Here is a 144,179-nt window from a genome sequence, read left to right as displayed (position 1 = left end):
AACTTAGAAGGTGGGCAGAGGAGCCCCATCTAGGGACCTAGACCTCTATTTGCTGGTGCTGGGTAAGTGTATAACGGGGCTATGGTGTGTATGGTGTGAATATCACAAAAACAGAAACTGCCCTGTGCTGTTGTTGAGGAAAGGAACAAGCGCGGAAGCATTCCAAAAGCATTTGCTGGTGCTACTTAGAGCAGCAGAAAGCCGACAGGAAGTAGCTTGTCCCAGGTTTCTTTCCCCAGCCTATCGCTTTCCCTCTATTGCCCTCTATGGGTGGAGCTTAACAAGGGACAGCCAGCAAAGTCTGTGGTTTGCAGACTCTCAGCTCCAGTGTTACAAAGCTAAGTGTGGAAGGGTGGATTTAGAGCCAGGAGACAATATCCTGCAAACCAGCAGTGCTGTGGTGATGACAAAAAAATTGAAACTCAGACCTCGGTGCTCAGCAAGGCAGCCATTGCTCGTACCATTCCAGCTGAAGTGCTGAGTTGGTCTCTCGGGAGGAGGAAGGTACAGCACAGTTGAAGGTGGAATCCTATTTTAAAAATAGGGAAAGCCAGGTGCTAGTGGCTCATGCCTGTAACCTAGCCACTCAGGAGGCTGAGATCTGAGGATCATGGTTTGAAGCCAGCCCTGGCAGGAAAATCTGTGAGACTCATCTCCAATAAACTACTCAGAAAAGGCCAGAAGTGGTGCTGTGGCTCAAGTGGTAGAGCACTAGCCTTGAGCAAAAGAAACTTAGGGATAAGTACTCAGGCCCTGAGTTCAAGCCCCAGGACTGGTGCTCACACAGGAAATAGTGAATAAATAAAGTAGGGAGTGAAGGCTTATTGAACTCCAGGATCACAGCCTTCTCCCAAGTGACTGCCACTGAAAGCTACATACCCACTCTACAGACCATTTTCCAGAAAGCTGCTTCTCTAAGAACCTGACAGTCCAAGACAGATCTGAATATTCTGATATTAGTATTTACAGTCCAACTCCATTGCAGTGATATATATCATCAATAGCCTCCACCAAGTTCTCTTCCAGTCCCTTTTTATATTATAATCTTAAATGTGAGCAGATAGTCTAGGATACCTCAAGAAATCCTCTAAAGTGCAAGACAAGAGGCCAGGACATCAAGCATAAATGGATGTGACAGAAACATAGACTATGCTGAAAAATATCTTCAACATTTAATATTTTCTGAGAAATAAAAGAAGATATTCCAACCAAATGAAAAGAAACAGGTAGCAAGCAGGAAAAGGCTCTTAGAAATAAAAACTAAGGCAGGCGCCGGTGGCTCCTGCCTGTAATCCTAGCTACTCTGGAGGCTGAGATCTGAGGATCACAGTTCAAAGCCAGCCCGGGCAGGAAAGGCCGTGAGACTCTTATCTCCAATAAACTACTAGAAAACTGGAAGTGGCGCTGTGGCTCAAGTGGTAGAGCGCTTGCCTTGAGCTGAAGAGCTGAGGGACAGCGCCCAAGCCCAGAGTTCAAGCCCCACGAAGGAGCCCTCCCCCCACCCCCCCAAAAAAGAAATAAAACTAAGATAACAAAAAGGAAAAGGTCAATGGGAATAGAAGAACTGATAGTTCAGGAAATCTCCCAAAATATGGAGTTAAAAAAAGATAGAACCAGGCACTGGTGGCTCACACCTGTAACCAGAGCTTCTCAGGAGGCTGAGATCTGAGGATAGTGGTTCAAAGCCAGCCTGAGCAGGAAAGTCTGTGAGACTCCAGTTAACCACCAGAAAAGCCAGAAATGGCTCTGTTCCTCAGAGTGGTAGAGTGCCAGCCTTGAATAAAAAGAGCTCAGGGACAGTGCCCAGGCCTGTAGTTCAAGCCACATGACAGACAAAGAGCAACTTAAAAGTGGTAATGGGAGGGAGGTAATGAGAGAGAAAGAGGGAACAGATGATACTAAGCAAAAGGAAAGAAAATGTACATATCACCCAATTTGTTTTTTTTTTTTTTTTGGGGGGGGGTCTGGTCATGGAGTCTGAACTCTGGGCCTGGGCGCTGTCCCTCAGCTCTTTAGCTGAAGGCTAGCACTTTACCACTTGAGCCACGGCGCCACTTCCGGCTTTTTTTCCTGCTTATGTGGTGCTGAGGAATCGAACCCAGGGCCTCATGCATGCAAGGCAAGTGTTCTACCACTGAGCCACCTTCCCAGCCCAATTTGTAAAAAACATAGTTTTATTGTTAAAGGTCATAGAGTCCATAAGCAATGTAGATGAAGATAATGATGACTATCATTGTGAAGATAAAAAGGTACTTGTGACTTTAGTAAATAAATATAAAAATGAATCCCACACAGTTATGATTTATATATTAAAGAAAAAGAAATGGAAAACAGGAGATAAAAATCATTGAGTGAACCGAAAGGTTCAATAAACAGATCAATATTATTAGCTCCAGAACGAGAACTCATTGAAAATGGCACGGCTGAAATTATCAAAGAAAAGACTCAAGAAAATTCCTCAGGTTTACCTATTGAAATGATTCAGTGACTATCCCACACAAAGGCTGAGAGGAAAAAAAGAAAGCTATACCAAAGAAAAATACTAGATTCTAGACTGCAGCTGGAGGAGTGGCTCAAGTGATAGAACACTTGTCTAACAAGCTTGAAGAGATAAGTTCAAGCCCCAGTACCACCAAAAAAATATTCTAGAACATAGGGAATAAAGAAAAGATCCCATGAGTTGTAGGAAGGAAAATTAAAGGGCTAGAGATATGCCTCCTACCTAACAAGTATGAGGCTCTGAATGCCAACTCCAGTTCCTCTTTCCCACCAAAAAATCAATAAGATAAAATGAACCTTATCATTTAGGATTTGACAGGTAGCAGTGGCTTCCACCTGTAATCCTAGCTACTTGAAATGCTATCATTGGGCAGCAAAAGGTCATGAGACCCCTTGTCAACTGATAGCTGGGCATGATGGTACATACCTGTTCAATCTCAGGTAGGACAAGAAACCTGCAATAGGTAGATCACAGTCCAGGCAAGTGTTCAGGAAGGAGTGAGACCTTATTTCAAAAATAGCCAGCACAGGGGGCTGGGAAGGTGGCTCAGTGGTAGAGCGCTTGCCTTGCATGCATGAGGCCCTGGGTTCGATTCCTCAGCACCACATAAGCAAAAAGAAAAAAGCCAGAAGTGGCGCTGTGGCTCAAGTGGAAGAGCGCTAGCCTTGAGCTGAAGAGCTGAGGGACAGTGCCCAGGCCCAGAGTTTAGGCCACACAACCAGACCCCCCCCCCCCAAAAAAAAATAGCCAGCACAAGAGGGCAAATTGGAAAGCGGTGCTGAGCTGAGGGCTGCTCCATGTGTTGGGCTTCATGTGAGTGTGCTTTGGTTCTGAGTGAAGGTCTATCCTAGCCCAGTGGTGACACCCACTTGTTGTTTTGTCCATTTTTCTACTTTTCCTGAGTTGTAGTTTTGATGTTTCTTGATTGGCACTGGGCTTTGCTTGCGTTTCCCTGGCGTGCACTCTCAAGTTGGATTTCCAGGTTGAAGCTTTGTATTTCTGACTGAGCAGAGCTCTGGTATCTCCTTGTCTCTACTCTACCATATTGGATCCACCTCCAAGTTTGTTTTTTTGTTTTTAAGAAAAATCTTTTTTTTTTTTTTGTGAAACTTCCTTCATGACCAGTATTTTATAAATTTTCTGCCAGGTGATACAATTTTAAAGAAATACTATTCAATTTTAAACACACTATATTTTTATGGGAAAAATCTGTAATACTGACTACCTAAAATTCAATACATTGAAATAAAATAACATTTCTTAACATTAAAAAAAAAAGTAGCCAAGCTGGGTGTGCTTGGCTTGCGCCTGTAATCCTAGTTACTCAAGAGGCTGAGATCTGAGGATCACAGTTCGAAGCCAGCCTAGACAGGAAAGTCCATGAGACTCTTATGTCCAATTAACCACCAGGAAACCAGAAGTGGCACTGTGGCTCAATGTGGTAGAGCTCTAGCCAGCCTTGAGCAAAAAGAGCTCAGTGACAGTGCCCAGGCCCTGAGTTCAAGCCCAACGACTGACAGAAAAAAAAATTAGCCAGCACAAAACAGGTCCATGGATGTGGCTCAGGAATTGATCACCTGCATAAGAAATGCAAGGTTTTGAATTTAAACCACAGTACTGCCAAGAAGGAGAAGGAGAAGAAGGAGAAGGAGAAAAAATGGGCTGGGCCAATCTTGGCAACCTTTGTTGGAGACCTCATCTTACACTCTAAGTATTCTGAGAATGATTGTGTGCAGTTCTAATAACTAGCTATCCTTTATTAAGCATCAACAATTTTACATCTGTCATCTCATTTAATTTTATAAACTATCCCCATTTTACAGATGTGGAAAGTAGAGCTTTAGGAGGTATGTGACTTGGAAGCTAGTAAGACTTAAAAACAACGTGCCAGCTCAGGCAGAAAAGTATGAGAGACTCTTATCTCCAATTAACTACCCCCAAACCAGAAGTGGAGCGGTGGCTCAAAGTGGTAGAGCACTAGCCTTGAGCATAAAACCTCAGGGCAACACCCAAGCCCTGAATTCGAGCCCCATGAACACCACCACCAACAATCCCCAACCCAAATATATTTAACATATATGTGGTGCTTACCATGTATAAGAGTCCATGCTGTAACAGATCTTGTTGGTGACTTAACTGACAATCACCTCATCCCTTACCTGCTAACAAAGCCCTAACTTTGTTTGAGATCCATACTTGAAGAAAATGGACCTCATTTTCAGCAAGACAGTCCATGCCAATCAGGGGGTTTTAATTCCCCTTTTGACAGTGATTTACAACAGGATGGTCAAATATATGGCAAGTGAAATCTGAGAGGAATTTCCTGGAAAAGTATTCTTACTCTCAACAACAAACAAATGGCAGACATCCAAGGCTTATCCCTGTAATCCTAGCTACTCTGGAGGCTGAGATCTGAGGATTGTGGACCAAAGCCAGCCTAAGCAGGAAAGTTTACAAGACTCTTATCTCCAATTAAGCACTCCAAAACTGGAAGTGGGGTTGGACTTGAGTGGTAGAGCACCAAGCATGAGTGTAAGGCCCTGAGTTCAAGCCTCAGTACTGACATGCACACATACAAAAAGAAAAGAAGTTCCTTGTCTTCTGTGTATAATAGTGACTGGGGGATGCCTAGATCTATTGTGACCATGAGTCGGAATGGTATAGGAGAGCCTACAAGCTGAAGTTGGCAAAGCATAAAGACGGAAAGAAGCTAGGTTCATGATGAACTAACAAATCCTGAAATTTCCCCACTTTGGGATTTCTTATGTGAAATAACACATTTTTCCTTGTTTTAGAAAAATAGCCATATAGCATCCCATATTGAATGGGCCTGGACTTCTCACAAGTAACACTTAGAACTTAGAAGACATGGAGTGATGCCCTCAAAATGCCAAGTACAATGACTTCTAACCTCAATTTCTATTGGTTGTTTTGTAAAACAACCAATTAGGGCTGAAGGTGTGGCTTAAGTGGTAAAGTGCTGACTAGCAAGCTTACATCCTGAGTTCAAACCCTAGTATTGATAACACACACACACACACACACACACACACACACACACACACACACGCACATACAAATTAATGAGGCTACATGAAAACATTTTCAGATATGTAAAGTCTCTCAAAAATTTATTTCTCTATGGCTCAAATGATAGAGTGTCACAGCCTTGAGCAGAAAAAGCCAAAGCAGGCAGGCAGGCAAGCAGGGAGGGTGGGAGGGGAAGGAAGGAAGGAAGGAAGGAAGGAAGGAAGGAAGGAACGAACGAAGGAAGGAAGGAAGGAAGGAAGGAAGGAAGGAAGGAAGGATAAAGGATAGAGAATTAGATGGTAATAAAATGTTTATGGTGATTTAACTATAAATACACAGGAAACTACATATGAAAAAACCAACAACTAATAATTCTAGGACAAGAAAAAGTTGAGACAATTTGTGAAGGGGACCTGTATAAGCTTCGCATGAATCACATTATATAATTATAATCATGTAAAGGTTGCATTGGTTTCAAAGTTGGAATTTACAATTAGAAGCCAGCTAAATTAGAGGCTTAGAGACTGGAAATGTAAGCAAGGAGGGGTGAATTGGTACAAAAGCAGAAATTTTCATTTTTTTCACATTGAGACATCAATAGCTAATGCCTAGCCTGCATAAGGTGAGATTTCCACTCTAAGCATGTTAGTGATAATGAAGGAAAATCAAAGAAATCAGTTAGGAGAGAAGCAAATGGTGGTCTTGAGGCATAGAGAACAAATTGATGGGTAGAGCCAGCTACTGGTGGCTCACGCCTGTAATCCTAGCTACTCAGGAGGCTGAGATGTGAGAATTGCAGTTCAAAGCCAGCCCAGGCAGAAAAGTCCGTGTGAGACTCTTGTCTCCAAGTAACCACTCAAAAACGAATTGGTCTGTGGCTCAAAGCAAAAGAGCTCCCAGACAGTGTCCAGACCCTAAGTTCAAGCTCCACAATCGACAAAAGAAAAAAAAAAATGAGACAAGCAGAGAGTTTTTGCTTTGTTTTTTGTTTTTATTTATCTATCTATTTATTTATTTTTCATTCTTAGCCTTGTAAAACTGTTGTAATGTATACAAATTTCAATAACTTTGGTTTTTTAAAAGCAAATTTAAAACACAAGAAAGCATGTGGTTGGGAATGTAGTTTAGTGGTGGAGTACTTGCCAAGCATGCATGAAGCTCTGGGTTTGATTCCTCAGTTCCACATAAACAGAAAAGCTGGAAGTGGCGCTGTGGCTCAAGTGGTAGAGTTCTAGCCTTGAACACAGAGGGGCTCAGGGACAGATCCCAGTCCCTGAGTTCAAGCCCCAGGACCAGCAATTATTAACTCCAAGAAAAATAAAAGTTATTCAAGAAATGAAGAGTGCCAAGTGTGCTCAGCTATGAATAATGGTTACCTGATGTGCTAGACATGTTCTCTCTTCATCTTCCAGATCTATTTACCCTTCCTCACTTGCTCTGTGCTCAAGATGCCAATCTCAATGGACTCTATCCACAGACTGTCCTGCCTCATGGCTCTCAGGTGTATGTGTCCCTGAGGGGGTTCAGCATGAGATCAGAGGGAGGGAGGGAGGAGGAGAAGCTGGGAGTGCGTCATACCTGGCTTTGTTCTCTAATCCAAGGGCCTTAACTGACTGTTCCAGCTGCTGTCTGTACAGCAATCTGTCTCAGGTTCTCTGGGTTCTAACATTGGCAATGGAGTCCTCAGTTTTACCAACAACATCTCCAGTGGCTTCCTTAGTCCTTCCCCCACTTTAGAAATAGTCCTTTGTTGAATTCTTCTCCAATTACCCAATTTGAGTGTGCCATCTGTTTCATGCTGACTGAGATATCCATCATCATATAAATCTTAGCCCAAAACTTACAATATATTAGCAGGTGAGGAAGGGAAGGAAATGGATGTATAATTGAAGGTGCATAGAACCAAGCCAAATCCCCAATGTCCATAAGAAGTAAACTGACTGTAACTAAAAACAAAAAAAAAAAAAAAAAAAAAAAAAAAAAGAAGGAAGGAAAGAAAGAAAGTGAAGAAAGGAGAGAAGGAAGTAAAAAGAGAGAAAGTGAAGAAAGGAGGGTAGGAAGGAAGGAAGGAAGAAGAAAGGAAAGAAAGAAAGGAAAGGGAAAGAGAAAAGAAAGAAAGAGGAAAGAAAGAAAGAAAGAAAGAAAGAAAGAAAGAAAGAAAGAAAGAAAGAAAGAAAGAAAGAGAGAGAGAGAGAAGAAAGGAGGAAGGAAGGATTTACAGATTTACTTCTGGGAAGTAAATCCAGAAGAAATGGCAAAAAAAAAAAGAATTGAGAAATAAGGATCTTTCTTATCTATCATTTGAATATCTGAAGACTAGTTCTAAAAGTGGTTCTTCAGCTTTGATTCAAGATTTGTTAATGAGATTTGAGATCAATTTAGTAGGCACTGATCAATTCTATTATAGTCAGAGCAGAGTAAAACTGAAAAACAGGTTTCACAAATAGTAAAACTAAATATGATTTTGTTTAGCTTTGATTCAGATGTGTGTGTGTGTGTGTGTGTGTGTGTGTGTGTGTGTGTGTGTGTGAGAGAGAGAGAGAGAGAGAGATCTAAACTATATTCTTATTGTAGACTATCCTCAAAAGAGTGCAATCAGTATTCTAAAAGACAGAATGGTGGCTGAAAAATGAAGACAGGGTAGACAAGTAAATATCCTCACTAAATGAGGTTAAAGGGTTGCACTGTTCTCTAAGGATGCAGTTAAATTCCAAATGACTGACGGGAGTAATAATTCTGTGCACTGATGGGAGGCCCTGCCGGGTTAACGGTTCTACATGCAGCTCTTATTATAGTCACCCTGTGCATTATAATGTTCCTGCCTCACAGGCTAATAATGAACGAAATCCAGAGCCTCACTGCTGGAATGATGTATGGCTTTATCACGGAAGCCACCACCTACAAAGAAATATAATTGTCCAGGGTAGAGCTAAAGGGACACTGCAATATAGGTTAGGAAATAAGAATAGAAATTACATTTCACATAGTAGGAAATAAGACCAAAATATAGGCCTATTTGCAATTAACTGTTACTTAAAACTATCAGCCAGGTGATTCAGGACTTAAGCTAATAAGATTCCCAGAATCTAAAAACCAAAACTATCTCATAGAATAAACATCAGTTTTTTTTTTAACCAGAGAAAAGGAAAATGAAACCTAGACTAAAGAAATTAATGAAAGCTTGATGCCAGTAACCAGCACCTGTAATCCTAGCTACTCTGGAGGCTGAGATCTGAGGATTGTGATTCGAAGCCATCCCAGGCAGAAAAGTCTGTGAGACTCTTATCTCCAATTAGCCACCACAAAAAGGAGAGCAAATCTGTGGATCGAAGTGGTGGAGCACTAGCCTTAAGTGAAAAAACTCAGGGAGAGTGCCTAGGCCCTGAGTTCAAGTCCCATGATCCACAAAAGTGAAAGAAAGAAAGAAAGAAAGAAAGAAAGAAAGAAAGAAAGAAAGAAAGAAAGAAAGAAAGAAAGAAAGAAAGAAAGAAAGAAAGAAGGAAAGAAGGAAGGAAGGAAGGAAGGAAGGAAGGGAGAGAGAGAGAGAAAGAAAGAGGGGGGAGGAAGGGAGGGAGGGGGGAGGGATGAAGGAGAGAGAGGGGGGGAAGAAGCTGGGTGTCAGTGGCTCACGCCTGTAATCCTAGCTACTCAGGAGGCTGAGATGTAAGTATGATGGTGATGGTTCAAAGCCTGGGGCAGGAAAGTCTATGAGACACTTATCTCCAATAAACCATCAGAAAACTGGAAGTGGTGCTGTGGCTCAAGTGGTAGAGTGCTAGCCTTGAGCTGAAGAGTTCAGGGATGGTGCCCAGGCCCAGAGTTCAAGCCCTGCAACTAACAAAAAAGAAAGAAAGAAAGAAAGAAAGAAAGAAAGAAAGAAAGAAAGAAAGAAAGAAAGAAAGAAAGAAAGAAAGAAAGAAAGAAAGAAAGAAAGAAAGAAAGAAAGAAAGAAAGAAAGAGAGAAAGAGAGAGAGAGAGAGAGAAAGAGAGAAAGAGAGAGAGAGGAAGGAAGGAAGGAAGGAAGGAGGGAAGGAAGGAAGGAAGGAAGGGAGGGAGGGAAAGAGAGAAAGAAAGAAAGAAAAAAGATAGGAAGGAAGGAAGGAAAAAAGAAAGAAACAAAGAAAGAAACAAGGAAACAAAGGGAAATGGTGTACTTTGTGAGATTAGGAAAGAAATGAAGTGAGATTAAATGTTCACAGTGCCTCATTTATTACACATCGTTGGAACTCTGCATAATTGTGGAATCCAAGCTATAGTTTTATATAACTTGCATGATTATATGAATATAGACATTAAGAGGAAAATGAGGAATCAGGCTATAACTTCTGACCAACTTGTGTAAATAATACGTGGCACCAAAAGAACAATAATTCTGACACACTAGAGCATTCATTCATTTTCCTTTCAAGTTCTAAAAGCAAATAACAAGTGCAAAGTTTTTGATCATGAGGATAAACACTGATACATGTTTTCTGTGCATTTTTTTTTGCCTATCCTGGGTTTTGAACTCAGGGCCTAGGTGTTGTCCCTGAGCTTCTTTTGCTTAAAGCTACTGCTCTACCACTTCCAGCTTTTTCTGAGTAGTTTATTGGAGATGAGTCGCATGGACTTTCCTGCCCAGGCTGGCTTCAGACCATGATCCTCAGATCTCGGCCTCTTGAATAGTTAGGATTACAGGAGTGAGCCACCAGCATCCAGCTGCATTTTTTTTTTTTTACTGTAACAACTAGTTGTGAGTGGATCATCTGTAAAATATTAGCATTAGCTAGGGTAATTTGGGCTCACATCTGTAATCCTAGCTATTCTGAAGACTGAGATCTGGGATCATGGTTCACAGCCCTCCTGGGCAGACAAATCCAAGACATTCTTGTCTCTAATTAACTAGCAAGATGCTAGAACTGGTGGTGTGGCTCAAGTGGTAGAGCACCAACTTTGAACAAACAAGCTAAAAGCCTTTGCCCAGGCCCTGAGGTCAAGCCCCAGTACTGGCACCAAAAAACCAAAAACAAATGTTAGTCTTTATGCACCAACTTTTTTTGTTTTTGTTTTTGTTTTTTTATTTGTAAAAGAAAAAGTTTTATTACAGGTCATAGAGTTCATAGGCAATGTAGATTAAGATAATGATGACTATCATTGTGAAGATTAAAAGGTATTTGTGACTTAAAAAATAAATATATATATAAAATAAAGCTTTATTTACTTTGTTATTTATTTTATGCCAGTTCTAGGGCTTGAACTCAGGGCCCACACGCTGTCCTTGAGCTTTTTTTGCTCAAGGCTGTATGCACCAACTTTTAAACACAGTGGTCTGTTCAGGTCTATGGATGGGGGATAGTGTAAAGTAGAGAGGGAATCTGAAGGGGCATCCCTGGACCCTCATCTCAGGAAAACATCACCAGTCCACCTGAGATGCAGGAACAACAGGAAGCTTCATGTCCTCCATCCATCTTCAGAGTGTGATAGTGAATGGAAGGGCTGGCATTCTTCTATGGCCCTCAGTCTTATTAGGCACCCAGGAAACAACAGGAGCACTATATCAGATGGCATCTAGGAAAAAAGCTAAGTTGTATGGACTGAAAAATAAGTTTAGCCGGGGTCAGTGGCTCACACCTATAATCCTAGCTACTCAGGAGGCTGAGACCTGAGGATCACAGTTTGAAGCCAGCCCAGGCAGGAAATTCTGTGAGACTTTTATCTCCAATTAACTATATAAAAAAAGCTGTGGCCGGGCGCTGGTGGCTCTCGCCTGTAATCCTAGCTACTCAGGAGGCTGAGATCTGAGGATGGTGGTTCAAAGCCAGCCTGGGCAGGAAAGTCCGTGAAACTCTTATCTCCAATAAACCACCAGAAAGCCAGAAGTGGCACTGTAGTTCAAGTGGTTAGAGCACTAGCTTGGAGCTGAAGAGCTGAGGGACAGCATTCAGGCCCAGAGTACAAGCCCCACGACAGACCAAAAAAAAAAAAAAAAGCTGTGGGTAGATTGCAGGCAAGAATGCATTGTGTATACTACAGAATGGAGAAAAATAGGGGAAAGGATGGGTGGAAGGGTGGGTGAAGATGTTGAAGGATGACACAGATCAAGGCGCATTGTATACATAAACTGCTTTGTTAAATAGCACAAAACAATCAATACAGATGGACCTAGAACAAATCATGTTAAGTGAGGTAACCCAAGCTCAGCGAGATAAATGGCACATGTTTTCTGTCATATGCAGAAGCTAGATCTAAAATACACCAGGACATAATAAATTATACTACCATCTAGGCATTCACACACAAAGGAGGATACTCTTAGGGGAGGAACACAAAGGTGCAATGTCTATGTGCCTCTAATCATATAAAATAAGAGTCATCAGCCAGGCTCCCGTGCTTCTTGCCTATAATCCTAGCTACTCGGAAGGCTGAGATCTGAGTACCATGGTTTGAAGCTAGCCCAGGCAGAAATGTCCAATAAACTACTCAGAAAAGGCTGGGAGAGGCGCTGGAACTCAAGTGGTAGAGCACTAGCCTTGAACACAAAGAGGCTCAGGGATAGCACCCAGGCCCTGAGTTCAAACCCCACAACCAACAAAAAATCAAAATAAAAAGTATACTTATTGAATGAATTCCAGGAAATGGAAACAAGAAAAAATTCAATATAGACTCTCAAAATTAAGAAAAATAAGGTGGATTGGGAGGGGTGGGTAAGAATGTTGAAAGGGACAGGATGAGACATTGTAACAATGAGATGTACAAGACACTATGTTGAAAAGGAACCTTACAACTTGGTGGGGGAGGGAGGAGTTGTGGAGGTGGGAGGGAAGGGATGGTAGGAGAAAAACAAAGGAGGCAACAATGCTCGATAGGAAATGTACTCATTACCTTACTCATGTAACTGTAACTCCGCTGTACAGTATTTTTACAATAAAAGCATATAAAAAAAGAATGTTGAAAGGGGCAACATTGATCAAGAGGCATTGTATTCATAAACTGCTTTGTTGAATGTCAATTCTTTTGTATAACTAGTTAGAAATAATAAAAATACATATTTTGCAAAGCCAGAAGCTGGGGGCTAGTGGTTCCTGCCTGTAATCCTAGCTATTCAGGAGGCTGAGAGGTGAGGATCATGGTTCAAAGTCAACTGGGGCAGGAAAATCCAGGAGTCTCTTATCTCCAATTAATTACTGTGGCTCCCGTGGGAGAGTGTTAGCCTTGAACAAAAGGAACTTAGGGACAGTGCCCAGCCCCAGAATTCAAGGACCAGGACAGGCTCAAAAAAAAAAAAAAAGCCAAAAGTGAAGCTATGGCTCATTGGGACAGAGTCCAAGCCCTGAGTTCAAGCCCTCTGGTTGTTTGGTCTACCATATTTATTTGGTAGTTTCTTTTTTTACACTGCTTTCTGCTGACTCAGCTCTGATGACAACAAAGTAACATCAAGGGCTTCTGTCAAGGTGCTACATTTGAATGTTGCTTTGTGGGATTTAAATGATCTGACCTGGCTCACATTCTTTAGCTGTTTTGCCTCAGTTTTCACATGTAAAACTGGGGGCAAATAATGATGTTTTCCTCATAGAGTTATTATGATAATACTGGTATATAGTAAAGCACTTACTATGTTAGCTTTTCATCGCTATAACAGACTATCTGAGGCAATCTACTTATGAAGAAAAAAAAGGTTTATCTAGTTTAGCATTTTGGAACTTTGAGGATAGGGTGCTGCCGTTAGCTCAGCTCTGACCCTTTCAGCTCTACCAAATCATGGCAGATGATATTGGCAAGAACTCATGTGGGAGCAGGTGATTACATTGCCAGAGAGACAGGCTAAAGCCAAGCTTGGGTTTTTATAAGAAATTCTCATGAAAGAACTAGCCAGAATAGCACAGGAAATACCTTAGCTGAGTATCAGTGGCTCATACCTGTAATCCTAGCTACTCAGAAGTTTGGGATCTGACGAATATAGTTTGAAGCAAACCTGGGCAAAAAAACGTCTGTGCGACTATTATCTCCAATTAAGCAGCAAAAAGTCAGAAGTGAGGTGTGGCTCAAACAGTAGAATGCTAGCCCTGAGCAAAAAAGCTCAGGGACAGTGCCCAGGCCCTGAGTTCAAGCCCCAGGACTGGCACGCACACACACACACACACACACACACACACACACACACACACACACACACACACACACACACACACACACTATCCTATTCCCTTTAGAGGGCAGTATTCCTCCACCTTGACTTGGAGCTTCCCACTACTCCCCATCTCTTGACAGCTCCCAGCTTCCTTCCACATTGCCAGGCTAGGGACTAAGTTCCCCACCCCAACCTTTGAGCAGAACAAAATCATCCAAAACATAGTAGCACAGAATAAATGTTAGCCCTTGTTTTTCTTTTCATAATCATTGTTATTAGTTAATCCTTTTTATGCAAATATGTTATAGGAGAATCAAACCCTACTCCAAGGATGGTTCATATTTACATATGAAATGAGTTTATTCACAAAAGCAGAAATCTAAATGTGAAAGTTTGTTGAATTGAGTGGAAGGAAAATAATAGCTCTGAGTTATAGTATCAAGTAAATGGAGCGACATTGTTGTCGTTTGTATGTCAAAACAATGATTCAAATCCTAAGGCAATAATTATTCTTCATGTAAAAAGGCTTTTCCAGATCTTAAGATGTAGAGTTTGTCTCTTGGATTTAAAAATAACTTCTTGGGTCTGGGAAGGTGGCTCAGGTGTAGAGTGCTTGCCTTGCATGCATGAGGCCCTGGGTTCCATTCCTCAGCACCACAGATTCAGAAAAAGCCAGAAGTGGCGCTGTGGCTCAAGTGGTAGAGTGCTCGCCTTGAACTGAAGAGCTGAGGGACAGTGCCCAGGCCCAGAGTTCAGGCCCCACGACCAAAAACAAACAAACAAACAAATAAACTTCTTCCCTAATATTTTTAAACATATGCATTTGCATTCAGGACAGCACGGGGCAGCTTTATTAGTGGCGCTTATCAGGTCAGTAGTAAGACTTCTGGAGAATAAGGCTGCACCTTCTCAGGTAGAATCCAGGAGTAGATGCATTCACCCTGTTTCTGCTTATATATTCTCAAGAGAATGTATTTGTTTAATAGAGCTCATACTATGGCTGGCAATTGCTATCAATGAACCAGGCTTTCTTGTACAAAATAAAAGTTAACAAAACTTTATTGTCATTGTGAGTCACAAAAAGCCCTTTTAGCTGGGAAGGTGGCTCAGTGGTAGAGCGCTTGCCTTGCATGCTCGAGGCCCTGGGTTCGATTCCTCAGCACCACATAAGCAAAAAGAAAAAAGCCGGAAGTGGCGCTGTGGCTCAAGTGGTAGAGCGCTAGCCTTGAGCTGAAGAGCTGAGGGACAGCGCCCAGGCCCAGAGTTCAGGCCCCATGACCGGAAAAAAAAATTAATGAAAATAAAAAACAAAAAGCCCTTTTAAGCAAATGAATGACTCCAGAGGAAAATAAGGAATGTCAGTCATTGCAGATGCAATCTTCCTGACTCTCCCTCCTTCATAGCTGATATTATAGAGATATTGGCTACCGTACAAGGTCCCCTTAGCCACCATTCTTCCTTGTTATTAGAGGGCTTTTCCCCCACTCTGCCTATGCTTATTTTTTAAACTATCTCCCTCACTGGAGTTTGAAGCACTCTATCATTTGAGCCACACTTCCAGTCTTTTTGATTTCTGTGTTTTTCAGATAGGGTCTTACATTTTTGCCTGGTCTGGCTTTGGATATTGATCCTCCTATCTATGTCTTCCATATAGCTGGGATTATAGGTGGCCACTACCAATAACAGCCCTGTTGAAATATTCTTTCTTTTTTTTTTTTTTTTTTTTGTAGGTCACGGGGCTTGAACTCAGGGCCTAGGTGCTGTCCGTACGCTTCTTGCTTAAGGCTACCACTCTGTACTTTGAGCCACAGCTCCATTTCTGATTTTTAGATGGTTACTTGGAGATAAAAGTCTCATGGACTGGGCTGGGAAGGTGGCTCAGTGGTAGAGTGCTTGCCTTGCATGCCTGAGACCCTGGGTTCGATTCCTCAGCACCACATAAGCAAAATGAAAAAAGCTGGAAGTGGCGCTGTGGCTCAAGTGGTAGAGCGCTAGCCTTGAGCTGAAGAGCTGAGGGACAGCGCCCAGGCTCAGAGTGCAGGCCCCACAACCGGACCCAAAAAAAAAAAAAAAAAAAAAGTCTCATGGACTTTCTTGCCCTGGTTACCCTTGAACTGCGATCCTCAGATCTCAGCTTCTTAAGTAGATAGGATTACAGGTGTGAGCCAGCAGCACCCAGCCATTCTTTCTTGTTATTCAAGGACTTTTCTTTCTCTGTCTATACCTTCCATGTTACAGCGTCTCTCACTTCTTGCTCTATACCTATGCTCTTCTAGAGTCTCATCTTACTGTTTTATTCAATGCTCAGCTTTCTTGCTAGTATCCAAATCCAGTTCAGGCCATGCTCTGCGTCTTGGATTCCTCCTTCCAACTGCTTGCCCAAGAGCACTCCTGCAGACCCCATAGCTCCTCTGATTCACTCTGCCCTCCGGTCCCTCTTCCCTGGTAAGGTAGCTCCCCTCTGCTTCATTCCACTGCCAGAAACTACCCATTCCTCATCTTAAGCCAGAACCCTGGGACACAAAGCTGTTTCATGGCCTGCATCCACCTAATGTCACCCAAATATTAGGCCCCATTCCTCCCCCACTAGCATGGTGAAATGGGTGGGGCCTGTGTTCAAGTCAGGCCTCACAAACCTTCTCTCACTGTGGAGAAACTTTTTTTCCCCATGATATCTCCAGGAGAAAAATAAGGAAGTAGCAGAGACTGAGTGAGCCTCCCCATTTCTCCCACTACCCTGTGTGCTTGCATGAGCCCTCTGCTGCAGCCCCAAGTGTATAATTGCCTGTGGAGGGACAATGAGGGACCCACAGTGCAGTGGTTACAGGAAAAACTGTGAACAGGGTTTCTCTTGTTTCACTTGGCCAGAAATAAAACCTCTGAAGCCATCAAAAACAAAATAAAAACCAGGCGCCAGTGACTCACACCTGTAATCCTAGCTACTCAGAAGGCTGAGTCCTGAGGATAGTGGTTCAAAGCCAACCTGCACAGGAAAGTCCATGAGCCTCTTCAATAAACCACCAGAAAACCGGAAGTGGCACTGTGGCTCAAGGGGGTAGAGCACTCGCCTTGAGCTGAAGAGCTCAGGGACAGTGCCCAGGCTCAGAGTTCAACCCCATAACCAACAACAACAAAAAAAGCACAAACAACAACAATGAAAGCTTTCCCAGCCAGGTGCTGGTGGCTCATCCTGTAATCCTAGTTACTCAGGAGGCTGAGATGGGGGGATCACAGTTTAAAGCCAGCTCAGGCAGGAAAGTCCATGAGCCTCTTATCTTCAATGACCCACCAGAGAACCGGAAGTGGAGCTGTGGCTCAAAGTGGTAGAATGCTAGCCCTGAGCAACAAGAGCTCAGGTACATTGCCCAGGCCCTGAGTTCAAGTCCCATGCCCAACAACAACAAAAAGCTTTCCCAGAGCAGGGGGTTAGTAGCACTACAAGTAGTAACATAGGGGAGGGAGTCTACACAGAATCCTTCCAAAAATTAAATAAATAAATAAAGGTCTCGCTGGGCACTGGTGGCATGTGCCCATAATCCAACTACTCAGGAGGCTGATATTTGAAGACTGGGGTTCAAAGCCATCCCAGGAAGGAAGATTTGTCTGTGAGACTCTTTATCTCCAATTAAATACCCCAAACTGGAAGGATGCTATGGCTCAAAGTGGTAGAGTGCTGGCTTTGAGCAAAAGAGCTCAAGGACAACTCCCAGGCCCTGAGTTCAAGTCCCATAACTCACTAAAAAAATAGAGATGTTAGCCCAATGAGCTCCCTTCCCACAGCTTAGCGTGCTCCCTTCCTAGGAAACACTAGACCCATTTATTTAGTAAAGGCAGTAAACAATCAGCCTCCAACTCCCTTTACCTTGGGATGGCACTCCTTTGGGGCAGCTACCACCATATAAGGCCCTTAGAGTGGCGTTCAAGTCTAGGCAGCTGCAGGGCCCCTTATCTACTACTTGGGGCAGTAGCCATAAATCCTAGTCTGCCATGATGAAGCCCCTGGTCCACACATCCACACTGGGGTCTCCGCCTCCTAGCCCCTTCCAACCCCTCCTAGCCTCAGTAGGTTATATAGGTCACCTCAGACAATGGCCAGCACTTCTTCTCACTCCGCTGTCTTTTTTTTGGGGGGGGGGGGCGGGGGTCTGGTTGTGGGGCCTGAACTCTGGGCCTGGGGGCTGTCTCTCAGCTCTTCAGCTCAAGGCTAGCGCTCTACCATTTGAGCCACAGCGCCACTTCCAGTTTTTGGGTGGTTTAGTGGAGATAAGAGTCTCACAGATTTTCCTGCCCAGGCTGGCTTTGAACTGGGATCCTCAGATCTCAGCCTCCTGAGTAGCTAGGATTACAGGCGTGAGCCACCAGTGCCTGGCCTCACTCCTTTCTTGTGAAAAGAGGTCTTGCCAGTCCCTTTACCAGCAATAAACCTTTTCTTTGTTCTTTGTACCTGGATGTCTACGTGGTTTTCTGGAAAACTCTAATATACTCTAACAGATGTCCTTTCTGGGTTTGTTTGGTTCTCTTCAGGATAGGAAAGAGCAGACAGAATTTGATAGAAAAGGAGAAGCGTTCAAATCCTAGTAAAATAGAGATGAGGAGAGGGGAGGGAAGGAAAAGGGAGAGAAAAGAAGAGAGGGGAAGAGGAGGGGAGAGGAGAGAAAAGAGAAGAAGAGAAGAGAGGAAAGAAGAAAGAAAAGGAAGAGAAGAGAAGAGAAGAAAACATTTTTTAAAATCGGGTACAAGGTAATTCTCATGTAGCCTGGCCTGGAATGATATTGGGAAGCACTGTCCCCAGGATAAGTTCTAACCCTTAGGGCAGTGTTCAAAGTTATGTCTGCCCCTGCTACTACTTTGGCCTCCTTTCCTGTTCTTTTCTCCTGAAGACATTTAGCCCCAGAAGAACCTAGATTGTCTTTTCATCCCTCACTCTGTCCAGCTCCCGTCATCTCACTGAATTTCCTTCATGTTTATCCAGCGATTTCCTCCATTTTAGCTCAGTATTGGGCTAGCTACCATTCCTTATGCCCATACCTTATACCTACTCCTATCTGGAGTTCAAGATCTATTATTATTATTATTATTATTATTATTATTATTATTTTGCTGCTCCTGGGGCATGAACTCAGGGCCAGCTTCTTTGTGCTCAAGGCTCTACCACTTGAGCTACAGCATCATTTCCAGCTTTTTCTGAGTAGTTTATTGGAGGTAAGAGTCTCGACTTTCCTGCCCAGATTGGCTTTGAACCGTGATCCTCAGATCTCAGCCTCCTGAGTAGCTTGGATTATAGGCATGAGCCACTGGCATGGGGCTCAAGATCAATTATAGATTAGAGAGGTGAATTGTAATGGAGGGGGGGGTAATAGGAAAGAAAGGAGAGATGGAAGAACATCTAATAAACATATTTAGGTCCTCATGCTGGTGGCTCATGCTTGTAATCCTCATTACTCATGAGGCAGAGATCTGAGGATCACAGTTTAAAGCCAACTCAGACAGGAAAGCCCATGAGACTCTTATCTCCAATTAACCTGCACAAATGCTGGAAGTGGAGCTATGGCTCAAGTGGTAGAGTGCTAGCCTTGAGTGAAAAAAGTTGAGTAACAGAGCCTAGGCCCTGAGTTCAAGTCCCAGGAGTGGCATAAAACAAACAAAAACAAACAAAACATATTTAGGGAATGTATGACAGTTTGTATCCTAACAACTCCACAGGACAGATGGCTGTTTTGATGTCAGATGGGAAAATGCCAACAGGAATAGAAAGGAGAGCCCAAGTTGGCGACCTGGTTTCAATGCTGACTAGGCAGATCGATGACTGTGTCTGTTCCCTAGGCTCTAAGAATATTAGCAGCTATGCTACCTTTCTCACAGGAATTATGACCCAAATAAGGAACTGAAGTTCAGCCCATTCACTGTTCACTACCAAATGTAGAAAGGGAGTTTGGAGGAAATCACCCCAAGGGTATCCAATATTGTCCCTTGGCTCATTAGATTTCTAGGTTTTTTTGGGTGTGGTGGTGGTGGTGGTGGTGGTGGTGGTGGTGGTGGTGGTGTGTGTGTGTGTGTGTGTGTGTGTGTGTGTGTGTGTGTGTGTGTGTGTGTGTGTGTGTGTGTGTGTGTGTGTGTGTGCATGCACGCGCACATACACCAGACCTGGGCCTAGCTATAGTCCCTGAAGCTTTTGTGCTCAGGGATCAGGGATAGTGCTCTACTGCTTGAGCCACAGCTCTACTTCCAGCTTTTTGGGTGTTTAATTAGAGATTAGAGTCTCACAGACTTTCCTGCCTGGGCTGGCTTTGAACCGTGATCCTCAGATCTCAGCCTCCTGAGTAGCTAGGATTACAGGCATGAGCCACCAGTTCACATCTCTAGTTCCTTTTGAGGAGCTATCCACGCTGAGTAGACATAGGGGAATCCAGCAAAGTGTCCTGGTCCAGCTGGTATCTCCCTTGCCTGATTTTCAGGTGTAGATGGGGCCCATCTGCCAAAGTGTCCATTGCCATGCAGAACCTGGGTTTCCTGTATTTTGGCCCTCTCTTTCCTTTCAAAGTCTTCACTTAATTCATGGAATGGATGATAAATGCTGCCTCTTCTACAGCAGGGTGGACATGAGAGCAAGCCTAAATAATGCTGACCACAAGCCGGTGTCTGATTCACATGTGACCTACTCAATCAGAATCTTCAGGAAAAGGACCAGGGGATTTTAGTTTTCAAAAGCTCCAGATGATCCTAAATTTCAACCATTCAGGAAGAAACAATCACAACCTTTTAAGGGTGGATGTTACTAATTCAGACCTAAAATGCCCCAACCAACCAATCCAGCTGGTTATCATGGGGCTGACCTCCATCCTTGTGACTGACTTGATGGCTTACTTTGGATAGTTTTCTAACCTCCTTCTTCAGTATCCATGTCAGGAAGTGAATCTAAGAGATGCGGGTGGCTCCTGCCTGTCATCCTAAGCAACTCAGGAGGCTGAGATCTGAGGATCACAGTTTGAAACCAGCCCAGGCAAGAAAATTTGTGAGATTCTTATCTCCACTAATACTATTTAAAAAACCCAAACAACCCAGAAGTGGAGTTGGGGCTCAAGTGGTAGAGCACTAGCCTTGAGCAAAAGCAGCTCAGGGACAGCACCCAGGCCCTGAGTTTAAGCCCTAGGACCAGCACCCCCCAAAAAAGTCATCTGATCCTTAGTTTTGGTCCTTCTATTTAAGGCTTATAAACCCAGGACTTGATTAACTAGGAGAAACTCAGCTTCCTCACAAAGTGTGATTTGTACTATTGTTCCAGCTGTATCTGTACTTACATTGGCAGTTCTCAGCTGAATTCTCAGGACTACTCAGGATGATGGATGACAGTTCCTGAAAGCAGTTAGAGACAAGATCATTTAATTCATCTCATACATAGTAAAATACTCCATAAGAGCAGACATTTTAGATTGTCTCAATTCTTGCAAATTCATGAGTTCCCCAAGAATAAAGACAATTGTTTGTTGACCTTCTATTTCTAGGCTTATCCAGACCTTGACACAAACATTTAATAAATGTCTACTCATAAATGAGCATTTCAGTCCTGTATGCCAATTCAGTGTGCCTTTCATAACGCACCAACATAATCACATGCTTTGTGAGTTTTGTTTTCTCTCTTTGGCTTTAATGTAGCTGCAAACAATGCATTCACCATGTAATCAGTTAGAGAAAGTGACATTTGGGAAAACTCTTTAGCTCCCCACTTTAATCCTACCTGCTGAGATTACCAATATTAAGTTTGGTTTATTCTTTTCCTTTTTCTTTTTCTTTTTTGTCGGTTGTAGAGCCTGAACTCTGGGCCAGGGTGCTGTCCCTCAGCTCTTCAGCTCAAGGCTAGCACTCTACCACTTGAGCCACAACACCACTTCTGGCTTTTTTTTTTGCTTATGTGGTGCTGAGGAATTGAACCCAGGGCCTCATGCATGCAAGGCAAGCGCTCTACCACTGAGCCATCTTTCCAATCTCAGGTTTATTGTTTTTCCATATCATTCTTTAGGTTTATACAAGAACACACAAAAGTACATACATACATACATACATACATACATACATACATACATACATATGTCAGGGTCCTTTTGAGAAACAGAACCAATAGGAGATGTGTGTGGAGAGACAGAGTCAGAGAAACTGATGTGTTTCATTTTTTAGTAGACTTTATTTTCAGCACAGTTTGAGGTTCTCAGCAATACTGAGCAGAAGATAGAGACAATTATGAATAAAGATAGTATAAACACCCATATGTAGATTTTGTACAAACATAACTTTTCAACTTCTTCGAACACCAAAGTATATGATTGTTGGATTTTTTTTTCTGGTCGTGGGGCTTGAACTCTGGCCCTGGGTGCTGTCCCTGAGCTCTTCAGCTCAAGGCAAGCACTCTACCACTTAAGCTACAGCACCACGTCCAGTTTTCTGGTGTTTAATTGGGGATAAGAGTCTCATGGGGGGCTGGGAAGGTGGCTCAGTGGTAGAGTGCTTGCCTTGCATGCATGAGGCCCTGTGTTCGATTCCTCAGAACCACATAAGCAAAAAGAAAAAAGCCAGAAGTGGCGCTGTGGCTCAAGTGGTAGAGCGCTAGCCTCGAGCTGAAGAGCTGAGGGACAGTGCCCAGGCCCAGAGTTCAGGCCCCACGACCGGACCCCCCCCCCAAAAAAAAAAAGAGTCTCATGGATGTTCCCGCCTGGACTGGCTTTGAACCGTGATCCTCAGAACTCAGCCTCCTGAGTAGCTAGGATTAAGGGTGTGAGCCAACGGTGCCCAGCTATGATTGTTGGATTTTAAGTAAGAGTGGTTGCTATTGTTGTTGTTGTCGTTGTTGTCGTGGTGTGTGTGTGTGTGTGTGTGTGTGTGTGTGTGTGTGTGTGTGTGTGTGTGTGTGTGTGTGTGTGTGCTAGTCCTGGAGCTTGAACTCAGAAGCTGGGTGCTGTTTTTTATTTTGTGCTCAAGGCTAGCACTCTACCACTTGTGCCATAGCTCCACTTCTGGCTTTTTGGGTGCTTAATTGGAGATGAAAGTCTCACAGACTGGACTTTCTTGCTTGGGTTTGCTTTGAATCACAGTCCTTAGATCTCAGCCTCCTGAGTAGCTAAGATTACAGGAATATACCACCAGCACAGGACATTGCTACAGTTTTGAGTCAAAATTCCACAAGACAGGCCAGGCAAAGTAGAAACTCAGCCAGGGTGTTTATGTTGTAAGTTTTGGGTTGAACTAGCAAAAGTGCCATTGTTGGTTAAAACAAAAAATTTGAATATTAGCAACCTAGTATTGTGGTTATTAATATTATGGATATTAATCCTTCATCTGCCACTAGTTACAACTATTTTCTTACAGTTGCTGAGGGTTTTTTTTGACATTTTATGGTATGTTCTGCCACTAAAAAACTTTAATTTCCTTTAATTTCAAATCAATTTTGTTTCTTTATGCCTTTTGAGTTTCTTGTGTTACTTAAGAGGACCTCTCTACCTAAAAATAATGTAAATATTCACTCCCATTTACTTCTGGATTCTGCTCTAGTTTTGTATCATTAATCCATCTGTAATTAATGAAATAGGAGCCAATTTTTTTATTTTCCATGTGCTAGGCCATTAGTATAACAGCATTTATTAAACAAGCCACAAGTGAATTAAACTGCCACCTTTATTTTACACTGTATTAGGTTCCAATACAATCTCTTTCTTTCTATTTGATTCTGCTCTTCTGTGTATGTGCCAATGTCCTACCCTTTTGATTTGACTAGCTTTGTCATGAATTTTAATGTCCATTAGAGCCAGACATTTGCGAGCCATTACTGGTTTTGTTTTTCAAGGCTTTACTGGCAGTTATCACAATTGTTGTGCTAGTGTTCTTCACACAGATCTGCAGAGATTTCCTCAGTTAATAGTTAAATCCTTTACATGTCTTAATATTTTCCTTACCTCTTGAAGCCATTTGAGTTCAAGTTTCACCCAACTCTTTTTTTAAATTTTATTTTATTTTTTAATTTAATTTAATTTTATTTGTGAACATACTGTACAGAGGAGTTACAATTACATGGGCAGGATAATGCGTACATTTCTTACCAAGCATTGCAGCCTCCTCCTTTGGTTTACCCTTCACATCCCTTCCCAGCCTCCCCCCTCCCCCCCAATCCCAATCCTTCTCCTTCCCCCCGCCTTACCCGCCCCCCCACCGACGTTGTAAAGCTCGTTTTGGACATGACAACTTGTACTTCTCATTGTTGCAACAGGTCCACCTGTATCCTTAAACAACTGGTTTTTCCCCATCTCCTCCACAAGTTATACTGACATCAAATATAGTGAAAGCAGGGGTTATACTGTGGGGGAGGGACATACAAAGCAACAAAGAGATAATCTTATAAATGCGTTAGAAACACATGCATGAAAGAAAAAAAACATTAAAATACACATCTAAGGGTTCATTTTCCTGACATCACATTATCTGACCTTTTCCGCTTGACTCATACATATACTAGATATTGCAAATAAGGGAAACCATGGGACCTATGTTTCTTTGGGCCTGGCTTACTTCACTTAATATAATTTTTTCCAAGTTTTTCCATTTCCTAACAAGTGGGGCATCACCCAACTCTTATTGAGAGCCTTTTATTTATGTTTACCTTGGGAGGACAGTAGCCTAGAGATTCAGCAAGTAGCTGGTGAGAGAGAAACAGAGAGAGACAGAGAGACAGAGACAGAGAGAGATAGAGAGAGACAGAGAGAGACAGACAGATTCTCCAGAAGCATAAGCATAAGTTGTTCCAAGTTGTATGTTGTCCATCCCAGGTAGGTGACATGCTACTGGAAGGTAGAAGAGCAGCAGAAACAAACGGCTTAATTTCAGTTTGGGTTACGAATGGTCTTGTTCTTAACAAATATTTAAATGACCCTGAAGTTTAAGAACGATTCCTCTGCTTACTAATCCAAAACATTGCTCATTAAATTAAAACATAAGGGAGTAGTTGGGCCTGTAATCCTAGCTACTCAGGAGGCTGAGATCTGAGGTTCTAGTTCGAAGTCCCTGAAACTCTTATCTCCAATTAACCAATAAAACCAAAAGTGGAGCTGTGCACTGTTCACAATAGCCAAGATTTGGAAACAACCCAGATGCCCCACTACTGATGAGTGGATCCAAATATTGTGGTACCTATATACAATGGAATATGATGCAGCCATTAGAAAGGACAAAATAATGGCATTTGCAGGGAAATGGATGGAACTAGAGCAGATTATTTTGAGTGAAGTAAGCCAAGAACAAAGAGACAAACGGCACATAGTCTCCCTGATATGTGGATGTTAAAGCCAAAATACAAGAAAGATATGGCAAACAGGACTCAAGAAACAAAGGACAGCCACCCATTTTGTCATATCATTGTTAAATGACTCCATGTTCTGAACCATATATATGGTAGAGGGAAGCCAGGAGGAGGAACAGAATAAGTGGGAACAGCCCACACTAAGCAAAATGAAAGAAATGTAAACATCACCTGATGTGGAAAAAAATAACTTGTAATGTCAAAGCTCATAGAATTCACAAACTGTATAGACCATGATAATGACAATTAGTGTTTGTGACTCTAAGTATCACTATTCCATAATACTGTGAAATATGTGAAATTTATGCAATCACCCAATCTCAATTAAAGAAAAAAAAGTGAGAGAAGGTTAAGAAGAGATGGATGAAAAAAAAGGTGGAGCTGTGGCTCAAAGTGGTAGGGCACTAACCTTGAGCAAAAACTCAGGGATAGCACCTAGGCCCTGAATTCAAACTCCATGACTGACAAATTATATATATATATATATATATATATATATATATATATATATATATATATATATATATATATATATATATATATATATATATATATATATATATATGAGTTCCAACACAGCCAGAAAAATCTCCCAGCCAGAAGAATCAGCCAGGGACATGTCAAAATAATGTCATTCCATATCCCAGAGCAGGATGCTAAGTTATTATGGGTCTAAATTGCAACATACCATAGCAGTAACTGTTTTCCACACACTCTTAACATGTATTTTGTCCCACTCCACTGAAAGGAGGGCTACTTCAAGCAGGATCTAGAATTCCATAGCAATGACTCTGCTGTATCTCTCATTGGGTTTGGAGATGTGTCTATAATTTGAACTGGGCGTCCGTTATCCATACTATTTAAGTAGCCCCAATGCTTGCTTGCTTGCTTGCTTATTTATTTATTCATTTATTTGGTCCTGGAGCTTGAACTCTGGGCCTGGGTGCTGTCCCTGCTCTTCAGCTCAAGGCGAGCACTCTACCACTTGAGCCACAGCACTGCTTCTGGTTTTGTTTTTCTGGTGGATAATTGGAGATAAGAGTCACATGGACCGCTGGGGCTGGGAAGGTGGCTCAGTGGTAGAGCGCTTGCCTTGCATGCATGAGGCCCTGGGTTTGATTCCTCAGCACCACATAAGCAAAAAGAAAAAAGCCGGAAGTGGCACTGTGGCTCAAGTGGTAGAGCGCTAGCCTTGAGCTGAAGAGCTGAGGGACAGCGCCCAGGCCCAGAGTTCAGGCCCCACAACCAGACCCCCCCCCCAAAAAAAAGAGTCACATGGACTTTCCTGCCCGGGCTGGCTTTGAACCGTGATCCCCAGATCTCAGCCTCCTGAGTAGCTAGGATTACAGGTGTGAGCCACCAACGCTCAGCTTTACAATGCTTTTTTATAAGTGTTGTAAAAAAATTTTAAGTCAGACATGAACTTGATTTTTTAAAAAAGCCTCAGTGCATTTGGGTGCTAAGTGGCTCACACCTGTAATTCTAGCCACATAGGAGACAGATGTAATGATTGTGGTTCAAAGCCAACCCAGGCAAGAAAGTCCAAGGACTTTTATCTCCAATAGCCACCCAATAGCAAGAAATACAGCTGTGGCTCAAATGGTAGAGTATTAGCTTTGATGATTAAAGCTCAGGAACAGTGCCCAAGCCATGAATTCAAGCCCAGACACTGGCACAAAGAAAGGTTCAGTAATAATGGATTTTTAAAAAGGCTGGGAATTTGGCTTCGTGGTAGAGTGTTTGTCTAGCATGCACGATGCCCTGGGTTGGATTCCTCAGGACCACATACACACACAAAAAAAGCCAGAAGTAGCACTGTGGCTAAAGTAGAGGAATGCTAGCTTTGAGCAAAAGAAGCTCAGGGACAGTGCCCAGGCCCTGAGTTCAAGCCCCAGGACTGGAAAAAAAATGGAGAAAAAGAAAATCTTGTCAGGTGCCAATGGCTCGTTCCTATAATGCTAGCTACTCAGGAGGTTGAGATCCAAGGATCCTATATTGAAGCCAGCTTGGGCAGAAAAGTCCATGGGATACTTACATCCAATAAATTACCAAAAAAGCCAGAAGTTGAACTGTGGCTCAAGAGAGAGTGTTAGCCTTGAGCTAAAAAAAAATACACTGAAGGCCAGTACCAGAGCCCTGAGTTCCAGTCCCAGGATCTGCACAAAAAAGGGAAGTCTCTTAACTACCCCAACTCCTCCCATTTCCTTTTTCATTTCCCTTGGGTCTTACATAGAGAAAATTCCAGTAAAGCAATTACAAAAATCCAATGTGCTTAAATATTTCTGATTATAAATCGTCATCCTAGTTTATTGAATTGCAGGTTGGTTAAACTTGTTTGTGAAGGGGACACAATGTACTGCAAAAGACTGCAGATGGGAGGCTAGGGAGAAGAAGGATCTGAGCTGGGGAGGGGGTAGAAGGAACACAAACAAGGACCCCAAGTAGGCTCACAGTCTAGGTGAAGTCTTCCAGAGCTGAGGAAGTGTTTTCTTTTCTTTTCTTTTTTAAATGTATTTTTCTTTTATTTACGTAGCTGTATAAGGGAGGTACCATTCAACAGAGCACTTTATGAAGACTGTGCCTCTTGATCAGTGTCACCCCTTTCAACATTCTCGCCCACCCCTCCCACCTCACCCCTTCCCTCACTTTTCTTAATTTTTAGGTTATGTATTGAATGTTTTGTGCCATTTAACAAAGCAATGTATGTGTACAGTGCAACTTGATCTGTGTCGGGGAAGTGTTTTCTGACTTCCCGCAGCCATGGGGACTATGAAGAACCAGCTGAGGATTAGCAGGAAGTCTGATCGTATGGGTTAGTCATCACAGGGGTGTCTAGTGGCCCACTTCTAGAAGCAGTTAGCTGCATGGAGCGTAGCAGGGGAAAAGAAATAAGGCTGGTTCAAGGCATGGCAGAGTAGGCCAGACACTAGTGGCTCATGCCTATAATCCTAGCTACGCAGGAGGCTGAGAGTTGAGGATTGTGGTTTGAAGCCAGTCCAGACAGGAAAATCTGTCAAGCTCTAATCTCCAATAAACTACTACAAAAGAATCAGAAGTGGAGCTGTGGTTCAAGTGGTAGAGCACTAGCTTTGAGCAAAAAAAAAAAAAAAAAAAAGCTCAGGGATAGCATCTAGGATCTGAGTTCAAGCTGTAGGACTAGCTCTCCCCCCCCCCCCAAACAAACAAACAGCATGGCAGGGTGCAGAAAAAGCCTGGAGTCTAGAGTAGACATTCATTCTTGGACAGCTCTGCCTTTTGGGGATTGAGGAGAGAGGAAATGCAAGAGCCCAAACCCTAGGCAAAAGGTAGACAGGTAGGCTGCCCATTTCCTATTAGAAATACTCAGGAAGGAGGCCATGTCAATGCTTCCTTGTTTGTCTCTTCCTTTAGGAGCGCCACCAGCAACAACCCTAGGCAAGGACCACAGCAGAAAAGTTCTAAACTCAGCTGGTGTGCCCCATGGCATCCCTTTGTCCCTCCAAATCCACTTGGCCCTTCTCCACCTACTGTGTTTCTAGAGACAGGTATCAATGGAGCCCATCAAAGAACTCCTGTATCTTCTGCCTTCCAGTTGGCTTTGGTCACTTATAGGAGATGGGAGGCAGTGAGGAGAGAGGTCAGGGTATTTATTTTCTCCAAATCCTATCCTGAGGGCTGGCTGGCTATATCCTTAGACCAAAAGCCACAGCTCTAGCCAAGAGGCCCTCTTCACAGATTTCTCACTCTCTCAAGTTTCTAGTAATTGCTTCCTCCTTTTGGTCCTTCTGGCTTGTGGTTTCCCTATACCCTGATATGCCTTTGTAAATAGTCTCTTTATTAAGCTTTCCTCAATTTACTCAATCTGAAAAGACCATCTGTTTCCTGCCAGAACCTGGCATGATACAGATGGCATGTCTGTCAGGACCTATTAATGGAGCGTCCAAATACCCCTTTTTGTTCTAGGCAGAGGTGAGCAGCCTGCAGATAGCTGGAAGTTATTATACATGTGTGCAGTGAAGCTGGGAACGTGCTTGGGGTGGAGACTGTGGCTAATTGGCTTTGCCTGATTGATGGCAGGGCTGATTTTAAGCAGGAGACCTTCAAGAACAGGTTTCTTCTTCAATTCAGGAACACTCGTTTGCCTTACAGGGGAGAAGGATCTCAGAGATATCCTGGAGAGGTTGCAATGTGAATGATTTTCTGCTAAGATCAACCCAAAAGCTGGAAGCTGAGAGGAAGAGTTGGAAGAGTTGAGTATTTGGAACAGTGCTGAAAGAAGAATACAGATCTAAAAGAAAGAAAGGATCAAAGACTCCAGGGCCTTTCCCTATATCCCACAGCTTTGCTTAAGGCTGCAGTTCTGAGCCAGGAGGAGGTGCTAAGCTAACTAAAGAGAAACGGAAGAAAAGCAAGAGCCCCCACTACTGTGTCCATATGTCACCAGGTAGTAGCTGAAGGCCAATTACCCACAACTTTGGCATTCTAGAAATATGATAAGCCAGATGCTGGTGGCTCACACCTATAATCCTAGCTACTAAGGAGAATAAGATCTGAGGATGAAGACTCAAAGCCAGCCCAGAAAGACAAATCTTGAAACTCTTATCTCCAGTAAACAAAAGGAAAAAAAAACAAACCAGAACTGGAAGTGTGGCTCAAATGGTGGAGCACCAGCCACAAGAACAAAAATCAAGAGAGAGCACAAGGCTCAGAGTTTGAGCCCAATACCAGCACACACACACACACATACACACACACACACACACACACACACACACACACACACACAAAGAAAAAAATAATAATAGTTAGAAAATTAGGTAAATATTGCCTTTATAAATATATAATCTTTTACTATATTTTGAAAGCAAAAATTGCAGCCATACCCAACAATTTAGAAGTTGACAAGACTGGGGCTGGGAAGATGGCTCAGTGGTAGAGCGCTTGCCTTGCATGCCTGAGGCCCTGTGTTTGATTCCTCAGCACCACATAAGCAAAAAGAAAAAAGCCGGAGTGGTGCTGTGGCTCAAGTTGTAGAGCGCTAGCCTTGAGCTGAAGAGCTGAGGGACAGCGCCCAGGCCCAGAGGTCAGGCCCCACGTCCAGACCCCCCCCCCAAAAAAAAGAAGTTGACAAGACTGGAAGGCATGGAAATGTTGTGATGTTGGAGAGCAATTTTTTTCATGAAATTTTTAATAGTACAGAATTAATCCAATTCTAAGTAAAAATGGAAGGGAAGACATAACACAAGTATTTAAGGAAATTAGTTAACATAATTTCTTTTCTTTTCTTTTCTTTTCTTTTTTGTCGGTCATGGGGCTTGAACTCAGGGCTTGGGTGGTGTGCCTGAGCTATTTTGCTCAAGGCTAGCACTTTGAGCCATAGCTCTACTTCTGGTTTTGGAACAGCAATACTCAGATCTCAGCTTCCTAAGTAACTAAGATTGCAGGCCTGGGCAACTGGCATCCAGCTTAATATAGTTTCTTATCTGCATCCTTTCTTTTCTATCTATAAGGGACTACATGGTCTCTTTCATTGCAGTCTATTCTAGATTTTGCAAAATATGATTCTGAACTGTTAAAATGAGTTCCACAAATGTGGATACAGAGGGGAGAGACAGAGGCAGAGACACACAGAGATTCTTTTTTGTGTGTGTGCCAGTTCTGGTGCTTGAACTGAGCATCTGGATGCTGTCCATGACCTTTGTTGCTCAAGGCTACTGCGCTACCAATTGAGCCACAGCTCCATTTCCAGCATAATTGGAGTTAAGAACACAGACTTTTCTATCCAGGCTGGCTTTGAACTGTGATCCTTAAATTTCAGCCTCCTGAGTAGCTAGGATTACAGGCATGAGCCTCTGGTGCCCAGCTTACACAGAGTTTATTATTTATTTATTTATTTTTTTATACCTCTCATTTTTGGGGGGGGAGGGGGCCTGAACTCAAAGCCTTTTAGTGCATTCGTCATTACAGCACTCAGCATCTTAGAAACATAAGGAAACTGAAAACTATCTTTTTTTTTTTTGGTCCAGTTGTGGGGCCTGAACTCTGGGCCTGGGCGCTGTCCCTCAGCTCTTCAGCTCAAGGCTAGTGCTCTACCACTTGATCCACAGCGCCACTCCCGGCTTTTTCTGTGTATGTAGTGCCAAGGAATTGAACCCAGGGCCTCATGCATGCCAGGCAAGCACTCTACCACTGAGCCACCTTCTCAGCCCACACAGAGGTTTTTTTTTTAAATTATTATTTCAGCATTTTCATAAAAATCAAAGAATAGGAAAAATATAAGAAGCATTGGTTTTGTGCTCTGAAGGATGGGGGAGTGAATTTTGCTTTCTAATCCTTTCCCCTGAGTCATTTGACAATCTTCTCCTTGATTCTACATAATGTTGGTAGGCAGGTCAATCATAATGCCCTGTTCTCTCCCTAATCATCAATGGTCGTCACAAAATCAAAATAGAAACAATCAGCTCCTTCTCTAAAATTGGCACATGGATGATGATAGTCCCTTTCCTCTGTGACTGCTAAAATTTTCTGCTTATTACATGGGTGACCTTAGAAAAACTATTAACTTCTTTGAACTTCAATTTTCATCTTAAAGGAGAACAATTCCTTCTATTCCATAGAGATTTGTAAAGATTAAGTAATATAATACATAAGATAGGGTGTTACGAAGCCTATATTATATTGTAATAATGTTATTAATAAATACAGTATTATTAAATATCCTTGTTTCTTTGTTTGTTTGTTTGTTTGTTGTTGCCAGTCCTGGGGCTTGAATTCAGGGCCTGGGCACTGTCCCTAAGCTTCTTTGGCTCAAGGCTAGCACTCTACTACTTGAGCTACAGCACCACTTCCGGCCTTTTCTGTTTATGTGGTACTAAGGAATTGAACCCAGGGCTTCATGCACACTAGGCAAGCACCCTACCACTAAGCCACATTCCCATCCCCTCCTTGTTTGTTTGTTTTGTTGTTGTTGTTGTTTGCTTGCTTGCTTGTTTTTTAAGTAAGGGTTTTGATATGTATAGCCCAGGCTAGCCTTGAACTTGAGATTCTTTTGCCTCCACCTCCTGAGTGCTGAGATTATAGTCCTGTACTGCCATGCCCAACTATTTATGTTTTTTTAAAAGATCCATTATTTAACGTAAAATACAGGTAACATTAAACTATATGGTCAGAAACTGAAAAATTAGGATAGTAGTGACTTTGCAGTTGGCACTAAGGATCAGAGGGGGTATGAAGAGGCTGCTTAGGGGTGTTGGTTATATGCCATTTCTTGATCTGAGTTCTGATTACCTGGGTGTACTTTTAATGAAGATTCATTGTTCTTTTTTCTTTTTCTTTCTTTGTTTTTTTTTTTTTTTTTTTTTTGGTCAGTCCTGTGGCTTAAACTCAGGGCCTGGGCACTGTCGCTAAGCTTTTTTGTTCAAGGCTAGAGTTCTACCACTTTGAGCCTTGAGCCATAATGCCACATCTGGTTTTCTGGTGGTGAATCTGAGATAAAACTCTCATGGATTTTTCTGCCCGGGCTGGCTTCTGTGGTTCTCACATCTCAGCCTCCTAAGGTGTGAGCCACCCATGCTGGGCCTTTCTAGACAAAGAACCAGGAAAAAAACAGCATAGAAGAGAGAAAAAAGCCTTCCATTATTTTTCTTCTTTCTCGTTCATTGGTGCAACTGGGATTTGAATAGAGAAAACAGTAACTGCTCTACCGCAACTAAACACCAAAACAAAAACTGCATCTCTAATCCCACTCATGCCAGCAAAGACCTAGTGGGGAGCCTAGAATTATTCCCTTGTGAGGCTCTAATGAGATGCCCAACCCACCTACTGGGATAGCATCAGAGAAAGCCAAGTGTGGAGCTTACATGTTCATCCCTGCTGGGTGGTAATGAGGAAACCACATAGGGAAATGTACTTCCACCCTGCATCCTTCCTGCTTGGGTGATCTTAGACTGTAGACTGAAGAAATTTATCACTGCTCAGTGACATTAAGGCTACTGTCTTCCTGGGGTATCAGTGGAGATCTACTAGGGAACCTGAACTCTCCACACAGCAGTAATAAAAGTTCTTCTGTCAACAGAGATTGGGTGAACTTCTACCCTGACCTTGGCAGGAGTGAGGGAACACCCTCCCCTCATCGCCTGGTAGAGCAGTTTCAAAAAAAAAAAAAAAAGCTATAGTAAAATACAGAGCCCTAACACAATACTCAGTGTCAGACCATTCATTCTATCAGGAATTAGAAAGGTCTTAAACAGAATGTAAAAAAGCAATCAATAGTGCTAACAATGTGAAAAAAAAAAAACAAAGAAAAAGCAAATGAAAAAGAGAAAGTAAAAGGAAAGAGAAATTCAACCATCCTGGAAAGCAGTATGGAGGTTCCTCAGAAGACTAAACATAGAGCTTCTTTATCACCCAGAAATTCCACTCCTGGGCATTTATCCAATGGACCACACACGAGGCCACACTAAAGCTACCAACACAACCATGTTCATTGTAGCATTGTTTACCATAGCCAAGATATGAAATTAACCCAGATGCCCCACAGTGAAGGAATGGATCAAGAAAATGTGGTGCATATACACAATGGAACTCAACGCTGCCATCAGAAAGAATGACATTGCCCCATTCGGAAAGAAATGAAAAGACTTGGAAAAATTATATTAAGCAAAGTAAGCCAGACCCAGAGAAACATAGGTTGCATGGCTTCCCTCATTTGTAGTAAATAGAATGTGCCTATAAATCTACAAGTAAACAGAATTGAATGGTAAAGGACAAAAATTATACTTGGACATGATAAATTAAACAGGACTCTAAACATTCACACAAAATGAGACCAAAGGAGGATAGTCTTAGGAGAGGAACACAAAGGCTCATTAGCCATGTGCACATCATCATATAAAATGATGTTGATTTCTGGGTGTTACTGGTTTATGCCTATAATCCTAACCACTTAGGAGGGTGAGATCTGAGGATCATGGTTCTAAGCCAGCCCAGGCATGAAAGTCCTTGAAACTCTTATTTCCAATAAACTAATTAGAAAAAGCCAGAGTGGCACTGTGGCTCAAGTGATAGAATGCTAGTCTTGAGCACAAAAAGAGGCTCAGGGACAACTCCCAAGCCCAGAGTTCAAGACCCAGGACTAGCAAAAAAGGAAAAAAAAGATGTGGATTGAAATGAACTCTAAGAAAGGGAAACAAGAGGGTTTCTTATTTTACTGTTTTGCTGTTGCTTTGTTTTTCCCCTTTTGTCGCTGTTTTTGATTTCTGTACTTTTTGTCTTGTATTTAAGTTTATCTATATTGGAGAGAGTAAGGAGGAGAAACGCCTTGTTGAAAGTGAACTGTACAACTTGTGGGGAAGGGGATTAGGAGGGAAAAAACCTGGGAGAAAACTAGGGAAGAGGTGACACTGCTCAAAAAGAAATCTACTCACTGCCTGACTTGTGTAACTGTAACCCTCTGTACATCACCTTCACAATGAAAAAGAAAACAATATGGCAGTTTCTCAAAAAAGTTTAAAATAGAATTGCTACCCCCCTAAAAATCAACCAACCAACCAACCAACCTCAGCAATTCTACTTCTGGGTATATGAATATAGGCTTAAAATAATTGAAAGTAAGGTCTTAAAGAGACGTGTACACCCATGTTCACAGCCACACTTGTTAGTGTGGCTAACAAGTTGCTAACATGTAGAAGCAACTTGTGTCCATCAACAAATAGATCAGCAAAATATGCTGTATACATAAAGAAATATTATTCAACTTCAAAATGAAGGAAATTCTGCCATATATTATGACATAGATTAGTCTTGAGGCTATTATGTTAAGTGAACTCACTTAGTTACAAAAAGACCCACAAATACTATCTGGGTACTGGAGGCTCACTCCTGTAATTCTAGCACCTAAGGAGGCTGAGATGTGAAGATCACAGTTCAAAGCCAGCCTAGCTGAAAGTCCAAGAGACTCTTCAATGAACTACCAAAAAGAGTCAAAAGTGGAAGTGTGGCTTAAGTGGTACATTGCTAACCTTGAACCAAATAAAGCTCAGGGACAGTGCCCAGGCCCTTAGTTCAAGACCCAGGACCAGCATACACATTCACATATACATACACAAAAGACAAATACTGTATGTTTCTATTCGTGTGAGGGACTTAGAGTGGTCAAATTCAGAGATAGTGAGTGATTGAGAAAGGCTGGGGAGAAGGAACTGGAATATTATGTTTAAAGGGTACACAGCTTCAATTTTACAAAATGAAAAGTTTTGATATAGAAGGTATTAGTCATTGTACAACATTATGAATATGCAGTGTCACTGAATTGTACCCCCCAAAATGACTAGATACATTTTATGAGTAGTTAAGCACAATCAAATGGAAGAAATACGTATAGGAGTTGCATGCTGAAAAGCACAAAAATATTGTTGAGCAATATAAAATATTTAAACATCTGGAGAAACCTGCTGTGCTTGTGCATTGGAAAATTCAACATAGTAGACTTGTCAAGACAAAAATGCTGTGGACCTCAACTTTTTCAGGGTCCATATCTTGCTTGAGATTCTGTATTGAAATCTTGCAAGATGTAACCATGAGGGAAAAGATACATGGGAAACGTTCTATACTTTTTTCTTACAACTGTATGTGAATCTAGACTTTTTTCAAAGTAAAATGTTGGATTTAAAAAGAGATGATGTAGTCAGGAGCTGGAGGCTCATACCTGTAATACTAGCTACTCAGGAGGATGAGATCTGAGGATCATGGTTCAAAGCCAGCCTGGACAGAAAAGCCTGTGATACTCTTAGCTCCAATTAACTACCATAAAAAGCTGGAAGTGAAGCTGTGGTTCAAGTGGTACAACACTATCCTTGAGCAAGAAAGCTCAGAGATAATGCCCAGGCCCTGAGTTCAAGCCCCAGGACTGGCACACACAAAAAAGAGGTGAAGTAGAAGGTCTCTCAGAGAAGAAAGAATTACAACTCACAGTGGGATTTCAGACGTGGCATTAAGTAAGTAGAAGAAGGAGCTATTTGTACTCTCTGTCACCTTCCATAAGTCAGTCCTGGCACCAATACAGGGAGATGCTGATGCTGACACATGGTTGATGTAGAAAAGATTCTTCCCCTATTACCCTCTGCAAAATTTGCAGTCATCAGTAAAGCCAAGACGGGAGTTCATCCAGGCATAAAGGACTCTAAAATCTTATTTAATGGCCTGCTTGTGTGTTTGTATAATGAAACTACAGTGATTTACATCTACAAAGGTTAACACCGTTTTAATCTGTACTGAAGAGGAATGTGCAGCTGCAAATATCTGAGGTCTATCTAGGTAAAATTTTGAAATATCTTAATTTTCTTAGTGAGAAAATAGCCCCAGTCTCAGATGTGGTTTCAGGATAATAGTCTTTTGATGACTCATAAAATACCTCTTTGGTGGAAAAATATCTCTAGCATTACAAAGAGAGTTGCAAAAAGTAAAAAAAAAAAGCAAGTTTTGTCTAGTCAAAAGGTTTTTTTTATCTGGACATGCTGTTATATAATTTTTGTTGTGGGCAGGTTAGTGAAAAAGTGGGGGTTAGTGGGGTGGGAAAAATGACAAATTCTCTTAAAGACTCTATTGAAAATCAATATCTCTAAAATACCTAAATCTTTCTCTCTCTCCCTCTCTCTCTCTCTCTGTGCTATTGCTGGTGATGGAAACCCTATGTAACTCTCTCTTACTGTCTCTCTTTCTGTCTCTTTGTCTTTCTGTCTCTGTCTCTCTTTGTCATTGCTAGGGATGGAACCCAGTACCTTCTTCATGCTAGGCAAACACTACTCTCCCAGCCCAAAATGTCCAAAGGAGATACACTTTAAGACATAACACTGTAGGTGTGGGGTTGAAGAATTACAATAGGCCCACTTCAAGATTCACAAGCAGACTGGAGGAAGAAGAGGCCAGAAGGCAACTTGTATGGTTCATGGTAATGAGTTAATGTTTTGGTCCATGCTGCCTGGTGTGAAGGTTCTGGATCTTATTCCAGAAGGGCTGAGCAGATCTTCATGGATTAGTTGAGGCAGGGACAACTTGTTGTCTGGGATTGACAGCGGAAAGCCAGCTAGTAAAATGATTTGGTCTTTGCAAGAGTGTGGAGACCTAGCCAGCAATCAGGAAACTAAGGCATGTTCAAGACAAACACCAAACATGGACAGTGGAGGGCCATCAAGAGCCCTGAACTAGTAGCCACAGGCAGGTCAGCAGGAGCTGGATTCCTTGTTAAAGAGCTCAGCTAGCCAGTGATAGGCAAAATTCTAAGAAGACAGCTCCACCCTTGGCCCCAACTTCTTCCCCCTAGTGGACACACTCTGAATTGCCCCATTCCTTTCATGTGGGCAGGATCTGTGAATATGATGGGATGGTCATTCCATCCATTAAGCCTATGTCACATAAGACTCTGTTATGTTGCCGACTGGAGAGGTTCTGCTGAATGACAGATGTGGCTGCCATGTGATGAGGGAGCCATGTGGTTAGGGCCTACAGGCAGCCTCAGATAATGAGAGTGATTTCCCATGAACAGCCAGCAAAAACACCCAAACAACCCTCCCCGCTTCAAAATAGAGATCTCAGTTCTACAACTTAAAGGAGATTGATTCTACCAGCAACTCCAAGGCCCCTGAATGTCAGAAGAGAACACAACCTAGGATGTTCATTGGCTTGAGCCACAGCGCCACTACTGGCGTTTTCTGTTTATGTGGTAGTAAGGAGTTAAACCCAGGGCTTCATGCATGCGAGGCAAGCACTCCACCACTAAGCCACATTCCCAGCCCATGGAAAGATCTTTAACAAAATTCAAAAAAAAATTCAGGGCGCCTGTAGTTCAAGCCTTTAATCGTAGCTGCTCAGGAGACTGAGACCTGAGGATCACGGTTTGAAGCTAGTCCAGGCAAGGATGTTCATGAGACTTTTATCTCTCCAACTAATCACAGAAAAAGCTGGAAGTGGTGCTGAGACTGAAGTGATAGAGTGCTAGCCTTGAGCAAAAAGAGCTCAGGGATAGCACCCAGGCACAGAGTTTAAGCCCCAGGACGGGCACAAAAAACTGAAAATTCATTTGGTAGTACTAAGGTGTGAACCCAGGGCCACACACTTGTTAGGCAAATGTTCTACTACTTGAGCCATGCTTCCAGCTCACCAGTAAACTTTTAAGGGAAAAAGCCCAGAAAAGAGCATTTCTTCTGTTAAAAGGAGGATAATGAGAGTGTATACTCCTATTTGTTCATACCTGCATTAAAAAAAAATCTGAAAAGGGCTGGGAATATTGCTCAGTGGTAGAGCGCTTGCCTAGCATGCATGAAGCCCTGGGTTTGATTCCTCACCACCACATAAACAGAAAAAGCTGAAAGTGGCGCTGTGGCTCAAAGTGGTAAAGTGTTATCCTTGAGCAAAACAAGTTCAAGGACAGTATCCAGGCCCTGAGTTCAAGCTCTATGACTGACCAAAAAAATTCTGAAAGTTACAGTTTTTTGTCTTTTTGAGAAAGATAGAGATAGTGGTAAGTAGAGTCCTTAGAGAGAGAATTTTCACTATTTTGCTATATGTCTGGTTAGACTTTATATTTCTGAAGCCTGGTGAACTATCAGTTGTGTAAAATGTCCAATATATATATGTATGCATGCATGCATGTATGTATGTATGTATGTATGTATGTATGTATGTATGTGTGTGTGTGTGTATGTATGTGTGTATGTATGTATGTATTTGTGCTGGTAGTATGGCTTGAACTCAGGATCTCAGGCTCTTGCTTAGCTTTTTCACTCTACCACTTAAGCCATAGCTCCACTTCTGCCTTTTTGCCGGGTAATTGGAAATATGATTCTCTCTGCTTTGTCTGCCCAGGCTGGCTTGGAAATGGGATCCTTAGATCTCAGCCTCCTGAGTAGCTAGGATTACAAGCATGAGCTGCTGGTGCCTAGCATCAGTGAATGTATTTTTTAATTAAAACATTTGAAAAGAGGCTGAGAGAGTTAAGAAGCCCACATGATCTTTGTATCTGCTCATCTTCTTTTACTGCATATGACAGTACAGCCTGGGAAGGAGGCCATCCTGCACCCCCCCCCCCCCACCGCATTCATATTTGGATTTTGCAGCCACCACCATCCGCTAATGGAGCCACCACTTACCTTTCTCACTTTAGCTCCCTAGGGAAGATTTAAGGGCTGCTTTTCCCAGGGGCCACCAGGACTCTCCAGTTGCACCCCGAACCACTGCTGGCAGCGGAGAGTCCCCCAGGAAGTAAGACTCTGCTAACAGCAATCCCCAACCATCTGGGAAAAAAAACCTGAGTTCAAATAAGCCAACCAGTTCTGTCCTGCAGGGCTGAATCCCTGCGAACATAACCAAGCTTCCACCGAGATGTACCAGGACAATTGTTTATACATAGAGTCCATTCTGCCTATTTGGTCCATCTTCTCTACTCCTTGGTTAAGTAAATACTCTGCCCTCAGTGGCCATTCCTCTCACTTCAATCCCTCCTCCTCCTCCCTCCTCTCCTAGGCTTCTGTCCCCCATTCCCCACTCCCATCCTGCCTGTTGCTGCTAATTGCCTTCCAGTAAGAAACAGATGGCACACTCCAATTGGGTAACTTGAGAGTTTAAGACAGGACTACTCATGAGAGTAAGGGCAGGGCATACAGAGACCCTTTGGGATGGGCTTCCCCTGCTTACCCCGGGGGTAAGCAAGGGAAGGGATCAGCTGGGTAGAGAAGATCTGGCAGAAGTTGAGACCAGTGATTGGTTGCCCAAGGCAGACAGTTCACTGTGACTCATTCAGGAGAGACCTTGAAAAAGTAAATTGGCTCTCCTCTTCCATCACAATTTCTCAACCCAGCAGAGGGCACAGGAGCCCATTGATTCAATCCAAAGATGTCAGCCTCCCCAAACACAGGGCACAGTGGGGAAAAGATAGAGAATAGACCCAGAAGGTTAGACGGGATTTACTTAACTCCTCTCTCACAGCCTTTTAGAAAAACTACATCATGAAAAGTTCTCAAACATATACTTGAAAAGTAGAGGAAATAAGTCACACATGGTGGTGCATGCCTGTAATCCTAGTACTCAGGAGATGGAAGCAACGAGACTCTTGAGTTCAAGGCCAGCCTAAGCTACACAGAGAAACTCTATCTTAACAAAAAGAAAGAAATTAAAAAGAAAGAAAGCATGGTGTGGGTGGCTCACGCCTGTCATCCTAGCTACTCTGGAGGCTGAGATCTGAGGATCACTGTTCAAAGCTAGCCCAGGCAGGAAAGTCTATGAGACTCATATGTACAATGAACCAGAAAAAAGCCAGACGTGAAGGTTTGGTTCATGTGGCAGGGCATCAGTCTTAAGCAAAAAGCTAAGAGACAGCTCCCAGCCCTGAGTTCAAGACCCAGGACTGGCACAAAAAATAGAGGGAATACTAAAATGACTTCCAAATGTACATCGTCCAACTTCAACAATTCTCAAGCCAGCATGTTTTATCTGTATCCTCAGTTACTCTCTCCCTTCGGTTACTTTGCAGCAAAAGCCAGGCTTTGTATCATTTTTATTGGTCAATAGGTCATATACATTTCTTTTCTTTTTTTTTGGGGGGGGGGGTCCGGTCGTGGGGCCTGAACTCTGGGCCTGGGCGCTGTCCCTCAGCTCTTCAGCTCAAGGCTAGCACTCTACCACTTGAGCCATAGCACCACTTCCGGCTTTTTTCTTATGTGGTGCTGAGGAATCGAACCCAGGGCTTCGAGCATGCAAGGCAAGTGCTCTACCACTGAGCCACCTTCCCAGCCCTGGTCATATACATTTCTAAAAGATATGCAGAATAAATTATAGAATAAGAAAGTCACCATTTGCAGACCTTAATAAAATGATGGATGTCAGTGATTATTATCAATGTCCACTAGAACCACTGGGTAAAAGTTGGACAGGGAATGTTATAAAAGAATAAGGTCTATATTATTTGATCTAATCAACCAATTTTAGCACCTCCATAAGTGAGACAATACACATTATTTATCTTCTTTTTTAAAAATTTTTTGTCGGTCGTGGGGCTTGAACTCTGGGCCTGGGCACTGTCCCTCAGCTCTTTAGCTCAAGGCAAGTGCTCAACCACTGGAGCCACAGGGCCACTTTCAGGTTTCTGGTGGTTAATTGGAGATGAGTCTCATGGACATTCCTGCCTGGGCTAGCTTCGAACTGCAATCCTCAGATCTCAGCCTCCTGAGTAGCTAGGATTACAGGCATGAGCCACCAGTGCCCGACATCATTTATCTCTTGATGTGATGTAACAGGAAGTATGCAACACTGCCTTTTGTATATTGTTGCCTAAAAAAACTTTAATAAAGCTTGTATATTGCCGGATACCACTGGCTCACATCTCTAATCTTAGCTGCTAAGGAGGCTGAGATCTGAGGATTGCAGTTCAAAGCCAGCCTAAGGCAGGAAAGTCCATAAGACTTTAATCTTCAATTAACTACCATTGAAAAAAAACCGGAAGTGGAGCTGTGGCTCAAGCAGTAGAGCACCAGCCTTGAGCAAAACTACTAAGGGACAACACCCAGGCCGTGAGTTCAAGTCCTAATACTGGGACACAAAAAAGAAAAAAAAAAAGCTTCTCTATTTAACTACTCATTTTTGGGAAGCATAGAAACTAGTGAATGAGTTAAAGGACACACTGAAGAAGCAATCTGCCAAATCTAGAATCTAAGACATTTTCCAGTCTTTCCAATCAATCAATGACATGAGAGGAAAAAGGAGGTAACACTATTGCAGGAAAAAAGAAACTTAAGAGCTTTAATCGCCAAATATAATGTTTGAACTTTGCTCCAATCATGATGTGAGCCAAACCAATAGAAAATGATTGCTTTGGAAGTGGCGCTGTAGCTCAAGTGGTAGAGTGCTCGCCTTGAGCTAAAGAGCTGAGGGACAGCGCCCAGGCCCAGAGTTCAGGCCCCATGACCGACAAAAAAAAAAAAAAAAAAAGAAAATGATTGCTTCGTTATAAGTGGAAACATTTAATATAGCCTAGGATGAAATAGTATTAAGAGTTGAATAGGGCACCTGTTTTGCAAATACAAGGCCCTAAATCAAATCCAAGTACTTATTAAAATAGTCTTCATTTTACGGTATAATTATACTGTAGTATTTACATTATTTTCAATGTCCTTATCAGAGATATGTAATGAACTACTTATATATAAAATGATAGAGTTTGTGTTTGCTTTAAAATACTTCAATAAGTCTGGTGTTGTTAGCTCATGCTTGTTATCCTAGCTACTCAAGAGGCTGGGTTCTGAGGATCACAGTTCAAACCAGCCTAAGCAGGAAAGTCTGTGAGACTCTTATCTCCAATTAACCACCAAAAAGCCAGAAGTAGAGCTGTGGCTCAAGTGTAGAGCACTCGCCTTGGGCACAGAATCTCAGAGACAGTGCCCAGGCCATGAGTTCAAGCTCCAGTACAGGCACACCCATACACACACATACACACACCCTCGCCCTCCCCCTCACCCCCTACAAATTTGAACAATAAAAACGTTGGTGATTGGAACAAATAGAACAAGATTAGCAAATTGGTGAGTATTATTGAGGCTGGGTAATGAGTTTAAAGAGATTCATATTTTGACAGAACTGATGATTGAACTCAGGTCCTCACACTTACTAGTCAAGTGCTATACCATGTGAGCCATACTCCTAGACCTTTGACTTTTAGTTTGTTTTTCGTAATAGGGTCTCGAACTTTTCACTGGACTAACCGCAGGTTTTGCTTCTCCTACACACATATTGATCTCTTTATTTGACACATTTTCCAGGGTTATATAAGACATTAATAGTAGAGAAAGCAGGCTGAGATGGGCAGGAGGGCTGGGGAAAGAGAAAGCAGGAGAATTGATTAATCTGACTAAAATAGAAAGCAATGAGAAACACCATTGTGAAAACCCCTTTGTTCAATTAATATGCACTAGAAAATGAATGACTGGAAAGTAAAACAGGCTCTGTCTTTTGGAGGGGGGAAGATAGCGGCAGGAAAGGGGATAGCCAATGAAGAGGGAGAATGAGGGTGAACATGGAAGAAACACTTTATCTGTATGTATGGAAATAAATCAGTGAAACCTGTTGGAATTGCTTGAAGAAGTGGGAGATGAGAGCTGGGCGGGGGGGGGGGGGGAGGAGGAGTTTGATGAGGTACATTGTATGTATAGAAACACCACAAAGAGGGGCTGGGAAGATGGCTCAGTGGTAGAGCGATTGCCTTGCATGCCTGAGGCCCTGGGTTCGATTCCTCAGCACCACATAAGCAAAAAGAAAAAAGCCGGAGTGGCGCTATGGCTCAAGTGGTAGAGCGCTAGCCTTGAGCTGAAGAGCTGAGGGACAGCGCCCAGGCCCAGAGTTCAGGCCCCACGACTGGACCCAAAACAAACAAACAAACAAAAAAAGAAACACCACAAAGAAACCCCAGCTCAACTAATATATAATAATAAAAATATCGGGTGCTGGTGGCTCATGCCTGTAAACCTAGCTACTCAGGAGACTGAGAGTTGAGGATCACAGTTCGAAGCCAGCTCAGGCAAAAAAGTCCATGAGACTCTTATTTCCAATAAGTCACAGAAAAAGCTGGAAGTGGCACTGTGGGTCAAGTGGTAGAGTGCTAGCCTTGAGTAAAAAGGAGCTCAGGGACAGAGCTCAAGCCCAGAGTTCAAGCCCGAGGACCAGCAAAAACAAAAACAAACAAGAAATCTAGCTGAAAGATGTACAGGATACTCTCCATGTCTCTTCTGTAAATTTAAAGTTAATTTAGAATAGAATACTGAGATAAATATTCCTTAACCCCTATGTATAACATATATAAAGTGAATTTTTATTTCAGAGAACAATACTCTGGCCTCTAACTATTGAGTTATAGGTCTTAAATAATTCTTAAAAGATGGAGAAATGGGCACTCTTATATACACCTCCATGATTTTCCCTTCCAGAATTTCCAGAATTTGGTTAGCTACATCATGTTGTGGTTGTTGTTGTTGGTTTCTGTCTAGCATCCTGGTAAACATTTCCATGACATTCTGCCTCAAATAGTTACTTTGCTTTTAATGGGCCCATTGATCATTCCTTGACATTTTCACTATTACATCTGTTCATAGAATTTATCCGACAGTTGTGTCTTCGAGAAAAGCCCTTGGGAATAATCATAGCATCTGTCTGTGCCATCCTATTTGGATGGCACTGTGGCTTGGCAAATGTTCTCTTTCCCTGAAGATGTGGTACACACAGCTTCTCCATCTCCTAATGCCGGATGAGATTGTGCAATGGTTGGTGGGAAGCCAGACAAAGACTTCCCATTCACAAGTGATTTGGCTTATTTGGAAGGATTCCCCTAGAATAGCTTTCTTAATCTCTGAAGCCCAGCATCTTCACCTGGATTTGTACTGAATTTCACTGTTGTATGGCCATAGCTAAACTACCTAGCAGAAGTTTGTTTGTTCTTTCCAGTTATAAACTCAAGTCTTATTATCGGAAGCACTCTTGAACTATGCATTTGTATATTAATCTGTTCCTGATTAAGAAACACCAATCAGACCTATTATAGATCACCTTTGTTCTCTGTATCTGTCACTTTCTCTTTAATCCTTGCAAGCTTTTATCTTTTTTTTTTTTTTGTGCCTGGCTTGGAATTTGAACTCAGCACCGAGGTGCTTTTCCTGAGCTTTTTTGCTCTAGGCTAACGCTCTATCACTTGAGACACAGCTCTACTTCTGGCTTTGTGTGTGTGTGCTTAATTGGAGATAGAGTCTCACAAACTGTCCTGCCAGAGCTAGCTTTGAACCATGATCCTCAGATCTCAACCTCCTGAGTAGCTAGGATTACAGGTGTGAGCCACCAGTGCCCAGCCTTTCAAACTTAAAAAAAAACTGTATTTGTTATATGCTCATTTGTTTTGCTCTCTTTTCTCAAGCCTTCCTTCTAAACCTATAGTTGTTTGTTTTTTGGGGGGTGGGTTATTTTTTGATTTGTTGTTGTTGTTAGCAATATCTCTTTTTTTGCCATTTTGATTATAACTTTCATTTCTCTTTTATAGCTTTTGCATTGTTTTGTTTTGAGATATGGTCTTGCTATGTAGCCCAAGCTGGTCTCAAATTTGAGATACTCCTGTCTCCACTTCCTGAGTGCTGAGATTTCAAGCAGACACTACAGTACACAGGTTCTTTATTTCTGTCTTCTCCTTTTCTTTGTTGAGTTCTGCCAACTCATTTTAAATCTACTTTATCTTATTTCTTTCTTGGACTATTGTATCTTGGTTTAAACTCCTAATTAATACATTTTTATTATGTTTTTTTGCATTCCTTCATAAATCTTTAGTGAAGATTATTAATCTTTCCATGATGAAATATTGCATGAAATATTCCACGATGAAATTATATAGATGCTCTTTAGCCTCCTTTATTGAGCATCTATTTGTATAGCTCCTAGATTGGTTCCTATTTGTGTGTATGTACCTGTCTAGGGCCTTGAACTCATGGCCTGGGCACTGTCACTTAGCTTTTTGGGGGACACAGCTCCCTTTCTAGGTTGTCTGGTGGTTAATTGGAGAGAAGAATCTCATGGACTTTCCTGCCTGGGCTGGCTTTGAACTGCAATCCTCAGATTTTTATTTTTGTTGGGTGTGGAGCTTGAATTCAGGGCCTAGGCACTGTACCTGAGCTCTTTTTGCTTTAGGCTAGCTAGCATTCTACCACTTTGAGCCCTAGCACCACTTCTGGTTTTCTGATGGTTAATTGGAGATAAGTCTCACAAATATTTCTGCCCAGGCTGGCTTTGAACTGTGATCCTTAGATCTCAGCATTTTGAGTAGGTAGGAATACAAGCATGAGCAACTAGTGCATGACATTTATATACTTTTTGATCCTAGATACAAAAACTCGTAAACCATTCCAGCAATATATAAAGAAGAATAATACCCTGTAACCAAGTGGGATTTATCCAGGAATTCAAAGCAATGTGCAAAAATCAATGGAATCTAGCATATCAATAGGCTCTGGAAGAAAAACCAGGCAATCATATCAAATGATGCAGATAAAGCATTTGAAAACAGTCAACATCTATGCATAAAAAACTTGCAACATGGGGCTGGGAAGATGGCTCAGCAGTAGAGTGATTGCCTCACATGCATGAGGCCCTGGGTTCGATTCCTCAGCACCACATAAACAGAAAAGGCAGGAAGTGGCACTGTGGCTCAAGTGGTAGAGCGCTAGACTTGAGCTGAAGAGCTCAGGGACAGCGCTCAGGCCTAGAGTTCAAGCCTCATGACTGACCCAACAAACAAACAAACAAACAAAAAACCTTGCAACACATTAAGAGAACAAATAATAAATCTAACAAATAATAAAATCTAATGAATCATATATGGTATATTTGAATTTTAAAACTATAAAAAGTGAATGAAACTCATGGGCAGAAATGGGAGGGAGGGAATGAAAGAGAATGAGGGAACAGTTGATACTAAGAAAAAGGAAAGAAATGTACTTAATCAACCAATGTAGGTCACCTCTAAAACAACAATAAAAAATGGAAAAAAAAAAAGTAAATGAAAGGTCAGGTGCTAGTGGCTTATGCCTGTAATCCTAGCTATTCAGGAGGCTGAGACTTGAAGGAGTATAGCAAAGCTATTCTGGGCAGAAAAGCCCTGGAGTCTCCATTTCCAATTAACCAGTAAAATCTGGCTGGAGGCATGGCTTGAGTAGTAGAGCACCAGCCTTGTTCAAGCAAGCAAAGCAACTATGAGGCCCTGAGCTCAAACCCTGGTGCTGGTAAAAAAAAAAAAATTAAATTGTGGTAACTAGGCCTAAAATTGTTAGCTAAGTAACTAAAAGAATAAAAAAGAGAACTCTTAAGGATCACAAAGCTGGTAGCTACAGGAAGCAGCTACCATCCTCTAGGGAAGGAAAAACAAAGGCAAAAGGAGGGAAAGATTGTAACTGGACCTTGGACAGAGGGGGGCCCCATCTAGGGACCTAGACCTGGCGTTGCTGCTTGACTGGCAAAAAAAAAAAAAAAAAAATTTAAAAACCCAACAATGACAAAAAACTAATAGAAAAAGTCAAACATATCAGTAAATAGAAATGCATATTGCTATCTTCATGAATTGGATGAATCAATATAGAAAAGATACCAGTTCTCCCAAATCAGCTGTAGATGTAACACAATTCCTGCCAAAAATCCCAGTAAGATTTTTAAAAACATTTTTTTAGATTTAATCAGGCTTATCCTAATGTGAAAAAGGCAAAGGAACCAGACTAGCTAAAAATCACTTTGAAAAAGAAAAAGAAATGTAGATAAACCACCCTACCTGATTTTAAGACTTACTGTATAGTTACAAGTAATCTGAATGGCGTGGGGAGCAATAGACACATGAATCCATGAAGCTAAATAGAGATCCCTAAATTAGATCTAGAGAAATCAGTGTGCAGCTGAATTTCAATAAAGGTACAAAAGCAATTCAGAGGGAAAAAAACCACAGCCTTTTCTACATGGTCTGGAGCAATTGGACATGCTTAGGAAGAAAAAAAAAATCTCAACCTAGACCTCACATTTCATGTAAAAATAAAATAAAACTGAGAGAGAATGAGGGAAGGGGTGACACTATCTAAAAAGAAACATACTCTTTACCTGACTTATGTAACTGGAACCCCTCTGTATATCACCTTTATAATAACAATAAAAATATATAAAATTAACTCATGAATCATGCACTTAAATATAAAATAAAACCATAGAAAAATATTTAGAAAAAAAGAGCCAGTCTTTGAGATCTAGAGCAAAGAACATCATTCTTAGATTTGATACTCAAAAGCACAATCCATAAAAGGAAAAATGGATAAGTTGTACCTTATAAAAATTAAAACCTCCCCTGCCAACATTTATGAACTAGCCTGGTGAGAAGATGAAAAGACAGACTATAGCCTGGGGAAAGGATTTGTAAACCACCTATCTGATAAAGGATTCCTATCTCGAATATACAAAGAATGCTTAAAAGTCAACTGGAAAAAAAATCAATTAGAAAAAGGCAGAGTTCATCCAAGAAGATAGATGGGTGGTAAATTTGAACATGAGAAATGCTTGACATCATTGCTGTTAGAGCAATGTAAAACAAAACCCCAATGAGTTAGTATCACAGTTATTAGAATGGCTGTAATGAACAACCACTGACAATACCAAATGCTGTCAAGAATTATCAAGTACCAGAGTGGCTGTTGCCTGGGGAATGAAGTGATCACCTCTCCTCTCTAGGCTTCCATGACTCCGGCAAGGGCAAGGCTACTTGAATTTGTGCCTAAGTGTTTTCTGGTGGCACCCCTTTGTTATTTGAAAGCATATTCCAATCCAAAGTAGTAGGTATAATGTATGTATGTATGTATGCATGCATGTATGTATGTATGTATGCATGCATGTATGCATGCATGTATGCATATATGCATGTGTGTATTTATTTGGGGTAGGGGCTTGAACTCAGGGCCTAGGTGCTATCCCTGAGCAATTTTTGCACAAGGCTAGCATTCTACCACTTTGAGCCATAGCTCCACTTCTGATTTTCTGGTAGTTAATTGGGGATAAGAATCTCACAGACTTTCCTGCCTGGGCTGGCTTTGAACTGTGGTCCTCAGATCTCAACTTCCTGAGTAGCTAGAATTACAGGCATGAGCCATGAGCACCCGGTTTAGTGAGCTAATGTAATGAGTGATTTACAGATGATTTTTTCATAAATAAGCCTATTTTCTTAAAAAGTATATAGAGCACCTGGAATACTTGTAAGAATGTAAAATGACAGGGTTTGGGGTTTCTTTTTGTAAAATTAAACAGATGCTGTAAACAAATGCAGCAGTAGTACTCATAAGACAGTATGTTAAAAGTGAACTATAAGGGCTGGGAAGGTGGCTCAGCAGTAGAGTGCTTACCTTGCATGCATGAGGCCCTGGGTTCAATTCCTCAGCACTACATAAACAGAAAAAGCCAGAAGTGGTGCTGTGGCTCAAGTGGTAAAGCGCTAGCCTTGAGCTGAAGAGCTGAGGAACAGTGCCCAGGCCCAGAGTTCGGGCCTCATGACCACCACCACCACCACCACCAAGTGAACTATACAACATGCAGGTGGGAACAGGAGGGAAAAACTGGGAGAAAGCGAGGGAAGAGGTATCATTGTACAAAAAGAAATGTACTCTTTACCTGAATTATGTAACTGTAACCCCTCTGTACATAACCTTTATAATAGCAATTTAAAAAAGAAGTTTGGAAAAAAATATAGTCACAGTGACAGAAATCTGTGAGGTTTAGGGTGGGTGGTTGTGACTTTAAAGGGGCAGTATTTATAGTGATAAAGCTCTTCTATATCCTTACTGTACTGGTGGTTACACAAATATATATGGTCCAGGACTGGGCAAGAAACAAAAAGAGTCCATTTTACTATATGTGTGTGTGTGTGTGTGTGTGTGTGTGTGTGTGTGTGTGTGTGTGTGTGTGCGCGCGCGTGCATGTGTGTACCAGTCCTGGGGCTTGATTGCATGCCCTGGGCACTGGGCACTGTCTCTGAGCTCTTTTGCTCAAGGCTAGTGCTCTCTCACTTGAGCCACAGCTCCACTTCTGGCTTTTTGGTAGTTAATTGAAGGTAAGAGTCCTACAGACTTTTCTGCCCAGCCGGACTGGCTTCAAACTGTGATCTTGAGATTTCAGCCTCCTGAGTACCTGGAATTGCAGATGTGAACTATTCGCACTTGGCTATGAAAAACTTTTAAGTGAAATAATAAAAAAAAAATGAAAATATAAAGCACCAGTGGCTCATGGCTGTAATCCTAGCTACTCAGAAGGCTGAGATCTTTGGATTGAGGTTCAAAGCCAAGCCCAGGCAAGAAAGTCTGTGAGACTCTTATCTCCAATTAACTACCAAAGAAAGCCAGATGTGGAGCTTTGGCTCTTGAGCAAAAAGCTCCAGTACAGTGCCTAGGCCCCGAGTTCAAGTCTCAGGACTGGCACACACACCAGCATGCACATACTAATTTGAAATGATCAAATATTTGCCAATGTGTAGCTCATTTTAAAGTGGCCCATGAAATGAAATGAAATTTAAAATTGTGCTAACAAAAGTAATAATAGCAAGCTAAAGACAAGAAGTCTGGTGCCATTCTGGGTCAACATTAGGCTGGTTCTCAATCTCTGTCACATTGTCACTCATTAGTGGAGACACTGCTACAGAATGTCACTTTTGCCAGCACAAAGAGATGCTGCTGGGTCAGGAAGTGAATGTCATAGATCTGGAGGCAGATGGAGGGAGGAGCATGAGTAATGCCACAAATAGTATTCTCCAGTCATCAATGCCTCGGGAATGACTTACCACTGTGAATTTCATAGAGAATTTGGCACAGGTTAGATCAGAGGAATATAAGTCATTCCCAGAGAGGATAAAGAATAGGGTCAATTTGCATAACCAATGCCTACAGTGTCACGGAAGAACAGTAAGAAGTTCAGCCTTCGTGCTCAGGTGCCACAAGGAATTGAGTTTCCCTCAGGTGAGCCAATTGCAGGCCTCCCAAACCTCAGGTACTTACATTAATGGCACCCTGACATAATGAGCAGTCTAGTATTACCTTCAGATGGTGACGGTGACAAATAATTCTCATCTCTCTTTTTCCAATGAAAGACTTCCCACTCAGGTTTTGCAAACCAACAGGTGTTGTCTTTCTTTGTCATCTAAAGGCATATTTCTCCACTTAGGCCTTTAGAGTCTAGTTTTAAAGGTTAGTTGAAGAAAATTATGGTTTTTGGTGTGTGCGTGTGTGTGTGTGTGTGTGTGTGTGTGTGTGTGTGTGTGTGTGTGTGTGTATGTTTGCTGGTCCTGGGATTTGAACCCAGTGTCTGGGCATTGTCCCTAAGCTTTTTTTGCTCAAGGGTAGCACTCTATTGCTTGAGCCACAGCTCTACTTCTGGATTTTTTTTTTTGGAGTGGTTAATTGGAGATAAGAGTCTCATGGACATTCCTGCCAGGGCTGGCTTTGAACTGTGATCCTCAGAGCTCAGTCTTCTGAGTAGCTGCGGTATAAACCCCAGATGCTCAGCTGAGATGCATTTTCTTTAATAGTTCCCTAAGTGCAAGGGAGGCTGGGAAATGTGTTCTGGTACTGTTCCCAGGAAGAATAGGTAAGAGGTAACCAGTCCAGTCTTTGCCACAAGGGAATTGGTGATGGCGGGGGCATGAACTGGAAATACTCCATTTGAACAACTTCTCTAGAGAGAATTCCTTCATTAAGCAACACTGAATGGAAACTGAGAGCCTTTGACCACAGTGTTAGTTACTTCCTCCTGGAAGTATGAGTTACAACAGAAGACTTGCAGGGCACCAATAGCTCACGCCTGTAATCCAAAGTCTGTGAGACTCTTATCTCCAATTAACCACCCCCAAAAACCAGAAGTGCAGCTATGGCTCAAAGTGGTAGAATGCTAGCTTTGGACAAAGGAAGCTCAGGGACGGCACCCAGGTCCCAACTTCAAGCCCCAGGACCAACACATACAAAAGATAAGAGAGATGAGATACATAAGTAAGGAATGCCTGTGATAACTATAGACTTGTTGCTGCAGGCTAGATAGGGCAGCTTGGGACTACAGTGCAGATTTGAGAAATCTCAGCCATCCAGTGGGACTCTGATAGCACAGAGGTCTGATTGCAAGAATGTCACACTGCCCGGTCAAGGCCTTAATCATTGTCTGGAGGCTACTGAAAAAAGGCCCAGCCTAGGCTAAAAAAACTGAAGCAGAGTGGTACCAACCATGTGGTGAGATAGAAAGCCCCAGACTCTCCGGGTGCTGGTGGCTCATGCCTATAATCCTAGCTACTCAGGAGGCTAAGATCTGAGGATTGCTGTTCAGACCTAGCCTGGGCAGGAAAGTCTGTGAGACTCATATCTCCAATGAACCACCATAATACCCGAAGTGGTTCTGTGATTCAAAGTGGTAGATCACTCGTATTGAGTAAAAGAACTCAGGCCCCAAGTTCGAGCCCCCCAACTGACAAAAAAAAAAAAAAGGAAAAAGAAAGCCCCAAACTATCCTTCCTCTCATGAAGATATTGATTCTTCAGTGAGACATGAGAAATAAGAAATGTCCCTCTGGAAAAAAGAAGAGAGAGAGAGAGAGAGAGAGAGAGAGAGAGAGAGAGAGAGAGAGAGAGAGAGAGAGAGAGAGAGAGAGAGAGAGAGAGAGAGAGAGAGAGAGAGAGAGAAAGAAAGAAAGAAAGAAAGGTCCCTCTGGGAGAATGCCAGATTCCAGCACCATGGGAAAATGGGAACACAGGTATATGGAATTTGGTAAGAAAATTCATAGCCACCTTCTCCCCAAATTTCCTCTCCCCAGCATGACACCATGTGATTGTGAGGCAAGTCCCAGATCCTAGCTTCAGACTGGACTTTTCAGGGGGTCAGAAGCTGCCTGCAGGACTGGCTTCTTGTCTTTTGCCTGCCTCAGAATACCAACAGGCCTCAGCAGTCCTTAGATGCCGGGGGGCCGCGAACAAGCAAAAATTACAGTAGCATGTTGTTGCTCCAGAGCCCCCCTGTGTTCCCCCCTTCCCCAATGCAGCAGCACAGAGGTCAAGAAAACTGGGCAGCCTCTCCCTCAGGCAGCAGGAATAAGAATGGAGGGAGCCTGTGTTCAACATTATGGGATTTTTTTTTCCCCTTTCAGCCTGGGGGACTGATCTGTGTCTTGCCTGGCTCAGAGCATTGACAGGACCCAACATACTCCAGATACCTGGAGGCTGCTGGGGGAAAAATTGAGCTGGGTGGTATCCAGAGCCTGGGCCTCCCTCTTACACAGCAGACAGAGGCTAATATAGCTCCATGGCCTCTCCTTCCATGGGAAACGGAAAGAATGGACCATGTGTCCAGTGTTCCAGTGTTTCAGAGGCCTGGTATCTGTCTTGTCAGTTTTGAAAGGAGCACAGGACTCAGCATAGTCTGCATGCTTGGGCTTGCTGAGAATGCAAAGGAACAGTGTGGCAGGCACATATTTGCTATAGAGAGGCACACATTAGCTCAGACAAGAAGGATGGAAGAAGAACCTCATGCAAGTAGTAACCCAAAGAAATCAGGGGGACCCATTATTATGTTAGACCAAATAGGCTTTAGGCCACAAAATGTCACAGGACACAAAGAGGAACTCTATGCAATGAATGCTAATAGGGTTAATTCACCAGGAAGTTATCATCATTGTGAACATACACGCAGCCAACATGAAAGCACCGAAATACAGAAAACTAATATGGATGTAAGTGAAAGGAGGAATTGAGACCTTCACAATAATACGTCGCAGATGGCAAGGCCCGCATTCAATAAGAGAGGAAATAGAAAATGAAGGGCCAATATCCTTAGTGAATAAAGATGACAAAAATCCTCAGAAAAATCTAAAAGAGACAAGTTAGACAGTATGAAGTGAGCGTGTTTCTGCTTACAAGACGAAGCGATCAGCAGAGTGAAAAGACAGCTAATAGAAGGGGAGAAAAAATGCTTTCAACCTGCATATCTGGTAAGAGGATAATATCCAAAATATGAACAACTTAATAGCAAAACACCTGATTTCAAAATGGACAAAAGAGAGCTGGGAACCCGTGGCTCACACCTGTAATCCTAGCTACTCAAGAGGCTTGGATCTGAGGATCTCAGTTCAAAGCCAGCCTGGGTAGAAAAGTCCATGAGATTCTTATCTCTAATTAACCACAAAAAAGCTGGAAGTGGAGCTGTGGCTCCAGTGCTAGCCTTGAGCACAAAAGCTTAGGAATGGTGTCTAAGTCCAGAGTTGAAGCAGAAGGACCAGCAAAAAAAAAAAAAAAAAAAAAAAAAAAAAAAAGACTTTTTTTTCCTCACTAAATAAATAAATAAAATGGAAAAAGGACTGGATTAGGCATTCCTTAAAAGAAGACATAGAAACGTTAGCAAGAGTATGGAAAAAAACGTTCAACATCACAGATCATCAAGGAAATGCAAATCAAAACCACAATGAAATATAATCTCATACCTGTTAGGATAGCCTTGAGCCAGGTGCTGGTGGCTCATTCCTATAATCCTAGCTCCTCACGTGGCTGAGACCTGAGGATTATGGTTCAAAGCCAGCTTGGACAGAAAAGAGTATGAGACCCTTATCTCCAATTAACCACCCTAAAACCGTAAGTGGCACTGTCAAAGTGAGAGTACTAGCCTTGAGCAAAAGAGCTCAGAGACAGTGCCAAAGCTCTGAGTTCAAGCTCTACAACTGACCAAAAAAGCCCCAAATAACAAGTTAGCAAAGATGAGAAATTACAGTTCACGTGCACTGTTGATGGAAAAGCAAAATGATGCTGCAGTGGAAAACAGTATAGAGCTTTCTTTAAAAATTAAAATAGGGCTGGGAAGGTGGCTCAGTGGTAGAGTGCTTGCCTTGCATGCATGAGGCCCTGGGTTCCATTCCTCAGCACCACATAAGCAAAAAGAAAAAAGCTGGAAGTGGGACTGTGGCTCAAGCAGTAGAGCACTAGTCTTGAGCTGAAGAGCTGAGGGACAGCGCCCAGGCCCAGAGTTCAGCCCCCATGACTGGACCCCCCCCCAAAAAATTAAAAATAGCTGGGAGCTGGCGGCTCATGCCTATAATCTTAGCTACTCAGGGGGCTGAGATCTGAGGATCGCAGTTCAAAGCCTGCCTGGGCAGGAAAGCCCATGAGACTCTTATCTCCAATTACCCAACAGAAAACCAGAAGTGGCACTGTGGCTCAAGTGGTAGAGTGCTTGCCTTGAGCTGAAGAGCTCAGGACAGCGCCCAGGCCCAGATATTCAAGACCCACAACCAACAACAACAACAAAAAAATTAAATAGAACATGATCTAACAATCCTATTTCTTGAAATTATCCCAAAGAATCAAAACCAGGCTCTTGTGTCATGTACTCTTAACAATTTAAGAGGGTAGAAGCATCTCAGATTGTTATTTCTCCTCCCTCCCTCCCTCCCTCCCTCCCTCCCTCCCTCCCTTCCTTCCTTCCCTCCTTCCTTCCTTCCTTCCTTCCTTCCTTCCTCCCTTCCTCCCTTCCTCCCTCCCCTCTCTTTCTTTCTTTCTTTCTTTCTTTCTTTCTTTCTTTCTTTCTTTCTTTCTTTCTTTCTTTCTTTCCTTCTTTCCTTCTTTCTTTCTTTCTTTCTTTCCTTCTTTCCTTCTTTCCTTCTTTCTTTTTCTTTCTTTCTGCTGGACTTGGGGCTCAAACTCAGGACCTGGGCACTGTCCTTGAGTGTCATGGACACTCTCATTTCTTTGAACCACATCCCTCAGATCTCAGCTTCCTAAATAGCTAGGATTACAGATGTGAGCCACCTGATGCCAGGCTTATACTTTCTTAACAACAGATGCTGGAGGGGATGTGTTGGTGGGAGTGTCAACTTGTTCAACCACTCTGGAAAGCAGTGTGGAGGCTCCTCAAAAGACTACACATAGAGCTCCCTTATGACCCAGCAGTCATGCTTCTGAGCATTTACCCAAATAACCACAAACAAGGTTATATGAAAGCTACCAGCACAACCATGTTTATTGCAGCATTGTTTACTATAGCTAAGATATGGAACCAACCCAGATGCCCCTCAGTAAATGGATGAATCAAGAAACTGTGGTATATATACACAATTGAATAACATCAGCCGGGCATGGTAGCTCACTCCTGTAATCCTAGCTACTCAAGAGGCTGAAAACTGAGGACCACGGTTCAAAGCCAGCCTGGGCAGGAAAGGCCGAGAGACTCTTATTCCCCAAAAACCACTCAGAAAACCAGATGTGGTGCTATGGCTCAAGTGGTAGAGCACTAGAATTGAGCTGAAGAGCTGAGGGACAGTGCCCAGGTCCAGAGTTCAAGCCCCATGACCAACCAAAAAAAAAAAAAAAAAAAAAGAAAAGAAAAGAAAAAAAGAAAGACTAACTGCCCCACACATAAGGAAATGGAAAGACTTGGAAAAAATCATATTAAGTGAAGTAAGCCAAATGCAAAGAAACATAGATCCCATGTTTCCCTCATTTGTAATAATTAGTATATGTCTAGGATAGTCCTAACAGATGAGTAGAATAGCTCAATAGCTATATATGTATGACATATAAGATGATGCTAAGCGAAATGAATGCCAAGACATGGAAACAAGAGATTTTTCTTTGTTATTGTTGTTTTTAATGTACTATGTGATTTCTTTTTTCTTTTGTATTTTTTCCCCCTGTGGCTTATCTCCTGTTGTCACTGTATTTGATTTTTGGTGCTCTGCGTATTGTATATATGTTCGTCTGGATTGAGGAAGGGAAGGGGAACAACAAAATGGTGAGAAAAAGGACAAAGGATGAACCAAGGCAACAGTGATCTCAGAAGACAATATGTTGGAAATGAGTTGTACAACTTGGGGGGGGGAGTGAGGGAGAGGGAAAGTGGGAGAAAAATGAGGGAGGGGATAACAAGTTCGATAAGAAATATACATATATAATTGTAAGCCCTCTGCACATCACCTTGACAATAAAATTAAATTAGAAAAAAAGCCAGGACCCCACACCTGTAATACTAGCTACTCAGGAGGCTGAGGATTGCATTTTGAAGCCAACCCAGACAGGAAAGTTCATGGGACTCTTACATCCATTTAGCCACCAAAAAGCCAGACGTGGAGCTGTGGTTCAAGTAGTAAAGTGCTAGTCCTGAGTACAAAAGCTCTGGGACAGTGCTTAGGCCCTGAGTTCAATACCCAAGACAAGGACACAAAAATTACTGCAGCAAAACATGAAAACATTAATAGCTAAAGGCTATTAGCTAACTTGATTTCTTGTAGCTGAATGGGAAATCCTTCCTTCCTTAATTCCTTCCTTTCTTCCTTCTTTCCCCCCTTTCTTTCTCTTTCTTTCTTTCTTTCTTTCTTTCTTTCTTTCTTTCTTTCTTTCTTTCTTTCTTTCCTTCCTTCCTTCTTTTCTTTTCTTTTCTGCCATTCTTGGAGCTTAAACTCAGGATTGGGTGCTGTCTCTGAGCTTCTTTTGCTCAAAGCTTATACTCTATCACTTGAGCCACAGCTCCACTTCTGGGTTTTTGGTAGTTTTTGGAGCTAAGGGTCTTATGAACTTTCCTACCTGGGCTGAGGACTACGAATTGTATTCCTCAGATCTCAGCTTCCTGAGTAGTTAGGCTTACAAATGAGCCACCAGCACTTAGCTGGGGGAAAGTCATTCTTGAAGCACACCTTGCCTGCATGGCTCTTGGACCTTGAGTTACTCAATATTTTGGGGAACTGTGACTGAGGCAAAGGCATAAAATAATAGAGTTCATGTATCTACTACAACTGACTCACAATAGGAAGGGTTCTCTTTACAGACAATGAAGTTAAACTTGAAAATGATTTTTTCATTTCCTTTTGAGATAAGTCTTTCTGTGTAGCCTAGGCTGGCCTCCAACAGGTGATCTCTTCTGCCTCACCCTCCTGAGTGCTCAGATCACAAGATTCTCACTCCCATGGCCAGCTAATTTTCTATATGGAGATAATTACAGATTGACAGGAAGTTGCAAAAATGATATAAGAAAAGTCCCAAGAGCTTTCCCTCAGTTTCCCCCAATGATTGCATTTCACATAATGATAGTGCAATTTGCACACCAAGAAAGTGACATTGGCACAGTGTGTGTATAGAGCTTTGTCCCATTTTGTCACATGTTTAGATTTGTGTAATCATCAAACACAGGTTTTATTGATCTTTGCAAAGAACCAGCTTTCTATTTGATCGATTTTTAAAAATCGATTTTTAAAAAATTTATTGGTTTCTGCTCTTCTTTTTATTTCTCTCCTGTTTGCTTTGAATTTCTTTCTTTCTTTCTTTTTTGTGGGTCATGGGTGTTGAACCCTGGCCTGGGTGCTGTCCCTGAGCTCTTCAGCTCAAGGCTAGTGCTCAACCACTTGTGCCACAGCGCTACTTCTGGTTTTCTTGTAGTTAACTGGAGATAAGAGTCTCATGGGCCTTTTCTACCCAGGCTGGCCTCGAACTATGATCCTCAGATCTCAGCCTCCTGAGTAGCTAGGATTACAAGCATGAGCCACCTTCCCAGCCCTATTTTCTAGTTTCTTGAAGCTCTGACTGAAGTAATTGATTTGACACTTTCTCTCTTCTAATGTAAGCATGGAGTGCTTTAACCTTCCCTCTCAACACAGCTCTAGTGCACAAAATTTGATGGAATTTTATTTTTATTCAGTTGGACATGTTTAAATTTCACCTGAGACTTCCTCTTTGACACATGCATTATTTGAAAATGTGTTGTCTAGTTTCCAAGTGTTTGAAGTTTTCCCTGTTATCTTCTTGTTACTTATTTCTAGTTTGCTTATAGTGCACTCAGAGAAGACACTATTTGATTTCAATTCTTTTAAATTTACTAATGCTTGCTGATGCCCAGTTTAAAACATTTTTGTGATGGCTGATTTTTGTTTGTGTGTGCCGGTATGGGGGATTCATATTCTTGCTTGGCTTTTTCACTCATAGCTGGTGCTCTGTCACTGGAGCCACACTCCCAATCTGGCATTCTGTGATTAATTGGAAAGTCTATTTGTCTTCCTCGGCTGGCTTCAATCCTCAATCCTCAAATCACTGCTTTCTGAGTAACTAGAATTATAGACCTGACTCACCAGTGCTTGGTGATGATGACTGATTTGAATTCTTTGTCAGTTAATTCTAGTATTTTTGTCATCTTAGTAGTGATATATATTGATTATCTTTGTCAAGTTGAGATCTTCCTGGTTCTTGGTATAATGAATGATTTTTCTATTGAAACCTTATGCTATAAGACTCCAAACCTTGGTTAAATTGCGTGTATGGTTTCTTTTTCTTAAATTTCTTTTCTTTTTGGAAGAACTAAGGTTTGAACTTAGGGCTTTGTGCTTGCTAGACAGATGCTCTCTATTTCCCAGCCATACTGCCCTCTCTTTGTGCTGATTATTTTGTAAATAAGATTTCACTTCATGCCTAAGAGGGCCCTTGGACCATACTTCTCCTATTTTTAATGTCCCAGCATAACTGAGATATCAGGCACTTGTAATTACACACAACTTCTTCCATTGAGGTGGAGCCTTTTGAAATTTCCTGCCCAGGCCGTCCTAGAACCTTGACTCTCCAAATTTCAGCCTCCCACATAGCTTAGGATGACAGGTGTATGACACTGAACTTCACTATGAGTTAAGAGGGGGTCATATTCATATGTAACTTATGGGCAGGGATGGGAGGGAAAACTGGGGATAAGTGAAGGAAGGGATGACATTGTTCAAAAAAATGTACTCATTACCCAAGTTATGAAATGGTAATCCCTCTGTACAGCACCTTAATAATAATAATAATAAATTACATTTTTCTTTAAAAAGGGGGGGGAGCCATGAGGATAATATAGTCCAGCTCTGACTTTGAACTGCAATCCTACTGATCTCAGCCTTCCTAGTAGCTAGGTTTACAGACATTAAGCTATTGCTCCCAGCTACATTGTGTGTTTTAACAGGCTCTCTCTGCAATTTTGTAACCATAGAAGGGGAATGGTGGCTTCCCATTAGGCAAGCATGGATACTATCTTGTCTGGAAGTGGGAAGGGGTCTTTCTTGACACTAGTCAGCGGTAGCTTCTTCACTGCTGAGCAGTGGTTGAGTTTTGAATCTCCGTAGATTTCTTCCCCACAAGAATACCCAGTTCTCCACATGGTCTCCATCAGAGACAGACAGACAGACACAGAGAAATAGAGCAGAAGAGAAAAGGAGGGGGAAAGGGAGGAAGAGGAAGAAAGACTGGGAGAGAGAGAGAGAGAGAGAGAGAGAGAGAGAGAGAGAGAGAGAGAGAGAGAGAGAGAGAGAGAGAGAGAGAGAGAGATTTCCTTTCCATCCACCCCTAGTTTCTCACTTCACCTTCTCTGGCACTCCCTGATGAAAGGCTCAGAGTCTTTTATTATAGCCTGAAAAAAATTGGTGTTTCTAGATTGCCATCTTCTCCAATATCCAGAGTTGGCTCTATGAAGCAAATAGGAAACCCTGGAAGCTCACAGTCTTATCATTCATGAAGTCATAAGGTCCCTAGCCAGTCTCCTTCTTGATGCTGTTCAGAGCCTTGTGCTCATTTTACATTTAATACCTAGGAGTTTTAACAGTACTAAGTAGGAGGACTAGGGAAAGATATTTCTGCTCATCTTTCCAGATGCAAAAATCAAAAGAATTTTTTAAAATTTTTTTTTATTTTTTATTTTTTGGGGGTCCGGTCATGGGGCTTGAACTCTGGGCCTGCGCGCTGTCCCTCAGCTCTTCAACTCAAGGCTAGCGCTCTACTGCTTGAGCCATAGCGCCACTTCTGGCTCTTTTCATTTTGCTTATGTGGTGCTGAGGAATTGAACCCAGGGCCTCAGGCATGCAAGGCAAGCACTCTACCACTGAGCCGTCTTCCCAGCCCTCAAAATAATTTTTATTCTTTCTATTTTCCCTCTTAGACGATGACTTTGCCTCAGCCAGGATCTTTTCTGTCGTGTATATTTGTGTGTGTGTGTGTGTGTGTGTGTGTGTGTGTGTGTGTGTGTGTGTGTGTGTCTGTGTCTGTGTCTGTGTGTGTGTGTGCACATGCACGTGTGCACATGTGCATACACACACGTGTGCGCGCCAGTCCTGGGGCTTGAACTCCAGGGCTGGGTGCTGTCCCTGAGATTTTGTGCTTAAGGCTAGTGCTCTACCACTTTGATCCACAGTGCCATTTCTGGCTTTCTGGTAGTTAGTTGGAAATAAGAGTATCATGGGGACTTTTCTGCCTGAGCTGGCTTCCAACCCCAATCTTCAGACCTCAGCCTCCTAAGTAGCTAGGATTGCAGGTGTGAGCCACCAGTGCCTGGCTCTTGTGCATTTTTAAATTCTCTAGCTCTTAACAGTATTTGGTACATAACTGATCACCTACAAATGTTTGGGGGAGTTAATAAGTAACTAAAGAAAGACAAAAACAAGAGATGACCAGATAGCTGTTTTTGAATATTCATGCAATTTGAGTTTGTTTCTAGACCTAGGACTCAAACTCAGGACCTGGGGCCTGTTCCTGAACTTTGTGGCTCAAAGTTTTCTCATTACCACTTGAGCTACAGCTCCACTTCTGGATTCTTGTTGGTTAATTCAAGAGTCTCGTGGACTTTCCTATCTGGATTGGGTCTAAACCACAATTCTCGGATCTCAGCCTCCTGAGTAGCTTAGATTACAGACCAGAGCCACCACACCCAGCTTTACACAGTTGTTTTACAGCAGGAAAGTTTGATTTGTTTTCTGGCATTGCCTCTCAAGTACAGAATTAGAACCAAGAATAGAAGGTACAGAGAAGCGAAGTTCACTCAGTAGAAGGATAATTTGACCTTTCAAATAATGCACTGAGGTAGTAAGTTTACATCCCCTTGGGCCTGTAGCCTGGAGGAGTCCTCAAAGCATGTGGAAATTGAGATGAGGTGACCTCTTTGCCAGGAATTCTCAAATATTCATGTGCCAGGCACCAGTGGCTCATGCCTGTAATCCTAGCTACTCAGGAGGCTGAGAATGCTGTTTGAAGCCAGATCCATCAGGAAAGTCCATGAGACTCTTATATACAATAAACTACTGAGAAAAGGCCAGAAGTAGCATTGTGGCTCAAGTTAGAGCACTAGTCTTTAGTAAAAGAAGCTCAGGGACAGCACCTAGACCCTGAGTTCAAGCCCCAGAACCAGCAAAACCAAAACAAAACAAATCACCTGGGAATCTTTGTGGAAGGGAAAATCCTGATTTATTAGGTGTAGGTGAGGCCTGACATTCAACACTTCTAAGAACTTTCCAAGTGATTCCAATATAACATGGCTACAGACCAGACTTGGAAAAGAACATGTTTCTCTGCTTCCCTTTTCGGTGAATGTTCATGGCAGAGCAATTCCATAACTGGTTTCCTGCAGGGAAGAACTTTCCCGTGTGAGTGCCATTCGGATGTGACTGTTCTCTAATTGGAGGAGACAGAAGGGAGAAGGGAAAGCCATGGGTGCCCTGGAACACAGCATTCATTTCATGTCACCAGAAAAAACCTTGTCTCTCATGTATACCCCAACTCCTTGCCCAGTTGTATCCCCTGAAATGCAAGACTCCAGTAGGACAGTAAGAGGTAGCTTCTGTTCCCGCAGCCACCACTGCCTCAGCCTCTACCTCCTCCTCCTCCCCCTCCCCCTCCTCCTCCCTCTTCCCCCTCCCCCTCCTCCCCCTCCTCCTCCTTTTCCTTCTCTGCTCTGGGGCTTGATAGGCCTGGGCACTGTTTTTGACGCTCAAGGCCAGGACTCTACCACTTGAGCCACAGCTTTACTTCTGGCTTTTCACTGGCCCATTGGAGATAAGAATCTCATGGAATTTGCTGCCCAGCTGGTTTTAAACTGTTGCTCCTCAGATCTCAGCCTCTTGAGTAGCTAGGATTACAGATGTGAGCCACTGGTTCCTGGTCTGACAGGGTTTCTTGGAAAGTCTGTGGCATGCCCTTCTGCAAAGTTCTGAAACCCATTGATTTCCTATAGAAGTACTGAACTGAGGAAACTTGCTTAATTTTGTTTAATCTTAAGTCTGTTTGCTCATCAAATTTCACAGCCCCTATTAATATCTCAAAGGCCAAAAGAGTCCCTGTGACCTAAGTAGGGAGTGCTTATCACAGGGGACTTTGGTATTTTTTTCACTTGCAGTATGTGGCAGAAAGGATACTATTGTGTTAGTGTTCAAAAAGCACGTGCTTCTCAAGAAAATGACCACATCCTTAACCTTGAATGTGAGACTTCTTGTTTCCGTTTGGATTCCCCCAGAAGTAGACCCTGAGACAGACATGTGAGGGCATATTTGTTTTTTTGTGTATTTGTTGGTTGGTTGGTTTTTGTTTTTGTCGGTCGTGGGCCTTGAACTCAGAGCCTGAGTGCTGTCCTTGAGCTCTTTTGCTCAAGGCTAGTGCTGTACCTCTTTCAGCTGCTGCTCCACTTCCAGTTTTCTGGTGGTTAATTGGAGATAAGCGTCTCAGGGACTTTCCTGCCAGGGCTGGCTTTGAACCTTGAGTACCAAATCTCAGCCTCCTGAGTAGATAGGATTATAGGTGTGAGTGAGCCACCAGCACCTGGCTAGGGGGCCATATTTGAAGGCAAGGGCAAGAGATGGGAGAGTTGGAAAATGATAGCAGGAAGAGAAGGAAATGTAAAGGAGTGAATTATTAAGCATGCTACAATTCTGGACAAATGAAACTCCATTTCACTGAGGAACTCTGGGAGATAATGTAGGACAAACGTTGGGGTTGTCAAATTGTATACCACAGGGGAAGGGGGGGTGGTGGAGAGAGAGATGGCAGGAAGCAAGAGTATTTACTCTCAACTCCTTTCTAGCTTTTGGCTGAGGGCTGCTCCCAGGGTGTTCACTCTCTCTGGCACTTCCTGCCTGCCCTGGCCACAGCTGAGAGAAAGTGTACAGGCTGAGAGCCATAACTCCTTGCACTAGATGCCTTAGTCTTCTGGAAGAGCGATTGCCAAGGGGCTATGAATGGGCCAATGTCAGTCTCTGCCACGTCTATGAATTTTAAATGTGTTTTTCCTGGTCTCTCTTTGGCTCCAGTATAGTTAAATATACACCCCTACTAGTAAAATATTTTTGAAACTACTGAAACAAGCTATTGATTTTTATTTATTTATTTATTTTAAGGTCCAAGAAGCCATCCGGGACTGACTGACCACGTTGGCTGCCGTTAAGATGGAACAGGCTGGGCAGAAATGAACCCAAATACTGCACCCCTGCCTCTGCAAAAACTGTGCGAAGGGCCCCAAGGAAACAGACCCAGCTTCTGCACTGAGAACAGTCCAGTATCGCAAACAGCTCATGGCATCTGACAGCTATGATGAAGGACAGCTGATAGGGGAATAGAGGCAGGCAGCATTAGAAAGGTCAAAGTTAGATGAACAGAATGTTTTTAAAGGCACTCAGTACATCTGATAGGAATGCAAGCATAGGTTGATATTCAGATAGTGAAGGAGGCAGATGGGCAATGGGGTAACAAAATCATTTGCCTCTAGCGGTTGGAGCCAATCACTGGGAAGAAGTCTGGCAGGACTTTGGGTTATGGAATGAGCCTACCAAGACTAAATCAGAAACCTCCAGCCTCAAAAGACCTCAGGTAGAGGACAAGTGCCCACGGCTGGACCTAAAACAGCCAGAATGAGAAGGCCAAAGTAGAGCTGTAGCTAAGAGCATGCAAAACTGTGACTTCCAGTTAGACAGACCAGAAGCCCAATGTAAGAAACATAAGTAAGCTGGGTACTAGTGACTCATACCTATGATCCTAGCTACCCAGGCGACTGAGATCTTAGGATTCCAGTTCAAAGCCAGCCCTGGGCAAGAAAGTCCATGGGAGTCTTATTTCTAGTTAACCAGCAAAATGCCAGAAGTGGAGCTGTGGCTCAGGTGGTGGAGAACCCATCTTGAGTTAAAAAGCTAACAGAGAGCTCCCAAGCCTTGAGCTCAAGTCCTAGGAGTATAAAAAAAGAAAGAAAAGAAAGGTGCTGGTGGTTCCTGTCGGTAATCCTAGCTACTCAAGAGGCTGAGATCTGAAGATCACAGTTCAAAGCTAGCTAGCCTTGGCAGGAAAGTCCACGAGACTCTTATCCCCAAAGAACCACCAGAAAACCAGTAGTGGGACTATAGCTCAAAGTGGTAGAGCACTAGCCTTGGGTAAAAAAGCTCAGGGACAGAGACCAGGCCCTGAGTTCAAGTCCCACAACTGACTCCAAAAAAAGAATGAGAGAGAAAGGGAGGAAAGAGAGAAAAAAAAGAAAAATAAAAAGAAGGAAGGAAGGAAGGAAGGAAGGAAGGAAGGAAGGAAGGAAGGAAGGAAGGAAGGAAGGAAGACAAAACATAAGTAACCAGAATTCCTTGCTTTGGGGTCTGAACATTTGGGAGTTTGGGGCCAGGAGTCCTGACATTCCAGATAAGGCTAGAATTTTGTCCTAGAGCTTAAAGGAGGCGTCATCATCTGTTAGACATCAAGTGCTCCTAGCTGTTAGCAGGACAAAGTTCTTTGAGACCAGGAGTCAAGTAAGGCCTGGGCATGTACTGTGCTGCTTGCAGCTCCGTTCCTAGGGATCATGTCCATTCCCCTATCTCTCTTGATGCCTTCTTCATGGCCTTGCACACTCTGTGTCTCCCTGCCCCACTGTCTCCCTGGCTACCTAGCTAGGCCTTGGGTTCACGTATAAACAAGATCCTGCCCAAATTATGAACCACTTGTTCCTATGACAACATTTGGAGCTTCTGTTCTCTGATACATACAGGGAGAGAATTTGCAGGTAAATTGAAGAGCTTCTGTTTTGGTGTGTGTGTGTGTGTGTGTGTGTGTGTGTGTGTGTGTGTGTGTGTGTGTGTGTGTGTGTGTGTGTGTGTGTGTGTGTGTGTGTGTGTGTGTGTGTGTGTGTGTGTGTGTGTGTGTGTGTGTGTGTGTGTGCCTTGCCCTTGCACCCCCATACTGAGGCTTGAAATCAGGGCCTGGGTGCTACCCCTGAACTTTATTGCTCAAGGCTAGCATGCTAACACTTGGGCCACAGCAATATTTCCGGCTTCAGTTGGTTTATTGGAGATGAGTCTCATGGACTTTCCTACTCAGGATGGCTTTGAACTGCAATCCTCATACCTCAGCTTCTTGAGTAGCTAGGACTTGCAGGCATAAGCCACCAGCACCTGACTTCCATTTTGTTTTTTTAAATTAATATAAAAAATTATCTCTCCTTGAATTCTATTGCATCCAGTTAATCTCTGCCCCCCCCCAACCCTCCCCCATTCTTCCCATTTGCTTTCAGACACCACTGCGCATGTCTGTGCTGGTCAGTTTCCTGTTAAAACTGCTTCCTTTTTTCTTTCTCTTCTAGTTCCTTATTTCTCTTCCCCCACCCCACGCTCATTTATTGCTGCTTTGTGGGGAATTGACCTTGGCCCGCTGCCCCGTAGTCACTCCCAAGAAGATTCCAGTCTTTCTATGGACCATTTACCTCACAGCTTTTTATTCCTTCCAGCCTTTTCTTTACCTTTGTATCCTTTTCATTTTTTTTTGTTTTGGTTTTAATCCTCATTACTCAGCTTTCACTGGCAAATGCCCAAGCCTAAACCGCCTATTTTTCTAAACCTTCTCTTAGCTCTTCCCTTTCTTTCCCCTTCTCCCCAGTTTCCTGAGACTCTGACTCAAGGACTTCATTTACTATCTTGAATAAAGCAGCAGTTTTGTGATTTGTAGCTCATGGAAATCTTCCTCCTCCTCCTCCTCCTCCTCCTCCTCCTCCTCCTCCTCCTCCTCCTCCTCCTCCTCCTCCTCCTCCTCCTCCTCCTCTTCCTTGAAAACACTGTTAGAAGAATCAAATAAACCCTTCCTATATTCTCACTGGATTATTTCTGCCTTCTCATTGCAGAATTCCAAATATGTGACATCCTGTGTATTTGGACCATGCCCTTGCTCACCCCCAGCTTTGCTGTCAAATGCAACTTCTGTTATGAAGATGGCCCAAGTGGTTGGGTTTGCCAGGGGCCTCTTACTCAGCCTAGGCAATCCGATCCTTTCTGTCAGGAGAGGCCATTTTGGGGAAGACTGTTTAACGGTGCTAACAGTCTAAGGTCTGATGTATGCAGACTGTTGTTCAAATCTTTAAAAAATTATATTTTATCTTTTCATTGCCTGTCCCGGGCCTTGAATTCTGGGCCTGGGCACTGTCTTAAGCTCTTTTTGCTCAAGGCTGGCACTCTACCACTTGAGCTACAGCACCGCTTCTTGGCTTTTTCTGTGATTACTTGAAGAAAAGAGTCTCACAGACTTTCCTGCCCAGGCTGGCTTTGAACCATAATCCTCAGATCTCAGTCTCCTGAGTAGCTAGAATTACAGGTATGAGCTACCAGCACCTGACTTATTTTATTATCCTTAAGTAGTTGTACAAAGGGGTTACCATTCAACAATTCACTTTATGAGTGTAATGCATCTTGATCAATATCATCTATTTCATCATCTCCCCTATCCCTCCCAACCTAGCATCTCCCCTCAAATTTTCTAGTTTCACAGGCTATGCAGTGAATAGTATGCCACATTCTCCCTCTCCCCATTTCTATTTTTTAAAATTAACTTTTTAATTTTTTGTTATGCAGTACCAAGGAATCGAACCCAGGCCCTCATGCATGCTAGACAAGCACTCTACCACAAAGCCACATTCCTAGCCCCCTCCCCCTTTCTTCTCTTCATTTCATATTCCTAAAGTCTTTTGTCAGATATGGAGAAATCACTCAAACTTTTGTCTCTCTCTAATTGCCACAAGGAAGGAGACAACAGCAATTCTGTAAGGGAAAAAATACTACAAATGTTTGGGACTCAGAGATGGGGAGCAGCCTCTGCCAGGGTACTGATCCTTATAAACTGCTAGGGCCAGGGGCAGGCGCAGGATTGCAGCTGGTCCACATCCCTGTCTCCTGGGCCCATCCTAGGCATTTGGGCTTTTCTCCCTCACTACCTATCATTTTGAGAGATTGTGTTTTCCCAGAGACAGTATGTTCCTCATTGCACAAGTTAATAAGGGGACAATAGAACCTTGATGGAGAGGCAGCACACATTGGTAGTTAAAACTAAGGTCCTGCAGGGTGCCAGTAGCTCATGCCTGTAATTCTAGCTACTCAGGAGGCTGAGATCTGAGGATTGCAGTTCAAAGCCAGCCTGGGAAGGAAAGTCTGTGGAGACTCTCATCTCCAATAAAACTACTCAGAAAAGAATGGAAGTGGTTCTGTGACTCAAGTAGTAGAGCACTAGCCTTGAGCAGAAGCAGCTCAGAAACAGTGCCTAGGCCCTGAGTTCAAGCCCCAGGACCAGCAAAAATAATTTTAAAAAAACATGATAAAATCCCTATACTCACTTACATGTAGATTGCCTGTTTAGCAAGCACAAAGCCCTGAGTTCAAATCCCACTACTAAAAAAAACCCTAATATTTCTATGCCTCATTTGTATATTGGGAAGGATCTTCTGAAAATCAAGCAGATGAATGTTTTATAAAGTCTGCTTGGAACAATTCCTATCACATGAGCACCATAAAATATTTGTTAAATAAAAACATTGTCCCAAGTTTAATCATTTTAATGTTATAAAATCTTTCTTGGAAATAATTAGGTAAGAGATAACAAAGCATTGTTTGAAAAGACAGCCATCTTGTCTCTGCAGCATAAAGGATATGGTGTAAACATAGCAAAAATAAAATTATGGAGGGAGCCACAATGATCCTGCTGGCAAGACTTGAATAACTCACTGATGGCTGTGCTGTTTATAACTGAAAGGAAGGAAGGGCAAGAGGGAAGCAAGGAGAGAGGCAAAGGGGAAGGGAAAGAAAGCAGAGGAAAGAAAGTCCTTTGAGATTTTGAATACTTGTTTTGATGCTGGGGATGAACCCAGGGTCTTGCACATGTTAAGCAAATACTCTACCATTGAGCCAGCCCCTGATTTATTCATTTTTCTTTTCTTTCCCTCCCCTCCCCTTCCCTTCCTTTACCTTCTCTTTTCCATTCTTTTTTGACTCAGGGCCTGGGCGCTGTCCTTAAGTTCTTTTGCTCAAGGTAGTGCTCTATCATTTGAGCCATGGCTCCACTTCCAGCTTTTTACAGTTAATTGGAGACAAGAGTCTCATGGACTTTCCTGCCTGGGCTGGCTTTGAACCACAATCCTTAGATCTCAGCCTCCTGAGTAGGATTACAGACATGAGCCACCAGTTCCAGGTCCCCTGATTTTTTAGAAGATAAAACTCAGGGTGTTTCATGTGTTTTTTGTAGGAATTAGGGAAGTGCAGATTCTATTTTTCCTTTTGGCTACATTGTTGCATGTGTTCTTCTTTCATGTGACATGGAAATCCTCCCACCAAAGTCTGGCATCTCTATTTCCTGCTCTGAAATCTGGACAGAAGCTCATCTTCTCTGACCAATAGAGTATGGTAGAAAGAGGCAGGCCGTGGCTTCCAAGGCTGGGTCATGGGAAGGATACAGCCTCGCAAGGCTATCTCCCACAATGCTTGCTGCTGCCTAAGCCCCATGAGAGGGCCACTGTGGTGAGCAGCGCTCTGGCTGGCAACCAGCAGCCAGTAACAACATGAGAATGAATCTTCAGTCTTCCCAGCTGAGGCCTGGACCTCAAAGAGCAGAAATATGCTGTCTCTGTTGCTCCCTTCTTTGAATCTCTGGCCCACAGAAATCATCTGACATAAGAAACTTATTATTATTATCATTATTTTAAACCACTGAGTTTTTTTGGATAATTTGTTAGGCAGTAAGAAATTATTGGTCCAGGAAGTCTATGAGAAAGTTTCAAGAGTGAGGTTTCAGTTGGGCACTGGTGGCTCATGCCTGTAATCCTGGCTATTCTAGGAGGCTGACATCTGAGGATTGTAGTTTGAAGCCAGCCCAAGGCAGGAAAGTCCATGAGATTCTAATCTCTAATTAACCACCAAAAAGCCTAAAATGGGGCCATGGCTTAGGTAGTAGAGTACTAGCCTTGTGTGAAAAAGCTCACAGACAGTGCCCAAGCTGTGAGTTCAAGCCCTAGGCCTAGAGCACGTGTGTGCGCGCGCGCACCCCCCCCCCCCAAGTTTTTAGAAGGTATGGCCATCAGAGTGGTCCTGTGGGAAATCCCATTGGAGCCACTTCAGATTTCAATCCTTTATCACCACAGTTCAGAATTCCTAAATTGTCTCAAACAAACGATGCACAATCTTAAGTCAAATGGGAATCTCTCTGAACAAATGTCATAGCTATGGGCTTGTCAAAAGTCCCTTCTGGGGATTTCAAGTTCCCTGACCTAGGCTGCCAACCTAACTAATAGAAGCTTCTTAAGTTGACAGGGATTACGAAGTGGCCAGGTACCTGGAGCTCATCAAAAGCACAACAACAACATTCTGAACATATTTGCTGTTTTGTTCATTAGAAGGACACGGAAGAAAGGTAAGAAAATATAGTTAAATAGAAGAAAACACTAATCCTCTACTTTCCTAATTAAATAACAATCCATATTTCATTTCATTTTATTTACTTTTTTATTTTTTGATCGGTCATGAGGCTTGAATTCAGGGTCTGGAGGCTATCCTTAAACTCTTTTTTGCTCAAGGCTAGTACTTGAGCCACAGCGCCACTTCTGGTTTTCTGGTGATTAATTGGAGAGAAGAGTCTCATGGACTTTCCTGCCCTGACTGGCTTAGAACCTCAATCCTCAGATCTCAGTCTCCTGAGTAGCTAAGATTACAGGCGTGAGCCACTGGTGCCCGGCTCTTGCAAACTTCTTAAATATAAAATTCCTTCATATCTAGTGATGATAAAGAAAAGCACCTGAAAGCCAGGCATAATGACACATGTCCGTGTTTCTAGCACTTGGGAAGATGAGGCAGGAAGATGAAAAGTTTGAGGCTAAGCTGGATGCCGGTGGCTCACACTTGTAATCCTAGCTACTCAAGAGGCTGAGATCTGAGGATTGAGATTCAAAACCAACCCTGGACAGGAAAGCCCATGAGACCTTTCTCTCCAATTAACCATCAGTAAACTGAAAGCAGTGTTGTGGCTCAAAGTGGAATAATGCTAACCTTGAGTGAAAGAACTCAGGGACCGCGCCCAGGCCCTGAGTTCAAACTCTATGACCAACCAGAAAAAAAGATAAGAGTCCCTGGATGGGTTGTCTATTGCCACAACAATGTATCAATTGCAAAAGGTCAGTGCTCAACAACAGAGTTTATTGCTCATATGTCTGAGGTTACTGTAGGCCAGCTAGACAACCCTGCTCTTTTTCACTAGGCTCAATCACAAGTCTACAAGTGCTGGTTTATTGGCTGATCTGGGTTGATCTAGGTTGCTCTGGGTGTGTTCTGGATTATCTTTCACTAAGGGTGCTTATGGTCAACCGGCTTAGAAGATAAAAATAGTGTCATTCTCCAGAGCAAGAGCAAGTGTATAGACCTTTTATTATGAAAGATGCAGGTTCCTTAGCTTATACCTGTAATCCTAGCTACTCAGGAGGTTGAGATCTGAGGGTCTTGGTTCAAAGCCAGCCCAAGACAGGAAAGTCCATGAAACTCTTTTTTTTTTTTCCCATGAAACTCTTATCTCCAATTAACTACCAGAAAGCCAGAAATGACTTTGTTGCTCAAAGTGGTAGAGCTCTAGCCATGAGCACAAAAACTCAGGGACAGCACCTAGGCCTTGAGTTCAAACCCCAGGACTGGCACAAAAGAAGAAGGAAAAAAAAATTCAGGTTCCCTAACTTCAGTGTTTTTCTCCTATAATGCAGGTACCCATCTGAGCCCACATATCATCATCAGACTTGGGGACAAGGAGAATTGATGCAAATACATGCATGCTCATGCTTCTTGCTTGCCATGAGCAATAAAAAGCTCTATCTTTGGCCCAGGAGTCTCGTGAAACTGCCACATTGACTTATTAGCTTACAAGTTGGATAAAATTTTAGATTTTTCATAAGCTCTTCACATCACTGAATCTGCGAGGACCTTTCATAGCCATTGATATGTAAATTGGATTTCTAAAATATTTACCAAATAAATAAATGAATCGTTATGAGTTTATTCTCAGCAAACAGACTTGAAAAAAATAATTTTACATAAGATCACCATCAATCTCCTGTCATGGTTACTCTACATAAGCCTTTCCCTACTCCCCAGGTAATTGTTAAGGTAATAATGTGACAGTATTGGGGGACTTGGACATATTGCACGTGTGTGTGTGTGTGTGTGTGTGTGTGTGTGTGTGTGTGTGTGTGTGTGTGTGTGTGTGTGTGTACTGGGGCTTCAAGTCAAGACCTTGTGTCCAACAGGTTATTTTGCTCATGGATGGTTCTCTACCACTTGAGCCATACCTCCAGTCTGACTTTTTGCTGGTTATTTTGGAAATAGAGTCTTGAAGACTTTTCTACCTAGGTTAGCTGGAATTGCTATCCTCAGATCTCATCCTCTGAAGTAACGAAGATTATAAGCATGAGCCATTGGCAACCAGCCGTGTTTTTTCTTTTTTCTTTTTTGAGACAAGTTCTTGCTATATAGCCCAGGCTAGCCTCAAACATAACTCCTGTTGCCTCAGTCTCTCAAGTGCTGGAAGTATAGGTATGCACCACTGTGTCCAGCTATATTGCACTTTTTAAAGCATTCTGGAATGGAGTTTGATGCAAGACACCCCCAAAATATGTGTATTGGTTTTGAGGATATATTTCCTACTTTTCTGAGATTTATTTACATATGGGCTTTGATTTCTTGATGAAATGTTCATTCTTGTAGAATTTAGACAAGAGCCGGGTGTGATGATTCATGCCTCTAACCTTATCTACTCAGAAGGCTGAGATTTGAGAATCATGGTTCAAAGCCAGCCTGGACAGGAAAGTCTGTGACACTCTTATCACCAATAAAATACCAGAAAGCCAGAAATGGAGCTGTGTCTCAAGTGGTATAGTGCCAGCCTTGAGCAAAAATAAGTTTAAGAACAGTGCCCAGGCCCTGAGTTCAAGCCCCAGGATGGGAGAAGGGGAAGGAGAAAAGAGGAGGGGGAGCAGGAGGAGGAGCAGGAGGAACAGGAGGCAGAAGGAGGAAGAGAAGAAAAGGGGGAGGAGGAGGAGGGGGAGAAGGAGGAGAAGGGAGGAGGGAGGAGGAGGAGGAGGAAGAGGAGGAGGAGGAGGAGGAGGAGGAGGAGGAGAGAATTATTTATACAAGAAACTTGAAAGGCTTTTTAATAATTGGTCCAACTGAGTAAGCAAGCCCAGAAGGAATATGGAGGAATGGAAAAAGTGAGAGTCCACAGATTCAAAATAATAGGAATGGCCAAAGATTAGGAAAATTGGTATTATGCAAGTTTTCTGTAGATGTCTGCTTAGCTGCTGAAGGCCGAGTTCAAGTTCAAAGGGGAAAAAAAATCTCTGTGCATATATTTTCTCATTTCCAAAGATTGAAGTATTTGAAAGTCAAATCTTTCCATATATTTAAGAGCCAGAGATGAATTTTCATAAGGCATAGAAGCAAGACAGAAATAATTCAGTTCAAACATAAGCATCATTAATGTTTAAATGGTATTAATTTCCAAACCTCAGCCCCAGTGCACTGTGTCCTCCTGCTGACTCCGGCGACTATTTCAGGGCTCACTGTGAGTCCTAACTGCAGGCAGTATGGCTTTTCTCTTGGCCTTGTGTTTGCTTGTACTGATTGGAAAGCAGGGACACAAGAGAAAGGCAAATGGAGTTCTCCCGATTTTATTCAAAAGGCTCTGGCCTCAGCAATAGGTAAACATTGTTGCCATGAATTTGCAGATGGAACAGAGCATCCGTAAGTAACAAAATAATGAACTCTTAATGCTACCAAACTGTACACTTACAGATGATTAAACTCTGTGATGTGTATTTTACAAGAAAAATGGCAATGAATTAGCCAGGCCCCAGTAGTGTATGCCTGCAATCCTAGCTCCTCAGGAGGTTGAGATCTGAGGACTTTTGTTAAAGCCAGCCCAGGCAGGAAACTCCATAAGACTCTTATCTCCAATTAACCACCAAAAGGCAGAAATGGAACTGTAGCTCAGTGGTAGAGTTCCAGCCTTGAGCAAGGGGAAAAAGACAAAACACAGTATCCAGGCTTTGAATATAAGACCCAGTACTGGCACAGAAAAAAATGCAATGAATTAAAGCTCATAAAGTGGTGAGATCCCTGTTTTCACTGTATTTGATTCCGGTGTCCTGAATCTTGTATATACATGTTTCTAATTTGGGGAGGAGAAGGGAAAAAACAAAATGCTTCAACAGGGATACAGGTTGACTCATTGTAACAATGAGATGTACAAGACACTATGTTGAAAATGAACTTTACAACTATAGGCATGCGGGCGGAGGGAGGAGTTGGGGAGGTGGGGAGGGAAGGGATGGTAGGGGAAAAACAAAGGAGGGGGTAACAATGCTGGATAGAAAATGTACTCAGTACCTTGCTCATGTAACTGTAACCCTCTGTAGAGTATCCTTACAGTAAAAAATGTGTATTAAAAAATTGGGGCACCATGAGGGCTATCAGGGAACCAATTCCTTATTTGAAAATGGATAAAAATAATTCTCTTTTTCCTAGAGAAACTTTGCTGGTAAGTAATCGAATAGTAGAGTGGGGAGCTATAGCATCCCAATTAATTCATGAAAATAAAATGATAGAATTAGATCATCACCATATTGTAACACTCAAGGCATCAATGGATCCTAGGCAGTGAGAATCAACACCTGCTAATAACACAAAAAGAGACGGAACTAAGCATTATGGTCTCCTGATGCTACCACTCAGCACCAAGGATCAAAAGTGAGTTTACTCAAATGTTGCCATCCAACTGGTCACTGGCAAGCAAAACAGGAAAAAGGACTCATGTTGACATGTGTCATGAGTGTTTCATCAGCAAAATTCCATTTTTTAGAAGTTATAGGTCCATTCGTCTGGATTCTTCAGCAAGTGAATTATAAGCAAAAGAAAGAGATGGAGAAGTAAACCAGATTAAAAGAAATGTAAAAGAGTATCTAAGGATACACACTTAGGTGATAGAGCCCTAAAGTGTAATGTAATGATTATATTATTTAAAAAAAACAACAACCAACAAGCTGAGCATGATAAGCTGCCATCTTAGCTTCTTGGGAGGCAGAGATGGGAAGGATTGCAATTGAAAGCCAGAATAGGTTAAAAAAAAATCTTTGAGAGCCGATGGCTCATGCCTGTAATCCTAACTACTCAGAAGGCTAAGATTTGAGAATTGTGGTTCAAAGCTAGCCTGGGCAGGAAAGTCCATGAGACCTTATCTCCAAGTAACCACAAAAATCTGGAAGTGCAGCTCTGGTTCAAGTGGTAGAGCACTAGCCTTGATCACAAAAGCTCCTGGTCAGAGCCCAGGGCTGAGCATGTGGTTTAGTGGTAGAGTGCTTGCCTAACATGCATGAAGCCCTGTGTTTGATTCCTCAGTACCACATGAACAGAAAAAGCCAGAAGTGGTGCTGTGGCTCAAGTGGTAGTGTGCATGAGTGAAAGAAGCTTAGGGACTGAGTTCAAACCCGAGGACTGGCAAAAAAAAAAAAAAAAAGAAAGAAAGAAAATTTCCATGTGAACAAATTTGTAGGGCAGGTCATCTGAGCTCACCTTTTGCTCTGCTGTGACTTTAGTGTATGAACATACAGGTTGTCAGGAAGAGCTTGGGCTTCATGCTGGTTTTATTGCTTGTCATGAGTGCTCTGTTTACTGAGGAACATCAAGACAGCAGCACAAGCAACAAGAGTTATGTTTTTGAGGGTGAAAAGCAATGAAAGAATAAACAACTAATTAAAAAAAAACACCAAGAAGTGAATACCTCATTCTTTGAAAGAGGGAACAGGGTGAAGGGGGCCAGGATGACAATTTTGAACAGGACTTGCTTGGGAAACACGAATGTTTTCATGTATTTAGAAAAAAAATTTAAATGAAAAGAATAAAAAAGTCAAGCCTTGAATACAAATTAGTCTGTATGTCAAATTTGTAGCTTAACAACACAGAAAGAAATCTCAAATAACTTTAAACACATATAATTGACTAGACATTTCTTGTAGGACATATTCTGTGAGAGAAAAATACCAACACAATCATGAACCATCTTACACAGTCTTAAACTACTATTGTATTCTGAATTGGTAAGATTACATACTATATAAACATACATAGAAAGACACATTTATGCCGGGCGCCGGTGGCTCCCACCTGTAATCCTAGCTACTCAGGAGGCTGAGATCTGAGGATCGAGGTTCAAAGCCAGCCCAGGCAGGAAAGTCCAGGAGACTCTTCTCTCCAATTAACCACCAGAAAACCAGAAGTGACGCTGTGGCTCAAGTGGTAGAGCACTCACCTTGAGCTGAAGAGCTGAGGGACAGTGCCCAGGTCCAGAGTTCAAGCCCCATGACCACCACCACCAACAAAAAGACACATTTATATGATATACACTCACCTACCTATCAGGACAAAATGAATATAGTAAATTTGTTAATGTTATCAGAAGCTAAGGGATTTTTCAGCCCAAGGGAAAAGACATATAAATACACAGCCAATGAAATGATGTAAAAGCCCATACAATCCTAATTTTGAATTGGTGATATCAATAATTATTTGTGAATTTTTTAGCTCTTTAAGAAGTACATACTTTCTAGTCTTCCCCACAAAAAGATAATTATCAATCCAATAATAGTGGGTACTCTTATTATTCACATTCTAGTTTCTCAATGTCTTTACCCAATGAAGGAGCCAGGACTCTCTGGAGAAATAGCTGATTTCAGATATCTGGGCCAGGAAATGTACAAGATGTACATAATCTTGTAGCAGAAAGCAAGGACACTATCATACATGATTGATGTCATGTCAAAAGGACATAGTAATCAATTTTAAGGAGTCCGACTTGCTTAAAGATGAAAGCATTTCAACATGAAAAAGAATAATGATCTTGAGCTGGCAAACATGACAAGGGTGCCTTTTTTCCCCACATTTAGTCAGCATGGTCCTAGAGGTTATAATCAGGGCAATTTAGCAAGGAAAAAGAAAAGAAAAGAAATCCATGTGGAAAAGAAAAAAGTAAAATGATTTCTGTTTATAGATGATATGATCTTTAAATAAAAAAAAGAGAAAGAATCTACTAAAATGCCTTTAGAACTAGTAAAAAAATGTTAAGCAAAGTTTCAGATACAAAATCATTATGTAGAAGCCAATTGTATTTCTTTCACTAATAGAAAATAAAATGATAAATCAATATACAATATCATGAAAAATAATCACTGGGTGTGGTGGCTCATACCTGCAATCCTAGCTACTCAAAAGTCTGAGATCCATAGGATTGCTGTTTCAGGTCAGCCTAGGGCAAAAGTTTACAAGACCCTATTTCAACAGAAAATGCAGGAATCTATCAATTCAGCTATGGTGGGAAGCATAAATAGGAAGATAGTAATCTAGGTCAGCCTGGGAAAAAAATAAAAAATAAAAAAGCAGGGCTTTGCTTCACAAAAAGAGAAATTACAAAAGGTCTAGGTTCAAGCACTAAAGGGTCTGCTTAACAATTTCAAGGCCCTGAGTTCAAACCCCAGTACCAGAAAGAAAAAAAGATCTAAATAGGCATTTTGCCAGAGAAGATATACATATGCCATTAAGAATGTGAAAAGATACCCTGTTAGGCTCTTGTGTTGAACACTTCGTGCCCAGTTGGCAGTCCTATTTTAGAAGATGGTGGAAATGTTGGGAGACAGGGCCTGGGGATGTGTCTTTGAAGGACATATCTTCCTCTTCCCTCTTCCTGTCACTCTCGTTTCCTGGCTGCCATTAGGTGAACAGCCTCCTCCTTCACATGCTCCCATGCTGTCATGATGTTCAGCCTCGCCTCAGGCCCAAAGTAATGGAGTCAGCTGGCCACAGATTGAACCTTCTATAACCACAAACTGTAATAAACAATTCCTCCCTTTAAGTTTGTTGTCTTAGGTATTTTGGTCACAGTTACCCAAAGTAACTAATACAAACAGTTTATTAGTTTCCGAGGGCTACTATCACAAATTACCACAAACTAGGTGGGCTTCAAACATCAAAACTACTTTCTCATAGTTCTGAAGGCCAGAAGTCTGAAATCCAAGTGTCAACAAGGCTGTGCTTCCTCTGAAGATTCTAGGAGAGAATCATCCTTTCTCTCTTCTACTTTCTAGTGACTAGATTTTTCTTAGTTTGTGATGGCTGCACAATTTCAATGTCTGCCTCCATCTTTATGTGGAATTCTCCTCTTGGTCTTTCATCTGTTAGTGACATGTGTCACTCACTGTGCTTAGGGCACATCTGGCTAATTTAGGAAGATATCAGCTTGAGGTCCTTAACTTTATTACATCTGTAAAGAGTCTTTTTCCAAATAAAGTCACATGATCAAGTTTTGGAGAGTAAACGATAGACATATCTTTTTGGAGGCCACTATTCAACCCACTACAAATCAAAATGTACCTCAAAGGATTAACGAGTAAATAAAATGTAGTTCAACCATTCAGTGAAATATTATTTTGCAGTGAAAAAAAGAATGAATCACTGGCACATTCTGAAGCACAGATGAACCTTGAAAACATTGTACTAAGGGAAATAAGCTAGACAAAGGCCATATGTTGTGTAATTCCATTTATCTGAATTGTCCATCATTGTTGGGAGCCAACTATCTCACTGGAACATCTTGAGGCTGTTTCACCTTCTCACTCTGCCCTAAGTAATGACCACCTTTTCACCTTGCCCTAAGCAAACACCCTGCAGCTACTAACGACCACCTTTTCACCTTGCCCTAAACAAGCACCCTGCAGCGGCTTCGGCCAATGAAAAAGCTTCCTTATTCCAAGCATATAAATACCCCTGAGTGAAAAATAAAAATTTGCAGCTTGATCAGAATCCCTGTCTTGCTGTCATTCTTCGTGTCTCTTGTTCCTTCATTCCTTCTCACTTAGGTTCACTGCCCTCGTTGAAGTCCTGCGGGTCGGGACACATCATAGGCAAGTCAATAGAGACAGAAAGTAGATCAATAGTTGCTTGGGGTGGTGGGGGCTTTAAAGGGACCAGGAATGACTGGTAATGGTTTCTTTTTGGCAAAACAAAAAATGTTCTAAAATTAGATTATGGGAATAGTGGCACTTTAAATGAGTACATTGTGTGGTTTGTGAATTATAACTCCACAAAGCTGTTAAAGATGAAAAATTTAAAATGAATATTGAGTATAATAGATTGAAATGCCTCAAATATACTAAGATTCAGGGCTCAAGTAATTTTTTTTTATCAGTCCTGGGGCTTGAACTCAGGGCCTGGGCACTGTCTCTGAGCTCTTTTGCTCAAGGCTAATCCTCAACCACTTTGGGCCATATCACCACTTCAGGTTTTCTGGCAGTTAATTGGAGATAAAATCTCATGGACTTTTCCTGCTCAGGCTGGCTTTGAAGCTCAGATCCTCAGCTTTCAGCCTCCTGATTAGCTAGGATTAGAGGCATAAGCCTGGCTTCAAATGATTTTTTAATCTCCTTGTCATCTTTAGACAATGCTAGAGACTGGACTCACTTTTCTCTGAAAATATATGAGTAAAAGAAGGGAAGCAGGACTGGGAATGTGGCTTAGTGGTAGAGTGCCTGCCTAGCATGCATGAAGCCTTGGGTTTGGCTCCTCAGAAACAGAAAAGGCCGGAAGTGGAACTGTGGCAGTGCCCAGACCCTTAGTTCAAGCCCCAGCACTGGCAAAAAAAGAGAAAGGAAGCAAGCAGTGACTGTATTGTATCTCAATGTATCCAAATACTTAAAGTGAGTTCTTTATTGCAGAAGAATTCTACCTGATAAAGGCAGAAGGAATGATAGAACTAGAATCTTCTGAATTTGCAAACTCTGCTGGAACTAATGAATCCATGCAGTGTTTTCCATTATGTGAAAGATTGGCGGGAACTCTGCAAGAGGAACTAACAATTCCTAAATCCAATGTATAATGCTAATATCGCTAAAAATGGAATAGCCCAGTGTCATGGGCCTCCTGATAGTAGGTGATATGAATGATACAAGTACTGAATACAAAGTATCCTTTCCTTTATACCTTTTCTTTTTCCAGAGCTGAGGATGGAACTCAGGGCCTTGCACTTGGCCAAGGACACAAGTATGGATTAGAGATGTGAACCAGTGGTATTTGGTTATTGAAAATTTTGAGACAAGATTTGGTCTCATAGCTCAGGCTGTCTTTAGACTCAAAATCCTCCTACTTCTGCCTCCTATGTGCTGTGGTTACAGGTATGCACAACCATACACTGTAGTAAAAAGGTGGTTGTTGTTAAAGGTTCTTTGAAACATTGAATTGTATCCTGTGTGTATATTTTCCAAGATAAATCAGTACAGTTTTGCTTGGTGCTATAGTTTAGATCTGAAATATCCCCCAAAGGCCTGTGTGTTAAAGACTCAGTCCTCTGCCTTTGGGGGCTACTTGAAGGTGGTGGAACCTTTAAGATCTGGGGCTTAGTGGAAGGAAGAAAGGTCATTGGGGTATGCTGTTGAAGGAGACATTGGGACCATGACTCCTTCTTGTCTCTCTTTGCTTCCAGGTTGCCAGCTAATTCTTCTTGCTCTCTAGTTAAAAAGTGATGTGTACCCCGACGCCTATACTCCTAGCTACTCAGGAGGCTGACATCTGAGGATCGAGGTTCAAGGCCAGCCTGGGCAGAAAAGTCCATGAGACACTTATCTCTAATTGTCCACCAGAGAACTGGAAGCAGAGTTGTGGCTCAAACTGGTAGAGCCCTAACCTTGAGTGAAAGGGCTCAGGGACAGCGCCCAGTCCCTGAGTTCAAGCCCCACAACCAGCCAAAAAAAAGTGATTTCTTTCAGACTGTCATGACAGAAGCATCCTTCTTCTGGCTGCTCCCATAATGATAGACTGTCTTGCCACAGACCCCGAAGTTATGAGTCCACTAACCCTGGACTGAAATCATGAAAACTATACAGTATATCTTGAGGAGAGAGGTAGGTAATGGGATAAGCATTGATTACATGAAAGTTGTTGGGGTTTTGAGTTTTATCAAACAGATGGAGTTACTTGGTGGCACAAAACTGAGGCCCTCCCTAGTTAGGGCCATCCCCAAATGGTTTGGCAACTGTTGAGTGGCTTCCCAGGTGTGCACTTGCACATTTGATCCTCTTTCCATTTGGCCCTTTTCCATTTGGTCCTCTTTAAGCTCACCCAATTGTGTGTGTGTGTGTGTGTGTGTGTGTGTGTGTGTGTGTGACTATATGAGTCCTGTGCCTTGAACTCAGGGCCTGGGTATTGTCCCTGAGCCTTTGCCCTCAAAGCTAGTACTCCACCACTTGAGCCACAGCTCCACTTCTGGCTTTTTGTTGATCAATCGGGAAAAGAGTCTCAAAGACTTTCCTGCCTGGGCTGGCTTCAAACTGTGATCCTCAGATCTCAGTCTTCTGAGTAGCTAGGATTACAGGTGTGAGCCACTGGCACCTGGCTTCAGCTAGTTCTTAATTGTATTGGTTATCTATTGAGAGTAGACTTAGCTCAGCCAGGAAGTTCTATTCTCTGTTGCCAAGTAGGGACATAGTCCCCTAGTGATTGAATTGAGCTGCAATAACCAAAATGGCTCCTATCTATGGCCAGAAAAGTTGATACCAGTTGTTGGCTAGGAACTCAACAAGGGCCATTTCGCACAACAGTGCCATGTGGCCTCTCTATGGTATTCTCACGTGGGATCAGGGATCCAAGAAGGAATGTCCTAGGGAAAATGTTTCAAATGTGAGAGACTGGAATCTGCTGTTCATTAGTGCCTGACATTAGCACAGTGTTATTACTGTACAATATACACTACATTGGTTAGCAAGGCCTGCCAGGTACAACAAAGGGAGAAATAAACTCATTTCGTAATGGGGAGAGGGACAAAGAGTTTGTAACCATGTATGTTATTCAGCTTTCTATTACTGCAACAAATACCTAAGAGAATCAACTTATAAAGAGAAAAAAAAGCTGGGCATAGAGGTAGATATCTATAGTCCCAGTTACTTGGGAAGCTGAACAGCTGATTTGAGGCCAGCCTGCTTTCTTGATAACATATCAAGAAAGAAAGAGCCAGACACTGGTGGCTCACACCTGTAATCTTAGCTTCTCAGGAGGCTGAGATTTGAGGATCATAGCACCAATCTAGCCTGGGCAGGAAAGTCCATGAAATTCTTATCTCCAATTAACCAGCAAAAAACTATAAGTGGAAGTATGGCTCAAGTGGTAGAGTGCTATCCTTGAGCCTAATAGCTGAGTGAGAACACAAGGCCTTGAGTTCAAGTCCCAGTCCCAGTCCCAACACACACACACACACACACACACACACACACACACACACACACACACACAATATCTTTTGGTTGACAGTTTGGGAAGTGTCAGTCATACTTGATTGGTTCCATTGCTTTGAGGCCTTGGCAAGGCTGCAAAACATGGCAGCTGTATGTGGCAAAACGGCTCACCTTATAGCCAAGATAGAACAAGAAAAAGAAGTGGTGGGTCCTACTATCCCCGTCAAGGGTACACTACTAATGGCCTAAAACCTCTCACTAGACCCTACCTTTTAAAGGTTCTACCAGTTCATCGTAGTGATTCTTACAGAATACTTTTGAATTTGGGGGAGACATTCCAGATCTAAACTAGAGCAGCATGTTTAATATATCACATTAAGTACCTTTGTTCCCCCAGTGTTTGCTCCATAGATAAAAATACAGATGTCAAAGAAACACATGAAGCCAGGTACCCATGACTCATGCCTGTAATCCTAGCTACTCAGGAGGCTGAGATTTGAGGATCACTGTCAGAAGCCAGCCCAGGCAGGAAAGTTTGTGAGACTCTTATCTCCAATTAACCACCAGAAAACCAGAAGTGACGCTGTGGCTCAAAGTGATAGAATGCTAGCCTTGAGTGAAAAAGCTCAGGGACCACACACAGGCTCTGAGTTCAAGGCCCACGACTGACAGAAAGGAAAAGAAAAGAAAAGAAAAGAAACACATGAAGAAAACACTTGACTATGTTTCTGGAAGTTGTCCCATGGACCACCCTAGCTGACAGTCTTCTTGCTGTTCTACCAGCTGAACGCAGGCTGAAGGAGGGACAGTGGCTAGGAAACAGCCATTAGCCCCCAACCCCTGAATGGGAAGAGAAACCACAATAGGATGAAGTCTTCACTGCAGACACACCTTGGCATGAGGCAGTGGTTTTCGAAAATAATTTATGAGACCAAATTAGGTCATCTATTTTTAATCATTGTGGTTATTAATTTGACCAATTGCAATTCAATATCCCCCCCCCCCCGCAATCATTCCTGAGAGGAATTGTTCATGTTCTTGTTTCAAGGTATTATTTGCTTAATTCTTTCCTTTTTTAAGGCATTACACACTTGCTCAAATTTCCTTCTCTTACACATTAACCAATAATGCTGACTCTCACTTTTTCTCTAATATCATCTAAAACACAATCGAAGAGAGTGGCCTTTGGAAAAAAATGTGAATGATACAAGTGCGAAGGTCTATATTTGGAGTAAGAACTATTTCTCAGAGCTAAACAAAACAAAACAAAACAAAAAACACAAAGCTAAGCCAGATGCTGGTGGTTCACGCCTGTAATCCTAGCTACTCAAGAGGCTGAGATCTGAGGATCACGGTTCAAAGCCAGCCTGGGCAGGAGAGACCGTGAGACTCTTTCTCTAAGAATCTACCAAAAAGCTGGAAGTTGAGCTGTGGCCCAAGTAGTAGAGCGCTATCCCTGAGCACAAAAGCTCAAAGACAGTCCCCAAGCTGTGAGTTCAAGCCCCAGGACAAGTGGGCATAAGCATGCACACCCCTCCCCCACACACTCACAAAGGTAGTGGTTGAACTTGGGCCCTGCCTAATTAGATAGCAAGTGACCTATAAAAACACCCAGCCACCACTGTCAGCAAAGAGATGGAGGACCTGCCTTGCTGTATACCGTGTTTGCTTTCCACTAAAAGAAACCGGAAACTGCGTGCCACAGATTAATTTCTACATGCTGGGACCCCTTTCTGGTTTTTCCATTTAACTGAAAAAAAACCTGGCAAACTATTTTGCTCACTGAATTTCTTTGTGTAGAATTTGTTTAACTCCTGCTAATTATAACAAGCTATCAAAAAAAAAAAAACAGCCTGAAAATAAATTTTAAAAAACCCTTAGGTGCTTCTAAGCTTGGATTCATTCTGCAGTTGAGAAGATCCCAGCTGACAGCTGTGATAGAAATGCACACAAGGATAACACACTGGGTCTTTGACCATGACCTGGAAGTTGGGTCAGAAGACTTTAGCATTCTGTTTACTTGGCAACAGTACAAATTCCTGGGTGGGGGAGGGGAAGACAAGAGATGGATGGGCCTAATATTTCTAGCTCTTTCTGAAATTCTGAGCACATCAGCACATCCATGTGAAGGCCCAGGATTATCCTGGGTGATGGAAAACACTTCCTTTGAATTGCTACTCAAGTCATCAGCTACAAGGCCTGGCCCTGAATCTGAACACTCATTCACTTGCTTACATTTAAGGAAAAAAAAATGACGTTTTTGCCAAGGGCCAGTGGCTCATGCCTGTAACCCTAGCTACTCAGGAGGATGAGATCTGAGGATCACCAAGCAGGAAAGCCATCTCTAATTAAAATACCAAAAAAGCCACAATTGGAGTCGTGATTCAAATGGTAGAGCACTAGCCTTAAGCACAAAAGCTCCAGGGACAGCACACAGCCCCTGAGTTCTAGCCCCTGGTAAGGCCCAAAAGATAGTCAGGTGGGGGCAGGGGAGAAAAAAAAACAAGGGGGAGAGGGAGAGAGAGAAAGGGAGAGAGACAGAAGGAGAGAGAGAGAGAGATTTTGTTAGCCACAGGAAAGTATAACAGACTCTATTGAGGGACAGTATTGGCAGGATGAGGGAGGTTAAATGGTGGTGAGGATGAATGAGAGTGAATGGGTCAAATAACTTTACATGCATATATGAATTCAGAACAAAGAACCCTGATGAAATTGTTGGAAGATGGGGAGAGATAAAAAGGAAGAGTGATGGGAAGGGCATGGATAAGCTTGATTAGGGCACATTGTGTACATGAATAGAAATGTCACAATGCCCCCTCCCTTTTGTACAACTAATGTATGCTAAATTTTTTTAAAATATCTTTTTCCTTTTTTTTGCAGGCCACTAATGGTCCCTGAATTCAATCAGAGCTCATTTTAACTAATTCCATGGTTTCCAAATAAGATTCCATTCTGAGCTTTAATGTTCATGTGAAATTTGGGGAGACACTGTTCAACTCAATATGTCTCCTGATGTATATGAGATGCTCTCTGGCTCTGCCTGTCTGCTTGACATCTTCAAGACCTATTTCAAACTCTGATGAATTCGAGATATTTTCTGACGTGGTTGTCTGAGACTTTCCTTGTTGTGCTTGAAGTCCTCTCTATTTTGCTTGAAACTCTTCTTGTACGAGACTCTTCCTGACATGTGTGGAATTACGGTGCCGTTTTTACTACTCTTTCTGACATATCTGTGAATCTTCTTAATTTATTTGAGATCTTTTCTGACTATTTGAGACCATTTTTGGAATATTTGAAACTCTTCTTATGACCTTGAGAGCATTCCTGGAAAATCTGATAACCTCTCTTACCTATTCAACATTCTTCATGACTTTTTTTTCTGGTGCCAGTCCTGGGGCTTGAACTCAGGGCCTGAGACTGTCTCTGATTTTTTTTTATTAATAAGTTTTTGTGTGTGGGTGTGTGAAAATACCATTCAGAGGGGTTATAATTACATGAGCAAGGTAATGAGTACATTTCTTATCAAGCATTGTTGCCTCCTCCTTTGTTTCCCCTTCCCATCCCTGCCTCCCCCTCTTCCCCTTCCCCTCCCCGCCAAAGTTGTAAAGTTCGCTTTTTGACATAGCATCATGTAATGAAAGCATTGTTGCAATGGGTCCACCTGTATCCCTATTTAAACAATTTGTTTTTTCCCTTCCCCTCCACAAATTATACCAACATCAAATACAGTGAAAACAGGGGTTATGCAGTTGGGGAGAGACATACAAAGCAACAAAAATATCACCTTATAAATATGTTAGAAACAATAACAAGAAAGAAAAACCATTTGAGTCCTTATCTTGGGGTTCATTTTGCCTACTATCAACTTATCTGACCTTTTCTGCTTGTCTCAGACATATACTAGTTATTGCAAATAAGGGAAACCATGGGACCTATGTTTCTTTGGGCCTGGCTTACTTCACTTAATATAATTTTTTCAAAGTCTTTCCATTTCCTAACAAATAGGGCAATGTCATTCTTTCTGATGGAGGCATAGAATCCCATTGTGTATATAAACCACATTTTCTTTTTTTTTAAATTTAATTTAATTTTATTTGTGAACATACTGTACAGAGGAGTTACAATTACATGGGCAGGATAATGCGTACATTTCTTACCAAGCATTGCAGCCTCCTCCTTTGTTTACCCTTCACATCCCTTCCCAGTCTCCCCCCTCCCCCCCAATCCCAATCCTTCTCCTTCCCCCCCTTCCCCCCCCCCCCACCGACGTTGTAAAGCTCGTTTTGGACATGACAACTTGTACTTCTCATTGTTGCAACAGGTCCACCTGTATCCTTAAACAACTGGTTTTTCCCCATCTCCTCCACAAGTTATACTGACATCAAATATAGTGAAAGCAGGGGTTATACTGTGGGGAGGGACATACAAAGCAACAAAGAGATAATCTTATAAATGCATTAGAAACACATGCATGAAAGAAAAAAACATTAAAATACACATCTAAGGGTTCATTTTCCTGACATCACATTATCTGACCTTTTCCGCTTGACTCATACATATACTAGATATTACAAATAAGGGAAACCATGGGACCTATGTTTCTTTGGGCCTGGCTTACTTCACTTAATATAATTTTTTCCAAGTTTTTCCATTTCCTAACAAATGGGGCAATGTCATTCTTTCTGATGGAGGCATAGAATTCCATTGTGTATATATACCACATTTTCTTGATCCATTCATCTACTGAGGGGCATCTGAGTTGGTTCCATATCTTAGCTATGGTAACTAATGCTGCAATAAACATAGTTGTGTTGGTAGCTTTAGTATGGTCTTGTTTGTGATCATTTGGGTAAATGCCCAAAAGTGGGATTGCTGGGTCATAGGGGAGCTCTATGTGGAGTCTTTTGAGGAACCTCTATAGTACTTTCCAAAGTACTCTAACAGCAACAGATGCTGGAGGGGATGTGGACAGAAGGGAACCCTACCACATTGTTGGTGGGAGTGTAAACTGTCTCTGACTTTTTGTGCTAGAGGCTCGTACTCTACCACTTGAGCCACAGCTTCATTTCTGGCTTTTGGCTGGTTAATTGGAGATAAGAGACTCATGAACTTTCCTACCCAGACTAACTTTGAACTGTGATCCTCAAATCTCAGCCTTCTGAGTAGCTAAAATTACAGGAATGAGCCACCAGCGCCCAACTCCTTAAGTGATTTATCTGTAACTTATCCTTACTTCTTTGAGAAGCTTCTTGACTTGTTTGAGAAGTTTTCTGATGTATTTGAGACTCTTCTCTGTTCTGGAGATTTCCTATCATGATCCTGAACTGTTCCTGTTGTGTTTGAGAATCTACTTCATGTACTTAAGACTCTTCCCTACATAGTTGAGAGTTTTTATTACTTGTTTTTGGTGTGGTGGCTGTTGCTTGCTTTTGTTATTGCTGTGCTGTAGATTTAACCAAAGGCCTCATGAGTGCTGTATATATGTTCTTGCTCTTCCTCTTGTGCCAAAGCCCCAGTTTTTTTGTTGCTGTTGTTGGTCATGGGGCTTGAACTCTGGGCCTGGGTGCTGTCCCTCAGCTCCTCAGCTCAAGGCTAGCACTCTACCACTTGAGCCACAACGCTCTTCCTGTTTTCTGGTAGTTTATTGGAGATAAGAGTTTCACAGACTTTCCTGCCCAGGCTGGCTTTGAACCACAATCCTCAGATCTCAGCCTCCTGAGTAGCTAGGATTAAGGCATGAGCCACCGGTGCCTGGCATAGCCCCAGTTCTTTTTTTTGGGGGGGGGGGTGTCTGGTCGTGGGGCCTGAACTCTGGGCCTGGGTGCTGTCCCTCTACCACTTGAGCCACAATGCCACTTCTGGCTTTTTTTTCCTGCTTATGTGGTGCTGAGGAATCGAACCCAGGGCCTCATGCATGCAAGGCAAGCGCTCTACCACTGAGCCACCTTCCCAGCCCGCTCCAGTTCTTTTGTTTGCTTTTCTGTGGTTGTTTTGCCTACACTTATTAACTTCCTGTCCCCACCTCCTAACTATTTGGGATTACAGGTGTTCGCCACAGCATCAGGCTTTTTTTCATGACTTCTTTTAGACTCTTTGTGACATATTGTCCACCTTTTTTGGAGTTGTTTTAGACCCATCCCAACTTACTTGAAACTTTCCCTGGTGTTCCTGAGACTCTTTTAGAGGTATTTGGGTTTTTATTTTCTCTCACTTGGCGATGCCCTCTGATTTCTTCAAAGCTCTTCCCTGGCTATTTTGACAACCTTCCAGATCGGTTTGAGGAGATTCTTTCTGTATTTGAAAATCACTGCCTCTGTTTACAGCACTTCCTAATACTTTGTTACTTGGCCTGATCTATTTGAGGCCCTTCCTGTGACCATTCCTGGAGTGAGGTAACTCTCATTTTTTTAAATTTTATTTTATTTGAGAACATACTGTACAGAGGGGCTACAATTACATGGGCAGGATAATGCATACATTTCTTACCAAGCACTGCAGCCTCCTCCTTTGTTTACCCTTCACCTCCCTTCCCAGCCTCCCCCCTCCCCCGGTAACTCTCATTTATATCTGAGACACTTCCTTTTTGTTTGAGACCCTTCCTGACTTAATTATAACTTTTAAACTACTCTGAAAAACCTTCCTGACCTGTTGGAGATGTTTCCTCCCATATTTGAGAATCTGCCTCTCTGTTGTAGACATGCCCTGACAAGTTTAAGACCTAATCCTGCCAAAATGGATGGACCTAGAACAAATCATGTTAAGTGAGGTAAGCCAAGCTCAGAGGCACAATTGCACATGTTTTCTCTCATATGCAGAAACGAGATCTAAAATACATGGGGGAGTGATAAATTACACAGGTCTTTAGGCATTCACACACCGTGAGACAAAAAGAGGATACTCTTAGGGGAGGAAGAAAAAGTCCCAATGCTTATGTGCATCTGATCATACAAAATAGTATTTATCAAAATGAACTCCAGGAAATGGAGGGTTTTTCTTCTTTGCTGTTATTGTTTTCTTCTCTTTTTGTCTTGTTTGTTTGTTTGTCTATCTGTGGGAGAGTAAGGGGGCACAGAAATGGAGGGACAAAAGGTGAATAAATGCAGCAATGGTACTCACTAGACACTATGTTGAAAATGAACTATACAACTTGTGGGTGGGGATGGGAGGGAAAAACTGGGAGAGAGCAAAGGAAGGAGTGATATTATTCAAAAAGAAATGTACTCATTACCTGACTTACGTAACTGGAACCTGTACATCACCTTTATAATAACAGTAAAAAAATTTTTAAAGATTTATCCTGAGTTTGAGCCTCTTCCTGCCATATCTGATAACCTACTTCATGTATTTAAGATTCTTCCAGACTTGTTTGAGCATCTTCATAGCTTCTTTGAGACTCATTGTGGTGTATTTGAAAACTTATATGACATTCTTGAGACACTTTTCAACTTGTCTGAGTCTTTGCTGAGTCCAACACATTTAAAGCTCTCCCACAGGTGCCGGTGGCTCGCACCTGTAATCTTAGCTGCTCAGGAGGCTGAGATCTGAGGATTGTGGTTTGAAGCTAGCCTAGGAATAAAAGTCCCTAAGACTCTTATCTCCAATAAACTACTCAGAAAAAAGCCAGAAGTGGCACTGTGGCTCAAGTGGTAGAGTGCTAGCCTTGAGTAAAAGAAGCTTCAGGACGGCACCTAGACCCTGAGTTCAAGCCTCAGTACCAGCAAAAAAATAATAATAAAATAAAAAAATTAAAATGAAAGTAAAGCTCTCCCAGATATTTTCCTGATCCTTCCAGTGGTATTTGAGGAGATTTATAATCATGTTGGATTCTTCCTAACAAGATTAAGAGCCTTCCTTACTTTTTTCATACATACTGAAATACCTGAAGCCTTTTCTGACTTGCTTGAAATTTTTCCTGTTTGCAAACTCTCATGTTATATTAGAGACCATTGCTGACATGCATGCTACTCATACTGTAGTATTTGAGACACTTTCTGCATTTCAGACTACTCTGGCTTTTTTTTTTTCTGTTGGTCATTGGGCTTGAACTCAGAACCTGGGCGCTACTTCTGAGCTTTTGTGCTCAAGGCTAGCATCCTACCACTTGAGCCACAGATCCACTTCCAGTTTTCTTGTGTTTAATGAGAGGTAAGAGTCTCACGGACTTTCCTGCCCTGGCTGCCTTTGAACCGGGATCCTCAGATCTCAGCCTCCTGAGTAGCTAGGATTACAGGCGTGAGCCACTGGCACCCTGCTTTTGTTGTTTTGCTTATATTTTTTAGATTCTTCTTGCATCTTTAAGGTCATTTAACCTTTTAAGACTCTGCCTCGGGCTGAGAAGGTGGCTCAGTGGTAGAGCGCTTGCCTTGCATGCATGAGGACCTGGGTTCGATTCCTCAGCACCACATAAGCAAAAAGAAAAAAGCCAGAAGTGGCGCTGTGGCTCAAGTGGTAGAGCGCTAGCCTTGAGCTGAAGAGCTGAGGGACAGCGCCCAGGCCCAGAGTTCAGGCCCCACAACCAGACCTTCCCCCCCCCCGCCAAAAAAAGACTCTTCCTCATGTGTTTGAGAACCTTCATGACTTATGTATGACTCTAGATTTCATAGGTAGTCTCTTTTCTGACTTCATTGAGCAATTCTCTGCCTTTTTTTTGGTAAGGTGGGGGGGGGGGAGTGTCAGTCCTGGGGCTTAAACTTAACGCCTGGGCACTGTCCCTTAATTTTTTTTTTTGCTCAAGGCTAGCAATTTACTGATGAGAATTTGCTTTGTTCTTATAACTCCATATTGATCCCATGGCCCACTGACCTCCCCCCCTCCCCAGAATTTTATCCCTGGCCTTGAGTTATTCTCAGCAAAACTTCACCCCAGACCTTATCTGAAAGTTCACTGTCTGCCACAGCTGCAAGGACATTATACAGTCTGCTGCAACTACAAAGACATTCAAAAGAATCTCTTTCCCTCAAATGTATAAAGACTTTAACCCCTTTCCCACTCCCGCTCCCTGTTTCTCCAATACTGCTCTGTGTTACATGGAATCTCTCTGCAGCAAGAATTAAAGCCTGTTCTAGTCTGTGGAGGTCTCTGCCTTCTTTCCTTCCTTTCATCTGCTAGATCTTTCCTAACACTCGTGACTCAGTTTCCTTACAAGTGATGCTGAAAATGACTCTGCTTCCTAACATCTACCACTTGAGCCCCAGCTCCACTCCTGGCTTTGGGGTAGTTCTTTGGAGATAAGAGTCTCACGAACTTTCCTGCCTGAACTGGCTTTAAACCACGATCATCAGATCTCAGCATCTGAGTAGCTAGGATTAGAGGTGTGAACCACCGGCACCTAGCTCTCTGACTTTTTCAGGGACCCTTTCTGACATGTTTGAGACAGTAGAAGTATCTGAGAAGTACCTGAGAACCTCCCATCTTTTGACAATACCTTATAGAATTATTTACAGTGCATCTTTACTACTTTGAGAATTTGTTAAAGATGCTTTCTGATATGTTTGAAAATCTTTCTTCTAGAAAATTCCTAAGAAGTTTCAGACATTTTCTGTCCAATACTCATTCCAGATCTGCTTGGTGTATTTAGAACACATTTCAGACCTTTCTTGGTATGTTTGAAAACCTTCCTGACTTATATAAAATTGCCTTATATAAAAGACCCTTCATTGCTCTTCAAAAACGTCCTTAGAAGTGCCAGGCACTGGTGGCTCACTCCTGTAATCCTAGCTGCTCAGGAGGCTGAGATCTGAGGCTCTAAGGATCTGAGGATCTAAGGATCAAGGTTGGAAGCCAGTCAAGGCAGGAAAGTCTGTGAGACTTATTTCCAATTAACCAACAGAAAACCAGAAGTGGTGTTGTGGCTCAAAGTGGAAGAATGTTAGCCTTGATCAAAAGAGCTCAGGGAAACTGGGTGCCAGTGGCTCACGCCTGTAATCCTAGCTACTCAGGAGGCTGAGATCTGAGGATCATGGTTCAAAGCCAGCCCAGGCAGGAAAATCCGTGAGACTCTTTTCTCCAAATAACCACCAGAAAAACAGAAGTGACACTGTGGCTCAAGTGGTAGAGCACTCGCCTTGAGCTGAAGAGCTCAGGGACTGCGCCCAGGCCCAGAGTTCAAGCCCCTTGACTGGAAAGGGGAAAAAAAAAGAGCTCAGCACCCAGGCCCTGAGTTTAAACCCCATGACCAACCAAAAGAAGCAAACAAAAAAACACCTTCTTTAGAAGTTTGGGTCACATATTTCTCTCTGAAATATGTACTTTGTGCTATCTTTAAATCTCTCCCTGATATGCATGACACCCTTCATGTCTTGTTTGAGTCTCTTACTGGTCTATTCAATTTGTTATGACTTATCGGAGACTGATCTAGAGGTATGTGTGTCTCTCTGTTTGAGATACTTACTGTCATATTTAAAGCTCTTGTTGATTCTTTGCAGCCTTTCTGCACTTGCTTAAAAGGATTAATGATGTAATTAAGATTATTCCTCTCTCTGTTGTCTAGATGGTTTCTGAGACGATTCACACACTTTTTAACATGTTTAAGATGCCTGCTGGCATGCTTCAGACTCTTCTTGTCATACTTAAGAACCTGATATATTTAAAACTCTTCTGGACATGTTTTCAGGATTTTTTTTTGAGACTCTTTGTGACACATTGAGACATCTCGTTGAGTGGCTGGAGCTGTTTCCCAGTTCATTGGAGTCTCTTCATGAAATATTTACATCCTTTCCACATGTCTTTGAGGCTCTTACTGCCCCCAATGATGAATACCACACTTTTCCTACTTTGAGATCCTTCCACTCTGGATGGAAAGGATTTCTAATGTGTTTAAGATTCTTCCAATCTCTTGGGAATATTTCTTGCCATGTTTGAGACTCTTCCTCTATTTGAGACTTTCTGGTGATATCCATCCACTTGCTTAATGTGTTAGAAATCTTTTCCAGCACCCACACACTTACCTCTCTATGGTTAAGAACTTTCCTGACATACATGCAACCATGGCTAACATATTTGAAGAGATGTTTGGTCCCTGATACGTGTGAGGCCATTCCTGAGTTGTCTGAGATGATTCCTATGTTCCTGACATATTTGCAATTACTTCTGATGCATGTGAGAATCTTCTTAATGTCTGAGATATTTCCAGGCCGGGACCATTAGGACATAGTTGAGATGTGTGTGTGTGTGTGTGTGTGTGTGTGTGTGTGTGTGTGTGTGTGTGTGTGTGCATGTACATGTATACACACACACACACACACACACACACACACACACACACACACACACACACACACACACACACTGCTCTGGATGCTGGATGCTGTCCCTAAGCTTCTATGCTCAAGGCTAACACTCTACCACTTGAAGCCATAGCTCCATTTCTGGCTTTTTGGTAGTGAGTTGAAGATAAAAGTCTCACAGACTTTGATGCCCAGGCTGGCTTTGAACCAGGATCTTCAGATTTCAGACTCCTGAGTAGCTATGATTACAGGCATGAACCACAGGTGCCCAGCTCCATGGAGACTTTTCTTTCCTCTTTGCAATCATTCTTGACTCTTTTGAGAAACTTTTCCTATTGGAGATTCTTCCTGACATATTGGAGACTCTTCAAACTGCTGTGAAAACTCTTCCTGACATACAGGAGATCTTTTCTAACTTGCTTGAGACCCTTCTTGATTTGCTTGAGAAACTCTCTGACATGTTTGAGACTCTCTCGAGTGAATTTGAGCCTCTTTGTTTAGTTTGATAAACCTTACTGAAATATTTATGACTCATTCTTACTATCATGAGAATGTTCCTAATTTAACTGAGATATTACCTTAGGTATCTGAGACTCTTCCTTCTGCTCTGGTCAGTTTCTGTTCTGAGAAGTTTAAAGACATTTCTGGTCATGTTTGGGACTCTTCCTGCCATTTTAGGATTTGCTTATGAAGTAAACCTACTGAAAACATTTCTTGACAAGTTCGGGACCCTTTCAGAGGTATTTTGGTCTTTTTGAGCCATAAATTCTCTCACTGAGTCCTTTGTTTACATACTTACTATCATTTCTGACTACTTTAGAACCTTTGGACTTGTTTGATAACATTTCTGATTCATCAGAGACCCTTCCTCTCTCTACACAAGACTTCCTGATATGTTGCCTACTCTTCCTGGTGAGACTCTTACTGACGTTGGAAGCCTTTCCTGGCAGAGACCTTATATTTCTTTTTTTGTCGGTTGTGGGGCTTGAACTCAGGGCCTGGGCACTGTCCCTAAGCTCTTTTGTTTAAGGGTAGCACTCTACCACTTTGAGCCACACCACTTCCAGTTTTGTGGTAGTTAATTGGAGCTAAGATTCTCATGGACTTTTCCTGCCTGGGCTTGCTTTGAACTGTGATCCTCAGATCTCAGCCACCTGAGTAGCTAGGATTACAGGTATGAGACACCAGCACTCAGCGATATCCTATCTCTGTCTGAGATTCTTACTGATTTATTTGCAACTTTCTTATTATTTTGCTTTGAGAAACCTCTAGACTTGTTCTGATACTTCATCATGTATAACAAACTTTTCGTCTCCATTCTGCATATTTCTCAGCAAACTTGAGTTCTTCCTATCACACTGGAGGCATCCCCTAACTTATTTGAGTCCTTTCTCATATATTAGAGACACTTCTTGGTAGATTTAACATGCTTTCTGACAGGAGGAGTATTAAAACTGTCAAGAAAACCTGGCAGAAGGGGTCATAAATAGAAAGCCAGTGTCTCAAATCCATCACAAAAGAATGGAATGGTTTGAGAATCTTTTCGAGTAACATATAAGAGACCTTGAGACATATCCACATTTATGTATATCCCTTACTTGACAAATTTCAAAGCTTTCCTTTTATGATTTTAGAGAACCTACTAGTCTGGTTTGAGGGAATTCATGATGGATTACAGCTCCTTCCTTTCTCTTTGTGACACTTCCTGTAATGTTTGAAACACATCCTGATATGAGAAAATTCTTCCTGGTATGTCTGAGACTTCTAGAATGATGTTGAAGCCCTCCCTAATGGGGACAGTTGGAAACCCTTTGTGAACTTGCAAGAGACTCTACTTGACTTGAGACCCTTCCTGACATGTTTGGGACCTGTACTTGTTTGACATTCTTCCTGTCAAGTTTGAGACTTCTGGACATACCCATGAACGTTTCCTAGTTGAGACTGTTGCCTTCTTGATTCCTTTTTTTCATCACTGAGATTGAACCCAGGGCCTTGTATATGCTAGGCAAGTGCTCTGTCACTTGAGCTATGATGCCAGCCATTTTGGTTTTGTTTTTATTTGCATTTATTTCCTTTTTCCTTCCTTCCTTCCTTTTTTTTCTGCTGGGCATAGAACTTTAACTAAGGGTCTGGGAACCATCCCTGAGCTTTTTTTTTTTTTTTTTGCTCAAGGCTGGCACTCTTCCACTTTGAGCCACGGTGTCACTTCCAGTTTTCTGGTGGTTAATTAGAGATAAGAGTCCCATAGATTTTCCTGTCCAGCTGGCTTTGAACCATGATCCTTAGATCTCAGCCTCCTGAGTAGCTAGGGTTTATGGTGTGGGCCACCAGCACTCAGCTCTAAGGCCCTTCTTGGCTATTTGATACTCTCCCTGTTGTCTTTGACATCCTTTTTGTCATGTTTTACAACCTTCCACGCTTGTTGAAGACTCATTCTTACTTGCTTATGACCCATTCTGACCAGGTAAGATTCTTCCTCATATCCTTTGATCCTTCCTGACTTGTTATATCAGATAGTTTCCCTGGAATAGTTGAGATATTTTTTGGACATATTTGAAGTATTTGAAGCTTTTCTTGAGGTATGTGAGACTCTTCTTGATGCCTTTGAGACCCTGTCTGTTATGTTTCAAACCTCTTCTGACTTGTGTGATACCCTTGTAGCATGCTTGAAATGCCTGACATGTTTGAGACTTTCCATGGCACATTTGTGACTCATCCTGATTTGCTTGAAGCCCTTCTTGACTTGTCAAAGATGTATCCTAATTTGTTTGTGACTCTTCCTGCCTTATTTCAAAGATTCCTTAATGGTAAGATTCTTTGTTGTTGTTTGAAATCATTCCTGGTGAATTTGAGGCCCTCCTTATTATATTTGAAACAATATTTTCTTGCTTGAGACTCTCTCTGACATGATTGAGACTCTTCTTGCCATATTTGAGATGCTTGCTGCCCTGAGACACTTGACCTATTTGGGATCATTGCTGATTTTTGACAGTTTTCAATGATGTTCAGACATCTCTGGACATAGGAGTAATTCTTTATGACTTGCTTATGATTCTTCCTGATGGTTCAGTGTCTTCATGACCTTTTTGTTGTTGTCGTCGTCATGGGGCTTGAACTCAGGACCTGGGCTCTCTGTTTTGCTCAAGGCTAACACTCTACCACTTTGAGCCACAGCTTCATCTCTGGTTTTTTGGTGGTAAATTCTGTGTAAGAGTCTCACTGACTTTCCTGCCTGGGCTGGCATTGAACCATGTTCCTCAGATCTTAGCCTCCTCAGTAGCAAGTAGTAGCCACCAGCACCCAGCAGCCTTTATAAGTTTTTTGATAGATATTTTCTATGCAAAACCCTTTCAAATATCATTAAAACTTTTCCTCACAGCTTTGTGCCTATCCTGCTTTTTTGTGGTACTTAGGACTGGAACCAAGGCCTCATCAACACCTGAAAGCACTCTATCATCTTTAGTTTGTATTTTATTTCTGAGATAGAGTGTCACTAGCTGTGTGGAACTGCCTTGAACTTGTGATTCTCCTGCCTCTGTCTCCTAAGTAGCTGGAATTATAGGCATTGACCACTACACTCAGCTTGAGGCCTTTTATCTTTAAGTATCTGAATCTCTTGATGACTACCTAAGACTTTTACGAGCAGTTTTGAGACTTTTCTTTATATATTGAAACCTTTCTGGTCTGACTACCTTCCTGTTGAATCTAAATCTCTTTCTGATGACTTTCACATACATTCTACTATGTTTTGAACTGCCTGTAACTTGTTAAAGAGACTTTCTAACTTTAGCCTCAAACTTGAAGGGGCTTCTTCAAGTATTTAGCAAGACATGTTCATAACCAATCTAGAATTAAGAAAAATCCTTGCCCAGTACCAGCAGCTCACACCAGTAATCCTAGCTACTCAAGAGTCAGAGATCTCAGGAACATAGTTCAAAGCTAGCCCAGGCAGGAAAGTCTGTGAGACTCTTAATCACCAATTAGCCACCTAATAGTCAGAAGTGGAGCCATGGCTCAAATGATAGAGTGATAGCTTTGAGCAAAAAAAGCTCACAGACAGTGTCAGACCCTTTGTTCAAGCCCCAGGACTGTCACAAAGAGAAAATAAAGGAAAAAAGGAAGGAAGGAAGGAGGGAAGGAAGGAAGGAAAGAAGGAAGGAAGGAAGGAAGGAAGGAAGGAAGGAAGGAAGGAAGGAAGGAAGGAAGGAAGGAAGGAAGGGAGGGAGGGAGGAAGGGAGGGAGGAAGGAAGGAAGGGAAGGAGGAAGGAAGGAAGGAAGGAAGGAGGGAGGGAAAAGAAAAGAAAAATTATCACTGAAAGTAGACTATGGAAACTTTCCTTGGTCATTTTCTTAGTCTTTCAGCCAAAATTTCTCTGCCTTAAGAACCTATGTTTTTCATTAACACATAGTTTTGAAAGTTATCTCTAAGAACCAAAACAGCATGTTTCATAAGAAAGTAGTTTGTGCCAGGTGCCAGGGATTCATGCCTGTAATCCTAACTACACAGGAGGCTGAGATCTGAGGATCACGGCTCCAAACTGGCCTGGGCAGAGAAGTCTATGAGATTCTTAGCTCCAATTCATCACCAGAAAACCAGAAGTTGTTTGGTGGCTCAAAGTGGTAAAGCATTAGCCTTGAGTACAAAAACTCAGGAACGGTACTGAGGTCCTGAGTTCAAGCCCCACAACTATAAAAAAAAAAGCTGGGTCTGAGAATGTGGCTTGGTGGTAAAGCACTTGCCTAGCATGCATGAAGCCCTGGGTTCAACTCCTCAGTACCACATAAACAGAAAAAGCCAGAAGTGACACGTGGCTCAAGTGGTAGAGTGCTATCCTTGAGCAAAAGAAACTCAGGGACAGTGCCTTGGCCCTGAGTTACAGCTCCAGGACTGGCAAAAAAAATAGTTCATATCTGATGGTACCATGTGGTAACACCTTATTCCATATTATGGAGCTGCCACCATGGGTGGTACTTTATCTACTTGGTCTGCAATGTCTCATTACCACATCTCCTTTCTAGCCAGCAAGATAGGGAAAGAAAAAAGGACATGACCTAGAAGTTACATACACAAGTTCTCAGATATGATTGGCTAGAATTCAGGCACAAAACCACACCTGGCTGTAAAGAAGGCTGGGAAATGTAGTCTCGATTCTGGGAAGTCATTATGCCTTCTTAAATTCGAGGTTTCGATTACTCCTCCCAACCAAAAAAAAAAAAAAAACAACCCTAGGCAAAACTTGGTATTGAAAGACATTTATGGCTTCTCATTTTGAAATGTGGAAGCTTTCAAATATGCCAAGAAAAAATTGTCCCATCTGACAAAATTTAAAATATAACTTCCACTCTTTTCTCTTCCTTAATTTGGTAGATCCCACAAGAGATTTTTTTTCAGTTCTAAGCAATGAAAGCCATAGAGAAAAAAACTATTTGTACAGAAAATATTTATCAAAAATTCCTTGGTCTATGAGAACTGTACATAAGGACCAATCTGAAGTTTGCAATTGGGTATCTACACAAGCAGCAAAAGCACAAAACATTTTGAGGCATAGAATAGTATCAGATTACCATTGGACCATCAGTAATTTATATGACTTAGATACCTGGTAATCACATAGGTTAGGCACAAATAATATACTAAATCTAAGTAAGAAAAACTAATCTACAACCATTGTATCTGTGAATCCAGTTTAAGATCTGATAATAATTCTGAGAATAGGATAAAATATAAGAAAGGTCTTTCTGGCTTATGCAAGACTAAATTGATATTATTTTAAGGATACACACACACACACACACACACACACACACACACAAAGGCAAAACTGGTCAAATTAATACACTCCATGAGACATAAAAGTATGTGGCTTATAAAATGTTTATTTAGCATTGGATGCTGACTACCATCCAAAGGACATAACACAGTAAGAAATTTCATACACTATTGGCAAAATTGACCATAACAACTTTGACTGAGTACTGGTGGCTCATGCCTGTAATCCTAGCTACTCAGGAGGCTAAGATGTGAGGAACGCAATTCAAAGCCAGGCCAGTCAGAAAAGTCTATGAGACTCTTATTTCCAATTAACCCTCGTTCCCCCCCCCCCCCGCCCCAAATCCTGGAAGTAGAGCTGTGGCTCAAGTGGTAGACTACTATCCTTGAGCAAAAAAAGCTTAGAGCTAGTGCCCAGGCCCTGAGTTCAAGCCCAAGGACTTACACACACACACACACACACACACACACACACACACACACACACACACACACACAAATTCAAAAACAAGCAAACTATAGTCCATTATAATAGAAATCAGAATAATGACTGCTCCTTAAGAGGGTATTATTAACAAAAGTAATAAATGTTTATTGTAAGACACTTAAAAAATGCTGTCTGGCCCAATGTTTCTCTTGTATATCTTCATAACTAAAGTTCTCATATTCAAGTTTTTGTTCAAACATCACCTAGTTAGGGAAAGCTTCCTTTGACCACTGCATTATAAATTGCAGCCTACACTTCCAAATTTCAGGTCCTTTCCAATCATTTTTGCTATGTCCATTATACTTCTCACCTTTTAATTACCCTGTAATTATGTTTATTGCTTACAATCTATCTCCCTCTGCCAGCATGTAAGCTTCACATTCAATTATTGTTCCATGGAGGGCATATAAAGACATACTTGCCCCAGCTCAGGACATCACTATGAGTCTGTCCTAGCCCCAGAGCTCCTCATAGAATCCAATGAAACCTTTCTTACAACCTTACAATTTTGAGTCAAACATCAATGGCGCATGTCTATAATTCTAGCTACTCAGAAGGCTGAAATCTGAGGGTGGCAGTTCAAAGCCAGCTTGGACAGGAAAATCCTTGATACTCTTATCTTCAATTAATCACCAGAAAGCTTGAAGTGGTAGAGGGCTAACCTTGATCAGAAAAGCTTAGGGACAAGCTTTAAGTTCAAGCCTCAAGACTAGCACCAAAAACAAACAAACAAAAAAATTCATTGCTACCCTCTGGTCATTCTACCTTCCTTTACTCCTCCCCAATTTTTGCTTTTTTGAGGTGCCTATCTCAAACCACCACCATTCATTGAAACAGAGACACCTGGGAAGGAAGGAGATGAGGGTTTCTGGGGAAGAATGAATTCACATTTAGATATCACATTCATCTTACCTCTTACATCTTACCTTGGAGGCAACTTCGCCATATCTAACAAACATCAGGCAGGTAGTCGCATCTTTGAAAAAAAAATAGTTTGCCCTCAAGCTGCTCATAAGTATAATCAAGAAGACAAGACATGTTTTTTTTAAAGTCTCTGATATAAGGTATTTATTATAAGATCATAGATAAAGGGCTTGGAGGAGTTTAAAGACCAGATAAGACTCCTCAGCAAAGACAGCATTTTTTACATGTGGTCACTAAAGAGTAGATATGGGCAGAGCAAAAGAACAGCAGCCATTTCCATTTGCATGAAGGGTCAGGTGGTCAAAGGAGCATATGGGATACACAGCTATGCAGTGTATTAATTAGGGTTCTCCAGAAAAAACAGAAACAATTGTGTGTATATGTATGTGTGTGTGTGCACATACACGTGTGTTGAGAGGTAAGGAAGATATTTATTAAATTTCTTTTTGTTACCATACATTAATCAGAGAAGAAAGGGAGAGGCTAGCCAGGCACTGGTGACTCATGCCTGTAATTGTAACTACTCAAGAGGCTGAGATCTGAGGATCGCGGTTCAAAGCCAGCCCAGGCAGAAAAGTCCCCATGAGACTCTAATCTCCAATTAACCCCTCAAAACCTGGAAGTGGCATTGTGGTTCAAGTGGTAGAGCACTAGCCTTGAGCATAAAGAGGCTCAGGGACAGTGCCCAGGCCTTGAGTTCAAGCCCCATGCCCAACAGAAAGAAAGAAAGACAGAAAGAGAAAGAGAGGGGGAGGACGGGAGGGGTAGCGTTCATTATATTTTCAGATATCTATATACAAGGCATTCCAATCAATCTCACAGAAGAAAGAGATTTATCATAAGGAACTGGCTCTTAAGATTATGGAGGCTGGCAAGTACAAGATCTTCAGGGTGGTCTGGAAAGCTGGAGGCTCAAGAGAGCTAATATTCCAATTTGAATCCAATGACCATCTGTTGTAGAACCAAGAAGAGGCAATTTTGTAGAGAAAATCCAGACCTGCTGGAAAGAAGCTCATCTTTGTTTTGTATTTTTTTGTTGAGGAGAGTGCTGTGATTTGAATTCAGGGTCTTGTGCTTGCTAGGCAGGCACTCTACCCCTTGAGCTACTTTGTCAGCCTAAAGACCCTCCTTTTGTGTTTCAATCAAGCATTCCACTGACTGGATTAGGCCACCCACATCATGGTGAGTCATCTGCTTTATTTAAAATCCACCAATTGGCCCAGCATTGGTGGTTCATACCTTTAATCCTAGCTAACCCGGAGGCTGAGATCTGTGGATTGAAGATTGAAGCCAGCCCACATAGACAAATCCTCGAGACTTATCTTCCAAAGTTGGAAGTGAAGTCTGTGTCTCAAGTGGCAGAGCACCAGCTTTGAGCAGAAAAAGCTACGCAAGAGCAAGAGGGCCTGAGTTCAAGCCCCAGAACTGGTACAAAGAAAATCCACCAATTCATATATTAATATCGCCCAAAATTACCCTTCCAAAAACAGCCAGAATAACTATTGACTAAATACTGGCCACCACATGGCCCAGACAAGTTGGCCCATAAAAATTAACCATCACAAGAAGGAGGAATGAACTAGAATGGCAGTGTTTAGGCAGTTACAACTATAAAGGATTTGGAATTTGGAGACTAGCAGATGGAATGAGGGAGCCTAGAGGCAGACAGAATCTAGGAGACTACTGTTTTCAGATAAGAAGGAAACAGGATAATGACAGTAAGCCCTGAAGGGTAAGAAAAGAGAGGCAAACAACCTGGATTGACAAGATTTGTCAATGACCAGACCTGGGGTGATGGGGACCAGGTATGCACAGGACTCTAGTTTCAAAGCTGGAAAACCTAGAAGGATGGGAAGTCATTGAAAGAAATAGAAGGAGCCGGGCGCTGGTGGCTCATGCCTGTAATCCTAGCTACTCAGGAGGCTGAGATCTGAGGATCGCGGTTCAAAGCCAGCCCGGGCAGGAGAGACCGTGAGACTCCTATCTCCAATAAACCACCAGAAAACCGGAAGTGGTGCTGTAGCTCAAGTGGTAGAGCGCTCGCCTTGAGCTGAAGAGCTGAGGGACAGTGCCCAGGCCCAGAGTTCAAGCCCCATGACCCACAAAAAAAAAAAAAAAAAGAAATAGAAGGATGATGGGCATAAGAAATGCACACTTCTCTTGGGGGTACTCAGTTTGAAGAGCCTGTCCATTTTATTTTCATGTGTAGGTCATCAAATGACATGAAACAGTCCATCTCAAAACCATGAATAAAAAATACAAAGATAAGAGTTTGCTCACTAATCTAGAGGATGAACTCAACTAGCAGCTCTCACTCGGTATCATGATGCATCTTATTGATTTCCGTGGGCAACAGGAAATTCAATTGTTCATGTAGGAATTATTAAATGGATGATAAAATAAACTTTGGTCATTTCTCTTTTTTTGCATAATACCTGCTGAATTCATTCTTTACATGTTGATTGCCATTTTTATTTAAGGATTGCCAGTCAATTCTAAATCGTACTTCATTGCCTTAAAAGGGAGAAAAAAATTATTTACTGCTTCAGCTTCTTCCATGCCCAGAAAATATTCTGAGTCAGAGTATACTTGTCTATTTTTAAAATGAGTTTTACAGTTCCCTTTGATTTCTGTTTTATTGGATTTTATTTATTAAATATTCTAGATCCAGGTGGAAAATGTTACAACATCTTGGTTGAGGCACAATTTGCTACTCTAAAATTGAACAATTTTAAGGAAGCAATTCAATCACTTGTAGTAAATTGACAGAATGTGCAGTCATCATCCCCCAACCTATTTTTTGTTTTTTGTTGTTTTTTTTTGGGGGGGGGGTTCTGGTCGTGGGGCCTGAACTCTGGGCCTGGGTGCTGTCCCTTAGCCCTTCAGCTCAAGGCTAGCGCTCTACCACTTGAGCCACAGCGCCACTTCCGGCTTTTTCTTTTTTCTTATGTGGTGCTGAGGAATCGAACCCAAGGCCTCATGCATGCAAGGCAAGCGCTCTACCACTGAGCCACCTTCCCAGCCTCCAACCTGGTTTTGAGGAACATTCTTGTGCGACAAGACCTCCTGCAGCCAGTGTCTCTATAGATTTATCTTTTCTGGACTCCCCGCACCCCCCCCCCCCAATGGAATCCTATGATGTGGAGTTTAAGACTGACTTCTTTCACTGAGCATACCATTTTCAGGGGGCATGTATGTGTCAATACATATGTGTGCATGTGCACACATGTGTGTGTGCACACGAGCACGCGCGCGTGCACACACACACACACACACTATCATCTCTTGTTGATTGGCTTAGCTAATGAGCATTTGACTTAAGATGAAGCAATCAAAGCTTGTTTCTGGAGATGTTCAACTTGGTAGTCACAGAGACTTTCCTTGCATCTGTCTGGTGCACAGCTGGAAAGCAGAAGGGTAGGAAAGAGTTACATAGTATTTCTGGCTGCTAGCTCCCTGAACCTTCACAAAGGGACCCTGCAACCCTGATCAAACCTTGCCCAACAACTGGGAATGTGGCCTTCAGAAGGTTTTTGATGTTAATGATTAATCATTTTGTTGTGTACACATAGAGCAATGGACCATGATGTACCAGCTTGTCGGGACTGCTTTGCACAAACACCAAGATTGATAATGCGCACCTAAAGGGAACCAGGTGTCCAGCCAAGCTCTTAAAGGAGGGATCAGGGGAGCAGAACGTCCATTGCCTGGGCTACCTGGCCAAGGAACAGCTGGTAAGCTTACCTCTACCATCAAGACAAGTGTCCAGTTATCTTCTTTCATGTTCCTCAGTGAACCCACAGAGTCACCTGCAGTGCTTTGATCAGAAATAAGTGATAACCATAGAAGATGAAGATTTAGGTCCTGGCAATTATTTTCCTTCTAACAACCCTCCAGAACCATCATGATGACACATGTTTGTGTTACCCACTGCGAATTTTGAACCTATGACTTTCTTGACTTCTTTGAAAATACTCAGAAAAAGCTAGCCTGAGGTCAGTATTAAGAAGGCAATGGTTTCCAAAAGTAGATAGGTACTCTTCATAGCAAAGACCTAGAGGAAATGGTGTTTGTACAAAGGGATAAGAACTAATCCAGGAAGCGGCGCTGTAGCTCAAGTGGTAGAGCGCTCGCCTTAAGCTGAAGAGCTGAGGGACAGCGCCCAGGCCCAGAGTTCAAGCCCCACGACCGACAAAAAAAAAAAAAAAAAAAAAAAAAAGAACTAATCCAGTTCTTCCATTCCATTAAAGGAGAACTGGCACCTGTTCATATTTTGCAACTTAAAGAAAAGATGGAGGTGGGGTGGGGGGAGTGTAGTTGTGGAGGTGGGAAGGAAGGGAGGGTAGGGGAAAAGCAAAGGAGGAGGTAACAATGCTTGATAGGAAATGTACTCATTACCTTGCCCATGTAACTGTAACCCCTCTGTACAGCATCTTTACAATAAAAACGTATTTTTTTAAAAAGATGGATCTAAAAATAAAATTGGCTGGGCACCGATGGATCACACCTAATCCTAACTACTCATCAGTTTGAGAGCTGAGGATCACAGTTAGAAGCCAGATCAGTTTCTGAAGTAAAGGTAACGTTATTAAGAGAAAAAAAAAAGAAGCCAGCTCAGGCAGGAACGTCCATGAGACTCTTATCTCCAATTAAACACACACACACACATACACACACACACACACACACAAAGAGCCAGAAGTGGCGCTGTGGCTCAAGTGGTAGAGTGCTAGCCTAGAGCACAAAAGCTCAGGGACAGCACTTATGTCCTGAGTTCAAGCCCCAAGACTGACACACACAAAAATAAAAAATAAAATAAAATTAATTATTCAACTATAAAGACACATGAATTCCCATCGTTTGTAGGAAAATGAATGAAATGGAAAGGCATTGTGTTAAGTAAAATATGTCATTCTCTGAAAGAAAGACATATGCTGTATGTTTTCTTTCATTTTCATGTGGAAACAAAAAAGCAATACCAATGAATGAATTATAATAGAAGGATTATTAAGGATGAAAAAGGGGCAGAGTGGAGGGATGAAAGGGGGGTAGGGAGCAGGTAGATGGAAGACCTAATCAAAACATGTTGGATTTGGATACATGAGGAAATATCACAATGAATCCTACTAATCTGTCCAATTAATGTGTTAATAATGATAGTTTAAGGGATAAAAATAAAATCCAAAATGCTGAGGAAACTAACCCAATACAAAATGTGGTTAATTGTATTTAGAACTAAACACTCAATATGATACTATGCAACCACTAGAAATAACTATACACAACAGTTCATAATGATATGTCTTGTTTTTGTTTTGTCAGTCTTGAGGCTTGAACTCTGGGCCCGGCCACTGTCCCTGAGGTCCTTTTGTTCAAAGCTAGCTCTCTACCACTTGAGGAGCAACAGTGCCACTTCCAGCTTTTTCTGTGATTAATTGGAGATAAGAGTCTCATGGATTTTCCTACCTGGGCTGTCTTCCAATTACAGTCCTCAGACCTCATCCTCCTGAATAGGTAGGATTACAGATGTGAGCCATCAGCGCCTGGCTGTCTTGCTTTTTTTACCTATAACCAGCACGCATGTTTGACTTTGAAACCTGGGAAAAATCTTTAAGTATATTTAAGTAGAAAGATATCTATGATTAGTTTCTCTCTCCCAAACTCGGCCTGTGTTAATGTTTCTTTTCATTATTATTACTATTATTATCTTTAAGAGGTTGTACGAAGGGGTTTCAATTCAATATGTCAGTTCATGAGTACAATGTACCTTTCCAGCATTCATTCCCCCATCTCTCTTAACTCCACTGATGTTTCAATGATTCATGATTATCACCAAGTTAAATCTAAATCCCACATATTTTTCTTCTACATATTTCCAGCCCAAGAAATCTTTCAGGTTCTCATTGCAAATTATGTATACATTAAATGGTTTCTTAAAATGTGTGTGTGTGGGGGGGGTGCGTGCATGCTTGCGTGTGTGTGTGTGTGTGTGTGTGTGTGTGTGTGTGTGTGTGTGTCTGTCTGTCTGTCTGTCTGTCTGTCTGTCTGTGTCTGTGTCTGTCTATCTTTCTGTCTGTTCTCAGGGCCTGGGCAATGTCCCTGAGCTTTGTTGCTCAAGACTAACATTCTACTGCTCAGATGGATCTCCTCCGAGGGCAACTAAGAGATCCAGGTTGCTTCAATTTCATAGCTTAGCCATCTTGAGATTTGCTTCTTGCCTCACAAAGGTAAGAAAGAGGATAATAGGAACTAATATTTGCTCTTTTCTTTTCTTTTCTTTCTTTCTTTTTTTTTTTTGGGTCTAGTTGTGGGGCCTGAACTCTGGGCCTGGGCGCTGTCCCTCAGCTCTTCAGCTCAAGGCTAGCGCTCTACCACTTGAGCCACAGCACCACTTCCGGCTTTTTTCTTTTTGCTTATGTGGTGCTGAGGAATCAAACCCAGGGCCTCACGCATGCAAGGCAAGCGCTCTACCACCGAGCCACCTTCCCAGCCCCACATTTGCTCTTTTCTACTCAAGCAAGAAATAACATATCATTTCTGTTTATATTTTGATAGAAACTCCCACATATGGTCCCAACTCAACAACAAAGGCATCTGGGAAATATAAGGGAACACATAGGTATTTGTGAGTATGGTTGAGGAATGGAAGGAGATTATGGTACTGGTTCTTGGACTCAGGGCCTGAACACTGTCCCTGAGCTTTTTCTACTCAAGGCTGGGACTCTACCACTTGAGCCACAGCTCCACTTCTGGTGGTTTATTGGAGACAAGAGCCTTACAGACTTTCCTGCCTAGGCTGTATTCAAATCATGATCCTCAGAATTCAGCCTCTTGAGTAGCTAGGATTACAGGTTTGAGCCGCTTGCACCTGACCTATTATTTCAACTTTGCTGATGTGAAGCTAGAATAACCAAAAAATGAACTCATTTCCCCAGATTCCCCTTTTATTGCTCTTAGTAGACAAAGCCACCAACTATCCCAGAGAAGTTGAAGTGCTCCTTCTGCTAAAGGTACAAACAAATCTATTAATCTTTTTTTTTGTGGGGGGGAAGTTGTGGGGCCTGAACTCTGGGCCTGGGCGCTGTCCCTCAGCTCTTCAGCTCAAGGCTAGCGCTCTACCACTTGAGCCACAGCTCCACTTCCGGCTTTTTTCTTTTTTCTTATGTGGTGCTGAGGAATCGAACCCAAGGCCTCATGCATGCAAGGCAAGCGCTCTACCACTGAGCCACCTTCCCAGCCCAAATCTATTAATCTTGATGAGACTAATTTCTCCCCATGGTTTGATTTTTTAAAATTAATTGACTTATTTATTATCAGTCATGGGGCTTGAACTCAGAACCTGGGCACTGTCCCTGAGCTTTGTTGCTCAAAGCTAGAACTCTACCACTTCTGGGTTTCTGGAGGTTAATTAATAGGAGATAAGAGTCTCATGGACTTTCCTGCTCAGGCTGCCTTCAAACCTGCCGTCCTCAGATCTTAGCCTCCTGAATAGCTAGGATTACAGGTCTGAGCTACCGGTACTTTGTGCTTGGATTTTTTTTTCCCCTTCCAAATTCATGTTGGAATTTTTAGTTGTTGTTGGTAATAGGGCTTGAACTCACGGCCTGGACATTGTCCCTGAACAATTTTTGCTCAAGGCTAGTGCTCTACCACTTTGAGCCACAGCGCCACTTCTGGTTAATTGAAGATAAGAGTCTCACGGGGACTTTTCTGCCTGGCTGACTTTGAACCGCAATCCTCAGATATCAGTCTCCTGAGTAACTAGGCTTACAGGAGTGAACCACTGGCACCCAACTGGAAAAAATTTTTTGTGTCAATCCTGGAGCTTGAATTCAGAGGTTGGGCATTGTCCCTGAGTTCTTTTGCTCAAGGACTAGTGCTCTATCACTGGAACCACAGATCCACTCCTGGCTTTTTGGTGGTTAATTAGAGATAAAAGTCTCATTGTCTTTCTTGCCCAGGCTGACTTTGAACCATGATCCTCAGAGTCAGGCTGCCTTCAAACCTGCTATCCTCAGATCTTAGCCTCCTGAGTAGCTACAATTGCAAGCATGAGCCATCAGTGGCCAGCTTTTATGTTGAAATTTAATTGCCATTGAAAAGGGTGATGCTTACGAGTGAATTGGGGCATGAGAGCTCTGGATTAATGGCATTACTGTGAGTGGTTTCCCCCTCTCATATTCTTGCTCTGGCTTTCTCTCCCTTCTTTGTCCTTCCACTCTGAGAAGTCATCTGCCATATTATGAGGCAATGACAAGGCCCTTGCTAGATGTCAGCACCATGATCTTGGACTACAAGCCAATTTGTTACCCAGTGTGTGCATTTGTTTTAAAGTCACCCATAATTTTACCACACAGGTCCCACTCTTTCAAATACATTGATTAATATAACTTAATTATCTTTCCTTGTTCCATAAATTCTTGTTAACTCTATCTTATTGTACAAAGTCCAAGTTCTTTCCAAACAGTATGTATCATCAAAGTTCCTGTAGGTAAAAGACCCAGCTCCCATTACACTAAAGCCCAGCAGTTTTGCATCATGATACATACTGGAGCATTTCCTTCAGATAAACTCCCAGAGGAGGAATTAATAGGTCATGAGCTGTGTTTCTCAATACACCATCCAGGAAACAAATCCCACTCCTATCAGGAGGCTGAGATCAGAGGTTCACAATTTGAAGCCAGCCTGAGCAGGAAAGTTTGTGAGACTCTTATCTCCAATAAACTTCTCAGAAAAAGCAGGAAGTAGCACTGTGGCTCAAGTTGGTAGAGCCCTAGTCTTGAGCACAAAAAGGCTCAGGGACAGCACCCAGGCCCTGAGTTCAAGCCTCAGGACTGGCAAAAGAATTATGGAGATGATGATGTTAATTATGATGATGATGGTAATGATATAGTTTGTCATGCCACTGAGGAGAGAAGGTTCATGGGGTGGGCTAACTTTTGGGAGAAAAGATGTTCTTTGACATCTTTATAACTGAAATTATGTCCCCATCTATACATGTGTGATACTAAGTCATATATAGATTCATAAACTCATCCACTTCAAAACTACTATTATTGTGCCAGTTTGAACTCAGAGCCCCAGGCTCTTGGTTGGGCTTTTTCACTTGCAGCTGGTGCTCTACAAATCACACTTCTACTTTGGCTTTTTGATTGTTAATTGGAGTTTTAAGATCTTTTCTGCTCTGGCTGGCTTTGAACTGTTATCCTTCAGGTCGCAGCCTCTTGAGGAACTGGAATCACAGGCATGACATGCTGGTGCTGAACCAAAATTATATCTAAGTATTTATTTTGTACATAAGCTGTAAAGATTTACCAAGCTGAAGAATATTCCCTAAAAGTAAGGGCAATTATAACCACCGTGGCATTTCTGTTTGTAAGGTGACTTCACTTCCATTTTTCATTGGAATTATTCAAAAGCCAAGTGTGTAGCAATTTTGACTGTTTTATAGGTGAAAAAACAATAGGTCCAGAGGGGAGGGATTTGCCCCAACAGTCTAGGGACGGGGCTTAGAATCCCATGATTCACTTTGCCATCATAAGAACCACAGAGCCATGTATTCTGAATTCTAAGCTAAGGAACAATAAAGTGGAGTTCTGTCTTTTAATTTATTTTTTGTTGTTATAAATGTTATGTACAAAGGGGTTTCAGTTACATAAATCAGGTAAAGAGTACATTTTTTTTTTTGGACAATGACACCCTTTCCCTCACTCTTTCCCAGTTTTTCCCTTCCATCCCCACCCACAAGCTCTATAGTTGATTTTCTACACAGTGTCTAGTGAGTACCACTGCTGCATTTGTTCACCAAGTTGTGTTTCTTTTTCTTGTTCCATTCAGGAAGTTGAGGCAGAAGATCAAGAGTTTAAGGCCAGCTTTCGCTACATAGGGAGACTCAGTCTGAAACAAATTTTTTGGTTTTGTTTTTGTTTTCTGTCGGTCATAGGCCTGAACTCTGGGCCTGGGTGCTGTTCCTCAGCTCTTCAGCTCAAGGCTAGCACTCTACCACTTGAACCATAGCACCACTTCCGGCTTTTTTCTGCTTATGTGGTGCTGAGGAATTGAACCCAGGGCCTCAGGCATGCAAGGCAAGCACTCTACTGCTGAGCCACCTTCCCAGCATGAAACAAACTTTTTTTTAAAGGACCCTTGCTGGGTGCTGGTGGCTCAGGCTTGTATTCCTAGCTATTCAGGAGGTGGAAATCTGAAGAGTGTGGTTCAAAGCCAGCCACAGTAGGAAAATCCGTAAGACTCTTACCTCCACTTAACCACCAAAAAGCTAAAAAGTAGAGCTGTGGCTCAAGATATAGAGTGCCAGCTTTGAGCAAAAAAAAGCTAAAGAGGGCTGGGAATATGGCTCAGTGGTAGAGTGCTTGCCTAGCATGCATAAGCCCTAGGTTCAATTCCTTGGTACCACATAAACAGAAAAATCTGGAAGTGGTATTGTGACTCAAGTGGTAGAGTGCTAGTCTTGAGCTAAAGAAGCTCGGGGACAGTGCCTAGACCCTGAGATCAAGCCCCAGGACTGGCAAAAAAATTAAAAAGCAGCAAGCTATGAAACAGTGCCCAGGCCCTGAGTTCAAGTCTCAGTTACCAGCACTAAATTAATTAATTAATTAATTAATTAACAATTAGGGCTCTCGCTCAGTTTGTGATGTCATTCGCGTCTCATGATGGCCCAGTGGGGTGCTAAATTGTGCTCTGTCTGCTTGATGAATGTTGGAAAGTCCGTTTCTTAGAAACTCCTCCCTTGTAAGATTCAGAGTTAGAATTGGCCAAAAGATAAACTTGGAGAATTGGGAGGCGGAAGGCAAGGAGCAGTCGCTGCCCTTGGCAGGTTTCCCATCAGATTGAATGACGGACAGAAACAGAGGTGCCCCGCAGCTCCCAGCTTATCCAGGGCTGCCGGGCTCTGCTCCCAGCTCACATTTCCTACAGCTGGCTCAGCTCCCCAGCAGCTGCCTCTGGCCCACCACCAGAAGCTTGGCTGCAATTCCACATAGACAGGAGCCACACAGAGGCCACAGCTTCCCATAAACCTCTCCACGAACTCCCCCCTTCATGGTGGCTTGACATGCTTGACTTCTGGAATTTTCCTGCAAGCTCTGATGTGTCCAACTGCACCCTCACTTCCGGCAGAGGCTAGTGACTGATCCCATGGCCTCCCCCTTCCAGAACTTCCTGAATTCTTCCCACATCTGTGACATGCTGTTCCTAGAGTATGAATGTGCTTTATGCTTCCCTGTGTGAATCCTCATGTACAGATTGGGCTTTACCTTAAACATAAAATAGCATTAGGAAAAAATTGTTTGGGATGGTATGGTAGAACAGAATTCCATCTGATATTTAAAATCAGTAAATCCTCTGTGTTTGATTTATAGACTGCAGGAAATGAGGAAGGAGGATTATCCAATGAACAAGCAAAAGATGAATAATGTATGCCTTCTATAAATACTAAATTGGAACAGAGTGCTGGTGGCTCAGGCCTGTAATCCTAGATACTCAGGAGGCTGAAATCTGAGGATCATAGTTTGAAACCAGCCCAAGGAAGGAAAGTCCATGAGACTTGTCTCCAATTAATCAGCAACAAAGCCAGAAATGGAAATGTGGCTCAAGTGGTAGAGGGCTAGCCTGGGCCAAACAGCTAAAGGACATCACATAGGTTATCAATTCAAGCCCTAGTACACAGGTGCGCGCGCACACACACACACACACTATATATATATATATATATATATACACACACACACACACACACACACACACACTATACACACAAACACAACTAAATGGAAAGGAATACATGACAAATTCCAAGTTTCTTTTATTTTGCTTTTATAAGATAAAAAGATGGAAAAAGAGAAGAACTCAGGCAGGGCCTGGTCACTGTCCCTGACCTCTTTCTGCTGAAGGCTAGCACTTTACCACTTTGAGTCACAGCACCACTTCTGGTTTTTGAGTGGTTAATTGGAGATAACAGTCTTACCAGGACTTTTCTGCCTAGGCTAACTTTGAAGTGTGATCCTCAGATCTCAGTTTCCTGAGTAACTTACAGGCTAGATTACACACATGAGCCACTGGCACCTGGCTATGACACAATTTTTGTAGTCTGGAAAATTTCAACTGAGTTTTGTCATGAACTCCTTAGCCAAAAAAATAACCAGTCAAGTCTATATCGCCTAAATAACTATCCTTTATGAATTGAAAGAGAAGGAAGTATTTCTTACCTAGGAAATCCAGTTCTTTAAAGAGAAAGTATGAAATTACAGGAGAACAGGAGCAAAGATTGGTAAACATTATAATCCAACAGGATAATATCTACCCGGATACTGTTGAAACATATAGTCTCAGCTTTAATGTTAAATAAATATATCCAAGATCCTTCCCTTTCTCCTCACAGTAGTACCCTGTCTTTGCAGTGGAGAAAGGAAGGTTTTTAAAACTGCTCATCATAGAGGATATTTATGACATTTAACATCCTTTTTAATTTTTTGTGCCATTATAGAGGCTTGCACTCAGGGCCCAGGCACTATTTTTGGTTTTTTTTTGCTCAAGGCTAGCACTCTACCACTTGAGTCACAACTTCATTTCTGAATTTTTGGTGATTAATTAGAGATAAGAGTCTCATGGGCTTTCCTGCCCAAGCTGGCTTTGAACTGAGATCCTCAGGTCCCAGCCTCTTGAGTAGCTAGGATTACAGATGTTAGCCACCAGCACCCAGCCATTTAACATTTCTCATAGGAGCTTGTGAAGATTCTGTGGCATTGCTCTTTCAAAATCAAATTGGCTCATCTACCTTTTCCCTCCCCACACAGTGAACATTTTCACCCAGTATCATTAAAATATGCCTGTTTCAGTTGGCTGGTCACTTTATCAAAGAAAAGGTGACTGACTTCTTTTCCCTACACCAAATTAATAAGCTTGGCTCACAGAATAGTAAAATTTTTATTTCCACAAAGCAAATATAAATTACTTTCTCCTTGCCTGGTTATTTTTGTGTGTGTGTGGCAGTCTTGGGGCTTGAACTCTAGGGCCTGGTCACTGTTCCTGAGTTTCATGCTCAAGGCTGTCACTCTACCACTTGAACCACATCTCCACTTCTGGCTTTTGGTCAGTTTTATTTGGAAAAAGGAATCTCACGGACTTTCCTGACCAGGCTGGCTTCAAACCACGGTCCTCAGATCTCAGCCTCCTACGTAGCTAACATTGCAATCGTGAGCCACCAGTGCCCACCTCCACCATTCATTTATAATTGAGTTTCTGGATTATTCCAGCTCTCTCTGTCTAACAATAATCACCAACAGTGAGAGTTTATAGGACTACTATGTAGGAGATTTCAGCTTATTACCTTCTTTTTGTTGTTACCTTCTTTGTAAAAGTCTATTTTTACCAATACCGAGCTCAGTTTCTGTTGTCTTGAAAATGCTGACCTTAACAAGAACAAACAGTCTTATTTTTAGGAAGAGAATAGCTGTGGGTTAACAGGCCTACAGGAGGACAGCAACAGGCTGGAATGAAAGGCAATTATGTATAGAGGAAGGGGCCACCCCTGGGTATCAATTAAAGAAAATGGTTGAGAGTAGCTTTTACGTCTATTTTGTTCAGTACAAATCAACTAATTCAAGAAACGGTTCCTAGCAGGCACGCTGGAACTGTTAAATGGAACTGAAGTGGAAGAAAGATGGATAACTAAGGGGAAGTGGCCTGGAATGGGACTCACAGGGCTCACATGTGTATAAAATTTCTTAGGTTATTCAAGCCAAATTCTGAGGCCATAGACACAGATGACTTGATTTACCTACAGGGGAATAAAAGACTGCTCCTTCATTATGTGACTTGTTTGAGGTCAGACCAGACTACGTAGTGAGATTCCCTGTCTCAAATAGAAGGAGAAGGAGGAGGAAGAAGAAGAAAAGGAAGAGGAAGAGGAAGACAGGGAAAAGCGTTCTGGCCAGCTTTCCATCATTGTGACAAAATACATTAATCAGTTTAATAAGAGGAAAACTTTTTTTGGTAGATCGTGGGGCTTAAACTCAGGGCCTGGGTGCTGTCCCTGAGCTTTTTCATTCTCTACTACTTTGAGCCATAGCACCACTTCTGGTTTTCTGGTTGTTGATTGGAGCTGCCCAGGCTGACTGTCAGAGGAAAATATTTTTATGTTGTTCACAGTTTCGGAAATTTCAGTGCATAATCACTTGTTTGTGTTGCTTTGAGTCTGTAGTAGCACAGTACATCATGGCAGGAGCATGTAGTTGAGAAGGTTTATTGAGGGGGGGAGAGGGGAGAGAGGATGAGAGGGGGGAGAGAGGGAGAGAGGGAAAGAGGGAACGAGGGAGAGAGGGAGAGAGTGCACACATTATCCTAGTGTCACCTACAAAGACACTCCCCTAATGATCTAACTTCATCCCATTAAGCCTCACCTACTAAAGATCTTTTACCACATCCAATAACATCTCAGGTTGGGGATCAAATCTTAAATACTTGAGCATTGAGAAACACTCCAGATCCAAACTATAGGAAAGAAGGCATTGTTTTAGAAAAGTCGGAACCAGAGGAGATATTTATCAATGCAACTAGGAAGGACAAAACAATCAAGAAGATGTTGATGGGATTTAATTGAGAAGAAGCTGTAGAGACACTGGTCTTCCCTGGAGATGGCTGAGTGTGCAATTCAGAGAAGCTGCCAAAAGTTTAATTCTGGCCTGGAGTTAGTGCCAAAAGAGGTGAAATGTCTCTACCCACCAACTCTAACAGTTAAGTCAGAAAGCCTTAGGGAGAAACAGATCAGAAATGTAAATGTTTGATATGTATATTACATTGTACCAAATTGTATTTGAGGATGAGGTAAACTTCTTGTCATTCACACACCAGGGAGAGAGATTCTAGATCACACTTCTCACCTTTCAGTTTGACAAATATGTCAGTGACCAAAACAGAGCATCAGGAATCCTGAATAAAATCAAGAGATTGCAGGGTACCAGTGGCTCACCCCTATAATCCTAGCTACTCAGGAGGCTGAGATCTGAGGATCATGGTTCAAAGCCAGCCAGGGAAGGAAAGTCTCTGAGATTCTTATCTCCAATTAAATCACAGAAAAAGCCAGAAGTGGCACTGTGGCTCAAGTGGTAGAGAACCATCTTTGAGCAAAAGAAACTCAGGGACAGTACCCAGGCCCTGAGTTCAAGCCTCAGGACTAACAAATAATCTATCAATGAATCATGGGGCTACAACCTGAGGAGGACATAGTCTTCAGTTCCTTAGGTTCTGTGGTAGAAAAGATGTTAGCACCATAATTAGAACATTCTCATGTTCTTCATAATAGCTAAGCACTATTATTGAGCACCATACTGGACACCAGTATTGTGTTTTGAAATTATGCTCCAAATATCTAAATAGGAAAGTAAATAACCCTGAGTGAGAAGGGATTTCCCTATACCACTTGAGCCACACCTTTTTACTTCAGTTAAATAGTCTTACATTCATGCCTGGTATAGAGGCTATCTGGATCTCAGCCATGAACCACCACACCCAACTCTTGTAGTCATTTTCTTCCCATGAAGGTAAAGCCTATGGACTGTAGTAATAAGCCCTTTGCCCTCATACCATGCTTTCTTGTGAACAAAGTTCCTCTAGATGGTATTGCAATGGACTGATTCCTAAAGTCTTTTTTTTATATATATACATTGGTCATAGGACTTTAACTCAGGGCCTGGGTACTGTGCCTGAGTGTTTTTCTCAAGACTAGTACTCTGCCACTTTGAGCCACAGCACCACTTCCAGTTTTCTGGTGGTTTATTGGAGATAAGAGTCTCACAGACCTTCTAGCTTGGGCTGGCTTTGAACTGTGATCCTCCAATCTCAGCCTCTTGAGTAAATAGAATTACAAGCATGAGCTACCAGCCCCTGGCTTCCTAAAGTCTTTGGTTTCCTAAAGCTGCCTGGAGAAGAGCTATATAGCCTTCTGTTACATGACACCATTTTCTCACTCTGAGGGGAGAAAAGTCATGGAACTAGAACTTTGACTTTACTCTGTCTTCTTTCGATTTCTTCCTAGGGCTCACCTTGACTAAGCCCAGGGAAGGAAAGTCTGTGGAAGTCTCATCTTCACTAAGCTCCCCCAAAGGCCAGAAGTGGTGCTGTAGCTCAAGTAGTAGAGCACTACCCTTGAGCAAATAGAAGCTCAGGGACAGTGTCCAGGCCCTGAGTTCAAACCCCAGGACCAGCACCAAAAAAAAAAAAAAAAAAAAAAAGAGGACAGAGTCTGAAGGCAGTAACAGAAGTTGTCTAGCATCATCTGAATGACTAGAATTTTCTTCACCAAATAAACGTTCTCTGCCACCTCATCTTGTTGAAGCTTTTACAAGCCTTGAACATTTTAGATGCGTGTGTCAGGAGTGTGGGGGGGGGATGGGGGGAAGGGGATTGTGACCAAGAGAGGCTAAAAGATTTAGCCCAGATCATTGAGTTCATAGATAGAGAAGGGGAGCCTGATCTGATCCAAGTTCATTGATATCAGAAAAGTCATCCTCACCCTGTAAAGCCTCCCCAGCTGGACAAGCCGTCCCCAGGCCTCAGGCAAACACCTCCACTAGCTTTCATATGCCTTGCCTGTTAGCGATATGAACCACATAGTGTGTGTGCTGGTCCTGGGGCTTAAACTTAGGGCCTGGGCATTGTCCTTCAGCTTTTTTCCTCTCTCAAGGCAAGTAAGTGTTCTACCAATGGAGCTATGGCTCTGCTTCCAGGTTTTCTGGTAGTTAATTGGAGATAAGAGTCTCAAAGGCTTTCCTACCAGGGTTTGCTTCAAGATAGCTTTGGACCAAGATCCTCATATCTCAGCTTCCTGAATAGCTAGGATTACAGGTGTGAGCTACCAACACCTGGCTTGCGCATATTTTTTTTTAAAGGCAGAAGTGAGCTACTTAGAGGTCATCAATGTCACAAATTCACTTGCAGGTACTTCCACAGCCCCAGGGCCTATCTTTGAGGCAGCCTAACAAGAAAGAGCTACTCCACTCAGTAATGGTTCTAGCTATGGACAAGAGCATTCTGGGTAACAAATGGCTTTCTTGCTTATGCCAGTTCTATCTATTTCCTCTCCTAGGTTCACAGTCAAACATTAACTTTCACTTAGCAACTGATGGAAGAGAAAACTCTGCTTGCCAAGTCCGCATGATTTTTCTCACACCTCAAAGGAAGAGCACCTGCTCACAACTGTTTCTGCAGTCTTGGGAAATGTAGTTTCCCAAGAAATGTAGTTATTTAAGTACCAGTCCACCTTTGAGAAATTTGAACTCTGAGCCTTGTGTTTATTCAGTAGGTTCCCTAACATTGAACAACCCCCCACCCCCAGCCTGGTGTGTTTCCCTTTTGTGTCAGAGAATTCGAGGCTCAGAGAGTTTGAGTTAGTTTTTTATTTTCCACATCAGGGTCCTCAGATCCCAGCATCTCTTCAAAAGCCTATTTGAAGTGATTCTGGAGCCAGGACATGGTGGCACACACGGAGGCAGGAGGATTCCTTGAATCTAAGAATCAGAACCAACTTAGGTCACTAAAGCATATGAAGTGACTAATATACTCCCATTTCAGAAATTCAGAAAATGGAGGTCAATAGAAGGCAGTCTTTTTGGAAAAGAAATAATAGAAAATCTGGTGGGAATACCAGAACATTTTTTTAGAGGAGTAGGGAGTGAAAATAATAAATTAATTAAATTATTTTTTTTGCCAGTGCTAGAATTTGAACTCAGAGCCTCAGGGACTCAGTTTTTCCTTCACAGCTAGAACTCTACCGTTTGAGCCAAGCCTCCACTTCCATTTTTTGTTGGTTATTTGAATGACTATCTCAGATTTGTCACCCCAGGCTGCCTCTAAATTGTGATTCTCAGATCTCAACTTCCTGTATAACTAGACTTACAGGTATGAGTCATTGGTACTGAGCTTTTTAAAAATTAGCATGCATGAGTTGTACCAGGGGGTTCATTTAGACATGTTCAATATATATATTAATAAATGTAACTTGATCAGACTTACCACTTCTATTATTCTCCCCCTCCTATCATTCTATCACTCCTTCTCTTATTCTCCCCCATCATCTGTCACCTTCTTACATGAGTCCCAACAAGTCTCATTGTCCCATTTTCATACATGTGCATGAAGTAGTCTGACCATGTTTACCCACTCCATTCACCCTCCCCACTCCCATTAGTACTCCACATTTTAACAAAAACACATTGACCCTGAACCACAAAATAGAGCAAGGCACCTGGGCGAAGGAGACCTGACAAACAGTGTGTTTGCTTGAATTGCAGTGTCTGCACTTCCCTACTCTGAACTTTTATCCGTTTCCAAGCAAAGACAGAATACTTTCCAAACAAAGTCCCTGTGCGCCCCTTACCAGCTTAAACAGGTTTCTACATTTGTCAGCACTTCTGTTACTTTCGCAAACCCAAGAGAATACATGAACCCCACTGCCCCACCCCTACAAAGACAATGCTCAGACCCACCATTGAACATACCTTTTCAGGGGGGCTCTGGACTTCTTGGGGGATGTATCTATGAGTCTCCCAAGACACGTGGATCCCAGGCTAGGAAGCCTGGGCAGTAAGGATGACAAAAATTGACCTAAACCATTTGTGTGAATCTCTTTAGTGTTTGACTCAATAGATGGCAAATAGATTTCATGTCTTCTTTATTCAGTCTGTTCTGCTACGTGGCTTTGATTAAAATATATGAGGAATATAGAAGGGGGAGGAGCATTTTATTGATTGATTGATTTGCTTTGATTGACTGATTGCAGTGCTGGAGATGGAATTCAGGGCCTTGCACAAACTAAATACATACTCTATTGCTGAGCCACACACCCAGCCCAGGAGGAACATTTGAATAGCCTTCACTGACAAGTAGGGATATTTCCATTAGAACAAATGTGGTTTCTTAAAGGTCAATTGCAATGTGGGACTTGAAACCACAGCAGTACCCTTTTTTCTGCATGTGCCAATCTTGGGGCTTGAACTCAGGGCCTGGGCACTGTCATTGAGCTTTTTTTTCCCCCTCAAAGCTAATGCTCTACCAGCTGAGCCATAGTTCCACTTCTGGATTTTTGGTAACTAAGTGGAGATAAGAGTCTCACAGATTTTCCTGCCTTGTGCTGGCTTCAAACCATGATCCTCAGATCTCAGTCTCCTGAATAGCTAGAATAACAGACATGAGCCTCTGAAGCCCAGCTAGCAACACACTTTTATATTATGTTTCATTCAAACTTACCTAGACTTTGAACAGCTCTTTCACCCATTCACAATATTATAACCTCATGCATTACTCATTTCAAAAATATTTGTTCACTGAGTTATGTAGGTATACAAATGTCAATACATTTTATTACATTAGCATTTAAAAATCACCTCAATTAATATTACAACCAATCTCACCAGAAAAATCTTTTTTTTTGGGGGGGGGGGTCTGGTCGTGCGGCCTGAACTCTGGGCCTGGGCGCTGTCCCTCAGCTCTTCAGCTCAAGGCTAGTGCTCTTACCACTTGAGCCACAGTGCCACTTCTGGTTTTTTTTGCTTATGTGGTGCTAAGGAATCGAACCCAGGGCCTCTTGCATGCATGGCAAGCACTCTACCGCTGAGCCACCTTCCCAGCCCCAGAAAAATCTTTAAATACTGAGAGATTCTACACTCATAGTAGCGGGCACAAGATTTCCAAAATTTTCGTTTTTGCTTGAAAGCTTGAATTTTATCATTGGCACAAAATAGTGTCAAATTATTTGCCTTGAAGTGACAAGTCCTCTTCATTGCTTTCAAGAAAATATTTGTCAAATATCACTATTGGAATAACAACAGTTGCCTGTCAGTGGTTGTTTCAAGTAAAAACCATGTTCCACAAACAAAGGGACTAGTTCAGCTCTCTACTAAGACAAATGAGCCTTTACTCTTTCTCTAGAGTCCTCATAGCTCCCAATAAGCTAAGTGCTCTATGCCTCTCCTATTTTATTACATTTAAAAGATGGGTACTCAAGAGTTGAGACTTAACAACCCAATTAATAAGAAGAAGTAAGAATGGACAATAGACACATGAAGAAACATTCACCATCTCTGGCCATAAAAGAAATGTAAATCAAAACAACCTTGTGATTCTGCCTTGCCCCAGTCAGAATGGCCATTATCAAGAAAACTAACAATAACAGATGCTGGCAGGGATATGGTCAAAGAGAAGGCTACTACTCTGTTAGTGGTAATATAAACTTGTTCAACTGCTCTGGAAAGCAGTATGGTGGTTCCTCTACAGACTAAACATAGAGCCTCCCTTTGATCCAGCAATTCCACTCCTGGGCATTTATCCAATAGACCACAAACAAGACTACACTAAAGCTACCAACACAACCATGTTCACTGCAGCATTGTTTAACATAACCAAGATGCCCCTCAGTGGATGAACAAATCAAGAAAATGTGGTATATGTACACGATGGAATTCTACACTTCCATCAGAAAGAATGACATTGCACCATTTGTAAGAAAATGGAAAGACTTGGAGAAAATTATATTAAGCAAAGTAAGCCAGGCCCAAAGAAACATAGGTTGCATGACTTCCCTCATTTGTGGTAAACTATAATGTGCCTATAAATCTACAAGTAAACATACTGAATGATAAAAGAAAAAAAACACTGAGACATAATAAATTATACAGGACTCTAGACATTCACACAGTAAAACCATAGGAGGATATTCTTAGGAGAGGATCACAAAGGCTCAATAGCTATGTGGATCTGATTGTATAAAATAATATTTAAAATAATATTTATCAAAATGAACTCCAAGAAATGGAAACAGCAAGGATTTTTCCCTTTGTTGCTATTTTTGTTCTTTTCTTTTTTGTCTTGTTTGTTCGTTTATCTGTCTTTGGGAGGGTAAGGGGGGCACAGAAATGATTGAACAAAGGGTTGATAAATGCAGCAAATATTATACAATTTGTGGGTTGACACAGAGGGAAAAACTGGGAGAGTGATATTGTACAAAATAAAATGTACTCTGTACATTACCTTTACAATAATATATATATATATAAGATGGAAACTTAATAAAATTAATAAAATTAATACTATCAGAACTAATATTCTAATTCTATTCTACCTTCTTCATTTCAAAACTAGAATACTCAGACAGAGATTCTCTTACCTATCCTCTTTCCCCCATGTAGTTGAGATTACAAGTTTGCACCTACATGCCAGGTGTTTTTTTTTTTTGTTGTTGTTGTTGTTGTTTTTGGGTCCGGTCATGGGGCCTGAACTCTGGGCCTGGGCACTGTCCCTCAGCTCTTCAGCTCAAGGCTAGTGCTCTACCACTTGAGCCACAGCACCACTTCCGGCTTTTTTTTCTTTTTGCTTATATGGTGCTGAGGAATCAAACAGGGCCTCAGGCATGCAAGGCAAGCGCTCTACCACTGAGCCACCTTCCCAGCTCCCTACATGCCAGTTTTTGGTTGAGATTGGTGGTCCCAAGCACTCTACCCTGAGCTACTTACTGTTTAAATTATATGTATTTTTTCTTATTGAACCAAGACTGATAAAAGTGCTCACAGCTACTGAGATGGTCCTTTCTTATGAATTTCCAAAATTCATCATCATCATCACCATCATTATTATTGTCAGTGAGGAGGCTTGAATTCAAGGCCCCGGTGCTGTCCCTGAGCTCTTTTGCTCAATGCTAGTGCTCTACCACTTTGAGCCACAGCTCCTCTTCCAGTTTCCCAGTGGTTAATTGAAGATAAGTATTTCACAGACTTTCCACAGACTTTTCCAGCTGACTTCATACCATGATCCTTAGATCTCAGCTTTCTGAGTAGCTAGGATTATAGGTGTGAGGCACTGGCACCCAGTTCATCCATAGTATTTTAAAGAGAAAATGCATAATTAATTCATTCTTGTAATACTTATTCATAGGATCAAAGAGTTTAAATTTTTGTTTTTCTCACCAACGTTGAAAATCTTTGTTCCTAATGTCATTAACACAAGAACACAATTAATTATGTTTTGTTTTTGGTCATGGGGCCTGAACTCTGGGTCTGGGCGCTGTCCCTCAGCTCTTCAGCTGTAGACTAGTGCGCTACCCACTTGAGCCACAGCCCCACTTCTGGCTTTTCTGCTTATGTGGTGCTGAGGAATTGAATCAAGGGCCTCATGCATACAAGGCAAGCACTCTACCACTGAGCCACCTTCCCAGCCCCTTAATTATGTTTTATCTATACATGTGAATAAATATCTGTATTTACATTAAATTATGTTGTATACAGTATATTTATATTAACAGAAATAAGACAATATCACTCTCAGCTTTGTTTTTTGTTTTTTTGTTTTTTTGTTTTGGTTGGTCGTGGGGCTTGAACTCTGGGCCTGGGCACTGTCCCTCAGTTCTTCAGCTCAAGGCTAGCACTCTACCACTTGAGCCACAGTGCCATTTCCAGTTTTCTGAGTGGTTTATTGGAGAGAAGAGTCTCAAAGACTTTTCCTGCCCGGGCTGGCTTTGAACCACAATCTTCAGATCTCAGCCTTCTGAGTAGCTAGGATTACAGGCGTGAGCCACCACTGTCTGGCTTACTTTCAGTTTTTTGTTTTGTGGCAGAACACAGGGACAGCCACTGTCCCTGAGCTTTTTTGCTCAAGGCTAGCCCTCTACACTTGAACTATACCTCCACTTCTGGCTTTTCTGGTGGTTAATTGGAGATAAGAATTTCTCTGACTTTCTGAGATCCTCAGATCTCAGCCTCCTGAATAGCTGGAATTACAAGTGTGAGCTACAGGCACCCAGCTCATTTTTTTCTTAATGTACTCTTAGTTTACATTATGTTTCAGAGAAGATTAAGACTTTTAGAGTTTTGCTCACCTGGCAGGAGAGATAAGGTATCTCAATGTAGTTCAATTTGCATTCTTACTGTAAGATTGAGTTTTCTCTATGTGGTAGAGGGCTCATTTGTCTTTCTTTCTCTTACATTGATTTCTCATCTATTTAGTCTATTTTTTCAAATTATTCACTTTCACTGTTTTTTTTTTTTTGGTTGGTGGTGGTCATGGGGCTTGAACTCTGGGCTTGGGTGCTGTCCCTCAGCTCTTCAGCTCAAGGCTAGCACTCAACCACTTGAGCCACAGCAACACTTCCAGTTTTTCTGTGTATGTTGTGCTGATGAATGGAACCCAGGGCCTCATGCATGTGAGGCAAGCACTCTACCACTGAACCACCTTCCCAGCCCCACTTTCACTTTTGTTTTTGCCAGTTCTGGAACTTGAACTCACTGTCCCTGACCTATTGTGCTCAAGGTTAGTGCTCTACCACTTAAGCCACAGCTCCAATTCTGGCTTTTTTGTGTGGTTAATTGGAGACAATTATCTCACAGACTTTCCTGCCCAGGTTGGCTTTGAACCATGATCCTCAGCTCTCAGTCTCCTAAGTAGCTTTACATGTATTTGGAATAATAACATTTTGTGATTGAAACAGGAAATTTTTTTTCTGTTTGAGTATTTATCTTTTTGTTCTATCTAAGCTGTTTTGCATGCAATGGGTTATGTTAGTGCAGCCCCGGTTATCCAATAGTTTTCCTTATTGCTTTTGCACTTTGAGTTCTAGCTATAAAAAGTTATCTTCTCCCAGGTTATAGAGCAGGCAGCCATGCTATGTACGTGTGGCCCGCAATTGGACAACATAAAGATTGCTTGTATTCTATTAAAAATGTGGATTCGGGGCTGGGAAGGTGGCTCAGTGGTAGAGTGCTTGCCTTGCATGCCTGAGGCCCTGGGTTCGATTCCTCAGCACCACATAAGCAAAAAGAAAAAAGCCGGAAGTGGCGCTGTGGCTCAAGTGGTAGAGTGCTAGCCTTGAGCTGTAGAGCTGAGGGACAGCGCCCAGACCCAGAGTTCAGGACCCACGACCAGACCAAAAAAAATAATAATTATTATTAAAAATGTGGATTCACAGGTATCATTCAGACCTACTGAATGAAATTTTAACTTTAAGAAGATCCCCTCAGATACTTAATTTTCTCTGGAAAAGTTGAAAAGGTAAAGGGTGATATTGTCCAAAAAGAAATATACTCATTACCTGTCTTAAGAACCTGTAACCCCGGGCTGGGAAGGTGGCTCAGTGGTAGAGCACTTGCCTTGCATGCCTGAGGCCCTGGGTTCGATTGCTCAGCACCACATAAGAAAAAAGAAAAAAGCCGGAAGTGGCACTGTGGCTCAAGTGGTAGAGCGCTAGCCTTGAGCTGAAGAGCTGAGGGACAGCGCCCAGGCCAGAGTTCAGGCCCCACGACCAGACCCTCCCTCTCCCCCCAAAAAGAACCTATAACCCCTCTGTACATCATCTTTAGAATAACTTTTTTTAGAATAAGTTTTTTTAATTGGAAAGGTGCTACCAAGTGCTGGCCTAGCAAGAACCAGGCCCTGGTTTTATGCCCAGCACCAAAATTTTTTGTTTAGTTTTTTTTTTTTTTTTTTGGCGGGGGGAAGGCTACTAATTTAGGGGATTTTTCCCTAATTTTTTTCTAGAACTGAGGAGATGGTAGAATGGTTCATAATAATAAATTATATGTAAATTCTTATCTCTTGAGGAAAACAAGGAAGAAATGAGGCCAGGCTTCCAGTGTAGAGATACACACCTGTAATCCCAGCATTCAAGAGGCAGAGGCAGGAGAATATCAAATGTTTGGGAAAGCCTGAGCTACATAGCAAGACCTTGTCTCAAGGTCTTTGGATGTAGATTAGTAATAGAGTATTTGCCTAACATGCACAAAGTCCTGAATTCCCTTCCCAGCACTCAAAATAATAATAACAACAACAACAACAACAATAGGCCTGTCTCACTCAGCACAAGTATAAATAAAGGCTGCCTAGGAAACTAATATTATTAATTACAGACATGAGAACCTTCTATTTAAAAAAGGTCTTTACCACATATCTTTTGCAGTACTAGAATTACATGATTGATGTATTCAACCATCAATTTTTAGAAACATCTGTGGACAAATTAACTACTAATTAATAAAAAAAGGATTTGGTTATTTTCCAAATGAATAGCACTAACTCCTGTTGTTAAGTTTTTCAAGAATCTTGTGACCATGGATGTTGCAGAGGAAAAAAAAAAATAAACCTCTTTAAGGCTTGCTGCAGTGCTCAAGCAAATTCTATTCCTCTCCCACAGTCTGCAAAGAGGGTCACATGACCCTTGCTAAATAAATGGGTGGGGAAAAGATTCCATAGAAAGATTCTTTTCATGCCTTTGCATCTAGCACCATGTAGCTATTTGACAGTAATTTTCATTTCTGCCAGAATGTGATATTCAATCTCCTTTGTCAATAGGGTATGTATAACTTAACAAGAAGAAGCATACTATAGAGAATTAAATCTTGACTCAGCTGTTTATAGCAGCTTTTTTTGCATTTTTCATTACCTTGGAATGCAAAGAGGTTTTGCAAGAATGATTAAAGCAGGAATCAGCCATGATAATATGGTGCTGTCATTCATTTTTAATACATGGGCTTGGATTCAAGAGCCACTGGGAGTTCTGAACACCATTAGAGAGAAAAATAACTGCTTTGAAGTGTAGAATTGGGCCTGTGGACATGAGAGACACACTGGCATAAATTTGATAAATGATTTCTTGCTTCAGTTCACTTTTGACTCTTCTAGTAATTCTGAAGCAAAGTTTTGGAAATTCAGTATGGCATTTAAAACCTAGATAACACATTCAGAAAAAGATTAGTTTAAAAATATGTATGGGTGGCTGGCAGTATAGCCCAATAGTAAAGTACATGCTTAGGATGCACAAGGCCCCAGGTTCAATTCTCAGCACCCCAAAACAAATGAAAGACAATCAATCAATCAAAAATAGGTATGAGAAAACCCTTCATAAACTGTAAAGCAGCACATTTATTTTGATTATCATCTTGTAGTTATAGCTTATGTTTTAGCTTTATAAATATAATGTCCCAGACCATGAAAATTATTTAATGAGCTTCCATAAATAAAGTAACAGCCTCCTGCAATTTTATGAAAGACATGATCTGCCCAATTTCAGCCTTACTTGACAACTTCTGCTTGCAAAGAATTATTCGTATGATATGTTTTTCTGGGGTCACAGTTATAGCTTTTTAATACTGAGAAAATATACAGTGAGAATATTCCATTGCTACTTGTTCTCATAAATGGCTTGTGGCAGTATAAATTGGTATAGCAGATTAACAAAATCTATCAAACTTGTAAATATATAAATATCTTTTTTATTTCAGTACTGAGAACTCAGAACCTTATGTTCAGAACCTTACTTCGCAAGGCAGGTGCTCTACCACTGAGCCATTCCTCCAGCCCTTTTTGTGCTGATTATTTTAAGAGAGGGTCTTGCTTTTCACCCAGGCCTCTGCCTGGGTTACAATCCCCAATATTTCACTTCCCTCCATACCTGGAGCAATGGACACATGCTAGCACACCCAGCTTCTTCTTTTGAGATCTTGTCTCAAGAACTTTTTTTGCTCAGCTTGGTTGGCCTGGAATCTCTGTCCTCCATATCTTAGCCTCTCATGTAGGTGAGATGGCAAGTGTGAGCCACCAAGAAATACATAAATCTTTTGACTATCATTTCCACTATTATCCTGTCATCCAATAGACAGTTAACACGTGTGAAATAACATATATACAAAGCAACTGACTGAGCACTAAAGATTGTAAACAATCTAAATGCCCTTCAGAGGGAAATTAGTTGCATAAATTATGATACATTTATGGACTACCTCACTTGTGAAGCAAAAGTGAGGAAGCCTTCTGTGTAGCAGCATAGAAATACAACCAAGATATACTGTCAAAATAATAATAAGAAGAAGAAGCAAGGAGTATGGGCTGGGAAGGTGGCTCAGTGGTAGAGCGCTTGCCTTGCATGCCTGAGGCCCTGGGTTCCATTTCCTCAGCACCACATAAGCAAAAAGAAAAAAGCCAGAAGTGGCACTGTGGCTCAAGTGGTAGAGTGCTAGCCTTGACTGAAGAGCTGAGGGACAGCATCCAGGCCCAGAGTTCAGGCCCCACGACGACCACCACCACCAACAACAAAGCAAGGAGTAAACTGGGCACTGGTGGCTCACACCTGTAATCCTAGTTACTCAGGAGGCTGAAATCTGAGGATTGTGGCCCAAAGCCAGCCAAGGCAGGAAAGTCCATGAGTCTTTTATCTCCAATTAACTACTAGAAAACTGGAAGTGGCACTGTGGCTCAAAGTGGTAGAGTGCTAGCCTTGAGCAGAAGAGCTCAGGGACAGTGCCCAAAACCTGAGTTTGAGCCCCACAACCAACCAAATAATAACAAGGAGTAGGGGTTCAGTCGTGACTTAGATGGTAAGAGTACCAGCCATTGAGTGAAAGCAGCAGATATAGAGTTTGAGTCTCAGCCTCAAGAACACACACAGAAAAGCAAGGAGTAAAACAATATAGTATAGTGTCATTTATTTACTTATTTTATTTGCAGTGCTGGGAAGGAACACAAGATCTGGACATATTAGGCACCTCCATTCTCAGCATAGAAGCTGTCATTTAGATAAAGGGGACATTATATGTACATAACCAAACAGAAAGGTGAAAAATATATACATAAGAAAATTATAAACTGGGTGTTGGTGGCTCACCCTTCCAATCCTAGCTACTCAGGAGGCTGAGATCTGAGTATTGTGGTTCAAAGCCAGCCGGGCAGGAAAGTCTGTGAGATTTATCTTCAATTAACCACCAGAAAACCAGAAGAGGTGCTGTGGTTCAACTGGTACAACACTTGCCTTGAGCTGAAGAGCTCAGAGAAAGCACCCAGGCCCAAGAGTTCAAGCCCTGTGACTGACAAAACAAAATAAAACAAAAAAGTTCGTCTTCTTGCTGAAAATCCCATTGCTTTTCCCCATGTTCAGTCTCCTTCAAGCTGACCATTGAATTTCCTGTTTCCTGCTATATTCCTAAGTATTTTTGTTGCTTACTTCATATCTTACTTCCATATCGTGTCATACCTGCTGGAATGAAGTTTGTGTTTGCGCACAAGCTAGGCACAAACTAGGGTCCAAGGTCCACGGAGCAGCTCAGACCTTTCTAGTCCGGCCCATTCTGTTGCCTGACACCTGATACGCTGGACACTGGAAGCCAGCTCACACTGTGCATCTTGAGACTGGAGATGTAGCTCAATGATAAAGTGCTTGCCCAGCATATACAAACAAGACTTTGGCCCTGGTCCCTATAAGAAGTTAAAAAAAAATGCATCTTTTACTGGAGGGTCATTTGTAACTCCTCTGGAATTCAGTTATCCTGAAGTTTGTTTGAATATCTGGAAGGAAGGCAGGAAGGCAGGAAGGCAGGAAGGCAGGAAGGCAGGAAGGCAAGAAGGAAGGAAGGAAGGAAGGAAGGAAGGAAGGAAGGAAGGAAGGAAGGAAGGAAGGAAGGAAGGAAGGAAGGAAGGAAGGAAAAACCATCTATAATTACCTTGTCAAGATTAGCACAAGTATGGAAGAAGGCAGGGTAGTGTCTTAGAACAGTGGTTCTTAAAGTTGAGTGTTCCTAAGGAGACAAAGCTAGTAAAAGCCCCAGTGCCAGGCTGCACTTTGAGTCTCTGGTTCAGTAGGTGTGGTGTAAGATGAAAAATTTTCAGTTACCAAGTTTCCAGGAGGTGCTGATGCTTTTGAACCAGATGGAGAGGTTAAGATGAGGGATGACAGCATGACTTGTCCCAAGTCACATAATTAATAAATGATAGAAATATTTTAAACTCAAATACTTTGACTCCAGAACCCTCACTATCTCACAAAATTCTTTTTGGTAAAAAAAAATTTCAACAGAAATAAACTTAAAATCTAATGAACATTTTAGAATAATCATTGTGATTGAGCATTATTCTTTTGGTGCAACATTTATTTTTTAATCAGCCTGAGAGTCATTTTAAAAAGTTTCCTTGTGGTTTTATTTTGTATCTATAAATACAATATATTTACTGAGTGTCTGGTATGGTAAACAGAGATGGTAATTATCAAAATATAAAATTACACTTTAGAGAAGCCTCTATTTTATATAACAACCTCACAAATAATGTATAATTTTTATAGTTGAATTTTTAATAGTTTAATGCAAGGCCGTAATTTCATTGACAGTGATTCTGTTAAACTTAAGTATTTCTTGGCACCTTTTCTACATTTTTTTACAGTGGAGCCATTATACATCTGAAAAAGTGGGAGTAAGAAAAGTAAATGTTGGCAAATGTCCTTATTCTTAAAATTATGTATCTAGCTGAGTACTTACTCTATCAGTTACATGATTTAAAATAGTAAACTATAATTCTTTTCCCTAAAATGTGTCAAAGTGGCCAGGCACTGGTGGCTCAAACCTGCAATCTTAGCTACTCGGGAGGCTGAGACCTGAGGATTGTGGTTCAAAGCCAGCTCAGGCAGGAAAGTCCCTGAGACTCTTATCTTTAATAAACTACTCAAAAGCTAGAAGTTGTGCTGTAGCTCAAGTAATAGAGCTCTAGCCTTGGGCAAAAAACGCTCAGGCCCCAAGTTCAAGCCCCAGGACCAACAAGAAAAAGAAAAGAAAAGTGTCAAAGTTATAGTTCTATGATATAGGCAAGCAAAAATATTTACAGTATTACTAAATTTTGCTGACATGTTGACTAAACAGCTCATCCATACAAATAACATTAAAAATAATTACTGTTTAGTTTATAACCAATCCATTTATTAGAATATGATATGTTCTATAGTATGTAATTCCAATTGACTTCCTCATACGTGCAGTTAAGAAATGGACAATCATTAATCTGCCTCTGTCACAAAGATTTCTCTTTATCTTACCAACAAAGCCTTAGAATTCTTTAGACTGAAAGCCAGCAACTTTAGAAAGCTTTGAAAAATGTTCTGAATTCCATTGAGCTGTAAGAAGCCTTGTCTACACAGCCAGAGCCCTGATCTATCCCAACAACGCAAGTAGTAGTAACACATGCAACAAATGTGTTCTTTGCTGAAATAGACATTCTGAGTTATCCAAGGAACTTTTACCCATAAAGTGATCAACTGTGTTATCAATTACATGTCTGTGTTTATGTTTTCACTGTACTCAATAGTTTGGTCTAGTACTGCTTCATAAAGCAAACAGAATGATTCATTACTGATATATCATGAAATAGGTGATATTGAAGTTTAAAGAATGTCACCCTCACAAGGGTGAACTCTCGTTCAGGAATAAAGCTGCAAAAAAAAAATTGTGGGCCAATATCATAGCATAGTAGGCAGAACCAGATTTTTTTTCTTTTGGTCGGTGGTAAGGCTTGAACTCAGAGCCTGGATGCTGTCTCTGAGCTTTTGAAGACTAGCACTCTACCACATTGAGCCACATAGCCACTTCCAGTTTTCTGGTGGTTCATTGGAGAGAAGAATCTCGCAGAATTTCCTGCCTGGGTAGGTTTGAACCACCATGCTTAGAACTCAGCCTCCTGAGTAGCTAGGATTACAGGCATGAAGCACTGGTACCCAGCAGTAGGCAGAATTAAAAAAGTTCCGGAAATAAATCTCAAGTCTCACTTATAGGTTAACATTGTACATGGCCAACCACAGAACAAGTTCAGCAGAAATAACTTCCAGGAAGTGATATGCAAGCAATTTCCAGAGTCTGTACATGACCAAGGATCTTCCAGTTCCTCCCAGCCTGAGTGGAAGAACTTGAATGAAAAACTTTCCTGTAAAACAGTTGGAAATCCCAGAAAGGTCACCTTAGTAATAGGGCCAATATATCTCTTAAAGAGAAGGCTACTCTGGACTTAACTCCAAAAATTCTTAAAAGTAATTCTTGGAAGAACCAAACTGATCTCCAAGTAACACAAATTTTCCAGAACAAAGTCCAACAAGGAAATGGATTTGTGGCTCAAGTGGTAAAGCATTAGCCTTGAGCAAAAGAGCTGAGAGACAGTGGCCAGGCCCTTTGTTCAAGCCCTAGGACCTGCACAAAGTCCAACAGTGTTTACAGTGATTTGACAAGTTCTACAACTCAGTGTTTTGAAGTTCATATGCCTGTAAATCAGAAATTATCTATGGTGAAGAAAAAGAAAACATGGCAAGTAACCAAGAGAAAAATCAGTCAATAGAAATAGACACAGAAAGCCAGACACTGGCAGCTCACACCTGTAATCCTAGCTACTCAAGAGGCTGAGATCTGAGGTTCATGGTTCAAAGCGAAGCCTAGGTAAGAAAGTCCACGAGACTCTTATCTCTAATTAACCACCAGAAAACCAAAAGTGGCCCTGTGGCTCAGACTGATAGAGCACTAGCCTTGAGAAAAACAGCTCAGAGACAGTGCCCAGGCCTTGAGTTCAAGCACCAGGACAAAAAAAAAAAAACCCACCAAGAAATAGACACAGAAATTACAAAATAATGGGTTTAACTGACAAGAATGATAAAATAGCTATTTTAAATATTCTCAATATAGTAAAATAATGATAGGAAGTATTATGAAAGAAAACATTAGTAGAATGGATTCCAAATGGAAATTCTAAATATCAAAAACATAATGCCTGAAATTACAATTTTGCTACATACACTTAACAACAGATTAGACATCACAGAAGAAAAGATCTGAGATCTTGAAGACAGAAACCTGAAGTAATAGAAAAAAGAGTAGCAGAAAGTATGCAAAATGAAGCACAGGGCTTGGAAGGCGGCTCAGTGGTAGAGTGCTTGCCTTGCATGTATGAGGCCCTGGGTTCGAGCCCACAGCACCACATAAGTAGAAAAAGCCGGAAGTGGCACTGTGGCTCAAGAGGTAGAGCACTGCCCTTGAACTGAAGAGTTGAGGGACAACACCCAGGCCCAGAGTTCAGGCCCCACGACTGACCAAAAAAAAAAGAAACACAAAGAGAAAAAAGGCCGAGAAACAATATACAGAGGGCTGCGAAGGTGGCTCAATGGTAGAGCGCTTGCCTTGCATGCTCAAGGCCCTGGGTTCGATTCCTCAGCACCACATAAGCAAAAAGAAAAAAGCGTGGCTCAAGTGGTAGAGTGCTAGCCTTGAGCTGAAGAGCTGAGGGACAGCGCCCAGGCCCAGAGTTCAAGCCCCATGACCAGACACCCCCCCCCCAAAAAAATACACAGAGTCTAAGTGATCTATAGGACAATATCAAGCACTTTCACATATGTTCAGTTGGAATTCCAACAGAAGAGAAAGAAGGGATCACAAAAACATTGGAAAACATAATGGTTCAAAATTTCCAGATTTAGGGGCTGGGAAGGTGGCTCAGTGGTAGAGCACTTGCCTAGCATGCATGAGGCCCTGGGTTCGATTCCCCAGCACAACAGAAGCAAAAAGAAAAAAAAGCCGGAAGTGGCACTGTGGCTCAAGTGGTAGAGCGCTAGCCTGGAGCTGAAGAGCTGAGGGGCAGCGCCCAGGCCCAGAGTTCAGGCCCCATGACCGGACCCCCCCCCCAAAAAAAATTTCCAGATTTAATGTTTCAAATCCCATAGACCCAGAGATCTAAATAGCACAGGAATTGTAAACATGAAACCCGAAGAAAAGCACATCAAAGTCAAATTGCTTAAAAATCCAATTAAAGAATATCTTAAAAGGTAAATTATATGCAGGTATACAAAGATACAAATCACTGTGGACTAACTTTCAGAAACTATGAAAGGCATAAAAATTGTTCTTTAAGCCAGGCACCGGTGGCTCACGCCTGTAATCTTAGCTGAGATCTGAGAATTGCAGTTCAAAGCCCGGGCAGGAAAGTCTGTGAGACTCATATCTCTAATGAACCACTAGAAAACTGGAAGTGGCGCTGTGGCTCAAGCGGTGGAGCACTTGCCTTGAGATGAATAGTGCAGGGACAGTGCCCAAGCCCAGAGTTCAAGCCTCACGACCGACCAAAAAAAAATTGTTCTTTAAAGAACTGAAAGGGAAGAAAAGTGTCTTCTTAGAATTCTCTACCCAGAAAATATAACTTTCAAAACTGAAGGTGTAGGAGTGAGCCACTGGTGGCTCACACCTATAATCTTAGCTCCTCAGGTTGCTAAGACCTGGAGGGTTGTGATGTGAAGCCAGCCCAGGCAGAAAAGTCCGTGAGACTCTGTCTCCTGTTAACCAGCAAAATGCTGATATAATTGAAAGAAGAAATAGATAAAAAACCAAAGTAGTTGTAGATGTCAATGTAATTAGTATAGTAATTGATAATACATAAAGAAAATCAATAGAAGTAAAGAATATGTAAGCAATACTACAACCATTCAACTTGACCCAATTACTATATATAAAAAATATATTCCCAAGCCAGGCACCAGTGGCTCACACCTGTAATCCTAGCTACTCAGGAAGCTGAGATAGGAGAATCACAGTTCAAAGCCAGCCCATGCAGGAAGTTCTGTGAGACTATCACCAATTAACCACCAAAAAAAAAAAAAAAAATGGAAGTAGAGCCTTAGCTCAAATTGTAGAGTTCTCGCTTTGAGCAAAAACCTAAGGACAGTGCTTTAGGTCCTGATTTCAAGTCCAGACACACACACACACACACACACACACACACACACACACACACACACACACACCCCAAAATTTCCTCGGAACCACAAAGCACACATCATTTTTTGATGCACCTAAGACATCTACCAAATAGGCCAAAGGCTGGATCAGGAAACAAGACATAATACATGAAAAAGAGTGTAAGCATATAGATCATAGGTCTTGCCCACAAAAGAATTAAATTCTAATTCAATAAGCCAAATATCTGGAGGATGCCCAAATATTTGGAAATTAGACACATACATCTAACTAACCTATGGGTCAATGAAGAAATCATGAAGGAATTAACTAATAATTGAATGGGATAAAAATGCAATTATGCCAAATCACACTTTGCCAGTTGAAGTTAGAGCATTTCTTAGACCTTAGTTGACATCAGTAAAATAGATAAGCTATAAAAAGCATCAGTGAAACCAAAATCTGGTTCTTTGAAAGTATCAATGAAATTAATCAACTTCTAGTTAGACTGCTCACAGAAAGAGAAGATGCAAACCATCAATATCAGGAATAAAAGAGTACATCGCACAGACCACAGAGAATATCTCTATATGCATTGTTCTGTATGTACAACAGTGTATAAATAAAATAAATAATAATTCACAAGAAATAGAAGTGGGATTATGAATCTGGTATCAAAGCACACACATATATTCATATACACATATAGAAAAAAAACAGCAAATTTTTTTTAAGATTTTCACAATTAAAGACAGACCTTCTCAATCCAGCTTATTACCTCTTAGACAATGCATTTTCCACAAAACTCCAACACATAACATCAAAAATATGCAAAGCTCTAGAGAGCTGCCTCAGTGAGTCACCATGATTCAGTCTGACAAGAGCTGGCAAAGATTGCCTTCTGTTTTTTATGAAAGGGATATGTTTATTTCAGAAATGCAGGATTGGTGGGCAATTTGAAAAATAAAGGTTATTCACCAGACTCACAGAATAATGGCATAAAATTATTATAAGTGTCTCAAAACACATTAAAAGCATCTGATGTAACAGTCATTCATGATTTTTAATATTCTTAGATAATATAGCTAAGCTGGATGCAAATGACATTGACATCTCCAATGCACTTTGTACCCAATGGTAAAATGTTGAAAGCTTTGAAATCTAAACAAGACAAGTTGTCCACTCTCACTATGTAATAATCATCATTGGAATTTAGTTCCTAATCACTACAATAAGCCAAAAAGAATCATTGAGAATACATATTTAGCAAGAATGTGCTGGGTGCTGGTGGCTCACGCCTGTAATCCTAGCTACTCAGGAGGCTGAGATCTGAGAATTGTGGTTCAAAGCCAGTCAGGCAGGAAAGTCTGTGAGGCTCTTATCTCCAATTAACCACCAGAAAACTGGAAGTGGCGCTGTGGCTCAAAGTGGTAGAGCACTAGCCTTGAGCAACAAGAGCTCAGGGACAATGTCCAGTGTCCTTGCCCTGAGTTCAAGCCCCCCGACAAAAAATAAAAGGATTGTATGTTTAGAAACTTATATGTGTGGAAGGTTGGGCAAGGTGCAAGATAAAATGTCAATAGCCCAGATCAGCTGGATTTGTGTGTGTGTGTCTCTGTGTGTGTGTGTGTGTGTGTGTGTGTGTGTGTGTGTGAGAGAGAGAGAGAGAGAGAGAGAGAGAGAGAGAGAGAGAGAGAGAGAGAGAGAGAGAGAGAGAACTGAAGTTTGAACCCAGGACCTAGCTTTGTCTCAACTTTTTCCACTTAAGGCTGCTGCTCTGCCACTTGAGCCACAGCTCTACTTCTAGCTTTTGGGAGGTTAATTGGAGATCAGAGTCTCATAGACCTTTTATATGCTATCAAAATCTAATTAGGAAATTTTAGTTTGGGGCAGTCACTATTTTTGTTAATGAGTTTGTGTCTATGTAATTATGTGGATACTTTATTGCACTTTCCCCCTTTCTTATTAAAATGAAGGTAAACAAAAATAATTAGGAAATTACTGGTGCTGATGACTCATGCCTGTAAATCCTAACAACTCAGGAGGGTGAGATTTGAACATAGCAGTTCGAAACCAGCCCAGGCAGAAAAGTCCATGAGACTCTTACCTCCAATTAACCATGAAAAAAGCCAAAAGTGGAACTGTGGCTCCAGTGGTAGAGTGCTAGCCAAGAGAGAGAGAGAGACAGACAGACAGACAGACAGACAGACAGACAGACAGACAGGCAGACAGAGACAGAGAGAGACAGAGAGAGACAGAGATCCCCCCTCAGGAACAGAGCCAAGGCTCTGAGTTCAAAGGTTTGAACTCCTCCAGACATTTTCTTCCAAATGTCTCAAAAGACAGAAGATGCCTGTTCAAATAGGTCTTTATATCTACTGGGGAGTGTTTGCCAAGGTTGTTGAATTTGGAACCCAAATATCGCTTAAGCATTCAGGGCACTGCTCCAAATGTATTGAGTTTGCTTCTGCTCCTTGCCAAAGCTGCATTTGGCCGTTTTCAAAGCCATTTTAATTTCGTTTTACCAGCACTATAGGTCACACACACAGTGTGTGTGTGTTTGGCTTTTATAATCAGAATGTAAAAGTGCCATCCTGCCCCCAGGAGGGATCCCTTACAGTGCTGAAGTTAGCCGAGCCCATGCCTGTGCAAGGAGCCTGTCGTGGTGTGATGGCAGATTGGTCTGCTGGCCTTGAGAAGAGCCTTCCTTGAGTGCTAGTATAAACAGTATCACTGGGAACCAGTTGGCCACGGCAAAGCTCTGGGGAAGAGCTTGGCAAGTTTCTCCACCTATTCCCCCAGTGTACCTCAAAGCAAGCAGGGTGGACAAAAGCATCCAGGCTAGCTCTGACCCCTTCATTTCCACCAGCCCCCCCCCCCCCCCAAACAACACTCTCCTGGTCCTGCTTGTGCATTGCTTGAACACTTTTTGGAATTCCATGCTGATTTAGATATAGTGTTTTTTGCACATATCTGTTTTGTGTGCTTTTATTGGTTGTTGTTGGAGGGGGGGGTGTGCACATGCTGGTCCTGAGGCTTGAACTCAGGGCCTGAGCACTGTCCCTGAGCCTTTGTGTTCAAGGCTGGTGCTCTACTACTTGAGCCACAGTTTCACTGCCAGCTTTTGGGTGGTTAATTGGAGATACGAATCTCTCAGGCTTTCCTGCCAGGGCTGGCTTCAAACCATGATCTTCAAATCTCAGCCTACTGAATAACTAGGATTACATGAGTGTGCCGCCAGTTCCCAGCTTTGTTTTGTTTTGTTGTTTGTGTTTGTTGGTTGGTTGGTTGAATTTTTTTATAATCGTTTGAACTGTAAAACCTAATTTAGAAAGCCCAGGAAGACAACAAAAGTCTGTTGTATTTCCCCAGGTTTTTATTCTATCTCTCTTTCTTCCTGGCAGGCCTAAATTTCTTCTTTTGTGGCTTTCTTTTTGCTAAAGGACTTCATTTAGCTCTTCATTAGGGTAGGTTTGCTGGCAATAAATCTCTTTTAGTTTTATTGTCATCAGAGAATATATTGATTTTCCCTTCATTCCTGAAAGGTGCTCTTGCTAGCTATACTATTCTGCATTGAAAGTTCTTTTTCTTTTTCTTACCTCTGACAAGTGATCTCACTATGTAGCCCATTCTGCCCTTAAACTCCCTCCCGATCCTCCTATCTCAGCCTCTCGACTGCTGGGATTATAAGCACACACAACCACACCTGGCTAAAGTTCTTTTCAGCACTTGAAAAATATTTGTTCCAGCCTCCCTGGTTTCTCATGAGGAAAAATACACTATCATTTAAATTGCTTTTCATCTATAAGTAATTTCAAGACTTTTTTTTTCTTTGTCTTAATTTTCAGAAGTTTGATTACCTTGGCATGCATTTTTTTAGGATCATCCTCTTTGAGGCTATTTCAATTTTTGTGAACATGAATGTTTATGTTTCTTACCCAATTTTGGAAATGTTTAGCCACTAATCGTTTGGTTTTTAAAATACTATTTCAGCTCTACCATTTTTTTCCTCCTCTCCTTCAATATTAGTTCTTCCTGTTATGTTCCATGTCCTTAAGGCTGTATTCTTTTTGTTTCAGTCTATTTTCTCTTATTGTTCAAGCTGAGTAAATCCTAGTGTATTCTCAAATTCTGATTGTTTCCTCAGTCTCCTATATTCTGCTAATTGAGTCTTTATTTCAGTTTTATTTCAGTTATTGTAACTTTAGTTTTAAAAAAAACTATCTTTGATTCATTCTTCTATATCTCTGTTGAGACTTTCTTTTTTCTTTTTTGAGATTTATTTTTTCAAGTAAGTGTTAACAGAACCCATGAGGCTCCGGGGAGGCCAAAATAGTGGAGGCCTCCATCTGGCCCCTTGGGACCAAGTTCATGACATTGTCACACAAAATTTTAGAGCTGGGCACTTGCATCTCACACATCTAACTACTCTGGAAACTGAGATCTGAGAATCAGTGTTCAAAGCCAACTGGACCAGGTCAGGCAAATCCAAGAGTCTCTTATCTCCAATTAACTAGCAAAAAGCCAGAAGTGGAGGTGTGGCTCAAATAGTAGAGCACCGTATGCAAAAAGGCCAAATAAGGGTGCAAAGCCCTGAGTGCAAGGCTTAGTACTGGCATGCATGCATGTGCATGTGCACACCCAAACATGCACACATTCACACAAATTTAAGACACATTGAGGTAGAGATCAAGAATATTTATTAGTAAAACAAAGAAAGGAGCATATACAACTTAGACATGGGTGGGGGCACATTTTTTTGTCAGTTGTGGGGCTTGAATTCAGGGCCTGGGTGCTGTCCCTGAACTCTCCTTGTGCTGAAGGCTAGTAGTGCTCTACCACTTGAGCCACAGCTCTACTTCCGGTTTTTGAGTGGTTAATTGGAGATAAAAATTTCATGGACTTTTCTGCCTGAGCTGGTTTTGAACTGTGATCCTCAGATCTCAGCTTCCTGAGTAACTATAATTACAGCATGAGCATCCGATGCCCAGCAGGAGGCACATTTAAAAGCACATGCAAGCCAGGTGCCGGTGGCTCATGTCTGTAATCCTAGCTACTCAGGAGCCTGAGATCTGAGGATCACTGTTCAAAGCCAGCCAGAGCAGGAAATTCCATGAGACTCTTTTTTTTTTTTTTTTTGGTCCGGTCGTGGGGCCTGAACTATGGGCCTGGGCACTGTCCCTCAGCTCTTCAGCTCAAGGCCAGCACTTTACCACTTGAGCCACAGCGCCACTTCTGGCTTTTTTTTAATCTGCTTATGTGGTGCTGAGGAATCGAACCCAGGGCCTCATACATGCAAGGCAAGCGCTCTACCACTAAGCCACCTTCCTAGCCCTCCATGAGACTCTTATTCCAATTAACGGCCAGAAAACTGGAAGTGGTGCTGTGGCTTAAGTGGTAGAGTGCTAGCCTTGAGCTGAAGAGCCCAGAGACAGCGCCGAGGGCCAGAATTCAAGCCCACTACCAACAAATAAAAAGCACATGCAATTAGTGTTCTAACATGAGAATTTTTTATGGTGAATAAGTGTGTTGGGAGGATTAGTTCATTTGTCCCAGGATATGTGCTCCCTTTTGTTCTGACACTTGGTATATTTAGTCATTCTTTTAATTTTTTTTTAAACCTGAACAAGAGTTTGCACTCAGGCCTTCCACTTGCTCAGCTGGTGCTCTACTATTTGAGCTACAATTTAGTTTCCTGTTGGGCATTTTGAAGACAAAATCTCAAGGACTTTTCTGCCCCAGCTGGTTTCAAACCACATTCCTCCTGATGTCTGCCATGAGCCACCTGGGCCCAGCTTTAGTCATTCTTGTTGTTACACTGTTTTATCAATTGGGCTCAGAGAGCTCAAGGTTGGTCCATTCATTAAATTCAGGTCATTATGACATAGATGTTGGAGCATCCCCTTTAACAAAGAGTGAGGTCTGCCAAATGCTCCCTTCATCTATCCTTGACATATTTTTCTTTGCAAATGCTTTTAGTTCCCAGAGGAGTCATTTTCCCGAGTGCTTTTTTTCCCCCCTAGGATAAATGTCTTTCTTTCTTTCTTTTTTTGGCGGTACTTGCAGGGGAGGCGCTCTATGGCTTGAGTTATTTCTCTCGCCCTATAAGTATCTTTCCCAGAGTGCAGCAATTATTTCGATAAGCAACGAAGGTCAGAGGGAAAGAATGACTTTTTTTTTTTTACTATCTGTTGCAGATTAATGAGAGAATGTGAAACTTAAAGCAAAGAAAGGAGTGTGTGTGTGCACACACACACAAGTGCGCACGCACTTCTAATCAAGCTATTCATGAATACAGTGTTTATCTGTGATTTCCTGGTTCTTGATTCCCCGACCTCATTTTCCCTGATCTAGCCTGTCTCCTAAGTGTGTTTGTCATTGTTTGCCAATGCATTTTTTTTTATGACAGCCAGTTTAAAATCCTTGTCCGATCATTCTAACAACTCTGTCATCTTGGTCAATTGTGTTTTCTCATTCAAATTGAGGCCTTGCTGATTCTTAGTATGAAGAGTAGGGTTGGTTTGTTTGTTTACTGAAACAAGGACACTTGGGCCATGACATTACAAGGTCCCAAATAGTACTTAAGCCTCAAGTTTTAACAGCACTTCCCCGCTGATGCTGCTCATACTGTCTCCCTACTGCTAAAGGAAGGTTAAAGTCCAGGACTCTACTTAGCTTTAGTTAACATGTGCATATGCTTCTTACGCTAAGTAGAATAGGAGTTCAGGCTCCTTGCTCATATGCTACCCTGTCTGGTGCTTCATTATTGCCTGTCTCTGAGGATGCCAGGCATAAGGGATGACCTCATTAACATTGAGAGAGGTGGGGAAAGTTCAAATCTCTCCTTTAGGTTCCAGAAATAACTCTAGAGAAAAGAGGGAGGGACACCTCCAACTCACTTAGTGGAGGGATGAAAGTCCAGGCTCCCCAGGTGGATTCCATTGACCAGGAGTAGGTGTATCCTGCTAGCTGGCCACTCAGCCTTCTCTGACACTCTCTTGAGTGGGGTAAAGTATGGTTCTGGAGATATCTTTTTTTTTTAACTGTTGGACAAAGGCAGTGGTACTCCAGGTTCCTCATTTGACTTTTCCTGGTAGGGAAAAGCCACCAATCATTATTGGGTGTTTCTTTGTGTAATATTTAGCTGGAGTAGAGGGGTTTATTGTCTAAGAGCTTTCTGTCAACTAGGCTATTCTTTTCCTGGCTCTCAGCTCCAAAGAGCAGATTTTTCTTGGAAGTTTTTGTTGGTTTCATTGGTAAGTTTTTCTCTGTGCTTGTTGATATTTCTGGGTTGCTCTCTTCTCCAATACCAGTCTAAAAGATTGGAGACAAAAAAGGAAACTCAAGAGATTTGCAGTCATGTTGGGCCTCACATCCCGAGGCCCCTAACAGGTCTGCATTTTCTCCCCATCTTATTTTATATAAAACCAGGGCTTCTTGCTGTACTAAAGAGGAAAAATGGCGGGGGGAGGTCGGGGGAGCACATTTATTCCATCTTGCCAAAAACAAAAATCTCGAAGGCTGTCTTTTGATATTTCACCACAGCCAAGCAAGTATTACTCTGTTGCTCTGGATTTGCCTTCTTTACTGTTAGGGAAACCCTGCTTGAATGGGAACCATCTTAGAAAATGAATTACTCAGGGTTTTTTTTTTTAACTTAAAGAGATAAGGCCCTGCCAAAATTTCTCTCTCTTCCTGCTGTCAAGATTATGTAAGACAACAGAACCACTGTTTCAGGAAGGAAGTAATGAACTCAACTCTGGGTATTTCTTGGAATGTTTTTACTGAGGTGTGATTGATATACTCCAACACTGAACATACTTAATGTGTATCATTTGATACCACACATACATACACACAGAGAGACACACAAACACACAAAGACACAGACATGCACACACACACACACACACACACACACACACACACACACACACACACAGCGCCATATACAAACACACACAGGGATAAATCATCACCACAGTCACAGTCAAAACAGTAACCCTATCTGTCACCTCAAAGTTTTCCTGGTGCCCCTTTGAAATTCTTCCCTCTGACACCCTCCCCACTATTTCTCCTCAGGTAACCCACTCTATAAGTTATTCTGCATCTTCTACAAACTGAGAGACTCAATATTATTAATATGTCAATTCTCCTTGGTCTGTACATTTAACATAATCCATAATCCAAATTATCAGCATTTATTTTTGGAGATATAGAAAAACCTAGAAGTTTATATGGAAATCAAAAGGACCTAGAATATGCAAAGAGTTTGGGGAAAAAAAGAACAAACTTTGAGAACCTACTACTTGATTTCAAGGGTTATATTAAAGCTCTAATAATTAAGAATGTGGCATGTAAGTTGACAGAGATCTACAAATTAACTCACACTTAACTAGCCAATTTACTGGGTTTGTTTTTTTTTACTTACTAAAGCTACATGCAGGTGGCTCATGCCTGTAATGCTAGCTTCTCAGGAGGCTGAGATCTGAGTATTGCAGTTCGAAGCCAGATGGGACAGGAAAAGTCCGTCAGATTCTTATCTCCAATAAACGACTCACAAAAAAAGGTCAGAAATGGAGCTGTGACTCAAGTGGTATAGCGCTAGCCTTAAGCACAAAGAGGGTCAGAGCCAGTGCCCAGGCCCTCAGTTCAAGGCCCAGGAACCAGCAAAAAAAAATCACTAAAGCCATGCAATAAGGCTAGAGGATGTAGCTCAATGGTAGAGTACTTGTCTAGGATGACTGAGGCTCCAGGTCTACTCTCCAACACCTGGGGGAGAAAAGTTTATGCAGTCCACAATGTCATAATAACTGCATGCTGGGACTGGGAAGGTGGCTCAGTGGTAGAGCGCTTGCTTTGCATGCCTGAGGCCCTGGGTTCAATTCCTCAGCACCACATAAGCAAAAAGAAAAAAGCCAGAAGTGGTGCTGTGGCTCAAGTGGTAGAGCGCTAGCCTTGAGCTGAAGAGCTGAGGGACAGTGCCCAGGCCCAGAGTTCAGGCCCCATGACCGGACCCAAAAAAAAGAAAAACAACTGCATGCTATATTAAAACTATGACTCTAACTCTACCTAATAATCATACACAAAAGTTCACGTATGTTATTTCAGATACCTAAAGGTAGTAGCAAACCCTTATATCTTTTTGTTATTGTTGGTCATAGGACTTGAACTCTGGGCCTAGGTGCTGTCCCTGAGCTCTTCAGCTCAAAGCTAGTACTCTACCACTTGAGCCATGGTGCTACTTCTGGCATTTTCTGTGTATGTGGTACTGAGGAATTGAACCCAGGGCTTCATGTATGCTAAGCAAGCCCTCTACCACGAGGCCACATTCTTAGCCCACCCTTATATCTTCTAATGGAAATCTCAGAAGAATATTTTCATGATTTGAGCTAGACAAAGTTTTCTTAGTAGGTCACAGAACAAAGTAAGGATTAAAGAAAACATTGATTAGAGTTCATCAAAATTAACAACTGAAATGATTAAAGAAGGATTAGAGTGTTCTTCCAACATCGGCTGTTTTCCAAGTGCCTTTGACATAAAATAGTCAAAATGCCACAGTGGCATATATTGAGGTGGCATGTTCTGAACTCCTTCAATAGAATAGATAAGCCATGAATTACGAAAATATGCAACAAGAATAGAATAGATGGGCTGGGAAGGTGGCTCAGTGGTAGAGTGCTTGCCTTGCATGTATGAGGCCCTGGGTTCAATTCCTCAGCACCACATAAGCAATAAGAAAAAGCCGGAAGTGGTGCTGTGGCTCAAGTGATAGAGCATTAGCCTTGAGCTGAAGAGCTGAGGGACAGCGCCCAGGCCTAGAGCTCAGGCCCCATGACCGGACCAAAAAAAACAAAAAACAAAAGAATAGAATAGATAATAAATTACTAAAATATGCACCAACAATGAAGAATCTCAAAACCATAATGTCGAGTACAAGTAGACTTATGCAAAAGACCACGTACTATATATTTGCATTTATATGAAATTCTAGAGTGAGCACAACTAATATATAGTAGAAAAAAATCAGAACAATGATTGAGTCTAATAGATAAGACTGGATAAGGACTGAGAAAGAACATGAGGAAAATCTCATGGGCGATGCAAGTGTTCTGTATCTATTTTTCTTTTTCTTTCTTTCCTTGTGTACCTATACTGGAGCTTAAAATCAAGGCCTTACACTCTCCTTTAGCTTTTTTATTCCAGGCTGGCCCTCTATCACTTGAGCCACATCTTCATTTCCAGTTTTTTTCCTTGTTAATTAGAAATAAGAAATTTTCTAATGGGATTGGCTTTCAACCTTGATCCTCAGATCTCAGCCTCCTGAGTAACTAGGATTACGGGGTGAGCCACCAGCCCCTGGCTTAAGTGTTGTATCTTTTCCTAGAGGTTTGGATCACAAGGAATTTGTCAAAATCT

The sequence above is a fragment of the Dipodomys merriami genome, unplaced genomic scaffold (genome assembly GCF_024711535.1).
Source record: "Dipodomys merriami isolate MVZ:Mamm:240054 unplaced genomic scaffold, mDipMer1.0.p SCAF_3, whole genome shotgun sequence".
In the NCBI taxonomy this organism is placed as follows: domain Eukaryota; kingdom Metazoa; phylum Chordata; class Mammalia; order Rodentia; family Heteromyidae; genus Dipodomys; species Dipodomys merriami.
This window is presented reverse-complemented; position numbering follows the sequence as displayed.